The following is a 124440-nucleotide window of genomic DNA, read 5'->3' as shown; positions in this document are numbered from 1 at the left end:
CATACAGGGAGATCAGTGTGACCCTAGAATGACAGGAGGAATGGCATACAGGGAGATCAGTGTGACCCTAGAATGACAGCAGGGATGGCACAGAAGGAGATCAGTGTGACCCCAGAATGACAGGAGGGATGGCATACAGGGAGATCAGTGTGACCCTAGAATGACAGGAGGGATGGTATAGGGGGAGATCAGTGTGACCCTAGAATGACAGGAGGAATGGCATACAGGGAGATCAGTGTAACCCTAGAATGACAGCAGGGATGGCACAGAGGGAGATCAGTGTGACCCTAGAATGACAGGAGGGATGTTATAGGGGGAGATCAGTGTGACCCTAGAATGACAGGAGGGATGTTATAGGGGGAGATCAGTGTGACCCTAGAATGACAGGAGGGATGTTATAGGGGGAGATCAGTGTGACCCTAGAATGACAGGAGGGATGGCATACAGGGAGATCAGTGTGACCCTAGAATGACAGGAGGGATGGCACAGAAGGAGATCAGTGTGACCCCAGAATGACAGGAGGGATGGCATACAGGGAGATCAGTGTGACCCCAGAATGACAGGAGGGATGGCATACGGGGAGATCAGTGTGACCCCAGAATGACAGGAGGGATGGCATACAGGGAGATCAGTGTGACCCTAGAATGACAGGAGGGATGGTATAGGGGGAGATCAGTGTGACCCTAGAATGACAGGAGGGATGGCATAGAGGGAGATCAGTGTGACCCTAGAATGACAGGAGGGATGTTATAGAGGGAGATCAGTGTGACCCTAGAATGACAGGAGGGATGGCATGCAGGGAGATCAGTGTGACCCTAGAATGACAGGAGGGATGGTATAGGGGGAGATCAGTGTGACCCTAGAATGACAGGAGGGATGTTATAGGGGGAGATCAGTGTGACCCTAGAATGACAGGAGGGATGGTATACAGGGAGATCAGTGTGACCCTAGAATGACAGGAGGGATGGCACAGATGGAGATCAGTGTGACCCCAGAATGACAGGAGGGATGGCATACAGGGAGATCAGTGTGACCCCAGAATGACAGGAGGGATGGCATACGGGGAGATCAGTGTGACCCCAGAATGACAGGAGGGATGGCATACAGGGAGATCAGTGTGACCCTAGAATGACAGGAGGGATGGTATAGGGTGAGATCAGTGTGACCCTAGAATGACAGGAGGGATGGCATAGAGGGAGATCAGTGTAACCCTAGAATGACAGGAGGATGGCATACAGGGAGATCAGTGTGACCCTAGAATGACAGGAGGGATGTTATGGAGGGAGATCAGTGTGACCCTAGAATGACAGGAGGGATGGCATGCAGGGAGATCAGTGTGACCCTAGAATGACAGGAGGGATGGTATAGGGGGAGATCAGTGTGACCCTAGAATGACAGGAGGGATGTTATAGGGGGAGATCAGTGTGACCCTAGAATGACAGGAGGGATGGCACAGAAGGAGATCAGTGTGACCCCAGAATGACAGGAGGGATGGCATACAGGGAGATCAGTGTGACCCTAGAATGACAGGAGGGATGGTATAGGGGGAGATCAGTGTGACCCTAGAATGACAGGAGGGATGGCATAGATGGAGATCAGTGTGACCCTAGAATGACAGGAGGGATGTTATAGGGGGAGATCAGTGTGACCCTAGAATGACAGGAGGGATGTTATAGAGGGAGATCAGTGTGACCCTAGAATGGCAGGAGGATGGCATACAGGGAGATCAGTGTGACCCTAGAATGACAGGAGGAATGGCATACAGGGAGATCAGTGTGACCCTAGAATGACAGCAGGGATGGCACAGAAGGAGATCAGTGTGACCCCAGAATGACAGGAGGGATGGCATACAGGGAGATCAGTGTGACCCTAGAATGACAGGAGGGATGGTATAGGGGGAGATCAGTGTGACCCTAGAATGACAGGAGGAATGGCATACAGGGAGATCAGTGTAACCCTAGAATGACAGCAGGGATGGCACAGAGGGAGATCAGTGTGACCCTAGAATGACAGGAGGGATGTTATAGGGGGAGATCAGTGTGACCCTAGAATGACAGGAGGGATGTTATAGGGGGAGATCAGTGTGACCCTAGAATGACAGGAGGGATGTTATAGGGGGAGATCAGTGTGACCCTAGAATGACAGGAGGGATGGCATACAGGGAGATCAGTGTGACCCTAGAATGACAGGAGGGATGGCACAGAAGGAGATCAGTATGACCCCAGAATGACAGGAGGGATGGCATACAGGGAGATCAGTGTGACCCCAGAATGACAGGAGGGATGGCATACGGGGAGATCAGTGTGACCCCAGAATGACAGGAGGGATGGCATACAGGGAGATCAGTGTGACCCTAGAATGACAGGAGGGATGGTATAGGGGGAGATAAGTGTGACCCTAGAATGACAGGAGGGATGGCATAGAGGGAGATCAGTGTGACCCTAGAATGACAGGAGGGATGTTATAGAGGGAGATCAGTGTGACCCTAGAATGACAGGAGGGATGGCATGCAGGGAGATCAGTGTGACCCTAGAATGACAGGAGGGATGGTATAGGGGGAGATCAGTGTGACCCTAGAATGACAGGAGGGATGTTATAGGGGGAGATCAGTGTGACCCTAGAATGACAGGAGGGATGGCACAGAAGGAGATCAGTGTGACCCCAGAATGACAGGAGGGATGGCATACAGGGAGATCAGTGTGACCCTAGAATGACAGGAGGGATGGTATAGGGGGAGATCAGTGTGACCCTAGAATGACAGGAGGGATGGCATAGATGGAGATCAGTGTGACCCTAGAATGTCAGGAGGGATGTTATAGGGGGAGATCAGTGTGACCCTAGAATGACAGGAGGGATGTTATAGAGGGAGATCAGTGTGACCCTAGAATGACAGGAGGATGGCATACAGGCAGACCAGTGTGACCCTAGAATGACAGGAGGGATGGCATACAGGGAGATCAGTGTGACCCTAGAATGGCAGGAGGATGGCATACAGGGAGATCAATGTGACCCTAGAATGACAGGAGGGATGGCACAGAGGGAGATCAGTGTGACCCTAGAATGACAGGAGGGATGTTATAGGGGGAGATCAGTGTGACCCTAGAATGACAGGAGGGATGTTATAGAGGGAGATCAGTGTCACCCTAGAATGACAGGAGTATGGCATACAGGCAGACCAGTGTGACCCTAGAATGACAGGAGTATGGCATACAGGGAGATCAGTGTGACCCTAGAATGACAGGAGGATGGCATACAGGGAGATCAGTGTGACCCTAGAATGACTGGAGGGATGGTATAGGGGGATATCAGTGTGACCCTAGAATGACAGGAGGGATGGCATACAGGGAGATCAGTGTGACCCTAGAATGACAGGAGGGATGGTATAGGGGGATATCAGTGTGACCCTAGAATGACAGGAGGGATGTTATAGGGGGAGATCAGTGTGACCCTAGAATGACAGGAGGGATGGTATAGGGGGATATCAGTGTGACCCTAGAATGACAGGAGGATGGCATACAGGGAGATCAGTGTGACCCTAGAATGACAGGAGGATGGCATACAGGGAGATCAGTGTGACCCTAGAATGACTGGAGGGATGGTATAGGGGGATATCAGTGTGACCCTAGAATGACAGGAGGGATGGCATACAGGGAGATCAGTGTGACCCTAGAATGACAGGAGGGATGGTATAGGGGGATATCAGTGTGACCCTAGAATGACAGGAGGGATGACATACAGGCAGATCAGTGTGACCCCAGAATGACAGGAGGATGCTCCATGCACAGGCTCCAGTCTCCTCCTCCTGGATGATGATGGTGACTCGGGTGATGATGGGAGGAAGGAGGGGACATCTGATGATGGTGGAGGATGCAGGTTGGTTGCTCGGCTCTGTGCTCGGCACCCAGGCAAGTAGAAGGTCGGTGTGTGCTGTGTGCTCTGGGCGGTAGCACCTCCTTGGCTGCCTATACCAAGTCCACCAGGCTGGGGCTCCTCTTCCTCAATGTCTCCTCTGCGAGGCTGCTTCACGTCCCCGCTCCAGCTGCGCCCTCCGCTCATCCCCCGGCCATCCTTACTTGGCCTCTTGCTGCTTGAGCTCCTTGTGCTGCTGCTGGAGGAGGAAGAGCAGCAGCTGTCTGGGAGCTCCGGGACTTCCTCCAGCACCCTGCCGGCCGACGATCAGCTAGGGACCGATAATGAAAGCGGAGAAGGAGGACCTGTCCATGATCAACCTGTCTGTACAACAAGTCCTGAGCCTATGGGCGCACGGGACAGTGCTGAGGAGCCTGACCGGTAAGTGGCCATTCTTCCCAATGTAGCTTTCAGCACCATGGATAGCGCACCATGGATAGCGCCCCCTATCAGTGGGGTTAGTAATAGCGCACAGTTCTGCTGGAGGGAAGTATATTGCCATCTTGGATCAGCTCTTGTTTTCTGAAGCTGTTTCTGCCCTTTGTGCATTGCTGGTTAAAGTTTACATGAGATGTAGGATATTGCTGCAAAAGACTTATGTGGGTCACAAACAGTGACAGGTTAAAATGGGGGCGTCTGCCGCTGACTTCATTGGGGTGCCATAAAAGTCTGGTACTTCAGTATCCTCTGTGTTAGCTTTACATGTCTAAACACTTTTTTCCCTTGCTTTGTAACATATATGTACAACCCAGGGGCGGACTGACAACTCATGGGGCCCCCGGGCAATAGGGGATCATGGGGCCCCTGTGCCCTTGCCCAAACTCAAAAAAGCCTATGAAAAAGGTACCAGGGGCATCTCATGGGGCCCCCTACTGACCCCAGGCCCTCGGGCAGTGCCCGAGTTTCCAAATGGTTAGTCCGCCCTTGGTACAACCACAAAGAGGGTAAGCTTTAACGCCCCCTATATGTGTGCGGCCATGGGTAACCAAGGGTTCTGTGCTTCCAACATGGTGACTGAGCTGTCAAAGAGAGGTCTTGGGACCGGATCCCTATCATATGGCCACTGTGACAACAAATCATACTGATCTATGGCTGGTTGGATCCATTTACTTCAGACAGCCTTGATCCCAGGGGCATTTCTAGGGTTGGTGTCACCCGGTGAGATAACACTTGGTGACACCCCTTCTGATGATCCACGCAGGATGTATCGGATCTGCGGATTGAGCATAATGGATCAGAGTGCGATCCATTATGCTCACCAATCCGCAGATCCGATCCATCCTGTGGGGATTGTCGGCATGCAACCTATACTGGATGATACCGGACCCATATTAGATCTATGGCTGGTTGGATCCGTTTACTTCAGACAGCCTTGATCCCAGGAGCGTCCTGAGGGTTGGTGTCACCCAGTGTGATAACACTGGGTGACACCCCCTTCAACGATCCCCACAGGATGGATCAGATCTGCGGATTGGAGAGCATAATGGAATGGACTACAATCCATTATGCTCAATCCACAGGTCCGATCCATCCTGTGGGGATCATCTGCTTTCTTTACAACTTACCTTTTCGTGGAGCAGGTCTGGTGTCTCCCCGTGCGGTAGGTGTCACTGGTGCATTGCGCACCCTCCACACCTTCCTCGGGACGCCACTGCTTGATCCGTCATGTTTAGGTCTGAAAAACAGAAAGCAACGCAGCTTTTCCATTATTTTTTCTGGACTTGGATGGACCTGGGTAATCAGATGTAAACAGACACATGCCAAATTGGATCAGAATGAAACAATTGTCACTTTTGTGACATTCTTGTCCATTCATTTTTTTTCTTCAGGAGTTTTCATATTAAATCTATGTGTGACCATTGGCATCCATTTACATCAGACTATCTCTGATCCATCATGTTTTGGTCCAAAAAAAACAGAAAAGGACAGTCTTTTTCCATTTTTTTCCAGACCTGGATGGACTCTAAGGTAATTGGATGAGATGGACATGTGTTCAGTTGGAGTAGAATGGAACCGATGTCACTTTTCTGACACTCATGCCCATTTAGTTTTGCAGGTGTTTCCTGGACCCATATTAGATCTCTGGGTGTCCATTTACATTAGACTACATCTGATCATTTGTTTAGGCCGGAAATAATGGAAACAAACACATACCTTTTCCATTTTTTTTTCCAGACCTGCATGGACTCAGAGGTAGTCGAATGTTTACATTCACCTGCTTATAGACTTCATAGGCTTTGTATCGGGTCCACCTCGAATACCAGATTGAATCTAAAGGTTTCTTCTAAAATAGGCAAAACGATCATACACAAAACACACATCCTATACCTGGACGTATTGTTTTGATATCACGTAAGATCATCACATGAGTAATATGTAGAGGGTGAATATACCATATAGGATCCAACACTTCACACAAAGTCCTTCAGAAATGCTTCACAAGCCTGTGTCAGAAGCAAAGTACAAATGTCTATGTACAATGACCCTTATCTATGATCCCAATAAACGGGGGGGGGGGGGGGGCATGCATTGAAAATAGCCAAGGATCTACTGTACAATGAATCCACTGCTGGTCAGAAAGGCAAGCAACCAGCACAGTATATAGTTGCATATACAGGTGAAACTCGAAAAATTAGAATATTGTGCAAAAGTTAATTTATTTCAGTAATGCAACTTAAAAGGTGAAACTAATATATGAGACTCATTACATGCAAAGCAAGATAGTTCAAGCCGTGATTTGTCATAATTGTGATGATTATGGCTTACAGCTCATGAAAACCCCAAATCCACAATCTAAGAAAATTAGAATATTACATGCAATCAATAAAACAAGGATTGTACATAGAACAATATCGGACCTCTGAAAAGTACAAGTATGCATATGTACTCAATACTTGGTTTGGGCCCCTTTTGCAGCAATTACTGCCTCAATGCGGCATGGAATGGAAGCTATCAGCCTGTGGCACTGCTGAGGTGTTATGGAAGACCAGGATGCTTCAATAGCGGCCTTCAGCTCTTCTGCATTTTTCGGTCTCATGTCTCTCATCTTTCTCTTGGCAATGCCCCATAGATTCTCTATGGGGTTCAGGTCAGGCGAGTTTGCTGGCCAATCAAGCACAGTAATCCCACGGTCATTGAACCAGGTTTTGGTGCTTTTGGCAGTGTGGGCAAGTGCCAAGTCCTGCTGGAAAATGAAGTCAGCATCCCCATAAAGCTCGAAGGAAGCATGAAGTGCTCCAAAATCTCCTGGTAGACGGCTGCGTTGACCCTGGACTTAATGAAGCACAGTGGACCAATAGCAGCAGATGACATGGCTCCCCAAATCAACACAGACTGTGGAAACTTCACACTGGACTTCAAGCATCTTGCAATGTGTACCTCTCCATTCTTCCTCCATACTCTGGGTCCTTGGTTTCCAAATGAGATGCAAAAGTTGCTCTCATCAGAAAAGAGGACTTTGGACCGCTGAGCAACAGACCAGGTCTGTTTTTCTTTAGCCCAGGTAAGATGCTTCTGACGTTGTTTGCTGTTCAGGAGCAGCTTGACAAGAGGAACACGACATTTGAAGCCCATGTCCAGGATCCGTCTGTGTGTGGTGGCTCTTGATGCACTGACTCCAGCCTCAGTCCACTCCTTGTGAAAGTCCCCAACACTTTTGAATGGCCTTTTCCTGACAATCCTCTCCAGGCTGCGGTCATCCCTGCTGCTTGTGCACCTTTTTCTTCCACACTTTTCCCTTCCACATAACTTTCTATTAATGTGCTTTGATTCAGCACTTTGGGAACATCCAACTTCTTTTGCAATTACCTTTTTGAGGCTTTCCCTCCTTATGGAGGGTGTCAATGATGGTTTTCTGCACAACTGTCAGGTCAACAGTCTTTCCCATGATTGTGATTCCTACTGAACCAGACTGAGAGACCATTTAAAGGCTCAGGAACCCTTTGCAGGTGTTATGGCATAATTAGCTGATTAGAGTGGGACACTTTGAGCCGAGAATATTGCACCTTTTCACAACATTCTAATTTTCTGAGATTGTGGATTTTGGGTTTTCATGAGCTGTAAGCCATAATCATCACAATTATGACAAATCACGGCTTGAACTATCTTGCTTTGCATGTATTGAGTCTATCTCATATATTAGTTTCACCTTTTAAGTTGCATTACTGAAATAAATGAACTTTTGCACGATATTCTAATTTTTTGAGTTTCACCTGTATATCACTGTGATTATAAAACACAGATCTTAGAACAAAGTTGAGAATGAAGACAGAACTGCATTCTTATGGCCTGATGGTCGCTTATTCATTCCAAAGCTCAGCAGAGTCTTCTTGGTATTTTGGCATCCAAGGCATTACTTCTTTTACTTGGCTCTTAAAATGGGGACATAGAATGTTTTCAGGGTCCTTTATGCTGGTTCGGACTGTCTCTGAATACAAAGTGGGATCTTTGTTGTAATTAACAGCTATGTTTTTTACTTTGAGTAGAGATGTATTTAAGGGCCTTTGTGATGAGAACTAAAACAGCCATAACATCCGAACAGAATTCATATTACTAATTGCCTGCATGTCAAAGAAAAAGTCTAAAATGAACCATACATTTTCTGATTTATTTGCATAGTGTCATGTAAATCTATACCTATGTAGCACACAGGCCTAACCAACTGGGTACAAATTAAATGGGTTGTTTAGTTGGGCCTTCACTTTCCATATTTTTGGTAACTCTAAAAGAGATTGTAAGAGAATGTTCAATCAGGTTGTAAATAGTGTGGCTAGATTTAGGCCTCATGTACACTGCTGCTCCTAAACATGAGTTTAGGAGCTTATGGCATTTTTTTTTTTGGCAAAGCCCTTAAACTCAAATCAATAAAAGCCTATGTGCACATGTGTATATGTGTGCATGTACACATAGGCTCTTTTACCAGAGTTTAAAGCGGTGCTCCACCCAAAAGGGGACATTCCACTTTAAGTCTTTGTCCCCCGCTCCCCTTTAGGGATGATTGGCACCTTTGGGGAGCAGGTACCTAAATTTGACAGGTACCTACTCTCACTTCCACTGTGATAGCCTTAGGTGATTGGAAGCAGAAGTTGTCCTCCCCGTAGTTTTCTGGGACACGTGACAGGTCCCAGAAGACAACGGGGCCATTCATAAAGCACAGCACTTCTCGCACATGTGCAGTGGGCATCCGGCTGTGAAGCTGCAAGCTTTGCCCACAGTGAAAATGCCGGCACCAGGAAGAGAAGACAACCGGTGAAACCAGCGCTGGTGAGGACACCGCTGGACTGAGGGACAGGTAAGTAGCTGTATTTTAAAAGTCAGCAGCTACAGTTTTTGTAGCTGCTGACTTTCTTTTTTTCTCAGCTGGAACTCCGCTTTAAGAGCAGCAGAGTTTAGGGGCAGGTAAATGTGATTCTTCTGCTATCAGAAGAGGAACATTTTATCCAAAAAACGCTAAGCGCGTGTAAATGCTAGCCGTGTTTAGCGCGTCAATAGAAAATACTCTGGTCAATCAAATTAATCATTGTTCACGAGCTAAATGCAGGTAAACGCGGCTAAATGCAGTGCCGTGCTTGGCATTTCTGCTGCCAGGAGGGCTAAACATCTAAGGAAGTTCATGTGTACATGGGGCCTTAGAGTTGCCGTAAGTAGAGTACTATTCTACTGAGTAGGCAGTAGGACTGTTAGCAGGTATGACCCTCCGCGGCTGATCTAGTATAGGTTTCTGAGGACAACACTTCCACTGTTAAGGCCATCAAAATATCTAATACTCTTTTGTTTTGTTTCTTCCCAGAAACTTCTCACCACTAGGTAGGTTAGCTACATTGAATAAATCAAGCTGATGTTTAGTAAAAAAAAAAAAAAGGGGGGGGGAGCATATAGCGCCAGTGTATTATTCTACCTCTTGCTGATGTGTATCTAACGTTCTGCTGGCTTCTTGTTACTGTATTAATCCACCTCTCAGTGATGTTGGAGACCAGTACAGCTATGAACATCTAGTGCTTCAGCGGTTAATAGCAGCAGCTGCAACTATGAAGGATTTGCTTTGCTCACCCTCCCTTTCTTCTCCCCTCTTTGATTAACAAAACACCTAGTATCCTTCCTCCAAAATGCATCTTGTTCATTGAATGGCCAGTGGAGATCCTGTCATTCATCAGCCCTGCCTCCATTTACTAAAGATGTTTCATTCAGGGAGAAGAACAGTAGATCTGTGAATGGCCAAGGGCACAGAGAGGGAAGGGAGAGCACTGCCATTGCTGTTCACCGCTACAGTGCCTGAAGATCACCACTTTGGGGGTCTCCAGCATCACTGAGAAGTGATTATAACCATAACGAGAAATCAAGAGAAGGTGGGATACATATCAATAGAGATACATTGTTACACTGGTGTTGTATGCTCCCAAAATATGTTACTAAGCCTCAGTATTAACATATCAACTTCAGCTTCAACATATTGAGAAACCAATATAAATCATTAAATGAGATGATTAAAATGTTGAACACCTATTTGATTTTGATATACCTGATCCACACAGTCAGGGCCGGGACAAGGGGTGGGTGGAAGGGGCGGCTGCCCTGGGCACAATGGTTTACTATAGAGATGGGGGTACCTTCCTTCTGTTACAAGACTGACAGGAGGGTGCAGTTTGGCATCTTTGCCCTGGGTTCTAGATGGCCTTTTCCAGGCACTGCACACAGTGGAGAAGGGAAATTGTCCTAAAATGAACAGCACCAGTAAGCTTTTAGACATTATATAACACAATTATTCTGATAAACGTGATATCGTAAGACAGGACAGTGACACGATATGTGGTGTTGGTAAGTGCGTGGTGCACCACAACCTTATAAATTAATATAAAAAAAATACAGTACAATTCATTTTTGTGTTTTTTTATATTTCTTGTATTTGCTTTGGGGAAGTGCGTGCACCCTTTTGCAAGTCCCACCTTATGCTCTCCATTTTGGTTATTTTAAAGTGTTATTAAAGTCTATTTTTTTTTAATTAAAATAGCAAACATGTTATACTCACCTGTTCTGTGCAATGGCATTCCACAGAGTGGCCCCAGTCCTCCTCTTATCGGGTCTCCCCCCGGTGATCTTGGCCCCTCCCCTTCTTTGTGTGTCCCCATAGCAAGCCTCTTGCTATGAAGACACACAGTGTTTACTCGCTCCCAAACTGTTTGTCTATGGAGCCATGCTTCATAGACACACACAGCTGGACTTTGCCCCGCCCCGCCCCACCCCTTCTTCCTCCTTGATGCATTTGATTGACAGCAGCAGGTGCCAATGGCACCTGCTGCTGTTCTAGTCCCTGTGTAAAGAAGAAGTGAGGGGAGGAGAGATGCAGCCATACAGAGCGCTGGATCTCTTTTTCCCACTTTTCCTCTTCACAGAGGGAAGGGAGAGGACAGAGATATATAAAACATTTTTTAGCTTTAATATCACTTTAAGGGTAACTTGTTACATCGTTAAAACCTGAGTTCAGTTAAAAAAACAAATAAAATCAGAACAAGAGATGGTCCTTTATTCAATGTGAAATGTCCCTTGTGCTGGTGGCTACTCTCTTAGTTGAAATATGTGAACTCTTCCCCTCTCCCTCCCAGCCTCATACCTCTCCGGCAGTAATCTTCTGGTGCTACAGGGGCTTATACAGCCTTTGGACCTGTGACTGGCACTCCTCATGAGAGTCGACTATGCCCTATAGATGTTGTACTATAGTTTCCATTAATGAAAAATGTTCTTTGAATGGAGGCCAGGAAGATGTAATGTAATGTCCACCTCCTCCATTCATAGATCACTTTTTATTGATGTAAAGCTTCTTTAGTACAGCTTCTGTGAATAGAGGAGTGCCTTGTACAGGTTCACCAGATTGTTTGAACCCCCACAGCTCCTGAAGATTACAGCTGCGGTGGTATGCTGGGGGAGACAGAAGATTTTGGATTATAATTTAGCGAGCACCCAGCAAGACAAGGAACACTTCACAATGAATAAGCAGTATGTATTCTATATCACCACACAGCAAAGAAGAACTAAAAACTAGAGCTAGCTCGCACCACTATGTGTTCCATATGTACTCACGCAATAAAAACAAATCTGACAAAAATCTGCAGTGCTCAGTATTTTCAAGGCTTCCTAAAACTGATTGTAAATGAATTAACGAATACCCAAATATATACTGTATAAATCTCCAACATATAACAGATCCATGTGCTCCAAGACATATACTGTACGTGCATACTGCAAGACGCTTTCATTAAAAGTGTATAATAATGAGAAAACTCCAGAAATCTTCTCAAAAGTTCTCTCTGGAAAATTAAAATGAAATAAAATGTCCACAAAGTTCTTATAACATCCCTGCGAGTACAGAATTTGTGTAGAAAAGACGTCCATAGATATGAGCGTTCTTTTCACCACAAATGACCACCTCCTCTTGCTGATCAACACCAACACTGGTGAAACAATAGCTGGACATTAACACTCATTAGTTGTGCCCTTAGGCAACATGAAGTCAAGAAATGCCCGCAAGAAAACTTGTCTGCTTCCAGCAATCTAGCCACCTTAGAGGAAAGAGATTGTAATGCTCTTCCTCCTAGACAGGATCTCCTGGCTCGGACTTCTGCATCCCCCCCCAGGGAAGTTTAGAATTGCATAATCCCCACAAATACAAAATCAGGAACCATATAGTGCTCACCGTATGACTAATGTTTATTAGATATAAAAATGCACTCACATAATAATGGTAAACAGAGGTGGAACCCATCCGCATCCACAGTATTTGCTATCACACTCATGCTAAAGGGGTGAACCGTTTTACGTGAGTATATTTTTGTTATGGCTAAGAAACACTTGTCCCACAGAGAGCACTGGATGGTTCCTGTGTTTCTATTTGTGAAGATTATACAATACTAAACTTTCCTGGTGGTGGGGGGCTGCAGAGATCCAAGCCAGGAAATCCTGTCCAGGAGGAATAGCTTTACAATTACTTTCCACAAAGGTGGCTGGATTGCTGGAAGCAGACAAATTTCCTTCCAAGCATTTCTTGGCCTCCTTCAACTTAGGGGTCAACTAATGAGGGTTAACGTCCAACCATTGTCCCATGAGTGGGGGTGTTTATCAGGCAGAGGTGGTGGTCATTTGTGGTGAAGAAAAAAGAATACTATTATCTGTGGACTTCATTTATACACAAATTTTGTGCTCATGAGGATGTTATGAGAACTTTGAGAACATTTTAATTTGTCAAGAGAGCACTTTTGAGAAGATTTTTGGAGTTTTCTCATTATTATACACATTTAATGAAAGTTTGTCACAGTATTCACATATACACTCATCGGCTACTTTATTATGTACACCTTGCTACTACCGGGTTGGACCTCCTTTTGCCTTCATAACTGTCTTAATTCTTAGATTCAACAAGGTGTTGGAAACGTTCCTCAAAGATTTTGGTCCATATTGACATGATTGCATCACGCAGTTGTGTGATGAGATCTGGTGACTGTGGAGGCCATTGGAGTACACTGAACTCATTGTCATGTTCAAGAAACCAGCTTGAGATGATTTGAGCTTTGTGACATGGTGCATTAATATGCTGGAAGTAGCCATCAGAAGGTGGGTACACTGTAGTCATAAAGGGATGTACATGGTCAGCAACAATTCTCAGGTAGGCCGTGATATTTAAATGATGCTCAATTGGGACTAAGGGGCTCAAAGTGTGCCAAAAAAATATCCATTACGCCACCACCAGCCTGAAACATTGACACAAGTCAGGATGGATCCATGTTTCCATGTTGTTTACGCCAAATTCTGACCCTACCATCTGAATGTCACAGCTGAAATCGAGACTCATTAGACCAGGGAATGTTTTTCCAGTATTCTATTGTCCAATTTTGGTGAGCCTGTATAAATTGTAGCCTCCATTTCCTGCTCTTAGCTGAAAGGAGTGGCACCAGGTGTGGTCTTCTGCTGCTGTAGCCCATCTGCTTCAAGGTTGGATGTGTTGTGCATTCAGATATGGTATTCTGCATACCTTGGTTGTAACGAGTGATTATTTGAGTTCCTGTTATCTTCCTATCATCTCGAACCAGTCTGCCCATTCTCCTTTGACCTCTGACATCAACAAGGCATTTTTGCCCACACAACTGCCGCTCACTGCATATTTTATCTTTTTCAGACCATTCTCTGTAAACCCTAGAGATGATTGTGCATGAAAATCTCAGTAGATCAGCATTTTTTGAAATACTCAGACCAGTCCGTCTAGCACCAACAACCATGCCATGTTCAAAGTCACTTAAATCCCCTTTCTTCCCCATTCTGATGCTCGGTTTGAACATCAGCAAGTCGTATTCACCATGTCTACATGCCTAAATGCATTGAGTTGCTGCCATGTAATTGGCTGATTAGCAATTTGTGTTAGGAAGCAATTGAACAGGTGTAGGTAATAAAGTGGCTGGTGAGTGTATGTCTTGGAGCACATGTATCTGTTATAAGTTGGAGGTTTATGTATAGCTGAGTATTCATTGATTCATTTATGATCAGTATTAGGGAATATTGGGAATATTGTGCTGCACATATTTATTTATTCATACTTCACACTGAATGTTAATTTAAAAAAAATGTAACTAAACGTAGGCTTTAAGGCTGAACTCCTGGCAAAAAAACACAAATCAATGCAGCTCTGTATTTCTTGGATCACAGGAGTACAGATCGCTCTGCACTTCAGTGATCCATGTTCAGCTGACAGCGGGCTGAAGCCTGCTGTCCACTGACATCACTCAGCTGGGAAAGATCCTGACTTCAAGGTCGGGACCCACCCTAGAGTCTGGAGCAGCACCTGGGTTAGCCTGCAGGGGGGGCTTTTGAGCAGACAGCGGTGACAGACAGTCGCTGCTCTCTGCTTACAGCGGCTGTGTGAACTCAGTGATCAGCAGTCATGTGATCGCTGAGTTCTCACACTAACTGTAGAGCCGGTGGGGGACAGATGCTGCATCTACCTAGGTAAGTATGATTTGGGCCAAAAAAAAACCAAACTTCTCTTTTTAATTACATTTATTTTTTTTATGCAATTGGTGTAACTGAATTTTACTTGACATCAACCTCTTGCGATCCCCCGTACAGCAGCCCTCAGATTGGAAAAGAGAGGGGCATGACTGGGAGCCAATCAGGTGTGCTGTATGCAAATATACTGATAAAGAACATAATGATAGGAGGAAAGGGTGGATTACCTCATTGGTTTACTGTTATTTCACTGTCCAACCAGTGGTTTCCTATCATTTTCTGTCTCAATAGAGACTCCTGTTCAGAGCTGCATGCCAGCTTAATTCCGATAATGGCAGCCTCCAGGACTGTAGAAGTTCCTCTGTGACAGGTTCCCTTTGAAGTATTTACTGATATGTTGGATCAAATTGTGTACGTTGCTATATGGCAGCTTTGGGCACAGTGGGGACTATTTACTAAAACTAAAAATCTGGTGCAGCTCTGCATAGAAACCAATCAGCTTCCAGGTTTTCTTTTCAATAGTGTTTATTCATTTTTTCCATAAGAAAGAAGTTACAAAACAGTACAGAAAAATATACATCCACCCCCCCCCCCCCATATAAACTGCAGCCCCTTTGGGCTGAAACAGGCAATGCGCAAAATACAATGTTTCAAAACAATTATCTGTTGACGGCGACCAAAGGGGTCCCTTAGGGACCTGTAGATGGAAGTTCTGCAACAATAAGGTAACAGAAAAAACGAAATCTAATGTAAAACTGTTTGTCAGGTCTGGTGTCTTAGACCACCCTGACCTGTATAAAGTGGGCAATCGCCCTCAAATGTTCAAAATACCATAAGGGGATATGCCCCTCAAGGCCCTTGGTTAACTGTGTTCAAAACCAGAGAAGGGACTTGAAAAAAAAAAGAAAAGAGAAGGAGAAATGAAATAGAGAGAGAGGAGTGAGAATAGAGATAGGGGAAGAAAAGGAAAGAAAAAAGGAAGAAATAAATGACGCTTTGTGGAGAGGATCCAGCTAGCAGTCGGGTGCGGGGATTAAGACGATTAATGTTTATCAACATCCCATGTGGACCACCATCCATCCTAGGACGATGCTGAAAGAGAAGGATCCAGCTAGCAGTCGGGTACGGGGATTAAGACGATTAATGTTTATCAACATCCCATGTGGACCACCATCCATCCTAGGACGATGCTGAAAGAGAAGGATCCAGCTAGCAGTTGGGTACGGGGATTAAGATGATTAATGTTTATCAACATCCCATGTGGGCCACCAACCATCCTAGGACGATGCTGAAAGAGAAGGATCCAGCTAGCAGTCGGCTACGGGGATTAAGATGATTAATGTTTATCAACATCCCATGTGGACCACCAACCATCCTAGGACGATGCTGAAAGAGCCTCCAGGTTTTATTGACAAAGCCTAACTGAACAAGCTGAAGTTAGAAGCTGATTGGCTACCATGCACTGCTGCATCAGATTCTGAGTGCTCCAGATCTAGTAAATCTTCCCCTGTGTTACATTGTTCTCTATTGAGTTTGTGTATTCCCTGTATTTTCTGCGCCTTGTTGACTTCTTCAATGGGAACAAGCAAAATGTTAACTTTTCCCAGAGGGTGCAATGGAGATTCTACAGGGAGTAAATAAAAATACAATTTTCATAGATTTTTTTTTTTAGTGTACAATAGAAAAAACAGTAAAGGGTTTACTGTGTATCTGAGCACTACAAACTGAAAATTCTGTTAAATTAATTTTTAATATTCAAAGCAAACTCACCCACCCATCCATGTCTCCACGCTTTATTTTGTTGGGAAATCACTTTGAAAAACACCCTAACAATTCTAGCTGTGGCCACCTTGAGTAAAGGCAGATGATTAATGTAGCATTTACTTTCTGGAATCCATCTGCCCTTAGCTCAGGCGTGCAAACAGGAGGGCATGATTAGCTGAGAAAGCCCCTCCTCCACATGAGAGAAAAAACATTTCCCATGAAGACTCCTGGGATGTATGACATCTTTTGGCCTAGGCCGGAAACCAGGAAGCAACTGTATAAATGGTAAAATAGGTTTGGAACAAGTAAATATAATATACCTTCCTTTCTATGTACTAATGCTAGCAGTGTAAGGTTTAGTAATAGCTATTGTTGACTGAGAGAGTTTAATTCTGCTTTAAGCCTGGCATAACATGCATTGCATTGCAATAATGCCCACATTTCAGCACACTCTACTGCAACGCATGTACAGCAGTGTAGTGTAGTGCCATTCATTTTCATAAATACACCTGCACCTGTGTTACAGCACACTACAATGCACAGTACATTCTGTTGTGTTGGGTTTGAAAAAAATAGTGCAGGTCTGATTTTAAGTTCACTGTGGTAGGTTGCCAGCCTATTTAAATGAATATTCCATTCATTTAAATAGGTTGGCAACCCACCACAATGGACTTAAACACTTGACTTGACACAAAGCACATTAACTTCCTCATTACCACGCTATAGTCGAAAGATGTCTGCACCACGGTTCTCTTGTTCTGGGAAGGTGTCTATAGACGTTCTCCCAGAAAGCACCTTGCATGTGCCACCTGTGGTGCGCATTGGGTATGCTCTGTGACCTCTGTGTCGTTTGGACACAGCTGATCACAGATCACTGTAAAGGACCAATCACAGTGGCCCTTTACCATGTGATCAGCTGTGTCCAATCACAGCTGATCATGTCAACAGATTGCCAGTTTTTGGCTTTTCCTTTCCTTAGCGATGTCTCTGCGTGGGGAAAGGATCTGCGATAACCAACCATCTTGACAGTGCCTTGTTTACACTGATCATCAGGGCCCTGATCATCAGTGCAGCCCCAGCAGTGCCCATCAGTGCCGCCAATCAGTGCCACCTAATAGTGCCCATTAGTGCCGCCTATCAGTGCTGCCTCATCAAGGCAGCCTCATTAGGGCCTCCTCATCAGTGCAGGTTACCAGTGCCTGTCAGTGCAGCCTCATCAGTGCCCATCAGTGCAGCCTCATTAGTGCCTCTCAGTGCAGCCTCATCAGTGCTCATCAGTGCAGCCTCATTAGTGCCTCTCAGTGCAGCCTCATCAGTGCTCATCAGTGCAGCCTCATCAGTGCACATGAGTGCAGCCTCATCAGCGCACATCAGTGAATGAGAAAAATTAATTCTTTGAAAAATTTTATAACAGAAAAAGGGTTGTTTTGTTTTTTTTCAAAATGATCGGTCTTTTTTCTCATTTGTGTAGCAAAAAATGAAAGATCACGTGGTAATTAAATACCGCCGAAAAAAACAATGCTAAAAATTTCATATGGGTACAGTGTTGCATGACCGCGCAATTGTCATTCAAAGTGCAACAGTGCTGAAAGCTGAAATTTGTCCTGGGCAGCAAGGGGGTTAAAGTGCCTGTATTTAAGTGGTTAACGCATGACATAACACACATTACACATCACATCAGACATCACAGGTGTAAAGGGAGCCTTAATGAATAGAATTCATTTTTTTAGCTTGACTTATTTGAATTTGAAATGTTAATAATATACATAATCTTTTTGATCTGACAAACACAGAATAAAATTGAATGTTACACTGTCTGCATTTTAGTGCTGTATAAATCTTTACACTCCCCTTTCTATTGTCTTTTTATGTCTCCATAAAGCTAACAATAATTTTTCACCAATATTTCCAAGAATGTGAACAGCTCTTTTACTGGCCAAGAGCATACTCACTGCATCTAAGAAAAATGACTGTCATCTGGAGAAAAGTCACAGCATGCTTCACAGACTCCTGATTGCTTAGCAGTGCTTACATGTAGCTCAGTTTTACAGTTCTTGTTGTTTTCATTTCTCATTAAATGTATTTGTAACAACAAATGTATGTTGTAATTCAGCAGTTGACTAAAGACCTACTCCAACCAATTTTCATTTTTTTTTCAAATGGGGAAGGGTCATGTCCAAATTAGCACTGTGGGCAGGGCCGGTGCTAGACTATTTTGCGTCCTAGGTAAGACCAGCTACTTGCGCCCCCCCCAAAAAAAGTAGAAAATATTAAATCAACAAAATAGGAAACTGCTAAATTTCTTTGAATTTGCATCAATAAGTGCCAGAAGATGCCACCAGTATCAATATTAAAGACAAAGTTAGTGTCAAGTGGTGAACTGTGTCTGTGGCTGGCAATGGGCAGCGTGACAGTTGCAGTGAGTGGAGGATGATGGATCCACACTCTGACAGATCCCAGGCTGGAATCCCCAGGCAATGGGGGGAGATAAAACGCTGTGTCAACAGGCAGCCCAGCCCACACACACACACAGAGAACACCCGAACTGAGCGATCCCACACAGTGACAGATCCGGCACAACACACCACCACCAGCACTGACACAGATCAGCAGTCCCAGCAGGCACTAGAAGAGCAGGCTGTGGGACTGTGATGATGCCATCACTCACTGACACATTGCACATGTGATGGATGACCGGGTCACACTCACACAGACACAAGACATCAGAGTCAGACATTATCTTTCCCTGCAGGCGCAGCTCCACCTCCACTGATGAATAGGAAGAGAATGGCTAGAACTCCACAGTGATCAGCTGCTGCCAGCCCGCTTGCAGTGAGGGACTGAGTTTGAGAGGAACACCGGAAGGTGCGGCAGCTTAGCTGCTACACTGGCCCCAGACACCCAGCATCTTCCTCTGTCCTTTTTTTCTCCCCTCTGCCGCCCCTCCCCTCAGCTGAAGGATCATTCATGATGTGGTGGCTTCCCACCCAGAGAAAGTGCTGGCCTGTGCTGTTCCCAGGCGCCCCTAGGTGGCAGTGCACCCTAGGCGGCTGCCTAGTTTTCCTAGTGGAAGCACTGGCCCTGATTATGGGAGCCTACAAGAACAAAATATCTGGTGCCTTGGGTCCAACCTACACAGGCCACCCCACAGCTGTGCTGCTAAAAAATCTTTCAATCACAATTTGCAGAAAAAAACTGATCAATTAACTGTGACAACTGGCCCGGAGGTACCCGGGGCTAGAATGCCTGGTGGATTTAACCACTTCAATTCTCGCATCTTCACCCCCCTTTTTGACCAGAGCAATACTGACAATGTCCTACAGATTTTTCAATGTGATACATTTTATTTTTTATTTTTTTTTGACAGTGGCAATATTGTCCTGACAGGTTTTTTGTTTTTTTTGTCTATGTATATACAAGATATAACAATTGGAAAATAAAATTACCAGTGTAAGTAATTAGTGATACTGTAGATAAAAGCGTAAGTGTTATTCTATAATTTGTCCGTTAATACCTTAAAAATGATGTTTCTGATACAGAGCTTGATGAACTTATTTAAAAAAAAATTAAATAAAGACATTTAAAAAAATTGTGTATTTTTTTAAAGTGTTGCTACAAAAATGTACAAGTCCATGAAAGTGAAATAAAATTTTTTAATATGAATTAAAAATACATTTTAATTTTAAATTATTTGCACTTAAAAAAAATCAGAATATTAATGGCTAAAATGAGAAGGGGATGAAGAAGTTAATTAGGACCGATTACACTTAACTAAATGATGAAGTTAATTATGGCTGATTGCGCTTAACTAAAGATCAATAAGGGGATAAATAGGGGCAATTTCTATTAAGAAATAAGAACACATTTTCACTTGATAGGGCTAACCTTTTATAGCCACATAAAATAAGTACATAGAAAATATGCTGTAACAGTAATGTTAGCCGCTTTCCCGCTGCCCTATAGCAAAAATACTGCTACAGAGTGGCAGGGCTGTGCAAAATCACGTATATATAAGTGATTTTGGATTTCTGGGTAGGGGGCTAGTGCGCATCACTTGCCCTTCCTACCCGCCCACCATTGGCGGCCTCAGCTGTAAATCACCGGGTCCCACCCGGTGATTCCCCACCGGCACCCGGCGAGTATCACTGACAGGGGAAGAGACCTGTATGTAAACAATACAGATCTCTCCCCTGTCAGCTCCTGCACATTGCTCTGTATTGCTCTGCTTACACAGTCAAACAGACACACAGTTAACACTCTGATCGCCCCAGATGTTAACCCCTTCCTGCCCAGTGCAATTAGTACAGTGTCAGTGATTTTTATTAGCACTGATCACTGTATTAGTGTCACTGGGGATGTCAGTGACAGTTATTTAGTTCCCCCCCAGTGGTGAATAAATACCACCAAAATAAAGTTTTATCTGTCTCAAAAAAATGCTAAACAATTCATATAAGTACAGTGTTGCATGACGGCACAATTGTCATTCAAAGTGTGACAGCACTGAAAGCTAAAAATTGGCCTGGACAGGAAGGGAGTAAAAGTGTCCAGACTTGAAGTGGTTAATAGACCTTTTTTAAATTGGTTGTAAACTTCAGACTTGAAATATGGACAAAGCATATCCCTCTATAATGTGTACTTGTCTAATTAAGAGCACTAAGTGTCATTTCTGTCTTCTGTATCGATCCTCTGCTATCAGCATGAGTCACTTCCTGACATCAAGATACGAAAGGTGATGGGGAGGGATCTCCAGCACACAGCCTGTGATTGGCAGCCTCAGATCTGTTCCTGTGTGCTGTATGAAAGGGAGTGTGTCCCTTCCCTCCAGTCAGCCTTCAGAGCTCTCCTCACTGAGCTCTGCAGTGTGTAATTTCAGCTCTCTGCCCTCTGTTTCCTGACATCTCAGACAAGTTTTATAAAATTCTGGACTTTGAATGGATGTAGAGAAGAGATGATTGCAGATAAACAGGTACAATTTATATAGGATAATTTGTTTAATCTCCGAGTATATGTAAGTGTTTACAACCTCTTTAAATGGTGAACCAACATAACAGCTTATAATTTCCTTCAGAAGAGCCTGTGAAAGGGTGATTTACATGCAGGAGATTGTAGGAGATGGGACGAGGATTGTCACTGCATAACATCGTGTTCAAACAAAGACCTTTTATATGTGAATTGTCACAGAATAACATAAAGTGCTCAAACAAAGAACATTTATATCAGTTGTCACCACATAAAACAAAGTGCCCATACAATGACATGAAAGTTAGTGATTTAAAAAAATTACTTTCCTAGTAATAGATCATGTCAAAGTTCCCCCAGCCCCCTCAATACTTACCTGAGCCCCATCAAGATCCAGTGATGTGCGTGACAGCCTCGCCTGTCTCGGGTCTCTGTTTTCTCATTGGCTGAGACAGCAAGCAGGAGCCATTGAGGAGAGAGGGTGGGGGAGGGACAGGGCTAAGCCTTGGCTCTGTGTGTGAATGAACACACGGAGCAGCTGGTGCCCCCATAGCTATCTGCTTGCTGTGGGGGCATCCAACAGGAGGGAGGAGCCAGGAGAAGCTGCGGGGGACCTGAGAAGAGGTGGATCCAGGCTGCACTATCCAAAACCACTGTACACAGTAGGTAAGTATAGATATGTTTGTTATTTTACAAAAAAAATGAATCTTTAGTATCTCTTTAAGGCTTCATGCACACCGGGGCTCTTCTAAACGCTTGTCTCCTGGCAGGAGAAAAGCAGCTGCAAAAACGCTCCTAAGCTGCATTTTTTCAAACATGTTTAGGTGCGTCAAGCACTTGGGTGTTTATTCATTTCAGTGGCCCGAATATTAATTTATTCTGGTCACTGAAATGAAAAAAAAAATTCAAAAATGCCTAGCAATAACGTGTATTTAGGAGCATCATGCATTTTTTTTGCCAATGCTCTCTTTTTTTTATTGTATATTTTATTAGATTTTTCCTTTACCATAACAAAAATCCACTTTATATCAACAATTCATATATACATAAATTCCACATAAATTAAACCCAATCTCATTCACCTCTCGCCTTTATGCCCCCCCTTACCCCCCTGTCCACAGTCCATATTCCCTTTATGACCTGCTATATTTTTCATTTATGTCCACATCCCAATTCTTCTGCCTCCTCTCTCTCTTTCCTTCCTATGGTACCCCATAGCTCGTCAGTTAAACTTTAAACTCTTTAATCCTTTAAACTCTCCCAAATCTACTGCTTTAAACTCTTACCACTTCCCCATATCCAACTACTCCACACTTCTCTAAATTTTTCCATTTTATCCTCTTCTGTATGATATAACTCCTCCATCCTATTTATGTATTCAACTCTCTGGATCCAATCCTTTATTTCTGGGGGCTTCTGGGCTAGCCAAAATTTGGGAATAAAGCTTGTGGCCGCACTAATTAGATGATATAAAACACTGTTTTTATATTGTTTCACAGAAATCTCGATATTGTAAAATAAACAGACCCACAGGTGCCTCTGTACAATCATCCCCAATATCTCCTATATAATGGATTATTTCCTGCCAGAACTTCTGAATTTTAGGGCATCCCCACCATATATGTGCCATTGTTCCCTTATTCCCACACCCTCTCCAACATAATGGTGACACATCTGCTCACTGTTTATGTGGCACACTTGGGGTAATATACTGTCTTGTTCAGCACTTATAATTCATTTCAGCCTTATTCATATTTATCACCTCGTGTGTTAATTTAAATATCTTTATTTTTGTTGCTCATTCAGTTTTGTTCCCAGCTCCTTTTCTCATTTCTCTAAGAACGGAGAAGGATCAAAACCCTCCAATTCAATAAGGATCTTATAAATCCTGGATGAAACATGTTTCTGTACAGTATTTGAACTCAACATTTTTTCAAACGGATACCTAGCTTCCAAAGTCCTCAGTGGTTGTGGGAGTGCTGCAACAATATTGTCCTAGTTGATAATACCGCCATTCGTCTAATGTGAAAAATAACTCTTTTTGTTTCTTTAAATCTTGAAAAGTGTACAATTTCCCCTTCTCTACTTATCCTTCAAGCATGCCTTTTTATCTTTAATCTATTTCCCTGAAATATTGTCTTTCCCTGGAGGGAAATACTCCGTCCCCACCAGAGGAATCAATAATGAATTATAATTCCAACCCATTTGCTCCACATTCTTAAAACCTTACGTGTCAAAGTGCTCGTGTTTTCATCTAATATACAAAACTTATGTGGTATCCAGATAATCTTCTCTACTTGTGCCTTACTTAACAGACCTTCCATTTTTACCCAATCTTTCCCTTGTACGTTATGTGTCCAATCTACAATTCATGATAGTATCACCGAGTCGTAATATTTCCTAAAATTAGGCAGGCTTAACCACCCTTTCCCTTTTTTATTGCACAAAACCTTGTATTTAATTCTTGGTTTCTTATTTGCCCATATAAACCTAAGTATCATTTTTTTTATTATCCCAAAAAAGGACCCTGGTATATGTACTGGGAGCATATGAAACTTATATAGGATTTTTGGCACAATCACCATCTTTACCAGATTTATACATCCTATCCAAGAGGCCCATCCCCTGGAAAGTCTGCCAAAATCATCCTTTATTTAATTTATTAATGGGATATAATTTGCCTGGTATAATGATTCATTTTATTCCCAAATATCTTGGTTACCTCTCCCTCCATGTGAATGTGAATTCTTTTTATAGGGCCTGCATCTCTATCTGAGAGACTTATGTTCAAAATCTCCAACTTTGAGGGATTTATCTTCAGATTTGAAAACTTTCCATATTGTTTTAGTAATCTCATTAAGTTTTGGTAATGATAATCTTGGATTCACAATATAGAACAACAGATCATCTGTGTAAGGTGCTACCTTATGTTCCACTTCATAAAATATAATAAGATCAGTGACCGCTTAAAAATTAGCCGCTGATACACACAAAGGTAACCAAATAAAACCTCCACAAACAAATAATAAAAGGTGCAGCGCTAAAAATACTAATTCCAAATAATAACTTATAAATTATGATATCAATAAACTGACAGTTTGTGGCAAAGTGCAGAGTTTAAGCTGATAATAACTCCAAAACTTCAGTGATGTGCCCAAGGTGTAGTAAAAATATGCACTCACCAGATGCATATTTTAAATACGCATGTAGGCAATATAGCCAGAAGTCCCCTTAAAGGATGGAATGGACGAGATATGCCGATTATGGCTTCTCCTCCCTCTGGGTGGTAAACAGCTATACAGATGTCTCCTTGGTGGGCACAGATTGGATTCAGCCAGAGGCCTCCTTAATGGAGTGTTGAAGTTATTATCAGCTTGTACTCAGTACTTTACCACAAATTTGTCACTTTATTGATATCATAATTTATTCATTTATGAGTTATTATTTGGAATTAGTAGTTTTAGCGCTGCACCTTTTATTATTATGTTCCACTTCGCCTATCTTAATTCCTGTTACATTACATGTTACATTACACTCTCTTACCATCGCTAGTAAGAGTTCCAGGGAAATTACAAATAAAAAGGGAGAAAGTGGGCATCCCTGTCTTGTACCATTATGCATTTTATAAAATTAGAAAGGGACCCGTTAACCTGTACGGCTGCTGACTGAACGTTATATAGCCCATTTATCCACTTTAACATTTTGGGCCCCGGTCCCAGAACCTGTAACGTATCCGTCATGAATCCCCAATCTACCCTATCATAGGAAATTGCTCCTCTCTTGAATGCACAACTGATGTTTTTTTTTGTTCCTCTAAGCTCCTGTAAACACTTATAGTGTGCATGTACACATAGATTAACATGGAGGGGAGATTAGAGCCAGAGAAAAAGCTCAAACGCCTGTAAAAGCAGCATTTTTTAGCTCAAATGCGCATGAGACCTAACTAGGTAAATCTTCCATGTGCATGTGTTTTAAATGGCAGTAATTTATTCACCCCCAGTGAATGTTTGGCGAAAGTCACATCCACAGATTTTTAAATATTCTCCTTAGTATACCTGATAGCTGCAGTGTGGGAAACCATTCTGAACTAAAGTCCATGAGGTCTTTCAGAATGTTCTTGTGAACATCATGCAGCTCCTTAGACTCTGCTCCTTGAGTTCGGGCAAATTAGTAACTCTGTCACCATAATTTCAACACAAGCACAGGCATAAATGTGAAGACACAAGATTAAGGCCAAATTGTTAAAATACAAAGGCACAGAGAGTTCTCTTTTAAAAAACGAAATAATTAAAACTTCAACCTTTTTTGGACTTAAGGGAGTCATTTTTTTTTGTGTGCAAAAGTTAGAGGGAAGGAGAAGAAGGATGATATGTGTCAGGAGGTAGAAGTGTTGGCATCAGTGTCAGTAACAGTGAGAATAAGAGGTAAAGGTTTTTAGTCTTTTCTTAGTTAAATGGATATAAAATAAATGTATTGACTATATCAGTAACATTTGGTAGTCCTTTTTAAACCAGGTCTGACTTATTTTAATAAAATCAGCTCCTCAGTTAAAAATCCTCTTGTTGCACCAAAGGTTCTCATTGACATTGCACCTTCAGCAGGGCAGGCCATTACCTTGAGCACATATTAGGTCACCTCCTCAACACCCTCAACATCCTCAACACCCAGTAGCCCAGTAGTATCTTTTTTATGTACAACATTGCTGTAACTGCCCGTGTTTGTCTGACCATGGTAAGGACAGACTTGGAAGAAAAAAAAGTGATAATAAAAATATAATAAAATAATAACAATAATAAAAAAAGTAATAAAATAATAACAATAATAAAAAAAGTAAACATTACACATATGGGAAAAAAACAAAACAAAAAACCCAATAAAGATATATATATATATATATATATATATATATTTATTTATTTATTTATTTAAAATAACATAATTAAAATAAATACAGGTGGGAAATTTCCAGTAGATTATATAAGAACGCTGGGACATAGAGGGATAGACATGCACTAGTTGAAAATTTATTCGAATGCATATCCGAAAAACTAACACACGGTCGTGGCAGCAAGCAATATTGCCATCATGTAATGACTGATTTTCAAACAAAAAAATCGTTCAATGGACATAAATGAATACGTTTTTCATTTGTTTTGTCACATATGCGCAATACAAACAGTTTGATTTTAAATGGGCGAGAAACACATTAACCTTTCAATTTATCGTCCATTCGGCTGAAGCCTTTAAGTGGTAGTAAAGTCTGTTTTTTCACTTGTACCTACAGGTAAGTCTATAATAAGGCTTACATGTAGGTACTGTAAATATCTCCTAAACGTCACAATTTAGGAGACATTTACTTGTAAAGAAACACTGGCGCATTTGCTCGAAAGGAACGGTACACCTGTGCTGTTCCTTCAGAGCTGTGTGCCGTAAAAAGTGACTCCCGCGCGCATGCGTGGGAGTGATGTCATTGCAGCTTGGTCACTCAAGCCATTGGAGCCTGCAAACCCAGAAGAAGGACCGGGTGAAGATGGAAGCCCTGTGAGTGGTGACAGCACGTCGCTGGAGGGCTTTATTTTAATATCATTTTCCTATTAGCCGAACGGGACTCTTGTTGATCCGGGTGGGTGTCATATGACGTCCCTCCTGGATCACGCCTTGCGATCTGTGGCATGATCTGTCAGAGGCTGTGTACCTCAGACTCAGCTGTTGACAGATGTGTGTACCAGCCCGTTGCCAGTACCATGTGACCAATCACAGCAGGTCACATGACAGCTGTAAACAATGGGTGGCTTCCTTTCATGCCATCCATTGTATACAATTGTGTCATTAGCTGTGATTGGTCACAGTGATGACATAGACTGGGCCAATCACAGCCCTTCTGTGTCATGTGATTAGCCGTGGCCAAGCACAGCTAATCACAACAAAAAAACCTGAATGCAGCGATTTCATTCAGTTAAATGCTTGCTTATAGCAAACAAATTCTTTGATATAAGCAATCATATTCTGTAAAAAAAAAATACTGATCACTTCCCCAAAGCAGTACAACATTACTATGGTAACATTATACTAATTTGGTCATAGTGTAATATGAAATTAAAATCGTAAAAAAAAAGAGAGAAACAAATTTAATAAATGTTTTTGGATGTTTTTCGTACCATCACCAGTCAGTGTCACACCAGTTATATGATGATGCTGTACTGCTCTGCTGACAGTATGTTAAAAATAAAAAATAATGAAAATGTTTTTTTTAATTTCTTCATTTTCCAAAAAGTTATGACAAAAAATTACAACTTCAAAAAACTCGCAATGCCTCTTTTGAAGTACGTCGGACTGTCTACTTTGCAAAAAGGGGTCATTTGGGGGATAGCTGTTCTGACATTCTTGGAACTCAAGAAATTAGATTGGCCGTCAGTACTTCAGGATTGATCAATTGTCAGATATATCCCATAGTTTTTGAACTCTATAACTTTCCTACAGACTAAATAATAAATACTGATTTGGGTTGTTTTCACAAAAGAAATGTAGCAGAATACATCTTGGCCTAAATTTATGAAGAACAATTATTTATTTGAACATTTGTATAACAGAAACAGAAAAACTTGTTTGTTTTTTTTCAAAATATTCAGGCTTTTTTTGTTAATTTAGCAAAAAAAAAAAACCCCAGTGGTGATTAAATACCACCAAAAGAAAGCTCTAGTTGTGTGAACAAAATGATAAAAATTTAGTTTGGGTACAGTGTTGCATGACTGCGCAATTGTCATTCAAAGTGTGAGAGCGCTGAAAAATGAAAATTGGCCTGGGCAGGAAGGGGGTAAAAGTGCCCTGTATGGAAATGGTTAAGGTAAGTTTCACATAATGGGTTAGTATGCGAAGTATACTAGCACATTATACTATGTATATTGTATCTATATGTATATTGTAGCACATTGTCTTGCAGGATTATTTTTTTCTTTAAAAAGGTCACGGTCTACTACCGCTTTAAGTTTTCCCTTTTTTTGGCTCACTACCGATTTTCAATTTGTGCCCATTAACTAGACGAAAAATGAATGAACTGTCCAAATGATGGATTTTTGAACAATTTTTGTCTAGTGTACGGGCACCATTAGACTTCTGGACTTGGTTGTTGTTATAGTGTAGCTTTTTTCTGCAGATGGCGGCTTATGCTTGCAGTACACTGTGGTATCCTCCCACTCCCTCTTCCAGCATGTCATTGGTCTCCCACCTCTGTCTCACCTTAAGCCTGGGTTCACATCTATGCGGTGCTGTATATCGCATGTGATTCGCACAGGAACCGCACCGCATTCCTGTGAAAATCACATGCGATTTGCGTGCAGTGCGATTGAAGCCATACATTTTGTATGGCTCTAATCGCACCGCGCTCGCACCAAAAACGTGCAGGACCTTTTTTTTGGTCCGTACTAGAATGGGATTGCATGGGTATTCACACCTATGCGATCCAATTGTGCACATAGCAATGCGTTTTGCTGACCACTTTCAGGGTCTTGTTAACTTAATATACACAGTGGGTCGCATGAACGGGGTGCGATTCTGATGCGGTGCGAAATTCGCACAGTAAACGCTGCAAATTCCGCACCGCATCCATGTGAACCAGAGCTTAGAGATGTGCTGTTTCCCTTCCTTTCTTGAATACAGTCTCACACAACATCTTTGTACTGCTTACTGGGACCCAGCTTGCAAAGAGCACCAGCTGCTGACTTTTTTATCCACTTCCAGTCCAGACACTTTTACCCCTTTCCTGACCAGGGCAATTTTCAGCTTTCAGCGCTATCACACTTTGAATGACAATTGCGCGGTCATGCAACACTGTACCTATATTAATTTTTTACCATTTTTTTGAGACAGATAAAACTTTATTTTGGTGGTATTTATTCACCCCTGGGATTTTTATTATTTTGCTATGTAAATGAAAATGTCCGAAAATTTTGAAAAAAAGTGTTTTTCTTATAAAATTTTGCAAATAAATAATATTTCATCATAAATCTTGGCCAAAGTTTATTCTGTTATCTTTTTAGTAAAACAAAATAAGCCAAATTAGTTTATAACCAAAAATTATAATTTTTAAACTTTTTTTTGCATTTGTTTTTAATATTATTATTTATTTTATTTTTTATTTTTTTACATACTGTCACCCTAGCAGTACAGTGTCACCATGGTGACACTGTACTACTTTTGGGAGGTGATGAAGATTTTTTTTTTTTTTTTACACTGATTGCTTTTACACCCATATAGGATGTAAAAGCAATCATTTCTCCTTTCTCTCTGTCTGCATTCTTGCAGCCATTGAGAACTACAGAGTGAGCTGTGATTGGTCACAGCTTGCCACATGGTACAAGGCTGTTGTGAATAGCCTTGTACCATGTGACCTCTGTGATCATTCACAGATTTCACACGTAGTAAGCAATGATGTCAGAAGTGACATCTTGCTTACTACTTTGCATGTGATCACTGATTGGCCAATCAGTGATCGCATGATCGGGACCTCGTACAGAGGTCCCGTCCGACGATTGGTGTTTCACTGTGTCCAGAGGACACAGCAGGCACCAGATCGCGGTGCTGCACGCTCCTAGGGAGCACGCACAAGCAGGGTGCGGGGAGGCCGCATATAAACGACCACCCGACCCTGCACTGCCACCGTCCGGCCATTTATATACAATGGCCGGTCGGGAAGTGGTTAAGGATGCTGCTGCTGTATGAATTCTGTCCTCTAGCTGGAGTGTGGCATCCTCAAGAGTTCTAAACCTGTCCTTTTTTACTCTTTTTTTTTTTTTGTAATTTTGTCACTGCCAGTCCTTGACACATGATTGGAACCTCACACAGAGGTCCCGTCCAGTGATCGGTGTTCCGCTGTGTCCGGAGGGAGCACGCACAGAACGAAAATGCGGGCGCCATTTATGAATGGCAACCCGCTCCTGTACTGCTCCTGCTTAAGTGGTTAAAAGGGGCTGGCAGAGGGGTTCCAAGTGGATTGATAATTAAGATTAATAGATAAGATTGATAGTTAATTTTGGATAGATAAATGAATGATTATACAGAGAGGTTAAAGTGTTACTAAACCCACAACAGTAAAATCAATCTATATGCAGTAAAGCATGCTTGTTATACTCACTGTGAAAACTAAGGGATTAATCCTCTGAATTGTGTAAAAAGGATGTTTGATCCTGTCTTCTCTAATCCTCTCCTTCTTCTACTGTCCCTAATCCATCTGCTGATAGAGCAGAGCCTTGGGGGAAAGCTGCACATGCTCAGTTTTGTGTGTATTGCCAGACAATTCTTTTTTTCTTGGGAGAGTGCATGTGATCAGCACAGGGCCAATCAGTGCTCTCCACAGAGAGGGTCGGGGATCCTGCAGCGTCATTGGACAATCAGGGGAGAATGAAAACTCCTCCTATAAACTTTAACCAGTGCACTGCTGGACACTGATAGAAGTCACAAGACTGCTCTAACTGCTGATTAGAAAAGATATTTAACAGTTTATATTTACTAAAATAATTGCATTTCCATGTTCTGTGTACTGTGGGAGACCAGTTATAATGAATGCAGGGTCCTGGGTTTAGTAACACATTAAGGATAGATGGAAAACCTAAGGAGAGTTGGTCATAGCTATAATTTTCTTTGCAACTACTGGTTGTGGCTGCTCTTGCAGCAAGCCAGCAATGAAGTGCTCAGACAATTTATCTGGATCTTGTCTTAGCCAGTTTCAAAGGTTCTGATAGGATTAGTGGAAGAAGAAGAAAAAAATGCATCAACAATGCCAGTTTTTTTTTCTGACCATAAAAATACAGTATTTTGGAGCTACTACTTCTGGCAGTCAAATCACCTGAACAATTATTTTTTAAACATTAGGGTGCTCTGTTGGCTGTATGCCTCTTAAAAACATGCTGGTTCCAAATGGCAATGTAGAAGAGGTTTAAGGCATCCTTCAAACCTGTTATTTGAAACGTTTGTACATTTTACGTCACCCTCAAAACCACATGAACAGAACCTTTCGCACATTGTATTTTTTTTTCTTTTTGCCATTGCAGAGACTGCCTGTGGCAGTGCCCACCAACCAATGCTTTATTTACAAAAGTTTGCCAATTAGCCCTAAAAATAGCCAGAATCTGCAAATAGTACCCCGTTCACCCCAATAGACCTCAATTGGCTACGTTTGGTTGTTAGAAGATTCAATGAACTCTCTGTGAATCAAGAGTGTGCAGATCTGCCATCATCACCTATTTTGTTGGCCAGTTACTACCATGTGCATTTGCTTCAGAAAACCAATTTTGTAACGTTTTTCAACTTTATCATTACAAAAAGATCTGCATAAATAAAAGGGAACTATGAAAAACAAATAAACAGTTCTCAGTATTAGTGAAGCTACAAGTGCATACATGCAGTGGCGTCACAAGGGGGGTGACACCATCACAGGGGGTGACACCAAAATGAAAAGAAAATTTGTTAGAGCAGACATAGCTTTCTCTCTCAAGTCTGTTTACTGTGCAGGATGCCAGCAGAGCTTCTGGGCTTGAGCTTCCCCCCCACCAGCCCCGCACTCAGAGCCGGCCGCAGTGAACTACCGTATACAGGCAGGAGAAGTGACAGCGGTGGAGAGGAGAGAGCAGGGAGGAGATGCAGGCTTCTCTGTGATCTCCCTCCTCCTGTCATACAGCGATCCTCCATACAGAAGGTTACATTGGATTGCTCTTAGATTGGTCGGTACATGGCTTTATTACCCGTCCCCATCTCCTTCAAAGACTGCTCAACTCCTGGAAACATGGATGGGGGCAGGTAATCAAGCCGTGTACCAACGATCTAAGAGCAATCCTATGTAACCTGCTGTATGGAGGATCGCTTTTATGACAGGAGGTGGAGATCACAGAGAACCTGCATCTCCTCACTACTCTTGTAGCCAGTGACGTCACTAGGGGAATGCGTGCCCCACTGGGTGACACCATCTCAAAGGGTTACACCAAATAAAATGTTAAATGTATTTCATCAAAAAATAAAAAATCTGTGAAGAGTTTTAACGAAAATGAGAAGATTGTTATGAATGTCAAGTCGAACCAAAATTATCTCGTAACTGTTGTCTGGAGGGGTGACTGCGCGTGTTACCGCACCGGGTGACACTAACCCTAGTGACGCTTCTGCGTGAATGTAATATCCTTGCATTGTAATAGCATCGTTAAAGTGTGTGATTACAATCCATTTGTTGGGTTTTTGCTGCACTTAACATGCTAACATTTTAAACAGATGAAAAATACTTTGCTAGTGTGAATGAGTGCTCACAGTATGTAAATACATACATTTATATTGTTTACAGTAGATACCTGCTAATAGAAGTCAAGTGCTTCAAACGGCACTGTAAGCTAATTGCAGATGTGACTTCAGTAAACAGGCATTGGCATTAACAGTACAATATTAACAATAAAGATAAACAAAAAATAAAACAATATATTTTTTTTGCTGTGCATTGGGCATACAGTATGTCCTCATTTAATATACCAGGACATATGCCTGCAGTGCTGTACCTTAGTGTTAAAGTAAATTGTCCACTTGTGTCCCAGTGATTACTGCCTTTTTAATTGCACCCATTTACTCCTGTGTTCCCATTGACCCGTTTAATCCTGTGCTCCCATTGACCCGTTTAACCCTGTGCTCCCATTGACCCGTTTAATCCTGTGCTCCCATTGACCCATTTACTACTGTGCTCCCATTGACCCATTTACTACTGTGCTCCCATTGCCCCATTTACTACTGTGCTCCCATTGACCCATTTACTACTGTGCTCCCATTGACCCATTTACTCCCGTGCTCCCATTGCCCCATTTACTACTGTGCTCCCATTGACCCATTTACTCCTGTGTTCCCATTGACCCATTTACTACTGTGCTCCCATTGACCCATTTACTACTGTGCTCCCATTGACCCATTTACTACTGTGCTCCCATTGACCCATTTACTCCTGTGCTCCCATTGACCCATTTACTACTGTGCTCCCATTGACCCATTTGCTCCTGTGTTCCCATTGACCCATTTACTACTGTGCTCCCATTGACCCATTTACTACTGTGCTCCCATTGACCCATTTACTCCTGTGCTCCCATTGACCCATTTACTACTGTGCTTCCATTGACCCATTTACTCCTGTGTTCCCATTGACCCATTTACTACTGTGCTCCCATTGACCCATTTACTACTGTGCTCCCATTGACCCATTTACTACTGTGCTCCCATTGACCCATTTATTACTGTGCTCCCATTGACCCATTTACTACTGTGCTCCCATTGACCCATTTACTCCTGTGCTCCCATTGACCCATTTACTCCTGTGCTCCCATTGACCCATTTACTGCTGTGTTCCCATTGACCCATTTACTACTGTGCTCCCATTGACCCATTTACTACTGTGCTCCCATTGACCCATTTACTCCTGTGCTCCCATTGACCCATTTACTACTGTGCTCCCATTGACCCATTTACTCCTGTGTTCCCATTGACCCATTTACTACTGTGCTCCCATTGACCCATTTACTACTGTGTTCCCACTGACCCATTTACTCCTGTGTTCCCATTGACCCATTTACTACTGTGCTCCCATTGACCCATTTACTACTGTGCTCCCATTGACCCATTTACTACTGTGCTCCCATTGACCCATTTACTACTGTGCTCCCATTGACCAATTTACCACTGTGCTCCCATTGACCCATTTACTCCTGTGCTCCCATTGACCCATTTACTCCTGTCCTCCCATTGACCCATTTACTCCTGTCCTCCCATTGACCCATTTACTCCTGTGCTCCCATTGACCCATTACTCCTGTCTTCCCATTGACCCATTTATTCTTAATCTCCTTAATGGGGGCACAAACAGCAATAAAAACTGACAAGGGTTCTAATTCCTCTCCACGCTATCCAAAACTAAAAAAAAAGGTTTGCCTATAGTTATACATTAGGGTAAAAAACAGCCCACTAGATGTTTCCCCTCCCCCGAAACACTTACCTGACACCTGTCTCGATCCAGCACTGTCTCTGCTGGCAGCACCACTCTCCTCTCTGGATTCAAAGGCTTCACTGAGAGCAGGAGGAGCCATTGACTACTGCTGCTGTCAGTCAAATCCCATGAAGCGTGAGTTGGGGGGTGTGGCTGAGCTTTGCTGTCTGTCTAAGGACACACACAGCCTGGCTTGAGTGCGCGGCTGGCTATGGGGGCACTCGGAAAAGAGGAGGAGCTGAGAGCACCATTGGTGCGGAGGTAAGGGGCCTCTCTGTGCAATATCATTGCCCAGAGCAGGTAAGTATAACCTCTTTATCATCACTTTAACCTCTTGGTGCCGGCAGTAAGCAAATTTGCAGCCTCTCGGCGGGTGATACCACATATTTGTATGCCAGATGTAAACATGCATGTGCCAAGAACGAGCCCTGCGAGCTCCTGGCATAGCTACCGGAAAGCTCCCAATCACTACTTGTAATTGGGAGCGTTCCAGTCATGTGACCGCCAATCATGGCAATCACAAAACCATAAACCCCACCTCCCGGCATCAGAAACCCCTTAAAGAGCTGGAAGGCACTGCCCCGAGGGGTTAAGCAGCCTTGCTCTGTCTCAAATGTCACTGTATGCAAAACAGACTGGGGCCCAGCCTGTATGGACTGTATGGCAATTTGCTGACTCGATAAGATCCACATGCAGTGTCAGCCTACCCAGATGTAGATTACAATGTAATTTATTCTGGTTATCATTACAAGGGATGCTTTCCTGGGTTATTGTTGCAAGTGAAAATACTTTTTGGTGTCATTAGCTTCCTAACTGTAAAAGACCTTTTAACAAGCAAGAATAAACTAGAAACTTAAAGTAGGGCAGTAGAGGCTAGGGTGTCAACTAAAGGCTGAACTAATGACAAGCTAAAAGGTAAAACAGGAGAATACCAAAACATAATCACATAAATAAAACATACTATTGTGGTAGCACACCCCTATCAATTCATGTGAAGTATAACTTTAACATTCTAACTATGCATATATCTATACAGTACCTTACGAAGGCACAAATAAACAAATACACAGTAAAATCAGTCAAAATATTTTTTACATAAAAACTACAAATGTACCTAAGTCTGATAACACCCCTCCGCAAACACTGCAATGTAGAACTTGGAGAGGTAGGGTTAGCATTCTGAGACATTTTGGCTTTGTTAAAATGTTTATTAGTGTCAGTCAGCACTGTATATACTGTACATGCTTACAAGAGAGCTGAGCATAGGTATGACACCATTGGTGTGTCACTGCTTCTTCACTGTCCAGTTACAGGATGGGCTGGGTTCCAAAAAAAAGTTGTATTGGCTAGCCGCAGTATAATCTACAAAGAGGCTTAGGGCATGGCTGTGCTGTCTGGCAGGGGTACTTGGATCCCAAAACTGCCTGAACACTATTACAATTCATTTTGCAAGAAAAGTAATTCACGTATGATTTTCTGATTGTATTCAACTGTCTGTCTGGAGTTCATCTTTAAACATTTGCTGTTTCTATCATGTTTTTGTCATGTTTTTCATGAGCAAAGCATGTCAATGGGAAAGGATATTAGATAAGTACAATTTCAGGAAAGCATAAATTCACATTTTGGTGTTTAATTATTGTGTTTTAATTTGTGGTCCTACGTAACAAATATGTTCACTGTAAGTCCTCATGCACACTGGGTGTTTTGATAACGCTGGTAACGTTAGCTGTATAAAGTCACACCGCTTTTATTGTTTGCGGTTTTTCATTTTTCATTAGTGTTTAGCGGCGTTTTGCCACAATTAGCGGTGTTTTCCTGCATTTGCAGTTTTAGTGGGTTTTTTTACTTTTGAAAAGTCCAAATCCTCTGGTTTTCGGCATTTTACTGCATTTTGCCACGTTTTTCAGCATTAGAGCATTTTTTGCAGCTAAATAACTCCTCTAGAAACCCACTAGTCCTGTTTTTTTTTTCCAGCCAAAAACGTCCCTGCCAAAAAAACGTTGATTACAGTCTATGTGTACATGGACATATAGGATAACATGCTGGGGGGTTTACTAGCTGTAGAAAAAAATGTCAAAAGTCAAAAACAGCCGCTGTAAAAATGTCCAGTGTGCATAAATGTCACTGATGTCTTTGCTTTCAAATGAACTAGCTGGTTTATCTATTTATAAATCTATTTCCATTTATATCCCTATAATAGGGTTCTGTTTTTCACCAATTTTCATAGAATATATCTCACAGAGATGAGTCATTTACCGGAAATTTTATATATATATATATATATATATATATATATAGATATATATATATATATATATATATATATATATCTATCTCCTGTTGTAAACTCAACAGTCTGTGAAAAATGATGACTGATTATAATTATCGGTAGACTTTTTAGAGCTTAAACTGTTTTCATCTTACAGATATATATAAATATCTAGATTTTCAAGATTCAAATGTCTAAACGTATTTTTAAACATAGTGAGGTGATGTTAACTGTCCACCCTTTTAGCTTTCATAAATTCTCTGCACATTAGCTGAAATGTCAAGCCAGTCAGAACCGTGGAGACACCTTCACTATAGAAATGACAGAGAAGTGGGGCCCCTCCCAAGAAAAAGTGGGGCCCCTAGAGCCGCTAAGATCCCCTCTACAGAAAAGCCCATCCATTGCTGAAAACTTTTCTACCAGGGCGACAGCTGCAGCCATCATCCTGGTACAACCACTTCAACCTTTCAACCTCAAGACATACCAGTAGGTCCTGAAGGGTGGAAGTAATTAAATCAGACATTAGACTCAATTTATGAAGTTTTAAAGTGTCTGTAAACCCTCACCTTGTAAAACAACCCATACAGTTTAAAAAAGAAATGAAAGGCAAAACATCTGTGTATAGATATAAAAATAATTATAAATACCCATTTTCCCTTTTTTTTTTTTTAGAAGTGATCACATTCCCTCTGTTCTCAGCTGCATAGGGAACTGGGGGAGAAAAAGCAGCAGCACATTGAGCTTCTCAGTGAATGGCTGTGCAAGGGGGGGCATGTCAGGATAAGTTTGATCATTGGAGGAGATCACACTGATTTCCCAGCACAGCTAGATAACTGACCACACTGTGATCTCCTGCTTAGTGAAGTCAGTTTTTAGTTACTTCAGCTACGGAAGGTTTTACCCCTTTTATGACCTGGCCATTTTTTGCTATTTAGCACTGTGCTATTTTAACTGGTAATTGTGCGGTCAAGAAACACTGTACTCAAACGAAAATTATATCATTTTGTTTCACACAAACAGAGCATTCTTTTGGTGGTATTTGATCACCACTAGGTTTTTATTTTTTATTGTATAAACGAAAAAAGACCGAACATTTTCAAGAAAATATTTTTTACTTTCTGCTATAAAACATATTCAATAAAAACAAAATCTAAATTTCTTCATAAATATGTATTCTGCTGCATTTATTCTGTTTGGTTAAAAAAAATCCCTATAAATGTATATTGATTGGTTTGCATGAAAGTTATTTTATTTTATTTTATTTTATACTACTAATGGCAGTGATCAGCATCTTATAGTGGGACTGTGATAGTGCAGCGGGCAGTCTGACAGTAACTGACACTTGGTGGGAACTGACTGACACTGACATCACCAGTTACACTAAGACAGTGATCAGTGATAATACTATACACGGTCACTGTACTAATGGCACTGGCTGGGAAGGGGTTAACATCTCGGGGTAATCAATGGGTTAAGTGTGAGCCTAATGAGTGTTAATGTACGTATTATGTGCTGATTTTTACTAAAAATATCTTTGTTCTTTCTGCCTGCTTTGTTCCCTCTGTACAGAGCCCTGTGTTGATTGTCAACACAGGGCTCTGGGCTGTGATTGGACACAGCTGATCAGCAGGTCCTGCTGACAAACTCCCTCTGTGTGCAATCACAGCAAGAGACAGTGGGTGGGGGCACACTTTGCTCTGTACCCAGCGGCGTACAGGTACGTTGTTATGCCTGTATGGGCTGCCCGTCCACAGTACATTGCGGGTGGGCGGCCCTTAAATTGTCACTAAATCCAAGACCCTGCACTCACTATATCTGGTCTCACTCAGTAAACACAACATGGAAGTGCAATTATTTTAGTAAATATAAACTGCTAAATACCTTTTCTCATCAGCAGTTAGAGTAGCCTTGTGACTTCTATCAGCACATGTTAAAGCTTGTAGAAGGAGTTTTAATTTTGCTCTAGGCAAATGCAGAACCCCTGACCTCTGTCTGGACAGTGCTGATTGGCCCTGTGCTGATCGCATGCACTCTCCCAAGAAAAAAAAAAAACCTCTTTATCAATTCACACCAAACTGAGCATGTGCACAGTAACTTCACACAATATGTCTTATCAGGGGATAAAAAGGGGACACTGGGAGAAGGGGAGGATCAGAGAAAACAGGATAAAACAGCCTTTTTACACAATGCAGAGGATTAACTCCTTAGGTCCCACAGTGAGTTTAACAAGAGGAGGACACTGGAAGAAGGGGAGGATCAGAGAAGTCAGGATAAAAACAACCTTTTTATACAATGCAGAGGAATAACCTATTAGGTTCCACAGTGAGTATAACAAGAGGGGGACACTGGATAAGGGGAGGATCAGAGAAGTCAGGATAAAAAGAACCTTTTTACACAATGCAGAGGATTAACCCCTTAGGTTCCACAGTGAGTATAACAAGAGGGGGACACTGGAAGAAGGGGAGGATCAGAGAAGTCAGGATAAAAACAACCTTTTTATACAATGCAGAGGATTAACCCCTTAGGTTCTGCAGTGAGTATAACAAGCAAGGTTCATTGCACTTAATTGAACAAGCTGAGGTTAGAAGCCGTTTAGCTACCGTGCAGACAAAAAAAATGGAAGCTGATTGGTTTCTATGCAGTGCTGCACCAGATTTTGCACTCTCCAGTTTTAGTAAAAAACAAAAAAGGAAATCTATTGAGCCATAAAAACTAACATAATAAACTTTACTGCATATACTGACTGCTTTTACTGTTGTGGGTTTAGTAACATTTTAAGTGATTATTAGGAAAGCAGAAGGACTGGCAGGAACACCAGGGATTTCATACAAAGGAAGCAACATAAAGGATACTATTTCATACAAGTACATGGTACAGCTAGTACATACAGTATCAGGAATATGAAATGTTGGGTTTACATATTTTGTAACATTCAGGATAAAGATCTCCATCTTCATTTCAGCTGTTTGATCAAATTTTTCAAATCTCATTGTTTTCAGCTGAAAATAACTGTCACTTATTCTTAAATAAGTATCCTCATCCTGGTGTTAAAGCTTTGTGAGTTGAGCCTTAAAGTGATATTACATTCAGAGTACCAACTTACCATAGATCATCCTCTTTTACCACATAACAATGATAAATGCATATATAACAGCTACAAATTGCCCCAAATTACTTGTTGAACAGTTCATAGTGAAATCTCTCGATCAGTCCCCACCGCACACTGAGATCTGGGGGAGGAGCCAGAAAGTAGAAAGTCTTTCCCGCCTGCCTACATAGCGCCGGTTAGTGATGTTGCAGTCACGTGTTAGATAAAAAATATTACGTATAAACAGTGACTAAAAAAAGGACACATAAACAGCGCTATGTCAAAACACAATGTCCAATTGATATAAAGTGATTAAAGAAAGAAAAAAACTTCTGCCGTTTCTTGAGCGTGGGGATATAGGCTGGTTTCATCCTATATATTTAAAAAATATGTGCCAAAAGACTGGCAGCGAGGCTATCTGAAGGAACTGCTGCCAATCACAATGTATAAACACAAACCCCAGGTGGGTCAGCTAGCAGGGAGAAGAGAAATCTGTCAATCATCCCTTCTAGATCTTCCCCGCTTGATGACGCAGTTGTGATGATGTGCGCAGAGGGTGGGAGGCAGGAAGGACACCTGCGTTTTCGTGCTGGGGCCACCCCTAAGTCTGATGCAGGTAGTCACGTGGGGCAACTCTCAGATGAAAGGGAAAAATGATTGGAATCCACTGGTAGAGCTAAATCCACTGATGGAGTATGTGCAATGGAGGTGGCAACGGTACAGCCAGAGAAGCGGCTTCTATCTCAATGCTAGCAAAGAGGAAAGACGTGAACAATTCTAAGTTTGTAATAAATGGTACAATACCTGATTTCAAAGCTAATTACACTTAGGAAATGTTTGACTTTAATGACACTTTAGAGCTGATTCATGCTTGTGCGGATTGAAGTTCAGGTTTCACAGCTAATTGACAAAGTAGTTGTTCAGCGGTTCAGGTCCAGTTTACATCAGGTTCAGGACAGGATCAGGTCAGGATTTTATCCAGTTCACACATGTCAGGTTTACATCATGTTCAGGACAAGATTAAGTCAGGATTTTATCCTGTTCACACATGTCAGGTTTACATCAGGTTCAGGATTTTTTATACTGTTCACATGTCAGGTTTACATCAGGTTCAGGCAGGATCAAGTCAGGATTTTATCTTGTTCACACGTCAGGTTTACATCAGGTCCAGGACAGGATCAGGTCAAGAGTTTATCCAGTTCACACATGTCAGGTTTACATCATGTTCAGGACAAGATTAAGTCAGGATTTTATCCTGTTCACACATGTCAGGTTTACATCATGTTCAGGATTTTTTATACTGTTCACATGTCAGGTTTACATCAGGTTCAGGCAGGATCAAGTCAGGATTTTATCTTGTTCACACGTCAGGTTTACATCAGGTCCAGGACAGGATCAGGTCAGGATTTTATCCTGTTCACACATTAGGTTTACATCAGATTCAGGACATTATCAGGTCAGGATTCTATCCTGTTCACACATGTCAGGTTTACATCAGGTTCAGGCCAAGATCATGTCAGGAGTTTATCCTGTTAACACATGTCAGGTTTACATCAGGTTCAGGACATTATCAGGTCAGGATTTTATCCAGTTCACACATATCAAGTTTACATCAGGTTTAGGACAGGATCAGGTCAGGATTTTTTCCTGTTCACACATGTCAAGTTTACATCAGTTTCAGGAGAGGATCAGGTCAGGATTTTATCCTGTTCTCACATGTCAGGTTTACATCAGGTTCAGAACAGGATCAGGTCAGGAGTTTATTCTGTTCACACATGTCAGGTTTACATCAGGTTCAGGACAGGATCAGGTCAAGAGTTTATCCTGTTCACACATGTCAGGTTTACATCAGGTCCAGGACAGGATCAGGTCAGGATGTTATCCTGTTCACACATGTCAGGTTTACACCAGGTTCAGGACAGGATCAGATCAGGAGTTTATCCTGTTCACACATGTCAGGTTTACATCAGGTTCAGGACAGGATCAGGTCAGGACCGCAATGCTCAGAAATCGTACAGGACTCTTTTTCAATCCTCACTGAATCCTCACTGCCAGTGCACCAGACACATGTGAACAGGCACCATAGGAAGCAATGTTATTTCACATGTCATGCAATTGGATGCGGTTCAAATCACATCCAAACCGACACTCAAAGTTGAAGTTCACCTTTTCCAGACAAAAAAAAAGCCATGCAGTCAAGGGCCCCCGGTAGCTAATAAAGATCTGTGCAGCTTTCTAAAATGTTCATTAATTTTATTATCATACCTGTAGGCCAACTGACCCACCCCAGAAGCCTGGTCGAAAAACACCAAGTTAGCAATACCCTTGTCCTGGCTTATTCTTCCTGTAATGCTGTGAATGAGCATCCAATGGTTTCCAAATCTTAGCAACAAGGCAAGACATGGGGATTACTAACTGGGAGATGTGAGCCAGGCTTCTGGGGTGGTAGCGGGGGCCAAAATAGCCTACAGGTATGACAATAAAATGAATGAACATTTTACAAAGCTGCACAGTTTATTCATGCCTACGTGACTGATGTTTATTGGAAAATATTAACTGAAAGCTAAATCTTCTATTTTGGCAACAAGAGTTTGGTTACCTATAGAGTTCATTTACAGTTCTTACATTCTTTGGGGCTCAGAAAACCAATTGCATAGAAACTAGCCACTGGAAACTATTGACACATTTTGCACTCAGGTAACTGATAGAACTCTTGGAAGAAACCCAGAGACTGCCATTTCTTTCTTCACTTTCTGAAAATGCTAGTTGGCAGCTCTTTGCAACAGTGAAATGGAATAGGTATTCATATCAGGAGTTCTTACTTTGCCATGATTTCACCTGACCCATGCTAAGAGCCCATGCACACTTGTACGACTTGCCATGTGACTTTGGGGTCCAAATGTTTCCCAATGAGTACTATTCAAATCTGTGTGACTTCAAGTCGCAGAGACTTAGAAGTAGTCCCTGCACTACTTTGGTATGACTTTTGATGTGACTTTAGTCCAGTGAATGTAAAGTTGGATCAAAGTCACAATGAAAATTGGTGTGAAGGGAGCCTTATTCTGCATCAGTGGCTCAAACTACAAAAGCAGTAGAAGGATATTAAAGTAGCATTTTTGAAAGGTCAATAATGGCAATATATATTTTGTCAGTACTCTAGGCAGACACCTAAACCCAAGCTGACAGCTTGGGCAGAATTGTTTCTCCTTTGTGTCTACTTGCTATTTAATTCCTCATCATTGACATTTATCTTTCAGAGATGTGGTATTGGGTTTTCCTATGGGCCCTCTTCTCCTCTCTCTTTGTCCATGGAGCAGCGGGAGTTCTGATGTTTGTCATGCTACAGAGACACAAGCAGGGGAGACTAATATCTGTGGTCCTGGTCAGCATTGGGTTCCTGGCTTCTGTCACCGGAGCAATGATAACTAGTAAGTGATTTTTTATTGCCATTATTTCAAATAAAAACTGATGCTCAAGAGATTCTAACATATTTTACAGATTTATATAAAAAAATTCGAAAGCCTGCCTGCACTCCTTATTTAAATGAAAGTTAGGCCTTTCTTAATGCAAAAATTGTATTCTAATGCTAATCTTAAGGGCTCATGTACACGGGATGTTTGGAAAACCCTTCTGTACAATGGAAACTGACTGCTGGAAAACATAGGTAAAAAAACGTCAGTTTAGCTGCATTTGCATACCGCATTTATGCACGTTTGCGTTTAGAAGCGTTTTTAAAAGATAACCTCAAGATTTTCCCAAATGCCTAGAATGCACTGAAAAATTGTAAAACATTTCAGACATTTTGAGAGGAATAGAGAGAGCAGAAGCAGAGAGAGCAGTATGTGTTGAGATAACCTGTCTTTTTTGGTTGTATTCACTATGGATCCCATCATGAGCATAATGCAGCACGTTCTACCATTTTTTCCTTCACGTGAAACCTGGAACTGACTGCGCTGGTGTATTAGGCCCATTTGAATACATGGAAAACGCTTTGCATGCATTTCTGATGATGAAAAAAGGCTCTGGACAGCATCTGGATATGGAACAGTTAAAAAACGCTTCTAAACACAAATGCTTATAAATGTGGTTAACCGCATTTACAAGCGTTTGGCGTTTGAAACACAAGTAAAATCTACTCCTAAACGCAAGTTTGGTGCGTTAAAAAAAAACGACTGTAAACTCAACTGCCTGTAAACGACTGTAAACAACATAGTGTACATGGACACATAGGAAAACATTAGGGAGCATTCAGGGGCTGCTAAAAAAAAAACGCTGAACAGCTGCTGAACGTCAGTTTAGGAGCTGCAGTGTACATGAGCCCCAATACTGTGTATTTGTGTGTGAAACTGTACTGGACAAATACCATCCAATGCCTGACCTCTCTCTTCCACCAAACACATAACATTAGCCATAGCAGACCGTACATTTTCAGGGCCCAAGAGTACCGTGAAATAAATTGATTACTCCAGGCAGTCAAGCATTGAAACATTGTAAGTACAAAATCGCACACTATAAGGAATATTTATTATTAACCACTTCTATACTGGCCACTTTCACCCCCAATTTTCAGACTTCAGCGCTGTCACACTTTAAATGACAATTATGCATGCAACACTCTACCCTAATGAACTTTTTATAATTTTTTTTCACAAAAATAGAGCTTTCTTTTGGTGGTTTTTAATCACCACTGGGTTTTTTTTTTAATTTTTTGCTAAATAAATGAAAAGAGACCAGATATTTTGAAGAAAAACACGTTTCTTCCATCAGTCCTGATGTACTGACAGCCTCATTTCTCAATGCCTGAAAATACCAGGACAGTACAAATACCCACCAAATGACCCCTTTTTGGAAAGTAGACAGTCCAAGGTAGTATGAGGCATGGTGAGTGTTTAAAGTTATAATTTATTATCACATTTTCTTGGAAAATGAAGAAATGAAAAAAAAATGTTTTTTCACAATTGTTTTACATACTGTCACCAGTGCAGTACAGCGTCATCATATAACTGGAGTGGCAGTGATCAGTGACACTGACTGGTGATAGTATATAAGAAGGAAAAAATTTATTTTTACATACTATGACCAGAGCAATGAAGTGTTAGTATAGTAACACTGTAGTACTCTAGAGAGGTGATCGAAATTTTTTTTTACACACTATGATTGTTTTCTTATAACAGTTATAACCACTGGTTTAAGCAATAATTTTTTATTAATTAAATCCATTCATGCGGTGTGTACTATTGTGATTTGCTATGATTGGTGACAGCTAATCACATGATACAGATGAGCTGTGAGTGGCCTTGTCTGTACCATGTGATCATTGTGAACAATCACAGAGATCAGCACAATAGTACACAATGAATAGTATCAATAGAAGCCATCCATTGTGTACAATTGTAATGTGATCTGTCATTGGTCACAGCGATCACATGGTACCAGCAGCAGCCTGGTACACTGATCTGTCATGCGCTATGTCCAGTGGATAGCAGGTGACAGATTGTGCTGTAGCATGGCCCGATCCTGGGAGCACGTCATATGACGTCTCGCTCGGCGGTCATATGTCTATAGGCCAAGCGGGAGACTGTTAAATTCTAATGTCATTTTAAACCAGGATATGCTAGCAAAATAGATCTGTTCCTTCAATAAAATATGGCTGTTTTTATGGCTCCATAGACTCCCTTTTGGTCATTTTGGTGTTCATTTACTAAAATTGGAGACTGCAAAATCTGGTGCAGCTCTGCATAGAAACCAATCAGCTTCCCATTTTTTGTCAAAGCTTAAAGTGTTACTAAAGACACAACAGTAAAATCAGTCTGTATATGCAGTAAAGCATGCTTGTTATACTCAATGTGGAACTTAAGGGGTTAACCCTCTGCATTGTGTAAAAAGGATGTTTGATCCTGTCTTCTCCGATTCTCCCCTTCTTCCACATTCCCCATTTCATCTCTCAATAGAACACAACCTCGGGGACATTATGCACATGCTCAGTTTGGTGTGTACTGCTAGAGAGTTTTTTTTGAGAGAGTGCATGTGATCAGCACTCAGCATGTGATCAACAGGGCCAATCAGCACTGTCCAGACAAAAGGTCAGGGGTTATGCAATCTAATAGGGCAGTGAGAGAAGAATAAAAACTCCTCCTACAAGGTTTAACCAGTGCTCAGCTAGACACTGATAGAAGTCACAAGACTGCTCTAACTGGTGATGAAAAAAGATATTTTGCAGTTTGTATCTACTAAAATAATTGCACTTTCATGTTCTGTGTACTGTGGGAGACCAGATATAGTGAATGCAGGGTCCTTGGTTTTAGTAACACCTTAACTGAACAAGCCAAAGTTAGAAGCTGATTGGTCACCATGCACAGGTGCACAAGATTTTGCACTCTCCAGTTTTAGTAAACCAACCCCTTTCCATCCATTCACTGTATGAGGTACCATGCTGGATATGATAACAAAGTCCCAGTTCAAGGTTCTACATATTTAATCTAAAAACAAAATAGATTTGGTCAGCATCACATGATTTTACAAATCAACATTGGTTATCATGTACAGTCATGGCCAAAAATATTGGCACCCCTGCATTTCTGTCAGATAATCGCCCAGAAAATTGTTGCAATTACGCTCCCAGCACAAAGACCGGATGTCACTGAGAGACCCAGGTCTTGTAGTAACGATCGGGACCCGTAACTCCCAATTTCAGGTCACCTGGTCATTGTGATAGCCTCTGATTGGCTATCACAGTGATCATTAGAAATCAACCACCTCCTATCCTACTATAATTACCCTATAACACAAACAACACCTTCCCCTGAAGGTGTACCAAACTATATATATGACAGTGTTATTAACAAATGTTCCAAAGCAAATATAATCATATAGATACCCAATTATTATAAAATAAATCCACTACCAATATAAAGTCCACTATGATTTTTATGTAAATACGCAAAATGTCCCATCAATAACTCCAACGGTGTTCAAAATTAGTCCACCTCAAAAAAAAGAAAAAACTCATATAGTGCACTAACCTTTATCAAATAAACTTTATCTATATTTCATCCAGTGAAAATAAGTAAAAGTTGTGAAAAACGTGAACCACACGTGATCAGTGAAAACCCACTTCAATGTGCATAACACTATTTCAGTGCCACATCACAGAAAACTCCAATATAAAAGGGTGTATCCACTTCTAAAAGCAGTGAGGATACCCTTACCAACTTCCCAATATAATGGGCTTTGTAGTCATCCAGGAAATTCACAGGCTGATCCACTCAGGAACCTCTGCTGTATCACGCAGCCACCCCACTCTCTGGATTCCTTAGACACTTTGCTCCCAGTGTCACCACAAAAAAACACAGGACATAGTGTGATACCGCCAATAAAATAAGTAACATACACTTTATTAAAACTGCTCACATTGCCAAAGCTTTTTAACCGCATTAGAGGGAGTACAGAAGGTGTAGGAATCTCACGGTCATCCAGGGAGACACGTCCCGTTGCTCCTGCTCGATCTCTCCCTTATTAGAAATGGCCACCAGGTAACTTCCGGTTTCCGGGAAAACGTCTCGACGTCACTCCACCTTGACGCGTTTCGTCATCGACTTAGTCATATGACATACCACATTGCATACCCTGGCAGAAATTGTGAAAGTTTGGCATTGATATTGAAAATATGACTGATCACGCCAAAAAATGCTCTTTTACTGAAGGATGGTGATCATATGAAACCATTTATTATCAAATAGGTGTTTGGCTCCTTTTTAAATCATAATAATAACAGAAATCACCCAAACGGCCATGATCAAAAGTTTACATACCCTGGAATGTTTGGCCTTGGTTCAGACACACAAGGTGACACACACGGGTTAAAATGCCAATTAGAGGTTAATGTCCCACATCTCTGGCTTTTTATATTTCAATATTTTTATTGAAAATCTATAAAAGTCAGTATACAGAAATATAGAAAACATAACCCACCCACATGATGAATTGTTTCGATATCATCAAATTATATCTTTTATCACCAGTAAACTCAAATTACTAGTAGAACCTTGTATACTCACCCCTCTAGAAATCTCCTGTGGGGCTACTGGGATGGTGAAAGGTCGTTTATCTAATATGTATGCTTTCCTTGTTTATCCACATATTAAGCTTTCTTATATGATACAGTGGGAAAGGGATTTGAATAGCTCTCTAGATTTGGACACTTGGCGGACTACAGCTAATGCTTTATCTAAAATTTTGATTAATACTACACTTATTGAATCTAACTATAAAACAATTCTTCTCTGATACTTAGTTCCTACATGTCTTGCTAAAATGTACCCATCTGTGTCACCCAGTTGTTTTCGACACTGCGGACAAGAGGGTACTATGCTCCACATATGGTGGAAATGTCCGGTGGTGAATAGATTTTGGATCCGTTTATTTAACTTAATTTATTCGGTAACAGGATTTAATATACACAGATCCCCTGAAGTAGCCTTATTTCATCTATTGCCCACTGATATTCCTAAGAATTCAGTTAAATGAATTCTTTATCTTTTGTTGGCAGCAAGAATTACTATAGCTAGATGTTGGAGACAGTCATCAATTCCGCTAGACTCGGTCAAACAGAGACTTAAACTTACTAGTTATCGTATGTACTGTCCAGCGCCTCAGGATATGCACAGCCAAAAGGGAAGCCAAGGGAACCAGGACAGCAACAATCAAAGGAAATGCTTCAGGGGTGCAGCCCTCCTCAGACAGGGAGATCAGCCACTAGATAGAGAATAAACAAGTGGCGCACACACCTAGTGCATTATCCAAGGTTTATTGAAAGGAGTGAAAAATAAAAACATACTCACAGACGAAGCATGTATCTAAAAAGCATTTGCATAATGACGATGGCCACAATGGCAAGCAAGGTGTTCCAACTGTCAGTGCGGTCAAATGGCTGATGCCTGAGGCATCACCAGCAAGGCTCCCATCATCCATCCACTACACATCTGCACCAGAGGCTGGTCAGTAGCTCTGAGGAAAGGGTTTCGTCCCCGAAACGTGTCAGCCATTTGACCGCACTGACAGTTGGAACACATTGCTTGCCGTTGTGCCCATCGTCATTATGCAAATGATTTTTAGATACATGCTTCATCTGTGAGTATGTTTTTACTTCTCATACCTTTCAATAAACCTTGGATAATGCACTAGGTGTGTGCGCCACTTGTTTATTCTCTATAAACGTACTAGTATCATTAACAATAATACCTCTAAATTTGAGCATACATGGGAACCATGGATTAGGTTTATCTCTATTATTTAATGGACTTATGGCTGGCCCTCTTTCTTTCCTCTTTCTTTCTTCTCCTTTTTTCTTCTTTTCCAATTTATTCTTTATCCTCTTCTTCTATTCTTTTTTTTTTATTTTTGGTTTCTTTATTTCTGTTATTTGGTAATATGATACTGCCCACACCTATTGATTGATGGAATAATTGCTTAAACTCGACTATACCCTATTGGGGTTTATGGTTTATTGTTTACCACATTATTGGTCGAGGTATTATTATGTGCCTATATGTTTCATGATTCTGATTGTTTTGCTACAACTCATCATGTGGGTAGGTTATGTTTTCTATATTTCTGTATCTGTGGCTTTTTAAATTGTAATTAGTGTCAGTGTATAAATAGTCAATGAGTTTGTTAGCTCTTACGTGGAAGCACTGACTAGGCTAGATACTGAGCCATGGGGATCAGAAAAGAACTGTCAAAAGTCCTGCGTAACAAGGTAATGGAACTTTACAAAGATGGAAAAGGACATAAAAAGATGTCCAAAGCCTTGAATATGCCAATCAGTACTGTTAAATCACCTATTAAAAAGTGGAAAGTTCAGGGATCTCTTGATAACAAGCCAAGGTCAGGTAGACCAAGATAGATTGAAGCCATAACATTTCCATCTTTATAAAGTTCATGGCCATTTGGGTGATTTCTTTTATCATTATGATTTAAAAAGGCCAAAACAACTATGTGATAATAAATGGCTTCATATGATCATCATCCTTCAATAAAAGAGCATTGTTTGGCATGATCAGTTATATTTTCAATATCAATGCCAAAATTTCACAATTTCTGCCAGGGTATGCAAACTTTTGAGCACAACTGTACATATAAAAAAAGTTTTTTTACTATTTTGGGCCAGTTTTCCTTTGGTAATACAAAAAAAAAAAAATAAGGAGATATCCATTACCATTTATCACCAAATGAAAGACCAATTTGTCCTGAAAAAAACCAAGGTATAATCCATCTGGATGTACAAAGTATTGTGTTGATATGTACGGTTTTGCTAACACATGTCAAAGTTGCAAAATTGTGCTTAGGTATTAAGATTTGTTTTACCCTTAGGCACAAAGGGGTAAAGGGCCACGTTTCTTTATAAACGCCTGATAAAATTGCATGGTCTTGGTCGGCATGTAAAACCTTAGTTGTGTGAATGCCCAAGCATTTGCACAGCCATCTCAAGTAATCCCCATAATGTGTCTAAAATGTGTATGTCATATGATTGTCTATTGTCAGCTCCATCTAGTGGCCCTAATGCAGTATTTCCTGATTGTGGTATTTCAGGGAAATAACACAATAGGACCACTAGGTGGAGCTGGTGATCATAGGAAAAACACATATTAGACACATTCCCAATGTTTTGTTTCTTTTCTTGGATTTCTTTCCTGATCTGGCTATAGTGTGTGTGTGTGTGTGTGGGGGGGGGGGGGGGGGGGTTATCTGTCTAGCAGTATTTATGCTGAATGTCAAAACACTGTACCTGTGAACTCAGCAATTTTTTTATAAGTGAAATACTTACTGAATTAATGAGCTGACCTACATTGTGTTGAGGACCTGTACTTTGGTTGTTCTGCTGTTTCGATTTTGAAGCATTCCCTTTTGTGTTATGCAAGTGACAGTGCTAATACTTATATCACTCTAATACTGACTGGACAGTAGAGTGGTGAAATGGAGGATTAGGTGGTGAGCAGGCTCCTATTTGTTTATTATTTGTAAAGTAGAGAACGGTAAAACCCCTTTTAGACTTTTTTTAAAACCTTTTATTTCCTGTTCTGCAGCTTTACCACAACGTAAAAATAAACCTCTCCAAAATAGGAAATTCCCTTCTCAGACTCTTGTAATTAGAAAAAGCATCCTCATTAAAACTGTTACCTCTTTTCTTAGGTGACAACCTAAAATTCTAGATAACCTCCTGTCTCCTAATCAAGGAAAAGGACAACAATAAAAACCTCACAGTGGTTAAAACCTTTCAATACTCGATCTAAATGAAAAAAAAAAAAGTTTTCACTGTAGATATACAGTACTTCAAAGGTAATAAAAGCACATGCAGCAAAACAAAATATTTTTCCTGATAATGATGTGTGACCTGCCAATGTGGAAGAATACGCAAAAGTGACTCGGGTTTCTCACGATTGCAAAGTGCGGGGCTCTTGAATATTGGTTCTAAGCAAAGAAAACTTGCTCCATGTCTCCATGTTTTGTAATTGCTGGATTGGCATCCGGAGTCCAAAGGCTTTACCCCCGGTTCACATAAATGCGGCCATGCGGGCTGCGTTTTGCATGGGCACGAGAGCCCATTCATTTGAATGGACTCCCGTGCCCCGTGACACGCAGGGAAGAAGTCCCTGCACTTCTTTGGAAAACACAGCCCGCACGGGAACCTCAGTTCCCAGTACGGTTGCGTTTTCCAGTGCGGGCAGCGTGCCATTAGGACTAATGGCACCTGCATGCGGGTTCGCATTTCTCTGTGCGGGTGGTGCGGCTGCACGGATTTTCGTGCGGATCTGCAACGGCACCACCCACACAGATGTGAACCGGGGGTTAACTCAGTGTCCAGGTCTTGCTGGAGACCAGTAGGGTATGTGTATGCAGGTGTGCACAGCCGTTGTAATCAAAGGCCTGACAGCAGTTCAGAACCCCCGTAATGCTGGCCATACATGGTTAGAAAATCATTTAAAAAAAAGTTGGATTTATAAAGGTCTGTTGAATGTGCATGCAATAATGCCATCATTGTATTAAAATATTTCCCCCAATTGTCAACATATTATCGATCGTTAACGAAATAAATGGTACATTTTTCTTCAATCGTTGCATAAAACTTCTGTGGTTACATTTTAACACGAGCATGATCTGTAAACTTTTTCAAACAGTTTTCGCCTATTTCCACTACCAGTGTTTAGAAAATCAATCATTTTAGTTCACATAAAAAGGACATGATGGTTAATTTTTTTGCCATAAAACTTTACATATTGATAATCTAAATTACCCCACTGACCTTTTGAAAGTCGAATGATCAAGTGTATTGAAAGTGTTTTCAAATGATTTTCTAACCGTGTATGGCCAGCTTTAGGAGACAGGTGTGCTCTACTCAGGAGACTACTCCATGCTGAAGTCAGGAGGTTCTATGTCTAGATGACTGAGCAAGTCCAGAGAAATGAGAGAACTTTGAGGGATGGTGGAGAAATGAGGGAGGCCAGGGTGTGGGCCATGAAGCAGTGAGCTGCAACTAAAGAGAGCTGAGAAAGCTGGAACTGTGGTATGTGAGCACAGGTGTGCTGATGTTTCGTCTGGAGGACCAATGAAAAAGACCTAAGCAGTGGTGATGCAAGAAGAAGACAGGTAGCTTGGTATTATCTTGTATTATTCCTGTTCCTGCTTTGAATGTTCTATGAAGCTAAAACCCCTACGCAGACAATTCTGATGTAAGGAACTTTTTTTGCAGAGTTGTAAAAACATTTCTCACATATTCAAGATATCACCACCATTAAAAAAATTAAAAAAAAAAGCCAGAGCATCCACATTTTTACAATATAAAGATTTTCTTACAAGTCTGTGGGAGTAAAGCAGCTTCATATCACCACGGAGACCTGTGAGCTCTGAGTCTACAGGATTTTCGCCCACAGCTTTCTTTTGACTTTTTAACAGAGAATAACAGAGTAAAACTGTAGGAAAGATGCTAACATGCACCCACGGAAAAAGTGTTAATTAAAAAAACCCTATTAGGATTATTGTGATCATAAGGGCTCATGTACATGGGGCATTTGAAAAACTCTTCTGAACGATGGAAACTGACTGCTGGAAAATGTAGGTTAAAAAACGTCAGTTTAGCTGCGTTTGCATACCGCGTTTATGCGCGTTTGCGTTTAGAAGCGTTTTTAAAAGATAACCTCAGGAGACCTTCCCAAATGCCCAGAATGCACTGAAAAACAGTAAAAAATTAACTATTTCAGTCCTTTTGAGAGTAGTTGAGAGAGCAGAAGCAGAGAGAGCAGTATGTGTTGAGATGACCTGTCTTTTCTGGTTGTATTCACTATGGATCCCATCATGAGCATAATGCGGTACGTTCTACCATTTTTTCCTTCACGTGAAGCCTGAAACTGACTGCGCTGGTGTACTGGGGCCATTTGAATACATGGAAAACGCTTTGCATGCATTTCTGATGATGAAAAAAGGCTCCGGACAGCATCTGGATATGGCACAGTTAAAAAACGCTTTTAAACACAAATGCTTATAAACTCGGTTAACTGCGTTTACAAGCATTTGGCGTTTGAAACGCAGCTAAAATCTACTCCTGAACGCAATTTGGTGCGTTCAAAAAAACGACCGTAAAGTCAACTGCCTGTAAACGACTGTAAAAGACTATGTGTACATGGACACATAGGAAAACATTAGGGAGAATTTAGGGGCTGCTGAAAAAAACGCAAAAAAGCTCCTGAACGTCAGTTTATCAACTGCAGTGTACATGAGCCCTTACTGTTATCTTTAATTTCTTATGCCGTGAACAGCTAGCATTGAGAAGTGACCTGTGCATTTTGTGCCTCAAAGATATATGATTATATGTGAATATAAAATGGATTCCATAAGTACATTAAAGTTTTATCAAGATAGGAAAGAAGACAGAAAAGTAACACAGTGCATCCAGAAAGTATTCACAGCGCTTAACTTTTGCCACATTTTGTTATGTTACAGCCTTATTCCAAAATGGATTAAATTCATTTTTTCCTCAACATTCTACAAACAATACCCCATAATGACAATGTGAAAAAAGTTTGTTTTGAAATATTTTCAATTTAATAAAAATAAAAAATGAAAAAAAAAACACGTACATAAGTATTCACAGCCTTTGCTCAATACTTTGTTGAAGCCCCTTTAGCATCAATTATAGCCTCAAGTCATATTGAGTATGATGCTACAAGCTTGGCACACCTATGTTTGGGCAATTTTCCCATTCTTCTTTGCAGTACCTCTCAAACTCCATCAGGTTGGGTGGGGAGGTGTGCAGCCATTTTCAGATCTCTCCAGAGATGTGAGTCTGGTAATCTGGTTCAAGTCTTGGCTCTGGCTAGGCCACTCCAGGACATTCGCAGAGTTGGCCCATAGCCACTCCTTTGTTATGTGGGCTGTGTACTTAGGGTCGTTGTCCTGTTGAAAGATGAATCGTCGCCCCAGTCTAAGGTCCAGAGCGCTCTCTAGAACAGGTTTTCATCAAGGATGTCTCTGTATATTGCTGCATTCATCTTTCCTTCAATCTTGACTAGTCTCCCAGTTCCTGCCCAGATGCTGCCACCACCATGCTTCACTGTAGGGATGGTATTGGCCAGGTGGTGAGCATTGCCTGGTTTCCTCCAGATATGACGCTTGGCATTTAGGCCAAAGAGTTCAATCTTTGTTTCATGAGACCAGAGAGTTTTGTTTCTCATGGTCTGAGAGTCCCTCAGGTGCCTTTTAGCAAACTCCAGACGGGATGCCATTTGCCTTTTACTGAGGAGTGGCTTCTGACAGGCCACTCTACCATACAGGCCTGGTTGGTGGAGTGTTGCAGGGATGGTTGTTCTTCTGGAAGGTTCTCTTCTCTCCACAGATAAACGCTGGAGTTCTTTCAGAGTGCTTGGTTACCTCCATTGATTGCTAATTTTAGCTGGGCGAAGATTCCTGGTGGTTCCAAACTTCTTCCATTTGCAGTTGATGGAGGCCACTGTGTTCATTGGGACCTTCAATGCTGCAGACATTTTTCTGTACCCTTCCCCAGATCTGTGCCTTGATACAATCCTGTCTCGGAGGTCTATGGACAATTCCTTGGACTTCATGACTTGGTTTGTGCTCTGACATGCACTATTAACTGTGGGATTTTATATAGACAGGTTTATGCCTTTCCTAATCATGTCCAATCAACTGAATTTCCCACAGGTGGACTCCAGTCAAGTTGTAGAAACATCTCAAGGATGATCAGTGGGAACAGGATGCACCAGAGCTCAATTTTGAGTGTCATGGCATAGGCTGTGAATACTTATGTACATGCGTTTTTTGTTTGTTTTTTATTTTTCATAAATTGCAAACATTTCAAAACTAACTTATTTCACATTTTCATTATGGGGTATTGTTTGTAGAATCTTGAGCAAAAAAATGAATTTAATCCATTTTGGAACAAGGCTGTAACATAACAAAATGTGGAAAAAGTTAAGTGCTGTAAATACTTTCTGGATGCACTGTAAGTGTCTGCACAGGTAGACTTGGAAGACAATGGTAACCCTTCAGAGAGTTTGGGCTTTACAGTGAACCAGTCTGCCTTTTTAGAATCCTAAAATTAAAAATCCTTTCTAAGAGCAGAGGTACAGTGTCTGCTAGGACCTTTATTAGCTATATAATTCCCTACTGTGACCCTCTTTGATTCCAATTTGTTATTAGGGGAGTTCCCTGAACTTTGTGTTATGCCTTGCCCAACTATATTGAGTAGTAAAAGTGCTTCAGTGGCCATTACAATAGAACTATGGTCAAAATATAAAATCACATATGTAATGGCGGCTGTCCATTGAGTAAATACTGGCTCTTTGTTTTTCTAGGTAGCCTCTGGAATATTTTGTTAATACCAGCTGATCCTGCTAGCAGAGTGATTGGATGGGAAAGACAGGTCTGAAGCAAAAAAAAAAAAGAAAATAGGCAAACGGCAGGCATGACTGGGCTAGTAGGGGAGTGCAGGAGCTAGATGATTAAAACAGTATAGACAAGTATTAGGAGATATGGTTACATACCTGGATTGGTTGGATAGGGAGTTTAGGGAAGGGCTGCAACAGTGTAATGGCGGGATTTGGAAAGTCAGCAGTCACTTCAGGCTCACAGGTGTAAGGGGTTACACTAGTGAGTTGTGTCGGTTGGGGTATTTGGAGGCTTCCAAAATTTACTGTCTAACATCAGAGTAAGGACCCATCTATGGTATGGTGCTCTTTTTTTCCCAGTTAATGGTGGGTTAACCAGGAATTTGTGGAAATGGAGGTGTTCGCAGAAATTTGTGATTGCCCTTGAGCCGGTGTTCTGCGGCTGGGGACTTTTAAGTGGTTCCGCAGATACAAACCTGTTGTTGGTTCTTTAGTGCCTCCAAGGATCGGCAACCTTGGTCATTACTGTTATTGTTATTATATTTCTGTTCAAAGGAATGTTTATATGTTGTCTATTTGATAATAAATGGCCGCTAGGGCCAATTTTCACTCCAAAGAGTGTCAGTCAGATTATTTCGTTATAAGTGGCAGGTGGGATTCAAGGGGGCTTAGTGATCTCTGGTGGCAAGGAGTTTACAATCTCTGTTATGCCTTAGTCAAGAGAGACCTGAAGCAAAAAAAAATAGGCGAAGGGTAGGCATGACTTGGCTAGCAGGGGAGTACAGGAGCTATAGGGTTAAATCAGTATAGACAAGTATTAGGAGATATGGTGACTGGTTAGACTGAAAGTTTAGGGAGGGGCTGCAACAGTGTCACAGCGGGATTTGGAAAGCCAGCAGTCACTTCAAGGCAACGGACAACGAAGAAATTTCCCTCTCACCCTGTTTGATGGTAGACTTGTTGGTAGTCATAGTGGCCTTGCAGTTGGGGTCTTTGGAGGCATCCAAAATTTACAACAGCAACTTAACAAATTTATAAATAGCCACTATGGACAATTTTCACTTTAAAGAGTGTTGGTCTGATTATTTAGTTATAAGTGGCAGGTGGGGTTCAAGGGGGCTTAGTGGTCTGTGATGGTAAGAGGTTTACAACCTCTGTTATGCTTCAGAGCTGATTCAGACATATGTGGTTTGGATTGAAGCTCAGGTTTCACAGCTAATTCACACAGTAGTTGTTCAGCCGTTTGTCAGATTTACATCAGGTTCAGGACAAGTTTAGGTCAGGATTTTATCCTGTTCACACGTGTGGTTTAGAAACGGTTCCCATAGAAATCAATAGCCTGTAATCTACACCTGAACCTGATGGCACTGCTCAGAAATTATACAGAACTGCTTTTTAATCCACACTGAATACGCACTGCCACTGCACCAGACATATGTGAACAGACACCATAGGAAGCAATGTTATTTCACATGTCATGCGGATTGGATGTGGTCTAAACCACATCCAATCCACATATATGTGAACTGACAGTTAGTCAAGTCCTTTAATAGGACAATAATGCTCTTCCTTGTGCAGTGAAATACTGCAGAGTTGTCACCCCTGCTCCAGCTATTGCTGCTTAGATGTTGGCATTTCAGATAGCTCTCTAAGTGAACAGCCATGCCTAGCTCTCATGGAAGTATTCTAGATTGACTGCAGGTTGCTGTATCTGCATAAATTTGCACATCACAGGGAAATAGCATGCATGTCTTACTCAGTCCTTCCCACCCTTTCTAGCCCTGTCTAGCACTGTGTGCAAGAAAAGTAGCTTCCCAGCTGCATATACTATTTAATCCTTTGAGTCTTTTGAAAAATATCATTTTTTGGCACAAGGTTTTAGAAAATGAATGAAGAAAATTAAAATGTATTTTTAAAAAGCACAAAAGGGTAAGCGAGTGTTAAAGGTCCAATAAGCTGCTGAAACACCAAATGGTACCAAAAAACCTCCAAAGCTTCAATATAAAATTGGGTGCAGCGCTAAAACTTTAAATTACCATAACCACATATGTGAAAAAAGTTTCATATATCAAACACATAAATAAAACATATAAATAAAGTGACTCGTGATAAAGTGCTAAATATATAATTCAAAATTGAGGTGACTCAGTGGTATCATATAAATCTGTCACTGTGCAGTGACCAATAGTGCTTTATAGTGCTAAAAAAGATGATATTCAAATTGTCCAAGTATAAGTACCGTATTTTCCAGCGTATAAGACGACTGGGTGTATAAGATGACCCCCTACTTTTCCTGTTTAAAATGTAGTGTTTGGGCTATACTCGCCCTCTTCCAGTGCACACCAGTGGGAGGAATAGTTCCCCATCATTGGTATTAGTGGGAGAAATAGTGCCCCATCATTGGTGTCAGTGGGAGGAATAGTGCCCCATCATTGGTGTCAGTGGGAGGAATAATGCCCCATCATTGGTGTCAGTGGGGGGGGAGGAATAGTGCCCAATCGTTGGTGTCAGTGAGGGGGGGAGGAATAGTGCCCAATCGTGGTGTCAGCGGGGGGGGGAGGAATAGTGCCCAATTGTTGGTGTCAGTGGGGGGGAGGAATAGTGCCCCATCGTTGGTGTCAGTGGGGGGAGGAATAGTGCCCCATCGTTGGTGTCAGTGGGGGGGAGGAAAAGTGCCCCATCGTTGGTGTCAGTGGGAGGAATAATGCCCCATCATTGGTATCAGTGACACCAACGATGGGGCACTATTCCTCCCACTGACACTTGCTGACCCCTGTTCCAGTACGGTGCTGCTGCAGCCAGCATATGTGGTTGCAGCAGCACCTAAGCACGGCACACTTACCTGCATCTCCACTCGATTTTCGCGGGGCCGCTCAGCTCCACCTGCTCGCCGGTGATTGGCCGCCTGTGTGCCTTTCCTGAGCTACAGTTCTGGTGGCCAATCACCGGTGAGGAGGCAGAGCCGAGCAGCCGCGCGAACATCCAGTGGACGAACCGAAGGAAGGAGCAGCCACGCTTCCTGGACCGGATCGTCGTGGGACCGGAGCCAGGTAAGAGACAGCAGCCCCTGCCCACCCCTGTACTTAGTTTCCCTTCTGTTGGAAGGGGGGGGGCGGCCGCCCCCCTAAAAAGTGTCAGCATGCCGTTACCGGCGTATAAGACGACCCCCGACTTTTGAGAAGATTTTCAAGGGGTAAAAAGTCGTCTTATACGCCGGAAAATACGGTACATAGAAGATCTGATAATCTTCAGTTATTGGTGGTCTATCCAGTATTGTGGTGATGTGACCAATGGTATAAAGACTGCACACTCACCAGATGCGCAATCAATAAGCGCATTTAGAGACAACGCTCTCAGTGGATGAACTGGAGGTCCCTTTAAAGGTGAATATGGTCTGGTCTGGTGTTCCCTCACTGCTCACTCTGCTGTCAGTAATGGCTCTGTCACTCTTCTCCTGTAGCTCGGTGGGTTATTAGAAGCTCACAGAGAGCCCAGAAGGAGGAGGCCAATAGTGTGATACCGTTTGACAAGGTGTATGTTTATTCCAACATAAATTGCAGGTGTATAGGGAACAGAACAGAAACTACTGACCATATACAGAGATCCAAGATGGCCGCCGGGACCCACGCGGTGCTGGCGTCGTGACATCCAATGTGTCTAATCACAGCACGATCACAGGACTGTGCAAACTTGGGCTTAGTTTTGGGAAGACCTCATGGAACAATAGGGCAATGGCCCAGGTGTTTTAATACAGTGGGCAGAGCTAAAGAAGTTAATTAAAGAGGTAAATTATACTTCTTTTGAAGTGTTAATAAACCCTACATTTAAAAAAATAACATACAGCAGCATATAACTGCACTTGAACTGAAAATAATAAATAGCGCTGCGCAACCACAGTAATAGAATTATAGCTACACTATCTGCTGTTGTCACCACATATGTAAGTATGCCAATAATAAATGAAAAAAATGTAAACAAGTGAGACTGGCCAAAAAAAAAAAAGAAAAATATATGAAACACATTAAAATATCACAATATAATGTTAATGTGCTAAATAAATGTCTTTGTCAATCACATGTGCAGGCTGTGTCCTTTAATATTCCATAATTAAGATTTGTGGCACATGTAACTTCATATCCAGTGCATGTAAAAAAAACTCTGGAGCCTTCCAGTGCTACTGGCACAAAAACCAGTGAAACTCGTTGTCGTGACCAATACATTTCCTCACGTGCCACCTCAGTGCTCACAATGCTCTTACCTTAATTACACGATCCACATACACTGCAAGGTCATATAGCATGTGCTGTACATCATCAGGATCTCCTAAGTGCTTGATTGCACACCTATGCACTTGTAATATGTTCATCAAGACAACGTCCACTAGGGTGCCCGATTCCGCTCCTAAGTTGTCATAGAAGAAAATCCCTTTAAGGCTGTCTAACACTCATGCGTCCATGCTGTGTCACTTTATTAGTTATAACCGCACTCACATTACATAAAAAAAATGCTTGCATAACTTTAAAACACAGAGAAATACCGCTGTAGCTTCAGATTGCATCACTTCTGGTCTGCATCACCTAGGCTCCACCCTACGTGTTACGTCACAAGTCACGTGACTTCATCAGGTTTCCCCTGATGGATGTACAGCACGTGATATATGACCATGCATTTTATGTGGGTCATATAATTAGAGTGGGAACATTGTGAGCACTGAGGTGGCACGTGAGGAAGTATATTTATCAAGGCATTGAGTTTCACTGGATTTTGGGCTAGTAGCACTGGAAGGCTCAGAAGTTTTATGCATGCTCTGGATATGAATTTACTTGTGCCACAAATCTTCATAATAAAATATTAAAGGACACAAACTGCACATGATTGACAAGGATGTTTATTTAGCACATTAACATTATATTGTGATATTTTGATGTGTTTTATAAATTTCTCTATATGTTGGCTAATCTCACTTGTTCACATTTTTTCACATATGTTGGTGGCATACTTAACAACAGCAAATAGTGCAGCTATAATTTCATTACGTTAGCATAATGGCATTTATTATTTTCAGTTTTAGTAGTCACTGTGGGAATACAATAGGTGTTAGCAGCTAATGTATAACTCGTTTTTTTTTTTTGGTAGTGCAAAAGTTAATTTTATGTAATTATTTTATATATCTGCACTTGCTTTGCTGTTCACCTTGTATTGTCTTTTTGTCATTTCCAAGCAATCTGTACATATTTTGTGAATGAAAAGATGGCTTTTGCTGAATATCGTTCAGAACTGATTCAGCTTTCGTTTCCTGCTGTGTTCAACCCTAGATGTTTACAAAGAAATTTCCTTAAATACAGAATAAAAGCATCACAAAGATTTTAATTTCCCTTTTATGAAAGGCCATCGCATTTTCTGTTGTTTACCCGATATTATGTACTCCTTAAATTCACTGGAAAGGAGGTTTCAGTCTGTTATTTCTCACCACTTGCATGTTATTACCATCTTAGTCTTGAAATGAGTCATGAACCAGCTAACACATTCTTTCAGCCCACAGAGCTTTTCTAAAAATATATGGAGTTAAGCAATACTGGCTTTCCTGCGTAAATACTCAGTTCCAATTTAAACTGAATGGCAGCGACTAAGATCCCGGTCTCACTGGGTGCGACTTTGCATGCGATTTGCATGCCAAGTCGCACCCTATTGTCCGCAATTACAGCGGTCATATTGGTGCGGTTCTGGTATGGTCGGAGCCGCACCGATTTCTAAAGTAGTAAATGCACTACTTTTGCAAATCGCACCTGATATCGGCATCTCACCTGCCTTTGAAATTGTGTGACTTCACTCTAAGTCGCACATTTTCAAAGTTGAGCTTCATGTAACCGTGGTGTTAGTCATAGAAAACTTTTAATCCTGTGCACATTTCATACCACTGCAGAACTTTGCAGGAAAATGTTAATATAAAATAGAAGCAGCTGCACCCAATTAAACTGGTAAGTGTATCTCAAAAAAATTCCAAACAGCAACCAGTAAAGGACTACTCCTATAAAGCACCCTAACATCAGATTAAAATTGTAATCTGAAAAATTCTAAGGCATTTAAAATATGTGAGTGCATATTTTTAAATATTTTGATGACTAAAAGAATTTACCCTATTTGTTAAACATAAATTCATTAAAATAGTAGATCAGAAAAAGGTTTTATCTTGTCTGTCATTGGTTAGCCATGTCTAGCCCCCAATCCAGCTCTTTGTCCCTTCTAGCTGTGGGCCTGCACATTACAGAGGCCATTATACAGGTGCTGAACAGGCCCACCACCTCCAGCTCTTTTCTGCGAGGCATGGTTCACATCAGACAGTGCTTCTTGAAACCAGTAAACCCAAAACAGATGTGTGTTTTTTTAAGGGCAGGACAGCTGTCAGCAACACATCCAATATCATCACACTGATTGGAGTCAAGGTTGGCTCACTCCTGGCTCCAATTAGCTCTGGGAGAAGTCATTAAGCTAGGGCCTCACATACTTTTTCCTCCCTGCACTGTGAATGTTTACATGTTATGTGCAATTAAACCATGGCAACATCTAATGTTTGTGTAGTATTATGTTCAGCAGACTGTGTTCTTCTATTGTTGTGACTTAGATGACGTTCAGAGCGCATTTTATGCCCAATTCATGCAAAACTCCACGTAATCCCAAGGGGTTCACATACTTTTTCTTGCAACTGTATTTGGGAAGAATATTTTTCAAATATATTTCAAATATATTTTTCTTCCATATGGGTAGAAAATGTCTTTTTCAGATTCTGTGCTTAGCAAACCAGCCAAGAGGGACCTAATGCTGGCAGGGCTCACTCAGCACCCTAAAAGGCCCTACAGCCCTTAACTCAAACTGTTGAACAACAAAAGTAGTATGAGGACTGAAGAAAGAGATTTCCTTTTACTGATAAAATGTGATCATATTTATTATTAGTTCACTTATTATTTTCCCTAAAGTATTTGTTTTTAATCTTTTTCCAGGTGCTGCCGTTGCAGGGATTTACCAAGTAGCAGGCAAGAACATGGCTCCTTTGGAAGCGCTGGTTTTTGGAGTTGGACAAACAGTACTAACAGTGATCATCTCCTTTTCACGAGTTCTTGCCACACTATGACACATAAAGTATTGTATCCTAATGGAGCTTAAGCCTAAAGGAACACCTGAAGTTTATTATTTATGTGATGTAGTTCATTAGCTACACATTGCATAATGTACTGATTTGAAGAAATCCCTAGCAGGATAGAGCAGTTTTAAAGGCTAGTTGAATCTTTTCAAGTAAAAAAAAGAGGTTTTCGATTGCTAAGCTGTTGCACTAATGAAATGCCTAGCACCTCACGTGCCTCAGTTAAAGGCAAGGTGTGATTCTTTTTCTACAATACTGCAGGAAGGAGCACCTTGCAGAACTGAACTATTTGAATATCCCTCTAGTGATGTGAGCATGCCTCTGTGGAAGTAGTGTTCAATGCTCTCCTTGTGAATTATTCACTACACCACCATGATGGAACAAAAGTGTGAATGAAGTAATTGGACTAGCTGGACTTGGTGGTAGGATGCCATTGTGCCAAATGGATTCATGTCTTCATTCTTTATTAATGCACTCAACACTGTTGAAAGCATGAAATGTTGGTAAATGATAAAATTACATGACAGTCATGTACATGATCTAAACTGGAAACTATTTCACAAATGTGATTTGCTCTTAATTAATATTTGGACTATGAGAAGTTTGAAAGAGCCGTGATAACTCCAATTGTGTTTCTTGTTTCAGCAAGTACAGATGGTTTGTGACAACGTGAGATGTGAATAATACATGGTTCATTTTGCTTCATGACGCATTCAATACCCAAAGTTATTATAAATCTAGCCTGTGCCAAATGCTGGAAACTGAATGCACAGATGGAGATTGTATTGTCTGTAACAACTGTTCAGGTTGTAGTAGGCATTTCTCTTGTATAGGGAATGAAAAGATCAGTAACTAAGTTCAAAGCGTTCCTTCTTCCCTTTTTTCAGTTTTTATAAAGAAGTTCATTGTACTAAGTGGGAATTTATGCTGTTTTTAAAGCAGCTTTAATCAGCCTGATAGCAGCAGTCACTCTCTCACTTTCAAACTACATTCTAGTTTAAAGTGTTACTAAACCCACAACATTAAAATCAGTCTGTATATGCAGTAAAGCATGCTTGTTATACTCACTGTGGAACCCAAGGGGTTAATCCTCCACATTGTGTAAAAAGGCTGTTTAATGCTGTCTTCTCTGATCCCCTTCCTTCTTTTACTGCCCCCAATCCATTTGCCATAGCACAGAGCAGCAGTGGAAAGTCTGCACATGCTCAGTTTGTTGTGTATTGCTAGAGAGTTTTAGAAACAAAAAATTTCTTTTGGGAGGGTGCATGTAACTGGCACAGGGCCAATCAGCACTGTCTGGACAGAGGGTCAGGGGTCATGCAGCCTTATAGAACAGTGAGAGGAGAATGAAAACTCATCCTACAAGATTAACGAGTGCTCAGCCGGACACTGATATAAGTCACAAGACTGCCGTATTCTGCTGATGAGAAAAGGTATTATCAGTTTATATTTACTAAAATAATTGCAATTCCATGTTCTGTGTACTGTGGAAGACTGGTTATAGTGAATGCAGGGTCCTGGGTTTAGTAACACTTTAACGGTAGTCAAATCATCCTCAATGGAGCTGAATAGGCTGATCTTCACCATCCCATACCCAATGTAAAGCCAAGAGTAGTCAGTGGTCAAAAGACAGTGGTCAAAACCACTGGAAAAATTAAGTTGCTTCTCCTACGAGTATTGTCAGTCATGGCAGATTTATGATTAGAAGAGAATAAGATAAATTATGTGGTTTTTATTGCTTTTCAAATTTTGTGATAGTTCTGTTTTTTCTAATATTATTTTTAAGTAAATATTTGATCAAAATTATTGGTCAAATACCATACAGTAGGTAGTGCATGCATACATGTACACTCCTTACACTTATCCTGCTGTGGAGATCATACTCTAGGAACAGAGTATGATATTCATTAAACCGGAGCTTTAATTAATTTTTGTCATTCAAAGCAAACTCACCAATCCATCTATGTCCCCGTACTTTATTTTGTTGAGAAATCACTTTGAAAAACAGCCCCTAGCATTTCTAGCTTGTTGAGTAAAGGGAGTAAAGGGAGATGATTCATGTTGAGTAAAGGGAGATGATTCATGTAGCATTTACTTCCTGGAATCTGTCTGCCCTAATCTCAGGCATGAAAGCAGGAGGGTATGTTTAGCTGAGAAAGCCCCTCCTCCCCTCTTCTAAATGAAATGAAAAGGACTCACGAAGACTCCTGGGATATATGGAATCATTTTGGCCCAGGCTATAAACCCATGAGCAACTGAAGAAATGTTAAAAAAAAAAAGGTTAAAATAAGTAAATATAATATACCTTCCTATTTACTAATACTAGCAGCATAAGGATTTAAATAGTTCATCTTGATTGAGAAAGTTTAGTTTCACTTTAATTTCATCCAATTACCCAGAACACTAGAGCATCAAAAAACTGGTCATATACTGTATAAGTCTAGCTTGTTCGCATTTGGGAGCACTTTACTTTACTTGTTATGCGCTCTTTATTTAGAATTCCTGGTTGTGGTACATTTCTAAGATACTATAAGCACTTCTCCAAGAAGAGCAGTAACCAGATGATAAATTGTAATCATTCCTTATCTATTATAAACTGTATATACTGTATGTGAACTGGTGTGCACTTTTAGTCACCGTATTTAAAAGATAAGTGCATTTTTTAAAAGGAAGTTCCAAAAACCCATCAACTCCAGCAGATCCATTCATATAGATATAGAACTCAAATTAACTCTTCAGTAGGTTTAGATGGCTACAGTCTGCCCAGGGCCTGGTGGTATTTCTTCCATTTGGATGGCAGTGGCAACTGCCATACATAATGATTTTCTGCCCTTTTCCCTACTATGAGCAGTGAACATTTTTTTAAAAAATATTTGTTGTGAGTAGGGGGAAGGCAAATGTGGTATGGGGCTTATTACTACAAAAGTGATCGTATCCACTAAACCAAAACTAGTTCATATCTATTGAAAACACAACATAAAAATATAAGTAAAAAACTACATAAGTCAGACAGTCTACAAGTTAAATAGTGCATTGAATACCAAAACTATAATATGTTAGTACCACCGACAACAGATTTAATATTTTCAAAACTACTGTAAGCCAAACTGGCACTGTTAATCATGTTGACCTAGTATTGTTTGCTGTAATGCCTTTTTAAAGTTTTACATACAGGAACCAGAAGAAAAATATAAATGTCTATCATTAAACAGCATAAAAAAGATATATATATATATATATATATATATATATATATACATACATACATACACACACACACACATACTATATTGCCAAAAGTATTGGGACGTCTTCCTTTACATGAACATGAGCTTTAATGGCATCCCAGGCTTAGTCCGTAGGGTTCAATAGTGAGTTGGCACACTCTTTGCAGGAGTGTGTCTATGGGAATGTTTGACCATTCTTCCAGAAGCGCATTTGTGAGGTCAGGCACTGATGTCGGACAATAAGGCCTGGCTCACAGTCTCCACTCTAATTCATCCCAAAGGTGTTCTATTGGGTTGAGGTCAGGACTCTGTGCAGGCCAGTCAAGCTCCTCCACCCCAAACTTTCTCATCCATGTTTTTATGGGCCTTGCTTTGTGTAATGGTGCACAGTCATGTTGGAACAGGAAGGGGCCATCCCCAAACTGTTCCCACAAAGTTGCGAGCATGAAATTGTTCAAAATGTCTTGGTATGTTGACGCCTTAATAGTTCCCTTCACTGGAACTAAGGGGCCAAGCCCAACCCCATACCATAATCCCCCCTCCGCCAAACTTTACACTTGACACAATGCAGTCAGGCAAGTACCGTTCTCCTGGCAACTGCTAAACCCAGACCCATCCATTGGATTGCCAGACAGAGAAGCAAGATTGGTCATTCCAGAGAACACGTCTCCACTGCTCTAGAGTCCAGGGCGGCATGCTTTACACCACTGCATCCGACGCTTTGCATTGCACTTGGTGATGTAAGGCTTGGATGCAGCTGCTCGGCCATGGAAACCCATTCCATGAAGCTCTCTACACACTGTTGTTGTGCTAATCTGAAGGCCACACGAAGTTTGAGGGTCTTTAGCTATGGACTCTGCAGACAGTTGGCTACTTCTGCATACTTCCACTTTTATACCACTAACAGTTGACCGTGGAATATTTAGTAGCAAGGAAATTTCATGGATGGACTTATTGCACAGGTGGCAACCTATCACGGTGCCACACTTGAATTCACAGAGGTCTTGAGAGCAACCCATTCTTTCACAAATGTTTGTAGAAGCAGTCTGCATGCCTAGATGCTTGATTTTATACACCTGTGGTCATGGAGGTAATTGAAACACCTGAATTCAATGATTTGGAGGGGGTGTCCCAATACTTTTGGCAATATAGTGTATATATATTTGTGTGTATATATATATATATATATATATATATATACACACACACACATATATATATATATATATGTATTCTACATAGTATATAGTAATGCATTAAATAGCAAACAAAGGCACACATTTTTATTAGCTCTGGACAGAATAGTTAAAGGTTAGACCTTCTGCTATGTTTTTATTGTGGTGTGTGTCCTCGTTGGGTCGATTGACCTCTATACAAAAAGACAGACACAGAAAGTAAGAGGAAATCCTAAATTTTAGCTGAAAACAAGAGGTTTGGGAAAATCTTCCAATGGGGACAAATGTTCTAGTGGGGACCAGTCAAATTTTGATCAGTGTGTGGCAATCTCCACTCAACAGAAGTAGATTTTTTGATCAACTTCTGTTAAAGGGATGCGTTGGAAAATTTGATTTAATCAGCAACTGCAGTCACTGATCAGTGTACTGATAGTAGGTGCCACTGTCAGAATACAATGTCCTTGCAAGGGCGATCCCTCATTTGTGTGCATGGAGGAATTTGCTAACAGTGCATGGCCAGCTTAAGTTATAAATTCCTCTCATTTCCGGTTGTGCCTGAAACAGTGAAGGAAAATCAAGCTTACTCTATCCAAAACTTAAAAAAAAAAATTGGGTATATATATATTCTTTACATGAATCTGTAGTCATAAAAGTCAGTTTGGTTACAAAACAAAATGTAAAATTATCTTTTAGTGATATTTTAATTTTCATACAATAATAATGAGATTCAGGGGTAAATGTAAATAGTTCTAAAGGATTCTTTGGCTTCAAAACTCTAGAATCCTTATTCTAAAAAAAAAAAAATGCATGTGACTTTTAAGTATTAGAAATGATACAAGTCATTGGTTGCATAAATTAAATGCATGATTTACTTAAAAGTTTAAATCCACTGCTTCTTTGTTCTCTAGAGGAACCTAAAATACAAGTTTTACTTAAAATTGAACTAGTTTAAATTAAAAAGTTCACAGGGTTAATGTAAAATGTAGGCTCTCTTTTATTAAATTCCTTCCCTTAATACGAAGTATGCTTTTTACTATATAGGAATATTTGTTGTGAGGAGACCACATTACTTTTATGGGTACATATACTGTATGTCCTACATAATTTCCATGTGTTGACATCATAAAGATTCAGTTTAGATCTATACCAGGTCACCATTCACAAACTCCAAGATCTATGTATTATCAACCTGGAATAAAAGAGCACAGACTTATGCTGTTGGTTTTAGTGTAGCAATTGCACAAGGACATTTCTGATGATACCCACACCGCTGCACGTGTGTATGTAGAATTAATGAATGCATGATCAGCAAAATAGTGTTTACAGAACTGTAGAATCTAGATGCCACTTAAAAAAAATATGTTTATGCTGCAAAATGTAATCCAGCATTTTAATAGGTATGATCTATGCAATAGTGGAGATAAACTTAAAGCTGAACTCCAGCCAAACAATTAAGGACACAGTTAAAATGCATATACAAGAGCTGTTTTGCCTGCAGAGGGCTTTGTATTATCAACCATCCAATCCTGAGATATATACATCCCTTCCAGACAGCAGATCCAGATTGGCGACCCAACTTCTCCCTACTGCAGTGAAGCAATACAGCTAGGCCAACTCTTTGTCAAAAGCCTATGATTGGATGGAGAAGGCACAAGCCTATGATTGGATGGAGAAGGCACAAGCCTATGACTGGATGGAGAAGGCACAAGCCTATGACTGGATGGAGAAGGCACAAGCCTATGACTGGATGGAGAAGGCACAAGCCTATGACTGGATGGAGAAGGCACAAGCCTATGACTGGATGGAGAAGGCACAAGCCTATGACTGGATGGAGAAGGCACAAGCCTATGACTGGATGGAGAAGGCACAATCCTATGACTGGATGGAGAAGGCACAACAGATCACAGTGATGGGTCTTGCTTAGCCTGTTAACTCTTCCTTTAAGAATATATCTAGCCAAGTGCACTGCACATGAGTGCTACTGCAAAAGTGATTAATGTACAAGAAATCCAGATCAGGTACTTAAAGTAGTTGCATTTAAAGCTACATTTAATAATTTTAATGAACCCATAACTGCATTAATTAATATTTGTTATGTTTGCCTGGACGTCAGCTTTAATATTACTACAAAGGCAGGAACAGGCCAAACAGTTTGTTTTCTCAAGAATATGAATTTATAGATTTATAACAATTATAGTAATTCAAAGTTACAACATGCTTTGAGGATGGCACATTTTATACTAACCAGCTGAAATAATAATCCTGTTAAACTATCTAGAAGCATTTATGACCATATAGTATGTGGTATATGTGAGTACTACATCTAAAGGTGTATAGCTAAACTTAATTTTTTACTTGGAAAACAATAAGTACTTAGTATTTGCTTCACTCGTACTGACAATGCAGCAGTATGTGGACTTTTGCAAGTGTTGGTAAAAGATACAAAAATACAAATATTAATGTCTAGGTCAGCACTTTTGCCTTACAGCATTGGGGTCCACAGTTCAAGTCACTACCTGCATAGAGTTTGCATGTTCTCTCTGCGCTTGTGTGGGACTTTCCCAAGTACTCTGATTTCCTCTCATACTCCAAAGGCATTCTGATAGATAAATTGACCCTAGTATGATATTCTACTGAGTGTGTCCAAGTTGATTGGCTTACCAGCTAAGAGCACTTAATTTATTTCAGCTATTTATATTGCGCCAACAATTTACACAGCGCTTTACATGTATATATTACATTCACATCAGTCCCTGTCTTCAAGGAGCTTACAATCTAAGTTCCCTCTCATTCATACATGCTCATAGGAACTCACAATTATACAAACTCATACTAGGGCCAGGGGCCAATTGACCTACCAGCATGTTTTTTGAAATGTGGGAAGAAATCAGAATACCCAGAGCAAACCAGCACAGACATAGGGAAAACTTGCAAACTCCATGCAGGTAGTGCCGTGGATGAAATTCAAATTGACAACCTTAGTGCTGTCAGGCAGAAGTGCTAACCACATAACCACTGTGCTTTGAGTCACCAGGGAAAAATATGCTATTTAAATGTCTTTTTTGCCTTTAGAGATTGTGGTTTAAATTTATCGTGCTGATTAGCAAACTTGCCATTCTTTGCCAACCGTGAATATTAACTGGGGCATTTAATTTAGCTCAAAACATATTAAAAGTGTTATGTCATTTGGCTCAATAGACGGCTCTCTCCCAATTTAGTAATCTGAAATGAAAGAACATAAGAACATGCTTGTTTTTTTTTGCTTTTTCAATGCAGCAATTTGCAATAGGAGTTAATGAATATTCTCAGGGGCAGCTTTTTCCCAGTTAAGGAATTTGTGCTGAAGCAATGCCATGAGTATGATGCATGGGTGCACATACCCTAATTTTTTTTTGAGTGATTGTTTTTAATCAATAATTCTGTAAGGTTAGTATCATACTAAATATCCAGACGATGGTGAAAACTCAGTTTCGTTATAGAGGTCAGAGAAATGCTCATTTACTTCCACTGTGTCTCTCCCATACTGGCTGCAAGAGTGAAGTATCGCTTCATTTCTGGAGAATACTATTTTGCAACATCTCCTCTAGCAGGAGAAGGGTACTGTGGATGCGACTGAGTGCAAATTTGTAGTAATCATGATTCTGGATGATTTGTCGCCAACCACAGGATTGCAAGTGTGGCACGGCCCTGTAAGGAAATGTTTCTGTGAAAACATGCACAGAACATTCCATTTCAAAGCTTTTATGGATGGAACCTTATTACATAATTACATAGTCTGGTTGAAAAAAGACAAAAGTCCATCCAGTTCCACCAAAAAAAAAAAAAAAAAGTTATAATCCTATACCCACAGTTGATCCAGAGGAAGGCAAAAAAAAACCCCAGCAAAGCACAATCCAATTTGCTTCTGCTGGGAAAAAAAAATTCCTTCCAGATCCCCCGAGAGGTGATCGGATATTCTCTGGATCAACTTTACCTATAAATGTTAGTATCCAGTTATATTCTGTGTATCTAAGAAACAATCCAGGCCTTTTTTAAAGCAATCCACTGAGCTGGCCAGAACCAACTCTTGAGGGAGTCTATTCCACATTTTCACAGCTATCACTATGAAGAAACCTTTCTGTGTTTGGAGATTAAATTCCTTTTCCTCCAGACGTAAATAGTGCCCCCTTGTCCTCTGTGATGACCTCAGGGTGAATAACTCTACACCGAGTTCACTATACAGTATGAATCACTAATGTATTTATACATGGTGATCATATCCCCCCTTAATCTCCTCTTCTCAAGAGATAATACATTCAGTTCCTCTAATCTTTCCTCATAGCTGAGCTCCTCCATGCCTCGTATCAGTTTGGTTGTACTTTCTCCAGTTCCCCAAAGTTCTTTTTGTGAATTGGTGCCCAAAACTTAAACCTTCTAAGGTTGCCCAAGGTCATAATAGGAGGCACAAAAATTTATGGCTTCCATACTTACTTTATCTTCAGAGCACAAAATCAATGGTTAATATCTGGCTCACCTCCTCCTACCCCTTGACCCTTCCTACTGACCAGAGAGGCCAGTTTTACCATATCAAGGTTTAGGTGAGGCTATAGATTCACTTTAAACCTGATCTACCTCTTAAAATATGTAAATGTAACAGCCTACAGAAATATTTAATGTATTCAAATTACAATGCATATTTAGTGCTACAAATATAATTATTAAAAAAAGTCAGCTGTAAAAATTCTCATGTGCTGCAAAGTGTAGTGCCATTGCTATTCAAAACAGCGTATCACAGTTTATATTTGAAAATAAAGTGACATATTTTAGCAATGAGGGAAAAGGCTGTCATAAGTACACTGGGTTATGTTACAGTAAGCAATTTGTGGTCTTATTAATGCAGATCTCCATGAAGAGATAATTAAAGAAGAATAATCCAGCTATTTATTCTTGAAAAATAAATTTTTTACATATAATTAGGATACACAAGTATACCAGATCTATCTTGACATTATGCTCCTGCAATCCCCAGCATAGACACACTAAAGGTCAACAGAAGAAGCCAATGGGGACGTTACTGCTTTGTACTGCACTGTCAGCTAAACACAGTATATATTTACAGAAAAGGAGACCACAGAGATGAGAGAGATGACCTCACTACCGTATAGTTGTGTAATGTGCAGACCTGGCTTTTCTGCCTGTTTGGCAACTTTGCAAGATGCTATAAAGTCTACTGAACACCTTTTAGATCGTGATTTCTCTGTTTTATTACTACAGCTTTTTTGTATCCCCTATAATTACCCCTTAGCTTCTCATACAGTAAGTATTGGCATATCAGTTCTTAGTAAAAAAAAAAAAAGATAGTTTGTTTAAAAACGTACAAAGATTTGAGATGTGAGTGCGGTTTGTAACTTGCATCTGCGTTGTATTCCCAGTCCAACACAGGTGCTTTAAATACAGACATATCTCGGTTTACGAACACCTCGGTTAACTTAATTTTTGGTTTACGCATGAAAATCCATTGAAAATAATGGCTTGGTTTACAAATTTTTTTCGCAATACGAATGGATTAATTGGTTTTCAATGCATTTACAATTTTTTTAAATCATGTCCCTGTACAGTACTATGCCTTTAAAGTGCACTTCGTAAAGAGTTTTGAACAGATAAGACTTTGACTTTTTTCTGACCTCTGGAACGAATTAATTGGTTTTCAATGCATTTACAAATTTTTTGTTAATCATAACCCTGTACAGTATTCATGCCTTTAAAGTGCACTTTTTAAAGAGTTTTGAGCAGATAAAAGACTTTTTTTACTTTTTTCTGACCTTCGGAATGGATTAATTGGTTTTCAATGCATTTATGAATTTTTGGTTAATCATGTCCCTATACAGTACTATGTCTTTAAAGTGCACTTTATAAAGAGTTTTGAACAGATAAAAGCCTTTTTTTATATTTTTTTCTGACCTCCAGAACGGATTAATTGGTTTTCAATGCATTTATACATTTTTTGTTAATCATGTCCCTGTACAGTATTTATGCCTTTAAAGTACACTTTATAAAGAGTTTTGAACAGATAAAATACTTTTTTTTTACTTTTTTCTGACCTCTGGAATGGATTAATTGGTTTTCAATGCAGTTACAAATTTTTTGTTAATCATGTCCCTGTACAGTACTATGCCTTTTAAGTGCACTTTAGAAAGAGTTTTGAACAGATAAGACTTTTTTTTACTTTTTTCTGACCTCCGGAACAAATTAATTGGTTTTCAATGCATTTATGAATTTTTTGTTAATCATGTCCCTGTACAGTATTTATGCCTTTAAAGTGCACTTGATAAAGAATTTTGAACAGATACAAGTTTTTTTTACTGTTTTCTGACCTACGGAACGGATTAATTGGTTTTCAATGCATTCCTATGGGAAACTGCATTTCGGTTTACAAATTTTTCACAATATGAAAAGTCCCGTAGAACAAATTAAATTCGTAAACCGAGGTACGCCTGTACTATATTTAAGTTGCATTCACAACTGCAAATGCACCTGCACTCTGATTAGATGCGACAACCCCAGTTGGAATTCCTGTGGTTAGCTGTGGAAGAAAATGATGTTGTCGCATCTAATTGCAGTGCAGGAGCATTCCCAGATGTGAATGCACCCTACTTGTTCCAAGAAATAGTTCAAAATGTTATTGCAGAAAAAGCTGTAAAGGAAGTTATTGTAGTGATTAAGGTAAATTCATTTTTGACATTGCTTTCATGTTTTAAAAAGAAGGATCTTAAAACAATAACTCACATGGATAAGATCATTTACATCAAGTTGATCTCTTTTATCAATATTTCCAACAAAAAAATAGACACATTCATTTTGTCTCGGTTCACACTATTGCGGGCTGTGTGGCCAGCGTTTGCTCTGGCACACAGCCCATTCAGCCCAGCTGTGCTGCATTTCCCACAGGATAAAGGTGCACGCACCTTTTTTAAAACGCGGATGCAGGTAAACTGAACGGTCTTTTTTGACCATGCGGTTTCCCTGTGGTTCCTGCAGTCACAAACATGCTGCGGTTCATGCACTTGCAGCCCGACTCTGCTGCAGGTGGTTACGGGTACGGGAACAGGTGCAATTGCCGCACCCGCAACCAGTCCACAAGTGTGAACCTAGCCTTAAAAAGAATCTGTTATCAATCGAAGAATGCTTGGGCCTCATGCACACTAGACATTTTTTTAATTCTTCTAGAGGCCTCCTCCTGGCTGCAGCATTTTGGCAAAAAAAAAAACCTGACGCTTGTAAAAGTGTGTAACGTGTTTAGCCACATTTACCTGCATTTACCCACGTCAAGCATTTGGGCGTTAGTTCATTTAATTAAGCAGAATAAATAATTTTGGCCAAATGAATTAATGCTCATGCGCTAAATGCTCCTAGCATTAATACACGATTAGATGTGTTTATTGCCAAACTGCCGCTGCTCCGGGATGCACTGGCAGCTGTTTTTTTCTCCTGCCTCTATACTCTCCTGCCACTAAACATCTCTAAGGGCTGGTTCACACTATAGAAACGCAGGCCAGATGCTTTCCGGATGTGTTTCTGCATGCGTGTTTTTGGCATGTTCTGGTGCGTTTTTTATGTTTCCAGTTCATTTCCCCCCCCTCTCTTTTTCTTCAATTTAAATAGGGACATATGCATTCCAGTGCATTTCTGGTGTGTTCCAGTGTGTTTTTGATGCGTTCCAGTACAGTTCTGTGCAGGAAAAATGCAGCCTGTTTTACTTTTTTCTCTGCATCTGGAACGCACTGGAACTGCAAGCACTGATGTGAACTATGACATTGACAACCATATAACCTACTTTCTGTGCATTTTGGATGTGGAAAAAAAGCAAATGAAGCGCATGTAGCATGAACTGGCCCTAAAAGTTTATGTCTGCATGGACACATAGGCTAACATGCAGGGGAGTTTAGAGGCAGAAAACTAAATGCTGATCCAGAATCTTATATATCTTAGTAACTCTTATGTGAAAATTGATGTTTTGTTTTTAACATATCTACTCAACATTTTATTATAAGATTGTCAGTGTATCAAGTATCCCATTAGTAAAAAAGATTTGTGTTGTATAAAAAATTGTGTTTTCCCTGTTTCTATCAATTGTAGGGTTTACAAAATAGATATGCTTAGAACAAATAATTTTTTGCCCTTTTTATACTGATCTAGATAATAAAACCAGAAAAGGGGAAGCACATTTAGAGAATAAAGTGCATAGCAACGAAAATACAATGCACTTGCACTTTCATTTTATTTTGTAACATTGCCACATGAACAAAATGTTAACTGACTAATAAGCATGAATGAATGGAGTTTTTGAAGCTACAGTTTTTTTGTGTAAATTGTATTTGGTGTGGTGTTTTAATTGTAATTGTGTGGTTTAAATGAAAATGCTATAAGTGGTGCTGTTTGTAATTTTATTGTTGTTTATTAGGTATGCAATGGTTGTTGGTTATTTGTGTTGTTCAACTGTGGCTGTCAAATGAACAGTTAGGTAGACTGAGGCGCTCATATTTTTAATTTAGTTTCGTCCAGCTGAATGTTTACTAAAAAATGTATTTTTTTTAAATGTTCACATTGTGATGGTTGGATCTGTCACATAATTTACATGCCTTTAAACATATTGTGCCAATTAATTTAGATGTATTAACACAATGTTATGTTTGAGCTGGAAGATATCACTGTCATGGGGATTAAATCGGAACTCAGGCTATATATATATATATATATATATATATATATATATATATATCACCTTTTAGTTCGGTTGGGTGTTCATAAAAAAGAAAAATAAACATTAAAATATTTTAATGCTAGTATCATTGCCTGCAATCTCTCTGAGGTCTAAAAACCTTAGCAGTAAGAAGATGCTAGTTTATTGTCTATTGAGGGGCGGGTGACATAGGAAGTTCTACATCATTGGGATGACAGAAGGCATCCTTTGCTGGGTAAAACATTTCACAAACTGTATATGTTTTTCAGATATTGGTTCAGCTGCAGCATCACTTTAAAGTGGTTCTAAAGCGAAAATGTTTTTACCTTAATGCATTCCCTGCATTAGGGTAAAAATCATTTTATTGCTCTCTGTCCTCCCCCTTCCCTTTGTGGGAGGGGAGAGAAGGGAGAAAAGATCCAGCACTGTGTACTGCTGCATCTCTTCTTCCCTCTCTTCCTCTTCACAAAGGACTCGAGCAGTGCCAATGGCCACTGGCTCCTGCTTCTGTCAATCAAATGCAGTGAGGAGTAAAAGGGGGTGGGGCTAAGTACAGCTGTGTGGCTCCATAGTCACACACAGCTTGGGAGCGAGCACACACTGCGATCCCCCCATAGTAAGTAGCATGCTATGGGGACACACGAAAAAGAGGAGGATCCAAGATCGCTGGCAGGGGACCTGAGAAAAGGAGGTTCAGGCCTGCTCTGTGGAAAACCATTGCAGGTAAGTATGACTTGTTTGTTTTTTAATTGAAAAAAAATTTACCTTTAGTGTCACTTTAAAGCTGAACTCTGGTCAATTATAAAAAAAAGTCACCCCCCTTCCCCCATATTAAAGATCCATTAATATGGGGTGATTGAGGATTAGTTAATTTAGTTAAATAATGTAATTGAGTACTGGAAGACAAAAAAGGAGACACTTTTTAAGAAAGCCATTTTGTCCAAAGATCTCTTGGTAGATAGCATCATCTTACAAAGCCGTAAACATTATCAATCTAACATTTAAAATAACAGATGAAGTGGTTTTGGGATGCTGGAAGTTTTTTTGAATTGTGTGTCAGTGGCTGCCAAGTTTTAAAGGAACTCTTAATAGTAATGCCAAACTGATTATAAATTGTGTGAAAGAGGTTTTAATAAATGATTATTATAACATATTAAAAAAAGAAGTTATGGGGAGAACAGGTGAGATCATCCACTGCATTGAAGATCTGACCCGGATTGTGATGATATGCAGGCCATCTACTAGGTGGATACCAGCTTACAGGGCTTCAGCATCAGGTGATACATCCCTGAACTCATATGGCCCTAAATGTGAGTACCACTCAGTACAGCATCCAGCCGCAGGCTATTTTCTCCTGTTATAGACTTTGACAGACAGCAGGGCTGTACATTCTTCCTGTGCCTCTCAGGTGGATAAAAACGTCAGGATTTGCTGCACAGGAGCTAAACACTCAAGGTACATGTAGCTTTAAGTGTACCTAAATTCAAAAACAAAAATGTAATATATTGCAGCTTACCAGCCCTTAGATGACTGCATTTGTTTCCTTTCTACAGGCTAAAAACATTTTTAGCAAGTACAGAACATAGATTTTTGCCAGGTATACAGCATCTGAGCTGAAAGGGCAACATAAATAATGCTACATCTCTTTGGTAAACTATTAGTCCCATTGATCCAATGTGTAATGGAGATAAACAAAGGCAGTAGGGTTTGGAGTCCAGTTTGTGTGGCAACTGTGGTTCCTACCATAGATTATTATTATTATTATTATACAGTATTTATAAAGCGCCAATGGTTCGCTCAGCGCTGTACATTACAAAGGGGGACAGAACATGTGACAGAACAATACCAATACATTGCAAAACATGAGGGGATCGAGGGAACGGCTCCTTGGAGCTTACAATCTAGTAGGGAGGGAATAGTGGTACAGGAGGAGACAGCTGTGGGGGATGGAGTGGTAGAAAGAGTGGAAGAGGTCGGCAGGTTAGCAGGGGGTGGGGTAGGCTTCCCTGAAGAGATGGGTTTTCAGGGTGCGCCTAAATGAGAGGAGAGTAGGTGATAATCTGATGGGTTGGGGCAGGGAGTTCCAGAGGATGGGTGACACCCTGGAGAAGTCCTGGAGGCGGGCATGGGAGGGGAAGACCAGGGAACTAGAGAGAAGATACCTTGAATATAGACATCTAGGAACAGAATGCGTGCTATTTGGTTTAGATATGCATTAGGTTTTCAGAGTTGCTTTAACTTTTGAAACTGGCCTATTTGAATTCTGTAATTTTATAGCAGCTTGCCAATTTTTGACTAAGTTGTGTTGCCAAGTTTCCCTGTACATAGCTGTCTTTACATAATTACACTGCGTCTTCTCATGGTAGCTTTGAGACAATGCATTAAAAAACTATGTATTCTTGCTAGAATATGAAAATATTTCCTCTGCTGGAAGTTGTCCCATTCTACTCTTTTAACTTTGCCAAGTTATCATTTTCCATTGCAGAGTTCTTTTTATTTTGTGCAAATGTTTTTTTTTAATTAAAAAAATATGTGACTCTCCCCCAGCAATTGGTATTTTTAGCCAAGTCAAACAGCCATACAGGCTGAAATGTCCTTAGCAAGAGGATGAGTATGCCCTTTTATATAGGACTATAGGTACTATACATGTCAGTACTGAATCAGTAATTCAGGTACAAGAGGGTATGTAGAAATGTCTTGCTTCCTGTACTCTCTCTATGCATTTTTTGCAACACCAGTTGAGAGTTAAAAGACAATGATGTAAGTTTAAAAAAGTTTTTTTAGTTAGAAACACCGTGTATAATTTAGAAATATCATGTACAATATTTATACCTTCCAGCATACATATTTTTACTTTCCAGCTTGCAGCCAGAGAAAAATGGCCAGAGCTATAAGGGGTGATTCAATCTCCTTCATCTTTAATATTTCCTCTCATTATTTTCTTAGCGGCACACTAATTTCAGTGTGTTCCAAATGAGGTTACTGTCAATAAGCAGTTACATTTTTCAGTAGTAGAAAATGTAGTCACTCCCCCGAACCTCATTGAAATCTACTGCTTACCCTTTCTGAACAATCAGAGGCTTTTACTGCTATGACATGCCAATTAGTTCAAAAGACCCTGTCACTGGACTATTCATTTAAACAAAAATCTTCCCGTAAGGGTATATATGCATTTACTGTATGTTATTTTCCTGTAAATCCTCTTTTGTGCAGGCATCCAAAAGTCCCGAGACTGCATGAGAATGCCGCCATCTTGGATATGATGTCAGCAGGCCCAACAGAATCAAGTTACAGTCTATAGAAATCCCCTTCACTTTTTTCCCCTGCATCTACATAAAAGGTTATTTAGGGAGGTGAATGGAGGGGCAGAGATGCTAGACCAGCACAGAGAATAATTAGACACTTCCAGGAGAAAAGAGAGCTATGGCATGCAAGGAGGGAGAGGGCTATGCTAGTAAATTGATTCTCCCGGAGTAGTCAAATTTTGTAACGTGATCAAAGTTACACTGCCAGCAAATTATTCATTTATTATTATTATTACTTATTTCAGGTACTTGTATAGCGCTGTCAATTTACACAGCTCTTTACATATATATTGTACATTAACATCGGTCCCTAACCCTCAACGGGCGTCCAATCTAAGGTCCCTAACTTACATTCATACATAGACATACCTGGGACAATTTAGGCAGGAGCCAATTAACCTACCAGCATGTCTTTAGAGTAAAGAAAAATCATTTAAGGAAAGAAAAACAATGAAAGTAAGAATTTTAAAACAATGATTTTTCTGTGTTTAGTGACAGGATCTCTTTAAGTTTCTGGAAAGAGATATTTGTATCTATACTATCACATTGACTTAATTCATTGATATCCACTACCGCATATCATCCCAATCTGGGTCAGATCAAGATTTGCCTAGACTGATTCGCTTATCTCTAGTCTAGAGATAAGAAATGGTAAAATGGTGATAACGTCTTTGATAAGTAAACCACTTTACTCAAAAGAAGAGGGTACAGTTTACAGTTATCTTTTTAACAAATATAAAGAAATATGTTTTGTAAGCTTTAAACAACACTGGCCTTATTCAGTAAATAGTTTTCCTCCTTATAAATGCTAATTGTTGAGTGAAATAATCCACATTAACCAGTCAGAATTCACTCTGAGTAAAGTAGACCAGCACATCATGTATTCTGATTGGTTGTTGGGGAAACTGCATTTAAGAATTAGCACTTACGCATATATTTATATATATTTTTTAAATAAGGCCCATCATCCTTATTTAACAGGGATTCATTGTTTAATGTTTTGTTAAATAACGAATCCCGTTTGTCTTTGATTATTTTGTTGAGTTGCCTTTTCTAAGTAATAGCCATGCATTGCTGTTGCTTTTGTACTGTACTAACTGTATTAATTAATTTTTTCCATGAACATATTGTCTTTGCCTACTACTGCATGCAATATTATTAATCTAATTATCAATCTACTGGAACAAAGAGATATTAAACAATTGTATATATTGTACAGTAATTATTTTTAATTTTATAAGATCAACTTTTTTATTTGCACATTAATGTATAAGTCTGGAAATAAAAAAAAATAAATCTTTTTTTTTTAGTAACATTGAGATTTGGTGTCATGCTTTTATTATAGTTTTCTCATTTGCATCGGAAAAGTGAGCTCTATTTATATAAATTGCATTTTCTTCAAATTGCATTTTGTTCAAAACTACGAGAAAATTGTTTCAATGTTTACTTAGTTTTCAGGTTGTAAAAGTGCTTATGAAGTTTCCAAAACATTATATGGCTTCTTAATAGACAAAATTGATCTACATCTTATAAACATGCATAGTGAAAATATTTATATGTTTGTTTAAACAGAAACAATAATGGACCATTATTATAAAAAAATTGAAATATTTTTGCTATTTTTATTAGGGCTTAATCTTATAAACATGTATTTATTACAGGATAATAAACATATATTTATTACATAATGCTGATATCATAGAGCACTGTGGAGAAAGAGTACAGCAGTAACTGTTTGCTTTCTGACTGTCTTTCTCAAATTGAAAGTCATTAAAGAGTTATTCAGTGTAGACAGAGAGTGGGAGAGTGAGGGGATGAGTCACTTTTTACATGTGTGTTTAAAGTGTACTTATGCCCAAACTATGGACAGTAAATTATTTACATATACTTACCAAGCAGTAAAAGAGCATTAAAACAAGTCCATCTTTACTCTGCGATTGCATGTATTGTGATCTAACTCATCCTCAAAGATCACAACAGGATAGTTCCTCATGCTATGAGGAAAGTATCTGAAATGGTGTGCATCAACTTAATAATAATGTAGCGATAATATCATATATACAAATATACTGCACTTATTTCAACCAGGCCAGGAGGATCAATACATTAAGTCTCAAACAGTCTATGAATTAGTAGCCTATCTTTGTTAACCTCTCCTACCACCACATATGTGTGACAGCAAAAGGTTGGGCTTTAACGCCCACATGCCGCACATATGCGCCACTGGAAGATGGATGTTTCTGTACTGAGAGCTCATTCACTGCACACGCCTAGCACTGCAACTGAGGTGTGAAAGACAACTCTTGGTACCTCCTAATTATTGGTAGCTGGTGGGACTGACTCCTGTTCATGTGATCAATGTGACAGCTAATAACAGTGGCCATATGATCTTTCCCGCCTTTCCCAGAACATTTTAAAGGAATGCCAGGGTGGGTGGGAAAGGGTTAAGATCTGTTGAAGAAAGACGCATCTATGGTTGCCATAGTGTGAAATATTTAGCTACCTAAAGCTGCCTCTGTGTTTATATATTGATTTGTCAAGTTAGAGTTTGACATTTGCTGCTTCCATCCCAATTTTTAGCATGAGAGCTGTTGGTAAAATCAATATCTGTACAATAAGCTTCATAGCTATGCAGTTCACTGTGCAGCTGTGTTAGATTCTCAACATCAGAGCGGGTATCTAAAGTTTGGGTTTGAATTGCCTTGCTAAGGCATAGGCTTTGTTGATAGTTTTTATTATTCCATGCCAATATCAATGCAATTTCTAACAATGGAGCAGCATGAGGATTAGCCTCCCTGGGTCCTTCATGCATCTAATGCATTGTGGTGGGACTCTCTATTTTACATATAGAATCAATAACTGTGTAAGCGTCAGTGATTGGGAAAGTGAAAGTAGTGGGACAAGGAAGCAGATGTCCTCCCACTGCTCATCTGTAATATTCCCATCATCCTCCCAGTTTCACTCACAGATCAATTGTGATGTCAACATTTACAAAGTCACGATGTGTTTACAGATCTAGCACTAAGGGTATATTGAGTAATTAAAGTTTACCCAAAAAGTCTGGGTGCGGGGACGTAAAATTCTGCCACTAAGTGTGGCAGAATGTTAGGATTAATTTGTGGCTTGTTCCCTTCCATATAAGTTTTCTAAATATACATTAATGGCCACAAATATTGGCACTTCTGCATTTCTGTCAGATAATGCAACACTTTTCTCAGAAAATTGTTGCACTTAGAAATGTGTAGGCATTCTCATGTTTATTTCTTTTGTTTGTATTGGTATGACACAAAAAAAGTGGAGAAACAAAAAGCCAAATCTGACACATTCCACCCAAAGTCTCGAAAATGGATATTTGGTAGCTCACCCCTTGAAAAAAATAACTGAAATCAATCGCTTCCTGTAACCATCAATGAGTTTTTACACCTCCTTCACTGGAATTTCGGAATGCTCTTCCTTTGCCAACTGCTCCAGTTCTCTCAGATTGGAAGGGTTCCTTTTCCCAGCTGCTGTGTTGATATCTCTCCACAGGTACTCTATGGGACTGAGATCAGGACTCTTTGCTGGCCAGTTCAGTACTTTCCAGCGCTTTGTCTGAAACCATTTCTGGGTGCTTTTTGACATGGGCTTTGGGTCATTGTCCTGCTGTAAGACCCATGACCTCTGAAGCAGACCCAACTTCCTGATACTATGCCCTACATTGCACTCCAGAAATGCACACCGTCAAGACATCCAGTGCCTGACGCAGAAAAGCAACCCCAAATCAGTAAACCTCCACCATGTTTGACTGTAGGAACTTTTCTTTAAAGGCCTCATTGCTTTTTCTGAATAAAGTAGAATGATGGGCTTTACCAAATGCTGTAATTTTGTTTTGTCTGTCCACAGCACATTCTCCCAAAAGGATTTTGACTTCCTCACTCCAATCTGGCTTTTTTATGTTTCTGTGTCAGCAGTGGGGTCCTCCTGGGTCTCCTACCACAGCATCTATTTTCATTCAGATGGCAATGTATAGTGTGAGCTGACACAGTTGTATTGAATTTGTCTGAAAGTTGATCGAGGATCTTTAGGCACCAAACAGTCCTTCATTTGTCATCTTTGATCAATTTTTCTCTTTCATCCATATCCAGGGAGATTAGCTACAGTGACATGGGCTGTAAACTTCTTGACAATGTTATGCACAGTGGACACATAAACTTTAAGATCTCTGGAGATGGACTTGTGACCTTGAGATTGTCCATGCTTTTCCATGATTTGTTCTCAAATGCTCAGACAATTCTTTTCTGTTCTTTCTCTTCTCCATGCTTCATGAGTCAATTTTTCACCATTTTAACTGGTTGCTGGTATGATTTCTATATTGTCAGCACCTGTTAACTGAAACAGGTGAGTTTAATTCCAAATTACAGAAGCATCACAAACTTGGAATGCAATTATTTTTTAGAATTTTGAGAAGGTGCCAATAATTTTGTCCAATCCATTTTTGGGGTTTTGCGTGGAATGTGTCAGATTTGGCTTTTTGTTTCTCCACTTTTCTGTGTCATACCAGTAAAAACAAAAGAAATAAACATGAGAATGCCTAAACATTTGTAATTGCAGCAATTTTCTAGGCAAAGTGGTGCATTATCCGACAGAAATGCAGGGGTGCCAATATTTTTGGCCATGACTGTAAAGGTATTTTGTTTAAACCATTGTCCCGTGACTCGGACTGTCACAGTATGTCATACTTACAATTGTGGCAACCAAATCATTTTAAATAAGTTTAGTCTTTCAACTATCAATAATGGTAGCCTACTCCACTTTTCACCTTTCTCCTTAAAGATAAAAGGGGTATTAGATTCCAAAAAAAGTGACAAAAAATTACAACTTCAAAAAACTCGCCATGCCTCTTACTAAATACCTTGGACTGTCTATTTTCCAAAAATGGGTAGTTTAGGAGGTATTTGTACTATCGTGGCATTTCTGGGTCTCAGAAATGGCCGTCAGTACATCAGGATTGATCGATTGTCAGACACTGCATATATACTATAGTTTGTGGACTCTATAACTTTACTACAGACTAAATAATATACACTAATTTGGGTTATTTTCACCAAAGAAATGTAGCAGAATACATTTTGACCTAAATTTATGAAGAAAGGTTATTTATTTACAAAGTTTTATAACAGAAACAAAGAAAAACTCTTTTTTTTTGTTTACTTAGCAAAAAATAAAAAAAGTCAGTGGTGATTAAATACCACCAAAAGAAAGCTCTATGTGAAAAAATGCAAAAAAAGTTTTATGGGTACATTGTTGCATGACCACGCAATTGTCATTCAAAGTGCGACAACACTGAAAGCTGAAAATTGGCCTGGACAGGAAGGGGGTAAACATGCCCGGTATTAAAGTAAGTTAAACAATGAGGAGGCATCCAGATACTGGGCCCTCCATCACATGCTGATCACCTGCTGATCTGGCCAAAACAAAAAAGAAAGTGCCAACCGCCAAACGTATCCTCTTTCAATGACTGCATGCTCGCAAATAACAGATCCAGTGGATGCCAGCTGAGTATATACACAGTGGTCATGTTCATATTTGATCAATTATGTCAACTGGGATACCTCAGCCTTATGTGTATACTCAACTGCCAGCTATTACATCTGTCATTCATGGATGGGCAGGTGTCAGGAAAGTAAAGAACAAAAAGTGTTCAGTGTTGCGTTGCTCCAATAACAATACTAAATCTCCATCAAATATGCAATCAATATAGTGCTAGAAAAGTGTTACGTCATTCGACATCTATAGACAAAATAACAACAAAAGAAAAACAGTTCCATAAAGTCTCTTTCACTCAAAGCTACTTTCCTATAGCCATTTTCCTGCTGGCGAGTGAGTCCACTTTCCCATAGCTGTAAGCCTTGTAAATTGAAGTGCACCACCTCCGCACTTTTTTTTACATATTATGATTGCTTATACCAATGTATTTAATTGATGTTAGCAACCATGTTTACTGAATGAAACTGTATCATTCAGTGTCTTTTATTGTGATTAGCTGTGATTGGCTTATCACATGGTACAGATGGGCTGTGATTTACCCTGTCTGTACTATGTGACCAATCACAGCTAACATCACAATTGTATACAATGGATGGCATGAAAGGAAACCATCCATTGTAAAGAATAGTCATGTGATCTGCTGTGAGTGGTCACAGCAATCACATGACACTGGTAGCGGGTTGGTGTAGTGATCAGTTATCGGCTGTGTCTGGTGGACACAGCCGTTGATAGATTGTGCCGCTGTGCAGTCCCGCGGCAACGTCAGTGGTGCCTTCTGAGAGAACATCCTATGATGTCTTCTCAGAAGGAGGAGCATCCCACCCGGCCTCAATCGGCTATAGGCCGGGCAGGAAGGTGTTAAGGGGGCTTCCAAATTTCTATAAGCCCCCAACAACAGATCACCACAACCACTGGGCCAGGGTTGTGGGGAAGAAGTTCTTGTCCTTATCAACATGAGGACAAGGTTTACTGCCTGGGGGCCCCCTTTGGCAAGGTACTCCTCATGCTGAGGGCACTGGGCCTGGTAAAGTTCAGTAACATGGGGTGCATGCTTGTCTCCCCCTTTTCCTGGCCTGCCAAGCTGCTTGCTCAGATAAGGGTCTGATGTAGATTTTTGGGAGTGGGGTTCACCCTTAAAATGCAAATCAGACCTGAAAGTTCTGGTATATCATTTGGGGAAGCATGCTGTTTTTTTGTTTGATTTTTGCATGAGGTCCCCCATTTCAGACCCTCATCAAGACATATATTTTAAGGTGGAACCCCCTACAATGTTTTTTTGTGTGCAATCCCCCATTACCATCTATTCCAGATCTCATCTAGAATAATGGAATGATATATATGAAGGGTATACCCGGCCATTTGCTTACAGACAAAAGTAAGCAGTCAGGAGGTGGTATTTAATGGGAATTTAACCACTTGCCTACTGGACACTTTTACCCCCTTCCTGCCCAGGCCAATTTCAGCACTTTCAGCACTGTTGCACTTTGAATGACTATTGCACGGTCATGCTACACTGTACCCATATGAAATATTTAGCATTTTTTTTCACAAAAATCGAGCTTTCATTTGTTGGTATTTAATCACCACTGGGTGTTTTATTTTTTGTTAAACAAACAAAAAAAAATTTTGAAAATGTTTTTCTTTGTATCTATTATACAATTTTGCAAACAGGTAATTTTTCTCCTTCAATGATGTGTGTTGATGAGGCTGCACTGATAGGCAGCACTGATGGGCACTGATAGGCAGCACTGATGAGCTGGCACTGATATGCAACAATGATGGGCACTGATAGGTGGCAGTGATGGGCACTGATAGACTGCACTGATGGGCACTGATAGGCAGCACTGATAGGTGGCACTGATAGGTGGCACTGATGAGCTAGTATATATATTTTTGAAAACAGGTAATTTTTCTCCTTCACTGATGTGTGTTAATCAGGGTGCACTGATGAACAACTGATAGGCAGCGCTGAAGGGCACTGATAGGCTGCACTGATGGGCACAGATGAGGCTGCACTGATGAGGGGGCACTGATGAGGGTGCACTAATAGGTGGCAATGATGGGCACTTATAGGCAGCACTGAAGGGCACTGATAGGTGGCACTGACTGGCAGCACTGCTGGGCACTGACTGGCAGCACTGCTGGGCGCTGATTGGTCTACATTGATGGACTTTGAGGGGCATTGATAGACAGCATTGATGAGCACTGTTGGGTCTGCACTGATAATCAGTGCCCTGATTACCAGTGTAGATGTCCCTGTTTACACTTGCTTGTTATCAGCAGTACTTTCCTCACGCTGTGACAGTGTGAGAAAAGTACTGCCGATAATTGACAAGTGTGTTTACATCGTGATCAGCTGTGATTGGATACAGGTGATCACATGGTAAAGGGATGCTGTGATTGGCCCTTTACCATGACTTGTGATCAGCTGTGTCCGAAGGACACAGCGATCACAGAGAGACTCGGGTGCGCAAGAACTGTGGTTCTGGGAGGACGTCAATAGAACTGTCCCAGAACTGGACAACCGTACTGTAGCCATCATTCGGCTATAGCACGGTCAGCAAGTGGTTAAAGTGCATTTTTTTTAAAATGTAATTTTTTCTGTAGCAGAATGTATACACTGGTGGTGGAAGTGGACCTTTTTTAATAACAGGAAAATGTATATCTCTTTACATTTCACGGGTGTGAATTAATTTAATTAAGAGTTCATCTTTTCACTGGATTATTGTAAATAAATGTGTATTAAGGGGATGCATGTAAGCGGGGCTTAAGGCACCCTAGTGGGGATGCTGCAGAACTGCACTTGCTAATGCCTAGCTAGGCAGGGAGCAGCTGTCATATGAAAGTCAACATTAAAGCAATATTCCAGACTTAGCACTTGCACAGTTAACTCCTTGCAATCCATGGCTGAACTTCTTTACTCTGCTGACACTAAACACTTCGGACACACTTCTGTTACAGAACACCACTCTCCAGATGTGCAACCTTTCTGAGCTGGTACCGCATAGCAGGCACCATTCTCCACCAATTCACCACTGCCATTACCTCACTCCCAGTGACTGACCCATCTGTTGTTATTGGATAATGGAAACGCACTTCTTTGACCACTCAATGCTTGTTCTCCTTCCCAGGGCCCCTCTACATCTCTCCCTCTCCTGTGACTGCCAGGCTAGGTCCCTAGGTACCCTGTGCCATGGTATGCGTCCCACAATGCGGGGTGCTCACCATTAGTGAAGGGGCCAAACATGACATCCCTTCACTAACTAACTCAGTAATCGTCACCCTTGCTATGTCACCCATCTCCTGGCTGGTTGGCTGTTTTATCAAGTGACACAAATACGGTAGTCATTAGCAACAGCAATCCTCTGGACAGCATTCTGTTCATTAGACCCCTGTACTGCATCTTCTCTAACTTGTGCAGTCCCCTGATATAAGCCCTATTCTTTGATACACCATGTATGCACCCCTTTAGTCACTTCAAACCAGGCAATTCAGATGAACAATAAAGATCTTTTACTGAGGTAGTTGCAGGTAACACAAAAACTGTTTTCAAAGACATCTTCAACACATTTTCCTGTACAAAGCTCTCTAGTACCCCATAAAGTTGTCACACCTTGGGCAGATGGCAAGTTCATAAAATCAGACAGAAGAGTCCATTTAGGCAGTCCACACAAGTAGCAAGTAATCCTTTTGAGCCCCTGATCTGGTAATAATCCACAAAATGCCATAAGTCCATGACAGGCAGCTATAAATCCATGTAAGTCCTCAGGTTCAACACACCACATGAAACCACAACTGGGTTCCCCCAAGGGACAAACCGGCTGACAGCTACATTTTGGCAGTTCTTCCCCAACAAACCTCTTGGGGCACTAGGCAAGCCCCTTTTATGTGGTGTGACCTGAAGGGGGTGGGAACCTTCTGGGAAACAGTGGAAAAATTGCCTTATATTTTGCTACTGGTATAATCAGGATACCCAGTAATAAAATCATGGGGTAATAACTAAGCACTTTGGGACTAATGGAAAGTTATAAATATTCATGTTTTTTTTTTACTTTTTAAATCAGGTAAGTGTAAACTATTAATTAATTGTTATTGTTATCGATTATTATTACATGTGAATTATTATGACACCAGAAGTCTCAGAAAAACATAGCCGCACACTTGAATGCCTGTGGCATAAGACTAAGTCTCAGAAAGACTTCAACCAATATAAATCTGTCCTCCAAAATACAATTCTTGCCTCCTTTCTGTCAAGCAGACCTATTTTATCACTCTCATTAATACCTTGTCATCCAGCCCCTGTCAACTCTTCTCTACCGTCAACTTTGTACTTCATCCTCCACTGTTGCCACCTCACTCACTCACTGAGTGAGTGAGTAAGTGAGGTGGAGATTGTCACCCTATGACTCTTTCCTACACTCTCTAACATCTTCAGTCTCTTATACTGGCATCTTCCCAAAGTCCCTAAAACATGCACTAGTTACCCCCATACTTAAAAAGCCTTCCTTGGACCCAACCAATCTTTATAACCTATGCCCCACCTCTTTACCCCCTTTTTCCTCCAAAATCCTTGAACAACCAACAGAGAGACCATCTTACTGAGAACAACCTTCTTGATGCCCTTCAGTCTGTATTTCGCCCTTAACACCCCATGGTAACTGCTCTCCTAAAGCTTACAAATGATCTTCTAATGGCTCAAACCAATGGACACTACTCTGTACTCCTACCCTTGGATTTGTTTGCTGCCTTTGACATGGTGGAGCACTCCCTCCTCAAAAAACTCTACTCCTTTAATCTTTGTGACTGTACTCTTCGCTGGTTCTCATCCTACCTATCCCACTGTACCTATGTGTCACTTACAACTCTACTTCCTCTTCTCTTCCTTTCTCTGTCGGGGTTCCCCAAGGTTTTGTTCTTGGACCTCTCATTCTTCCTGGGTCAGCTAATACAATTTCTTTGCTGACGACACCCAAATCTATCTCTCTACCCCTCAGCTCACTCCATTAATCACCACACATATCACTAATTTACTAACAGACATATCAGACTGGATTTCACACCACTTCCTCAAACTCAATCTAACCAAAACCAATCTCATAATATTTCCACAATCACATGCTCCTTCCCCTGACTTCTCTATCAAGATTGATGGCTCAACTATCAACCAGTCCCCGGCAAGCCAAGGTGCTAAGTGTAATCCTGGACTCTGAACTCTCCTTTCTTCACACAGCCAATCAATGACTAAAGCCTGCCAACCTCTGCAACATTACTAAAATACATCCCTACCTAACCAAACAAACCATAAAGCTCCTAGTCCACTCCCTGGTCAACTCTCACCTTGACTAATGCAACTCCCTGCTTGCTGGCTTACCTTTACTTATGCTATCCCCTTTTCAGTCCATCATGAATGTTGCTGCCAGATCTTACTAACCCTCCCTACCCCAATCTGTCTGACTATCTTCTACTCTGTCCACTTTTAAACTATCCCTGAAAACCCTTCCTTTCAGAGAAGTCTGTCCCGCCTCCAACCTAACAACTGTACTTCTATTTTCTTCAACAGCTTATCCCTCATAGTTATTACCTTTTGTATCTCTTGTTCCTCCCTCTTGGATTGTAAGCTCTAATGAGCAGGACCTTCCAATTCCAACTGTATTAAATTGTATTGTCTGCCCTTATATTGTAAAGCGCTACGTAAACTGTTGGTGCTATATAAATCAGGTATAATAATAATGTTAAAGACAAATTCATTTTGCTTCACTACCCTTTCCCATGGGTGTAATGTGTATTGAAAGATCATTTGTAATAAATAAATAAATATAGTTATAAATTATATGCAACAATAGTTTGTAAATGTATAAACCTAACAAAAAATTTAAATAAAATTGACCCAAAACCATTACATATTTCCTTTAATTAGGCTTCTGTACCTCCAGAGTCTTAAAAAAGTTTCAGTACCTGTCAGTGCTGCTGTTGGTGCTACCAGAGTCTCTAGTTTTGCAAGGATGAAAAAAAATGTTGCTCATGCAGCTTCACTAATTATTGAGTTTCTAAACTAGACTAGCAGACAGCCACAGAAGTTAGTGTGTGTTCATACTGACAATAAGTTTATATTGACAATGGCAGTGTCAAATATTTCAGTATATTTTTTAATTAAAGCTGCATTTGCTCAGATGGTATTTGTGCCACTTAATACACAAATAAAATAAAGTTGAAAATGTATAAACGTCATGACGCCGGATGTGACGTCATTGTGCAGCACGTCATTTATCACGCATCCGCAGTATGAGATGAATGCCAGAGGACCTTACTGGGTGCCATTTCCCTCTCTTATGAGAGACCCATATAGGAGAACTTGCAGCTGATCTTTATAAGAGGATATTTGGCTCCCCCCCACTGAGCTTGCCCTTTATAAGAGATGTTTTTTAGCACTCACTTGTTGAACACATATCCAAGGTGGAGACAGCTCATGCAAGTGGCTTGAAGATTCTTGAATCAAAACCATGGATGGCTAATTGTAAGTTTAATGATCTTTCTGAATTTTTGTTAAGTCTGATTAAATGGAGGGTGATTATCTTGTGATATTAATTGATACTTGAATATATAGCCTCTCTGGTTGAGGGCAATGCATTTTTGGATCTTTTTTTACCAGTGAATTTTTGACAGGATATAGAAGATGTTTCTCTTCCCTATTTTTAAGAGCATGAATATAAACTAGGAGAATTTATCTATTTTGCCTTAAATTATCCTACTTGTCCAATACCTGAGAGATATAGACTAATATTACTTAAAATCAGATGTATTAGTATCATCCCTTTCCTTCTATAACAGTGGGTGGCAAGGTTTAAAGTGGAGCTCCACCCAAAAGGGGAAGTTCTGCTTTAAGGACTGCTGGAATTTGACAGGTCGCCTAGTTGACTGGAAGCAAAAGATGTCCTCCCTATCTCCCTGTAGTCTTTTGGGACACGTGACAGGTCCTAGAAGACTACAGGACCATTCATGAAGCGCAGCGCTACTCACGCATGCGCAGTGGGTACCCGGCTGTGAAGCCACAAGCTGTTACAGCCGGGTGCCCACACTGGAATGCCGGAACACAGGAAGGCCGGTGAAACGAGCTGCGGGGGACACACCGCGGAACCGAGGGACAGGTGAATGGCTGTTTTTTTAAAAGTCAGCGGCTACAGTTTTTGTAGCCACTGACTTTTATTTTTTGACAGGGTGAGTGGAACTCCGCTTTAAGAGGTTCTTGTGTGAATCCATTAGGGACGATGGCGGTAACCATTTGTTACACCTTGGCTATAGGAGATGGCTTCCATATCAAACAGATTATGATATACCTAAGAAAAATTTTTTTTTTGTACTATAATATATCTGAAAACAATTTGTTTGTTTTTTCCTTGAAATATTATTCTCAGTAATGTGGATGTAGTTGATTATGATAACAACCTTATATTACAGAGTGGTATAAATTCCCTGAGGAAGGAGCTAATGAAAAAAAAGCTTTGAAACGTGTTAGATACCCCAAGCTAACCAACCAACAACTAAGAACCAACGGATACATGTATTAGCTGGGGATACCACTGTATAGAGATTGTCAATATTTGTATGGTTTTGAAAATCAATCTTGTAACAAGGATGCACAAAAATGCTATATATTCCAGTGGAAAATATGGATATGTGAAGCAATGTATACAAAAAATATTTTTCAAGTGCATTGATTTTTTGTTATCACAAGGGTATGATTAATAAAAAGAATGCTTTTATAAATATATATATATATATAGAGTTATATATATATATATATATATATATATATATAGTTATAGTTATACACACATATATATATATATATATATATATATATATAGTTATATATATATAACTATATATAACTATATATATATATATATATATATATATATAGTTATATATAGTTATATAGTTGTATTTTTATATATATATAGTTTGTTTTATGGTTGCCTTTAAAATCCCATGGGGTTTTCAATCAATGTAAACTGCATAACCTAGGACAATATACCAACTGCATTTAAATTATTAATTTTTTTAGGGGACCACGAGGGCTTTCTTTTGCTTTCTTCCAATGTTCCTGTGGCATACAAAATGAAAATAGGGGATTAAGTATGTAATGCCCAAGTAACAGCATGGAATGTGACAGCATAGCTGCAATTGTATTAAACTATTTTACCACTAGATGGCAATATGCACCTTTCAAAAGTCAATAGTTCTACTCCAGCAAAATAAATAATGGTTACTGATACTGCAAAGAGAATTATTTTACTGGTGGGAAATATTAAGCAAGCTGTATAGTTAGATGTAAAACAGTTTTAAATACATTTTGTAAACGGAGACACAGACAGCAGTAAAAATCCAATAGCAGTTCTAATCTTATCCAACTCTATCCAAGCCTAACAAAAACATTTTGGCTGTAGTTGATTTTGAACTTTTTTTTTCAGCACTTCTTAGTTATGGATTAACAATAGTTCTCTGCTGCCAACTGTCTAGCCATCTTTTGAGGTATCTGTTTCAGCTTGACAACCGATACAATGTTGTCTGAAATGTTAGATTTAAAAACACACCTTGTATGCCTTATTGTTTTCTAATATTTTGCATACATTCTGGATAGTGCTTTGAATCACAGTTAACCACTGGAGATCTGGAAGTTATTACCCCCTTCATGACCAGGAAATTTTTTTGCTGTTTAGCGCTGTGCTACTTTAAATGGCAATAATGCGGTTATGCAACTCTGTACGGAAATGAAATTTATATAATTTTGTTCACACAATTAGAGATTTCTTTTGGTGGTATTTGATTACCACTGCATGTTTTATTTTTGGAAATTTAAAAAAATATATGGACAACAAAAAACAAAAGCACTATTTTCTACTTTCTGTTATAAAACATATCTAATAAAATCAAATTTCAACATACATTTAGGCCAAAATGTATTCTGCTACACAGGGGTGGATTGACCATTTGGAAACTCGGGCACTGCCTGAGGGCTCAGGGTCAGTAGGGGGCCCCATGAGATGCCCCTGGTACCTTTTTCATAGGCTTTTTTGAGTTTGAGCAAGGACACAGGGGCCCCATGATCTTCTATTGCCCGGGGGCCCCATGAGTTGTCAGTCTGCCCCTGCTGCTACATCAGTGGTGTATTTTGGGTTTGTGCTGCCTTAGGCAAGACTAAAATAGGGAGCCCCCACCTAAATTTGTCCCACCCCTTCCTGTTTAAGATCATCCCTTCATCTGTAAAACCCACCCCTTCCATTTTAGGCTGCACATCTTCCTATTAGAGCTCCATCTTAGAAGTTGGTCAGTGACTGCGGACATGATACAGGAGAAGGTCAGAGACTGCAGACATGATAGAGGAGATGGTCAGAGACTGCAGACAGGATACAGAAGGTTAGAGACTGTGCACAAACTACAGGAGATGGTCAGAGACTGCAAACATACTACAGGAGATAGTCAGAGACTGTGGACATGATACAGGAGATGGTCAGAGACTGTGGACATACTACAGGAGATTGTCAGAGACTGGGGACATACTACAAGAGACGCTCAGAGACTGCGGACATAGTGCAGGAGATTGTCAGAGACTGTGAACATACTACAGGAGATGGTCATAGACTGCGGACATGATACAGGAGATGGTCAGAGACTGTGGACATGATACAGGAGTTGGTCAGAGACTGCGAACATACTACAGGAGATGGTCAGAGAGTGCGGACATGATACAGGAGATGGTCAGAGACTGCGGACATGATACAGGAGATGGTCAGAGACTGTGGACATGATACAGGAGATGGTCAGAGACTGTGGACATACTACAGGGGATTGTCAGAGACTGCGGACATACTACAGGAGGTTGTCAGAGACTGTGGACATTGTACAGGGGGTGGTCAGAGACTGCGGGCATAGTACAGGAGATGGTCAGAGACTGCGGACATACTACACGAGATTGTTAGAGACTGCAGACATACTACATTAGCTAAACAATTGTGCTGTGGGAATTCTTTCTCATCCTTTTTTTTTTGGGGGGGGGGGGGGATTGTATTTTGTTTTTAAAATTAATGTTTTAAATCTTTTTTTCTTTACAACATGTATACACGCCTTGTGGGTTGATTTTGTAAAGGCAAATAGACTGTGCACTTTGCAAATGCAGTTGTACTCATTTTCCCTAGAGCTGTACAAATCATACAGAGAAACAATGTATCTAAAACATTAGCTTTCTTTGGTAAGACAATTTAAATATAAGTAGATCCAAACCATAACTAGATGACATATAGTTTGTTAATATACTTTGTATCATAAAAAAATCAATTTTTTCTTTTCATAAAACTCTTTTTATGGACCCAGCAACACTCTGTACTATTACCCCATACAATCTTGCTGACTAGCTGTGGCCAGTCTCTGTGCAGCCAAAACTTTGCCGAAATGCCAACCTTGGGCACACACTGGCTGGGTCCAGGGTTGGTTGGTTGGTTAGTTAGTTAGTCTGGCTGAAAAAAGACAAAAGTCCATCCAGTTCAACCATAGAAAAAAAAAGTTATAATCCTACACCCACAGTTCATCCAGAGGAAGGAAAAAAAACCCAGCAAAGCATGATCCAATTTGCTCCTGCTAGGAAAAAAATTCCTTGTTGATCCCCCGAGAGGCAATCAGATATTCCATGGATCAACTTTACCTATAAATGTTAGTATCCAGTTATATTCTGTGTGGTTGGAGGCTCTGTTCACATAGGTCTGCTCCTGTTAACATTCACACCTTCCAGCACAGGCCGCAAATAATTGGTCTGGATGAGCTTTATGGTAGTGACAAACAGGGGCGGACTGACAACTCATGGGGCCCCCGGGCAATAGGGGACCATGGGGCCCCTGTGTCCTTGTCCAAACTCAAAAAAGCCTATGAAAAAGGTACCAGGGGCATCTCATGGGGCTCCCTACTGACCCCGGGCCCTCAGGCAGTGCCCGAGTTTCCAAATGGTCAGTCTGCCCCTGGTGACAAAGGTGGACCATGCCTGCACAATGTGTAGTGCGCATCCACTTGTAGTCTCTATCAGAGATGCATATGATATGGTGGCAACACAGGGACACAACTAGAAGATGGTTGTCAGCCTACAACTGGACGTACCTAAACAGGGCCTTGTTTGGATCAACAAAATCAAAGATGGAAATTTAAACAACTGAAAACAAGTTTTAAAATTACAATAACATGTTATATTCTATAGGAGAGTTTCATGATTGGGTTTTGAGCTACATTATTCTGATTACAACAGGCAGTGGGAATACACGTTCTGCTTCACAAGGGTACCAAAATCTAGTAAACATTTTATTGCCACTGCCTATTGCTGTGCTGTTGTTTTTTTTTGTTTTTTTTTTACAGCACTTTAAGTTTGCAGTAAAAATAAAATTCTTCCTAAACGCTAAGTGTACAAGTTGTAGTTTGTATATGCCATATAATTATGTCTATCAGCTGGATCTCATTATCTGCCTTTAGACAGCTATTAGATTATAATGCCAACTAGAGATATAAAACAGCTGGAATATGCAAATGAGGTCTAAGCAGCAACAAGTTGTGAAGATAGCTGTCCAGCAGTGTGCCTACCAGGATATGGCTTATTAGCCAAATAAACAGACACTGGGGGGACACATCCTTTAACTGTGACTGCTGAGTGATGTATGACCCAGGAAGGAGGAAAACAGCATTTTATCTGTGATTTCTGAAAATAAATGTTACGGGTCAACTCTAGCAGTCAGCAATTAGTTGCTCAAAACTAATTATCTTACAGAAGCATTTAGTTTCTGATTAAGACAGTGCAAAGAGCAAATATTAACTGAGCAATGCTTCCAAAAGAGAAAAAAAGTGTGCATGAAAATGAAAAGCTCTATGAACAAAAAAGAAATGTATGCTAAAATAATATATGAACTTGTCCACTGAGTCTTTTAAAGTAAATTTCAAATGCCAAAGTTGCTGCTGGAATTTGAAGAATAAAAGAAGGGAGCACACACCAACATAGCTTAGTCATTTCTAGAGGGTTTTCTGGTTGCACACTACTATGTCCTCCCTGCCAGGCTGTCAATCTCTTCAGTTGTCCTTCGTCTTGGTCTGATGCAGACCTCTATAAATATTTAGTACATTAAACCCTCAGTTTTTAAACACTTTCAGCAGCAGAGTATGCATCCTTGATCTTTTAGTCCTTGCCTATGTTCCAGCTTAAATATAATGATTCAAGCACATAAAACAAAGGCCAATTGCGGACTTTAGAGGCACTGTGACAAAAAAATGTAAAAAAAAACAAAACACTTTATTATAGCAATGTATACCATACACGAGTTACATACATATTGTATACAGCGATCTGTCCGAGGTACACGGCCGATGACAGATCTGAGTATCGGCCCCCGTTGCTGGTACCATGTGACCTGCTGTGACCAATCACAGCAGGTCATATGACAATTGTATACAATGGATGGCTTCATTCATGCCATCAATTGTATACTAGTGTCTAGCTGTGAATGGTCACAGCTAATCACATGCACATGTCATGTGATTAGCTGTGGCCAAATCACAGCTAAGCACAAAAAAAAACAAAAAAACCCTGAATGAATCGATGTCATTCAGGTAAATGCTTGCTTATAGCAAAGTAATTCTTTGCTATAAGCAAATTGTGTAACAAAAAAAAAAAAAAATACTGATCACTTCCCCAAAGTAGTACAATGTTACTATGGTAACACTACTACTTTGGTCATAGTGAAATATGAAAAAAAAATCTTAAAAAAAGAAAACAAAATTAATAAAAAATATTAATTTGGGGGATATCTGTACTGTTCTGACATTCTTGGACCTCAAGAAATTAGATTGGCCATCAGTACTTCAGGATTGATCAATATTCAGATCTATACCATAGTTTGTGAACTCTATAACTTTCCTACAAACTAAAAAATACATGCTAATTTGGGTTATTTTCACCAAAGACATGTAGCAGAATACATCTTGGCCTAAATTTATGAAGAACAATTATTTATTTGAAAACTTTATAACAGAAAAAAAGAAAAACGTGTGTTTTTTTCAAAATGTTTGATTTTTTTTTGTTAATTTAGCAAAAAATAAAAACCCCAGCGGTGATTAAATACCACCAAAAGAAAGCTCTAGTTGTGTGAAGAAAATGATAACATTTTCGTTTGGGTAAAGTGTTGTATGACCGCGCAATTGTCATTCAAAGTGTGAGAGCGCTGAAACCTGAAAAATGGCCTGGGCAGGAAGGTGTAAAATTGCCCGGTATTGAATTGGTTAAACACTAATATAAAAAAAAAGTAGTGATGAAAAAGTACATGTGGGTTTAAGCAATCATTTTCTCTATAAATTCCTTATGGTCTGTGTAACTGGGGGTTTGGCAAGGTGTGTCCATTGCTCATTTTCTTTGTACTAAAAGGTGTCCGTCTTTCTCAGCTTAGAGATTTTAAAGGTTCCCCATCTGAATTAACATTGTGGCTGAATCCTTATTTTTTCTGTTGAATAAATAAAATGGTAAACTTTCATCCATTCTCACTGTGTACTGATAGCTTTACAGCTCAGTCCCAGACCTGTGCCTTGCCAAAGCATCTGCAACCACAGCTTGGAGGTACGGCTGGCCAAGTAAACATAAAAGAACAGCTGTTTGATCATAGATGATCTAAAGCCTATACAATTATAGTCATTTTAAAATGTTGTACCTGCGGATCTCCGCTAGGAACATGGCATATAACATTCAAGATGGCTTTTTGTTGTTGTTTAAAAGTGAAAAATCCCAACCTAGACCATTAAAGCGTTTCCACTTTTGCAGCCAAATTGTGATAAAACCTACTTTATATTTGTTACATGTCCCAATTCACACTGAATAACTTAAAATAATATTTATAAATTTAAACTTATCTTTTATAGATTTTCTATTCTGGACCATCCTGCAAGGAAAAATCTTAGCTGGTTCTCTTTGTTTATGGGGGGGCAGCTGTGTTTGCCATAATTAACCGTCTGTGTTCTGCATGTCGATTTTCATTATTAATTATAACTACATTTGAACACTGTCTGTCCTAACAAAGGGATATAGCAGGGGTGTCAAACTGGTGGCCCTCCAGCTGTTGCGAAACTACAAGTCCCATCATGCCTCTACCTTTGGGAGTCATGCTTGTAACTGTCAGTCTTGCAATGCCTCATGGGATTTGTAGTTTGGCAACAGCTGGAGGGCTGCCAGTTTGACACCTGTGGGTTATAGGTTTCAAGGTTGGACTTCTTGCATTGTATGGTAATGAGGACAGACTCCCAAATTAGGCATGTTGTATGAATGGGAACACATACGGTAAATAGCATACAGTATAGTGAGCATCCCTGCTGTACAGCCTCATAGCAGTACTGAGTGTGATCCCCAGTTCCCTCCCCCTCCCTCCTGATAAGAGACCAATCAGGAATGGCTGGAGGAGGATTATGGAAGTCCTCCTCTTGTTAGTGCTGCCCACTGAAAGTACTGGGGCCTGAACTACAGACCCCACAGAAAAATAGAGGGGAAAGAACTGAATTTTCCTAGGCTGTAGAGAACACAGCTTGCTTGCTACATGAGGGAGCCCAGTGTGCACCACCATTGCAGCATGACAGTGACCTGAGCAGGATCAGAAGTGCTGAGTCCAGGTGTGGACAAATCACTGTGTATGATCAGATGGTGAGCTGCAATATTGCTGGGACTGGTGTGTTGCTGCTGTAGGGGTTTACTATCTGCTGCTAGAGACATGGAGCCCTTTAGGAACTGACCATACAGCCATCTAGTAGCCTTATTGCTGCCTACAGACTTGACTGGGACTTTTCTCATGTGCACCAATGGTAAAATTGGGCCCCAACACTAGCCAGCTGAAGAGTTATGAGTAAAGTCTGCCCCTTTACAGCTGTTACACAGAGAACTATTTTCTGCCTGTGCTAAGAGGTACCTCTCGGGGAGATTGCACCATATCCTAGCCATTCTCAATCTAGCCTAGCCAATCAAATCTTGGCAAGTTTTGACAGGCAAAGCTCCAATACTTTGGTAGTGTCAAGACTTGGTGCTAAGACCACTACTTTTAATGCTCTGAATGCTGGAGAGGGCAGCAGGCACAATCCAGAGGTACCCCAACTTTACCTGTCTAAGCAGTCCTGGGTTCACCCCCGACTTTGAGAGGCTGCTGCAGGTACGTACAGGCCCCTCTGCACCTTACACTTGCAGCTTTTTTGTATGACAGATTTTCTTTAACAGTGGTTTCTGTTGACTGGGAACAATAGGAGTGACACTGTAGAAAGTTTCTTTAAGTGGATACATCCTGAAGAGTTGAAGTAACTAAAGCATTGTTTCCAGAAGACAAGATGCATTGTGAGCAATGTGCCTAGGGGATACCACTACACTAGAGCCCAAGAGAGTTATAAGCCAGTAGGTGATTCAGTCCATCAACAAACATGCAAAGTTAAAGACTCTTACAGCACTAATGCTCATGTCACCATTTGTGTTGCACAGTAACCAAGGAAGTACTGACTACATATGACCCAGTACAGTAGTCTACCAGAATGTAATGATCTATTGTACAGCAATAAAATATAGACTTTATGTTTACAATTAAAAAAGTCACTTTAGACTGACAAAAACTGCTATAAACATGAGTAGCAATACTGGTGTAGCAAAGAAATATTCCTCAGTAGATACATGCCCAATAACATACGTTGTTTATGTGTGCCATTGAGAATTTACATAATTAATATTATCTTTATTTTTATAGCACCATTTTATTTTTCTGGTCCCTTTGAAGAGGTATTAAACCCAAAAGCAAACATTCTTCCTTTAATGCCCTCTTCACACTACACATTGAGTTAATGCACCTGTTTTGCCACACATTAAGGTACATTGCATTAAAGCAGCCTATATTGAAAGTGCACTGCAGTGGGTTGAGAACCATGCATGCACATTTATTTTAATGTAGTATACTGCAATGCACATCATGTACTTTGTGATATGTTGTACACTACTCTAGCAGCACATTGCCATATCATTTAAAATAAATGACACTGCAGTACGGTGCAATCATAGACAAGCACTGTGGTAAACTGCATATTTCACTATGCATTACTTCTCCAGGAGCCCATATAACTGCTTAGGTGATGTAGCCACTTTCCATTGGCTGTTCATTGTTCAGAGTTGGCTGTTCTAGGTCCTCATGGAGTCCTGAAGAGATCAAGATGCAGGGCAATAACCAAAACAGTCAACAGCAGGCAAAAAAAAATCGAGTGGCAAATTACTGGTCGTCACTCCAAAAAAATCGCTGTCAAATGTACATGATGCCGTGGACACATAGGTGAGGAGTGGGAAGGGTGTTTAGATATTTATTTTTTGTTAACTGACCTGGAGAGGATACTTTTTAAAAGTTGCCTTAAACCTTTATGCCTTAATTGGTCTAATAATGTATCCAGTTTCTAGCACCTCCCCTGTACACAGTGCTACTCATTTTATCTACCTCAGCTCTCCATGGTCCCATTCATCTCCTCAATCTCCCTTCTCCATAGTGTCATTCATCTTTTCCATTTCCCCTCTTCATATCTCCACTCATCTTATCCACCACCCCTCTTCATAGTATCACTCATCTCCTTCACCTCCCCTTTCCATAGTGCAGTCATTTCCTCCCACTCCTCATTCCACAAAGCCACTTATCTACTCCACCTTTCCACTCCATAGTGCCACTCATCTACTCCACCTCCCCTCTTCATAGTGTCATTCTTCTTCTTCACCTACTCTCTCCATAGTGCTACTCATCATCTCCACCTCTTGTCTTCATAGTTCTGCTCATCTTCTCTATCCTCCTTTCTATAGCAGTGCTTATCTTCATTTACCCTGTCCAGAGTGCCACTCATCTCCTTTTTCCCTCTTCATAGTGTAACTTATCTACACTGCCTCCACTCTCCAAAGTATCACAGATCTCTACCTCCTCTCTCATTAGTGTCACTTAACTCCTTCCCTTTTTATAGCATTGTACCTCCTCCTCACCTTCCTCCTCCATTGTTGTTCATTTCTTTGGCCATTTCTCTCCTCAGCCTCCCTGCTCCATGGTATCAGCGCTCCCTTCTGCTTCACCTCTGCCAAAGTGCCTCTCATCTCCACCACCTACCCTTTCCACAGTGTATGTACTCTCCCTTTCCTCTACTAAAGTGACACTCCTTCACTCCCCTACCCATAGTGGTACTCATTTCTTTTGTCTTTTCTCTCCATAAAATCAATCATCTCCCATGCCTCCCTTCTCCATTTTGTTGTTCCTCCTCTTTGTTGTCTCTCTCCATAGTGTATTATCTCCTCCATGTCCCCCATACTGGTGCTCAACATCTCAGCATAGACATTCATTATTATATAAACATGTTTTTTCTATGGATCTGCTAAGAAGTGGTGATGCCCTAGGGCATACAGAACATGTGTGCACACCTGCTTGTCACCAGTCAAGATCCATCTTAAATAAAATCACTTTCCAAAATATCTTATCATAATAGCCACAGTGTGTTAGATTAATGGATGGCTACAATGTCTATGTAAACTTGGAAAGATTTTCTCTGTACCTCTGTAGCCGGTTAACATGGCACTGATCACTGTTCTGGTGAAATAAGCCATGCAATATGTCTCATATAATTTGGCAATATTTATTTGCAGCTCTAAATGTAATTGTAAAATGGTATAGTTTACTTTTATGATACTATAATGTAAGGTTGGATCTAGCCTGTCTGATCTGAGGAGCAGTAATAAAAAGTCAGAAGGGCACACTATCAGAGTTCCCCCTGCCACATCAGAGCCAGCCCCCATCATGTAAGAATTCTCCCCTTGCTATTAGAGCCCACCTTTGTTGACTTCAGTATCATCCCTCAACAAATCGTAGCCAGCCCCCATCATGTAAGAGATCCCCTCTTGCTATTAGAGTCCACCATTGCTGACATCAGTATCAGCCCCCATCATATCAGAGCCAGCCTTCATCATGTAAGAATTCTCCCCTTGCTATTAGAGCCCACCTTTGCTGACATCAGTATCAGCCCCCATCACAACGGAGCCAGCCCCCATCATGTAAGACTTCCCCCCTTGCTATTAGAGTCCACCTTTGCTGACATCAGTATCAGCCCTCAACAAATCGTAGCCATCCCCCATCATGTAAGAATTCCCCCCTTGCTATTAGAGTCCACTTTTATTGACATTAGTATGAGCTCCCATCACATCAGAGCCAGCCTCCATCATACAAGAGATCCCTCCTTGCTATTAGAGTTCACCTTTGTTGACATCAGTATCAGCCCCCATCACATCGGAGCCAGCCCCCATCATGTAAGAGTTTCCCCCTTTTTATTTGAGTCCGACATCAGAGTCAGCCCTATCATGGAAGGGTTCCCCCCTTGATATTAGAGTCCACCTTTGTTGACATCAGTATCAGCCTCCATCACATCGGAACCTGCCCCCATTATGTAAGAGTGCTCGCCTTGCTTTTAGAGTCTGACATCAGTATCAGCCCCCATCACATCAGAGCCAGGCCCTATCATTTAAGGGATCCCCCTTGCTATTAGAGTCCAACTTTGTTGACATCAGTATCAGCCCCCATCATATCGGAGCCAGCCCCCATCGTGTAAGAGATCCCCTCTTGCTATTAGGTCCGACATCAAAATCAGCCCCCATCACATTAGAGTCCTTAGCCTTCCCTTTAAATCTTCAATGCGGCTGCAGCACAGGAGGAGATAGAGCAGGTGACCGTGGAAGCTGGGCTTCCATCTTGTTCCAAATTCCCACTTTGGATTATCATACTTTGTTTTAATGGGCAGGTCGCCACCACCATAGCAATGAATGACATTGTGCATCCTGTTCCGCTCACTGCACCAAGGAAATGAATGATGCAATGGGAAGACATGCAGAGGCTCCACACTGCACCACAGCCCCTCCACTTCCTGATGCCAACATCTACTCCTGGGGGAGGGGGGGTTAAATGAATGATATCCCCCCCAGACTAGGCCCTGTTGTAATGATGTGATGGGCGCACATTACAGTATCATATCCTCCAGCATAACCCCCTTTAAAAGGTAAAAAATACTCTGCTCTTTAAGGTCTCTCAATGAACTCTTACCAAAAGTCTGTTTAACTGCCCTGATTGCAAGGAAGCAAATCCTGCTTCTAAAATTTTTCCTTCTCACACATTTTTGACAAACATTTCCATGTCCCTCACATTCAGAAAAGCTGATCTTGCAAATCTGAATGTTGATTCCGCTCCGTGAGGACGTCGAATGACGAAACGTGTAGGGTGGGGCCTAATGGATGCGACGTCAGGACGTTCCCTGTGACTTTCGGCTGCGGTGAGCAGGACTCGTCCCTTTCCATTTCAATGCTGTCTGTGCTGGTGTTGGCCGGGACACCTTCTTTGTGAGTGCATACCTTGTTTTAAATAAAAAAATTAGTGGTTTTAAACGTGCTGCACCATCATGTCCTCTCTTTAATTCCCGAGTGTGGTCCTAATATATGGAGAAACGATGATTATATGAATGAAAGGTTTCCATCTATGCTGGCTGGCTTGCTGCAGATTATTGCTCCTAGAGTCTGTATATTCTCTACAGCTGCAGATCATTGCTCCCAGAGTCTGGATATTCCCTACAGATCATCGCTCCCAGAGCAGTAGTGCTTATGCTGATTTATAATTTGATCAGCATATAGCTCTGGTGAGTTTATTCATTTCATTTGGTGGTGGATTTATCACAGTCTTATTGGTTCAACAGAAGACTTCAGTATTTTGTGTGGTGGTTGGACTTTGCACAGGATTATATAGACATTTTGTTTAGATTTTTTGCATGATTATTTTGTTTGTTTTAGTTTTAATTTTTTATTATTTAGCGCATTCCTATTTTTATTTATATTATTTACACCTTTTTTGGGTTAGCTTTGCAGCATATTTTATTCTTTCTTTGTTTTTGGCGATCTTCTGATACATCTGACTGTACCCCTGACACTTTCTGATGTAACCTTTATTACAAATGGAGCAAATGTTGAATTAATGAACCTGTGAACAGGCTGGTGGTAAGCAGCAATGCTTTCACGTGTTGTGTGAAGGAATTGTCAATGACCACACAAGTGCATTATTCTGTCTTTTCTACAGCGTATATGTACTTATAGCCGTAGTTATTCCGTGCACTGGCCATTTATTACAAGAATAATTATGTAAATGGTAAGGTCATTTTACTTGTTAGCTGTGAAAAGCCTGATACTTTTCCATACTGCACACTCTTCTTGGCAAACCAAAATTCCCATCAGACTTATGAAAATATTACTGGATTCCAATTATTCTAACTTTCCATTTTCCTTCTGTTCCACGTCAGCACTTTTCCAGAAGTGAATTCCTTCCTGAGTACACTGCAAAATACTTAAAACTGTCCATTATAGCCCTATGGCAAACAAAATCTGTCTTTGGATGCTTAAAAAAACAATCTCAATTGTGCATTTTGGGACTTGACTAAATAGCTATTGCAGAGGAACACTTTTCTTCTTCCTCACCATCCCACTGCTCTTGTGCTGAGGTCTAGAGAGAGATTACGAGGTTGCTGTGCTATTTCCTACAGATGCTTTAACAAAGGATTACATGACTGTTTGACTTGTTACGTCTTTTTACAGATGTTTTAGGTGTGAAAATAATAATTAGAATTATAATTTAAAGTGTCATTCCAACCAAAATGGATAGGTTTTAGCTGAAACCTCTGTTAGGCTTTTATTTCTGCCTAATGTCTCAATGGAAAGATTTGCCCTTGTAATGTCCATGTGACAACATTGAGAGAAAATGTCTAATGAGGACAGCAGCAATAGCATTTTAGGAGGCTTAAAGTGTTATTTAACCAACAACAGTAAAATCAACCTGTATATGCAGTAGAGCATGCTTGTTATACTCTCTGTGGAACCGTAATCCTCCACATTGTGTCAAAAGGCTGTTTAATCCTGACTTCTCTGATCCTCCCCTTCTTCTACAGTCCCCAATTCATCTGCTGATAGTACACAGCTCTAGAAGTCACTCTACACATGCTCAGTTTAGTGTATATTGCTAGAGAGATTTTCTGTTTCTTAGAGAGGACGCATGTGATCAGCACAGGGCCAATCAGCACTGTCCAGACAGAGGGCCAGGGGTTATGCAGCTTCATAGGGCAGTCAGAGAAGAATTAAAACTCCTCGTACAAGCTTTAACCTGTGCTCAGCTGGACACTGATAAAAGTCACAAGACTGCTATATACTTCTGATGAGAAAAGGTATTTAGCAGTTTATGTAGTGTGTACTGTGGGAGACCAGATAGGCTCCATGCACATTGGGCGTTTTAATAATGCTGGTAGCATTAGCTGTGTAAAGTCACGTTGAAAACATGTTTTTCAGCTTTTTTTTAGCTTTTTTTACATTTAGCTGCATTTTTCCGCGTTTGCAACTTTTAGCATTTCTTACAACAAAATTAATTTTTATTTTTGCTCAAAAAAAGTCCAAAAATGACAGCTTGCCATGTTTTACCATGTTTTTCAGCTTTAGAGCATTTTTACAGCTAAAAAACACCTCTAGAAACCCACTAGTTCTGTTTTTTTTTCAGCCAAAAAACCCCCTGCCAAAAAAACACTGATTACAACCTATGTGTGTATGGACACATAGGATAACATGCTGGGGAGTTTTCTGGCTGCAGAAAAAACCGCCAAAAGCAGCCGCTGTAAAAACATCCAATGTGCATGAGGACATATAGTGAATGCAGGATCCTGGGTTTAACTTTCACACTGGTTGGTGGCACTATGCAGGTAGAACCAGGCACCAGTTAGAACCATTCACATTTCAACATTTTAGATGCAGTGACTTGTATATTGCACATTTTAGCTGTGTTCTACACGCGTTTTACATGTGTTAACAACAAACTCTATATGAAGTGTGTTTTGCTGGAAATGGCATTTTGTATGTTGTAAATGAAAATGAAGACTAAGAGTCATATTTAAAAAAGCAGAAGTATGACCTGACTGCTGCAGCTTCAAAAGAGGCACATCTGTACAGCACAGAGGTTTGCTTTACAAATTCCCCTAGTGCTAATTTTGCTTCAGGACTCTAGGAAGTTAATTCCCATTCATATCAATCAATCAAATCATGAAATGTTCTCTGTAGACTGATGCAGAGAACACTCCATAGGACATACACAAATAAATATTTTTTTAATATAAAATTAACACTTAGGTAATTGTTAAACTTTTCTTTCAGCAAAACAGAAATATGTAAAAGGTCAGCGGGATATTTGGTGATTTGTAAAATGCTACATTATTATCAAAGGGGCGGGGGGGGGGGGGAGAAAGTGCACAAATAACCTTTAATTCAATTTGTAAAGCGCTGAGCAAACTGTTGGCGCAATATAAATCCTGTATAATAATAATAGTAATAATAATAATGGAAAGATAACCAGGTATTTTTTAATGGAGGCTGTAATTTAAATGTTATAGATATTACATTTGAAATTACAATAACACATTCGATATACGCGGTTTTAGTTACTGGGTTTACATACAGTATACTTTAATATCGTTATTTGCAAAGTGACCAACAAATGAAGCAATAATGTTTAAGGGCTCATGTACACGGTGCGTTTGGAAAACACTTCTGATTGATGGAAACTGACTGCTAGAACACGTAGGTTAAAAAACGTCAGTTTAGCCGCGTCTGCATACCGCGTTTATGTGTGTTTGTGTTTAGAAGCATTTTTAAAAGATAACCTCAAGAGACCTTCCCAAATGCCCAGGATGCACTGAAAAACAGTAAAAAATTTGCTATTTCAGACATTTTGAGAGGAATAGAGAGAGCAGAAGCAGAGAGAGCAGTATGTGTTGAGATGACCTGTCTTTTATGGTTGTATTCACTATGGATCCCATCATGAGCATAATGCAGCACGTTCTACAATTTTTTCCTTCACGCAAAACCTGGAACTGATTGCGCTGGTGTACCGGGTCCATTTGAATACATGGAAAGTGCTTTGCATGCATTTCTGATGATGAAAAAAGGCTCTGGACATGGAACAGTTAAAAACGCTTCTAAACGGTTAACTGCGTTTACAAGCATTTGGCATTTGAAACGCCGGTAAAATCTACTCCTGAACGCAAGTTTGGTGCATTTAAAAAAACAACTGTAAACTCAACTGCCTGTAAATGACTGTGTACAGGACACATAGGAAAACATTAGGGTGAGTTCAGGGGCTGCTGAAAAAAACGCTGAACAGCTCCTGAATGCCAGTTTAGGAGCTGCAGTGTACATGGAGCCCTAAGGGCTCATGTACACTGCAGCTGATAAAATGACGTTCAGGAGCTGTTCAGCGTTTTTTTCAGCAGTCCCTGAACTCACCCTAATGTTTTCCTATGTGTCCATGTATACATCTTCATTTACAGCCGTTTAAAGGCATTTGAGTTTACAGTAGTTTTTTTGAACGCATAAAACGTGCGTTCAGCAGTCGATTTTATCAGCGTTTCAAATGCAAAACGCGGAAAATCGCGTTTATAAGCATTTACGTCTGAAATGTTTTTTTAACTCTTCCAGTTCCCGATGCTGTCCAGAACCTTTTTCATCACGAAAAATGCATGCAAAGCATTTACAAGGTACTCAGATGAACAAAACACTGAAAACAGGATGTTCCTACCAAGCTTGTCACACATTGTAATGACCAATTCACACTTCTCCTACCCTTGGAAACAAAATATATGTTAATGACCATTCACACCTCAAATTCCTCATGAGACACCTTTCCCACCCTTGGAAACAAAAAAAATGTTAATGAGCAACTCACACCTAAGCTAATCTCAACACATACTGCTCTCTCTGCTATTACTCTCTGTATTTCTCTGAAACAGTCTGAAATAGTTAATAATTTACCACTTTGGTACCTCAGTGCATTCTGGGCATTCTGGAGGTTCTCCTGTGCTTATCTTTAAAAAACGCTTCTAACGCAAACGCACAGAAACGCGTTATGCAAATGTGGCTAAACAGACGTTTTTTAACCTACGTTTTCCAGCAGTCAGTTTCCATCGTTCAGAAGTGTCCCATGTACATGGGGTCTTAAAGATAAAAAAAAACAGTGATAAAGTGTACAAGCATGCTCTGTCCTTGGTTGTCAATGGTGTGTAATTAACACTATACAAGTCTTAAACAATAAATGTATATTGAGGAATGCCAGTTATTGTTATTAGATGCAATGGAAAGGGGGTTTTAGGTGTAGACCTATCATGTAATAGGCTTCTGTATTAACTCCCCGGGGTATAGGTTCTTGTTATGCGTGGCGTCTTTTGACTAGCCAGCTCTATTCATTGTGTTCTCCGCATCCTGTCTTAGAAACAGACCTTCTGTTCAACCCAGTGTATCCTGGCTTGTATTTAAAAATGCTTTTTGTACAGGAAAACTATTTTATAGTGCCTGGCAGAAGACAGCAACAGTGGCCTATAGGAAGTTTTTCAGATATACACCGAGCCCTAAGGAAAAGCCACAATGTTTATGTTCCTGTCTTTGAAATGATTAAGCGCCACAGAAATTCCAACTATGCACAGTATGAAACAGCAGGTGCAAACAAAACAGCTGTACGCGCAAAACAATCAAATGTAAAACAGCAAGTCAGCATTACGGTCACAAGTAAGATTCAGGCTCCAAATATGTTTGTACCAAAACCAATGCAATGCTTCCGATTTTTACTATATTTGGGTAAATTTTCTTCTGAGTTTCACAATATTTCAATATACTACTTTCACAATATTTGTATATACTACTTTCACAATATTTGTATATACTACTTTCACAATATTTCAATATACTACTTTCACAATATTTCAATATACTACTCACTTATAGCAAGGGTAGCTTGAATTTTATATATTTAATGCAATTTGTCCATCATTGTTTTTGTATTACTACATTAAACTAAACAAATTTTTAGTAATAATTTTATGGCAACCAAATTAATTTAGCAATCCTAATCAGAAAACTGTGAATGAATGACACGGCCGGGTGGGTGCACGGCTGCGGTTTTTTCAATTTGTGACAGGATCCCCCACCGGCTGTCACAGAGAGGGTGGGAGCGGGGGTGCATGCTGAATATGTTATATGTTACACTCTGAATATGGGTGAAACATGTCATTTGTTCAGAAAGGCTTTTGCGTCCAGGATCTGGAAAGGAGAGGACCTTTGCTCACTGGCTTCTATTCACCAAAGGCTTGGCTGGATTCTGCTAGAGAGGGATGTGAATGTCTGTTGCACCAATACATTGGCCGATCGAGCAACACCCATGCCACTGTCACGAGGAGACTGGAATATGCATCCAATGTCCACACGAACACACACACCATTGTGTGTTGAGGGCTTCAAGGAGAGACTGAGGGGGAGGATGCTTACAAAAGCACCCTTAGGACTGGTGACAGGGCGATGGCCCATCATTATCAATAAAGTGGCACCAGGTTCTACAGTGTTCAGCATTGCCTTGGGAAGTGGGTTGGGGGGTGAGCACCAGCAAAACACAATGCTAATTGTGCATGTGCAATAAGTGTTTATTCTATTAAAAAATGTTTAAATAAACTTTAATATGTTTGTTTACATTTTCTTTATAAGTTTGTAAGTGTGTGTATACAGTTGTGCACAAAAGTTTGCATACCCTGGCAGAAATAATGAAATTTTAGCATTGATATTGAAAATATGACTGATCATGCCAACAAACTTTTATTTACAGACAGTAATCATATGAAGGCATTTGATGTCACATAGTTCTTTGGCTCCTTTTTAAATGATAATAACACAAATCACCCAAATTTTATTTATTTAATTTCCCATATCTGTGGCTTTTTAAGTTGCAATTAGTGTCTGTGTATAAATAGTTTGTTAGCTCTCACGTGGATGCACTAAGCAGGCTCCATACTGAGCCATGGGGAGCAGAAAAGAATTGTCAAAAGCCCTATGTAACTTAGTAATACAACTTTATGAAGAACAAGGAAGGAAAAGGATATAAAAAGATATCCAAAGCCTTGAATATGCCAGTACTGTTCATTCACTTATAAAGAAGTGGAAAATTTGGGGATTTTTAGACACCAAGCTAAGTTCAGGTAGACCAAGAAAGATTGCAGCCACAACTGCCAGAAGAATTGTTCAGGATACAAAGGAAAATCACAGGTAACCTCAGAGAAAAATATAGGCTGTTATGGAAAAAGATGGTGTGGTTGTTTCAAGGAGCACAATACGACAATACTGGAACAAAAATGAGCTGCATGGTGGTCCAGTTGCCAGAAAGATGCTTTTACTGCCCCAATTCCACAAAAAAGCCTGGTTGTAATATGCCTGACAAAACCTTGAAACTCCTCACTGCTTCTGGTGCATTGTAATCTGGAGTGACAAGACCAAAATAGAGCTTTATGGTCACAACCTAAGCTATGTTTGGAGAGGGGTCAACAAGGCCTATAGCAACAAGAATACCATCCCCACTGTGAAGCATGGTGGTAACTTACTGATGTTTTTGGGGGTATGACATCTAAAGGCATAGGGCAAAATTGATGGCAAGATGAATGCAGCAAGTTATCAGAAAATACTGGTAGACAATTTGCATTCTTTTGAATGAAAGCTGCACATGGGACACCCTTGGACTTTCCAGCACAACAATTACCCCAAGCACAAGGCCAAGTTGACACTCCAGTGGTTACAGCAGAAAAAGGTAAATGTTCTGGAGTGGTCATCACAGTCTCCGGACCTTAATATCATCGAGCCACTCTTGAAAGATCTCAAATGTGAGGTTCATGCAAGACGATTACTTTGCATGACCTTGAGACATTATGCCAAGATGAATGGGCAGCTATACCACCTGCAAGAATTCAGGGCCTCAGACAACTATTACAAAAAACTGCATGCTGTCATTGATTCTAAAAGGGGTAAAACACATTATTATGAACTAAGGGTATACAGACTTTTGAACAGGGGTCATTTCACTTGTTTGTTTCCATATTTTGTTTTATGATTGTGCCATTCTGTTATGTTCTACAGTTGAATATGAATCCCATATGAAATAAAACAAATGTGTTTTGCCTGCTCACTTTCTACATACTATTACCAATTCTCCAAGGGTATGCAAATTTTGAGCACAAATACATATATATATATATACACACACATATATACACACATACACGCACCCGCATGTCTGTTGGAGCTTTGGGGTGCACACCCTAATGCAACAGGCTTAGATTCAAAATCTTCCATTGTGGACATTAGTGATTGCTATCTGAGAGGGTATTCATTTAATTTTGAAGAGATACCAAAACCTGCCAAGAGGTTTACCCATTCTCTATTCCAGGTGTCTCCAAACGTTCTAAGCAAAGGGCCAGTTTACTGTCCTTCAGGCTTTAGGGGAGTCAGACTGTGGCCATGGGAGTAGAAAATGCCCTGGCATCAGTGGACATAAATAATGTCCCTTCATTGGTTTTAGTGGGAGGAAGAATGCCACATTGCTTCTCTCAATGGGAAGAATAGTGCTTTCCATGGTGTCAGTTGGAGGAATGGCATCCCATCATTGGCATCAATTGGTGGAATAGTGCCCCAAGGGCCAGATATAGGCAAGCAAGTGGCCACATCTGGCCCCAGGGCCGCATTATGGAGACCACTGCTTGATTCTATCCAAAATGGAAAAAATGTTTTGATTTTAGATATACTTTACCACTAGACACCTTGAGGAAGGTAAAAAGAATAAAGGCAATTTATGTATGTAGTTTTTAATAAATAAAGGAAAAGATGTAAATGTAACAACATTTTTTACTTTTAGTCTGTTAGGATTAGATACACAGAGGTAGATGTACTAAAACTGGGGCACTCAAAATCAGGTGCAGCTGTGCATGGTAGTCAATCAGCTTCTAAATTCAGCTTGTTCAATTAAGATGTGACAATAATACCTGGAAGCTGATTTGTTTCTGTGTAGAACTGCACCAGATATTGCACTCTCCAGCTTTAGTAAATAACCTTCATTGTGTTGTTGATATGTATCATTGTAGAACCATAGAAAAAAAAACGATCAATATTTTTGCTTTCTAGTGAAACACATCAATCTTCTATTGCAGTGCAATGGAACCAGGAATTCTCCCATTGCTTTTTTTTCTTTGCAGTTAGGTTATTTTTTCCTATACCAAAGTTGGCTCTAACATTGGCACAGTGATCTAGCTGTTACTTGAAAATTTCAAAAATCACAGCTCTATTATAACAAAAAAAACTTTCTCAGCGCCAACATTTTTATACAGTTATTTTTTTTTCGTGGAATGTTTTGGCATTAGCTAATTACTAGTGCTGACTTGAGAATGTTGAAGTCATTTGTTTTTCTTCTTTTTTATTTAAAATGTGTAGAATTAAAAGGGTTTAAACAAATCACAGATTTTTATATTTAAATTTGTTTGCCAGCGCAAAATCAAATAAGGTCATCTAGGTTTTAGGTCCCATTTTAAATTCTTCCCTATCACACCCTAAGGTTGGGATCCCACCACCCCCTTCTATCTACAAGGACATCTTATAAATCATGTTTATGTTCAAAAATATGTCCATGAACTTTTAATACTATCCTAGAAACTAAAGTAGATTTAACAAGTTAATTAAATGTATATTTATTTAAAAGTCCATTTAATGTAGGTTTTATAGTATTTATAGTATTATAGTCAAGAATGAACTACAGATGTGAGCTGTTGTAAGAAGCTATGGTGGCATGTACTATACAGTAATGTTCTTAAAAAGACAATGGAAACATATTTGGCTGTAGAGTCATCAACAAACTCAGACACATGCAAAACCCTCATTTATTTCCCGTTCCTTTGACATAAGTACAATAGTAAATTGTCAGGAATGATTTAGAGGACAAAGTGTGAAATAAACAACATTGTTTAAATAAAAGTTTGGAAAGCATTGAATGCAATAAAATGGAGGTAACAGAAACTCAGAAAGTATACAGAGTTCAAGTAATACAAAATGTACAAGAACAAAATCATTAGTGTAATTTTTGTGTTTCCAATTATTAAGTTGTTCTACTCCTCCGTTTACATGGAAATGATTCAATCACTTTATAACAATTTATTTTATTACACTCCACATTTCCTTTCACTACGTGTTTTGGCCAGGATTTTAGGAAGGCACTATGTACACTATACATAAAGAAACAAGCATACTAGTATTGTAAATGGAATGATCGTCGTGTTTTCTAGTCTCACATTTCAAATATAAATGCGTATACCGAATGCTCATGGCTACTTTATTGGGTACACCTGCTTCTTTAACAATTTGGGTTAAAACAAAGGATTTTGTTTTATCTCTGTAAAATGTGATCATAATGAATGGGATCAAAACGCACCACATTGAACCACGTGTTAACAGGAAAGTGGCGCGCATTCCTATGTGATTCCTGATGTGAACCGGCCCTAAAAAAGGAAAACTGTGCAGTCACTACACCTAAGGACATCTAAGCTGCAATATAATACATTTTGCTCCTAGGTTTTCCTATGCTTTAATAAGCTTTATTATTGTTGCAAGGAAGGAATGTGGGGGTGCCTATTTTGAGCAGTTATCTAGAATACAAGTTAAAGGACCCCCAGTAAATAAAGTTTGGGATTTTTTTTTTATTAATATACTTAACTAGGTGGATGCAGCATTGATCTGATGCTGCATCTGCCCCCTGCTGGCTCTAAGGCTGAGAACTGAGTGATCAAACACCGCTGATTGCTTAGTTCTCCCTGCTGCTCTGAGCAAAGAATGCTGACTGTCATCCAAAGGAAACAAACACCAGCACTCTAATCTTTATGCTCCCATGTAAAATGGTATCTAATAATAAAATGGGTGTAGCGCTTATCTGTACTCTGTACTCTTATCTGTACACCCTGTTTGGAAAGCAATAAATTCCTCTGTTAGCAGTATCACACTATGTGGCATCCTTTCTTTGGGCTCTTTGTGAGTCTAACCATCCACAGAGGATCCAGAGGGGAACCGTGACCAGGCTGTACATACCATTAAAGGACCTGGCTGACCTTATGAGACAGATGTGTTCTCAAATGCGTGATGATATTGCGCATCTGGTGAGTGTGCAATTTTTCTATTACCAGATTTACCACCTATGATTGGAGATAGGAGCCTGGACCACTTACCCTGAGATCTCTTGATGGATCCCCAAGTTCATTGTTTGAACTTTTCACTTTATTAGCACCTTAGCCGCCTTGAGTGGCTCTCCCCAGATTCATACACACCTGATCACTTATTGGACTTTTTTACATGATCATTATACTGGCACGTTTTTCACTTTGTATCTCATGATTTTATTTATGGTCACCAATAGCACTATTGGCACTTTATTATTTATATTTTTGGCAATTGATTTTGAATGATTCAGCATTTGTTGTTTATGTAGTACTTAATTTCTATCATGGATCTCAGCACTGCACCCATTTTATTATTATTGACTTAGGAGGTTTTTTGGTACCTTTTGGTGTCACAGCAGCTTCATTGTAGTGCTCACTTTGCCTTTCTTGTTCGTAAAATGGTATCTGTCACTTGGTGAGGTGCAGCCCTCTAAAGATGGGGGAGTCTTGATACTAGCAAAAGAAAAACACAAAAGGGCACACTCTCCTCATGCATTACTGTGGTTATAAATGAATTTATTAAAAACGTAACAAATGGATACTCACAAAACAAATGTAAAAAACGAACATGAAGCCAAATGGGTCAATGTCACATGACTGGAGTCCTGTGATGATGGTGCCTGGTGGGAAAAATCTGAAGCGTTTCGGGAGTGGAACTCCTTTTTCAAAGCTAAGAATGCCAGGACTCCAGTCGTGTGACTTTGACCCATTTGGCTTCATGTTTGTTCTTTACATTTGTTTTGTGAGTATCCATTTGTTATGTTTTTAATAAATTCATTTGTAACCACGGTAATCCACGAGAAGAGTGCGCCCTTTTGTGTTTTTCTAGTGCTGACTGTCAGTCTCTGGCTCTCTGCTCTGTCCCTCCAGTGCTCACTGGAGCACTGGGCTGTGGAGGGGGCAGGAGATGCTGGCTTAGCCTCTCAGCGGTACACCTGAAAAGGTTGAGCCAGGTACTGATCCGAGCTCCTAGGTGGATCCCAACTATATGGTTGCAATCTTTCCCCAGACTGTACCGCCTGAGTTGTGTCAGCCGACAGCAGACCCGTGACCTACAGGAAAAGTATAACCAAACAAGCTTTGGCTGTATTTCTCCTTTAAATGTCAGCAATCTTTTAACAACCTCATAGAACATGCAGGGGCATATTTGCCGTGAGGCAAACAAGGTGTTTGCCTACGGCCGCTCTTTTTAGGGGGGCTTTGGAATAGTGGGAGGAAGTGGGAGGAATAGTGCAACATCATTGTGTCAGTGGGAGGAATAGTGCCCCATCATTGGTGTCAGTGGGAGGAATAGTGTCCCATCGTTGGTATCAGTGGGAGGAATAGTGCCCCATCATTAGTGTCAGTGGGAGGAATAGTGCCACATCATTGGTGTCAGTGGGAGGAATAGTGCTCCATCGTTGGTGTCAGTGGGAGGAATAGTGCCCTATCATTAGTGCCAGTGTGGGAGGAATAGTGCCCTATCATTAGTGTCAGTGTGGGAGGAATAGTGCCCAATCACTGGTGCCCGTGTGGAAGTAATAGTACACCATCATTGGTGTCAGTGGGAGGAATAGTGCCACATTGTTGGTGTCAGTGGGAGGAATAGCGACCCATTATTGGTGTCAGTGGGAGGAATAGCATTCCATCGTTGTCAGTGGGTGGAGCTCTAATAGGAAGAGGTGGGGCCTAAATAGGAAGGGCTGGGGTTTACAGATGAAGGGGTGGTTCTTAAACAGGAAGGGGTGGGACAAATTTAGATACGGGGGGTGACCTATTTTAGTCTTGCCTAGGCCAGCACAAAGCCAAAATACACCACTGAGAACATGGGCAATTTCAATTGGCTTCCTGTAACACAGAAATGGAAAAACCAAGCTGCGGGTAGGATTGTATTTCAATGATTTTCAGTAACTTCTTTTAAACAATTTAACAAAGAAAAATTAGAGCAAAAGACATGCCCACACTGTGGCAGATAAAAAATAAAGAGAACAGTGCTGTAACCCCAACAATGTAAAAGGCGTGCCCACATAGGGTCCATTAAAAGCACATAACATACATAAACGGTGATATAACACCAACAATATACCAAACAAAGGCAAATATGTACTGCCTCACATTTTCAAACCGTAAATAAACAGGAAAAAAGAATAAAGAGGGAAGAAGACAAGGCCAGAAGCAGGAATCTGGGAATGCCAATACCATACAGCATCAGGAACCCAGACTAGCTGGGAGGAGCGTGGGAAAAGCATATGTCAACCACAGCTCCCATATTTTCTGCGGGTGGGATTGGATCTTTAATTACAGAGAAACTAAATAAATGTTTGTCAAAAAAAAGCACGTTTTCCCTGAATCATCTGTATTTTACCAAGATTATTGTGATGCAACTGGTAAACCATACCCATAGCTTTGGGCTCCATGCACACTGGGTGTTTTGATAACACTGGTAACATAAGCTGTGTAAAGTCATGTTAAAAAAAGTTTTTCAGCTTTTTTTAGCGTTTTTTGCATTAGCGTTTAGTGGTGTTTTGCTGTGTTTAGCGGCGTTTTACTTCATTTGCAGTCTTTAGCGTTTTTTTCCCCCAAAAAAATTGGGGGGTTAAAAAAAGTCCAAAAACGCTGGTTTGCTGCGTTTTGCTGCGTTTTTCAGCAAAAAAACTCCTCTAGAAACGCACTAGTCCTGGGTTTTTTTCCAGCCAAAAAACGTTGATTACAGTCTATGTGTGCATGAACACATAGGATAACATGCTGGGGAGTTTATTGGCTGTAGAAAAAAACGTAAAAAAAAAAAAAGCCAAAAACATTCGCTGTAAAAACATCCAGTGTGCATGACAACTTGTAGTCATTCCACTCTCCATAAACACCACAATTGTTGGTGAAGTATGTGTACTATTCATTGTACCTTGTAATTTTTTTATACTGACATATGAAACATAGTTACTGAAAATACAACGGGATGTTTGACTTTTTGTTTGTGTGTTTTTCATTGAAGAATTCTTTGCACGTACCTGATGTCATCCAACAGCATATGCTGTATTAAAAATGATTGTGCTATGTCAGGGCTGCTAGTTCATCGGATAATGATGTTGTTAATTGCCCTTTGTCCTAAGAGAATGCATCACAAGTATTTTTTTTTTTTTACATAATGATACAAAGTGATTTTCGTCTTAATTGTTCCCATTTGCCCTGTACAATATTCAGTATTTGTATCCTACTACACATAAAGAACACTTGTACTGAAGAACACAGTACTACTCTCATTTTTGGATTGTTTTTAAACCCTTCATGCTTGAAGGTAAAATTAATTGTAATGCCTGTAATTAATTAATTGTAATGCCTGAACCCAGGTCAGTGTATACAGGTGATTTATACTTTAGTTTTCAGAGGGCAAATTGGGCCATTTTTAGGTGATGAATGGTAAAGAAAATTTCCATAATTTTTATTATCAAAAGAATGGTAAAAAAGGTTTTTTTTTAAGCTTAGCTTTAAATTTCTTTCCATTACCATAACCCCCCAACATAAATTCTCCTACTCCCTAAGGTGGTACCACATAAATGTACTGTATATTATTTATTATTTGTACCCATAGTAGGGCCAAGAAACAAGAGTGCTCATTTTACTTTAATGATCATACAGGTTGAACTCAAAAAATTAGAATATGGCGCAAAAGTTCATTTATTTCAGTAATGCAACTTAAAAGGTGAAACCAATATATGAGATAGACTCATTACATGCAAAGCAAGATAGTTCAAGCCGTGATTTGTCACAATTGTGTTGACTATGGCTTACAGCTCATGAAAACCCCAAATCCACAATCTCAGAAAATTAGAATATTGTGAAAAGGTGCAATATTCTCGGCTCAAAGTGTCCCACTCTAATCAGCTAATTAAGCCATAACACCTGCAAAGGGTTCCTGAGCCTATAAATGGTCTCTCAGTCTGGTTCAGTAGGAATCACAATCATGGGAAAGACTGCTGACCTGACAGTTGTGCAGAAAACCATCATTGACACCCTCCATAAGGAGGGAAAGCCTCAAAAGGTAATTGCAAAAGAAGTTGGATGTTCCCAAAGTGCTGTATCAAAGCACATTAATAGAAAGTTATGTGGAAGGGAAAAGTGTAGAAGAAAAAGGTGCACAAGCAGCAGGGATGACCCCAGCCGGGAGAGGACTGTCAGGAAAAGGCCATTCAAAAGTGTTGGGGACTTTCACAAGGAGTGGACTGAGGCTGGAGTCAGTGCATCAAGAGCCACCACACACAGACGGATCCTGGACATGGGCTTCAAATGTCGAATTCCTCTTGTCAAGCCACTCCTGAACAACAAACGTCAGAAGAGTCTTACCTGGGCTAAAGAAAAACAGACGTAATCTGTTGCTCAGTGGTCCAAAGTCCTCTTTTCTGATGAGAGCAACTTTTGCATGTCATTTGGAAACCAAGGACCCAGAGTATGGAGGAAGAATGGGGAGGCACACACTGCAAGATGCTTGAAGTCCAGTGTGAAGTTTCCACAGTCTGTGTTGATTTGGGGAGCCATGTCATCTGCTGGTGTTGGTCCACTGTGCTTCATTAAGTCCAGGGTCAACGCAGCCGTCTACCAGGAGATTTTGGAGCACTTCATGCTTCCTTCAGCAGATGAGCTTTATGGGGATGCTGACTTCATTTTCCAGCAGGACTTGGCACCTGCCCACACTGCCAAAAGCACCAAAACCTGGTTCAATGACTGTGGGATTACTGTGCTTGATTGGCCAGCAAAATCGCCTAACCTGAACCTCAAAAAGAATCTATGGGGCATTACCAAGAGAAAGATGAGAGACATGAGACCGAACAATGCAGAAGAGCTGAAGGCCGCTATTGAAGAATCCTGGTCTTCCATAACACCTCAGCAGTGCCACAGGCTGATAGCTTCCATGCCACACCGCATTGAGACAGTAATTGCTGCAAAAGGGGCCCAAACCAAGTACTGAGTACATATGCATGCTTATACTTTTCAGAGGTCCGATATTGTTCTATCTACAATCCTTGTTTTATTGATTGCATGTAATATTCTAATTTTCTGAGATTGTAAATTTGGGGTTTTCATGAGCTGTAAACCATAATCATCACAATTATGACAAATCGTGGCTTGAACTATCTTGCTTTGCATGTAATGAGTCTATCTCATATATTAGTTTCACCTTTTAAGTTGCATTACTGAAATAAATTAACTTTTGCACGATATTCTAATTTTTCGAGTTTCACCTGTATAACTCACATCATGATTAGAGATGAGCGAAGTATTCAAAAATTCGATTCGACTGATTCGGCGAATTCGTGGAAAAATTTCGATTCGAGTCGAATATATTCGCTGTGAATTTAACTTAAAAAAGGGTGTTTCTAGGCTTCAGAGAGACTTAATATTAGTGCAGAACACTGTACCTTTAATTTAAATGCCCTTGGAGTCTGCTGGGGAAGAGAAATAATACTGTCAGTCAGTATGACATGCAGATGAGTGCCGTCGATCTTAGAATCACCGCACACTTCACTCATTTGGGCAGTCACGGGGCCAAAACCAGAGTGTGGAGCCACAGTGTGGCGGTGGAGGCAGCAGCAATGGGAGGCCATACAGCACCCTATGACAAAAATGGAAACCACCAGCAGTGTGAGGAGACCTGAAAGTGGCACATGGCAGAGTGTGGCGATAGAGACAGCAGCAATGGGAGGCCGTACAGGGACCCATGACACACTCTGGACCTGGCAGCAGCATGAGGAGGCGGTACAGGGGCCCATGACAGATTACGGGCCTGGCAGCAGCATGAGGAGTCGGTACGGGGGCCCATGGCAGATTACGGGCCTGGCAGCAGCAATGGGAGGCCGTACAGGGACCCATGACACACTCTGGACCTGGCAGCAGCATGGGGAGGCGGTACAGGGGCCCATGACAGATTACGGGCCTGGCAGCAGCATGAGGAGTCGGTACGGGGGCCCATGACACACTCTGGACCTGGCAGCAGCATGAGGAGGCGGTACAGGGGCGCATGACAGATTACGAGCCTGGCAGCAGCAACTTGGACAGGAGGACGTTCAGCTTCTGCACCGTCGGGTGCGTGCTCGCAAACTGTTGTCTCTTGGAAACGGATTCCAAGAAAGACTGCTGACGGAATCCGTGAAGAGGAGTAGCAGGAGAAGGAGCATCTGAACGAGCGGAATATGCCAACAAGCGACAACAGGGGCCCATGACAGATTACGGGCCTGGCAGCAGCATGAGGAGTCGGTACGGGGGCCCATGGCAGATTACGGGCCTGGCAGCAGCTATGGGAGGCCCGTAATCTGCCAGCACCCTATGACAAAAAATGGAACCCACCAGCAGTGTGAGGAGACCTGAAAGTGGCACATGGCAGAGTGTGGCGATGGAGACAGCAGCAATGGGAGGCCGTACAGGGACCCATGAGAGACTCTGGACCTGGCAGCAGCATGAGGAGGTGGTATAGGGGCCCATGGCAGATTAGGGGCCTGGCAGCAGCTATGGGAGGCCCGTAATCTGCCAGCACCCTATGACAAAAAATGGAACACACCAGCAGTGTGAAGAGACCTGAAAGTGGCACATGGCAGAGTGTGGCGATGGAGACAGCAGCAATGGGAGGCCGTACAGGGACCCATGAGAGACTCTTGACTTGGCAGCAGCATGAGGAGGCGGTATAGGGGCCCATGGCAGATTAGGGGCCTGGCAGCAGCTATGGGAGGCCCGTAATCTGCCAGCACCCTATGACAAAAAATGGAACACACCAGCAGTGTGAGGAGACCTGAAAGTGGCACATGTTTGGGGCATGATTCATGGCGGATTTAGTCAGTTGTGTCAGGAACTGGTGGTTTGAAATCCAGACTAATCCACGCCTGATTCATTTTCACAAACGTGAGTCTCTCCACACTTTGGGTGGACAGTCGTGTCCTCCGCGGAGTTGCAATACCTCCTGCCGCACTAAACACGCGCTCCGATGCCACGCTACTGGCCGGGCATGACAGCCTTTCAAGGGCAAATTCAGCTAGTTGGGGCCAAAGGTCAAGTTTCGTTGCCCAGTAGTCAAGGGGATTGTCTACCTCGGTTGGCAGGGTGCTGTCCAAGTAGGCCTAAGCCTGTTGTTTGAGGTCCTGCTCCAGGTCCACCTGATGCTGCTGCTGCTGCTGCTGCGGCTGGTTAGTAGTTTCCTCACTGCGCTGGTGAAGAAAGCTACTCATCATCGACTGCAGACTGAGGCAGCCGCTGCTGGTGGAGCTGCCACTGCTCCTACCACCCCACCCCTCCCCTGCTGCCATGGCAGCGGAACGCGAGCGCACAGGGCCCACAGTGTCTGAGGATGGACGTTGGCGCAGACAGGCAGAGACCAGCTGACTACATAGGTGGTTTTTATAGTACGTTATTTTGGCCTCCCTCTCAGCAGGTGTGAAAAAGGCCACCATTTTTGAACGGTAGCGAGGGTCCAACAAGGTGGACAGCCAAAAGTCATCCCTCTGTCTGATGGTTATTATTCGGCTGTCGCTACGCAAGCAACCGAGCATGCTATGGGCCATTTGTGCCAAGGAATGCGAGGGACTCCCTGCCTCCATCTCCACAGCATACTGCCACGGTGCGTCTGGGTCCTCTGTCTCCTCTTCCTCCTCTTCTACCAGATGCTCCTGCTCCTCCACTCCTGTCCGCTGAGTGGAAAAACCACCCATTTCACTCAATAATTCCTGAGCACCAATGTCCTCCTCTACCTCCTCCTCTTCTTCCTGTCCTGCCCCCACAGGGGTCATGTGGCGTTGAGATCTGTGCGCCACGTCTACCGCACCCTGACCAGCCATTGTTAACAGCATTTGTTCCAGGACGTGCAACAGAGGAATGACGTCGTTCATCCCATAGTCCTGCCGACTCACGAATAGCGTGGCCTCCTCAAAGGGCCTGAGCAAGCGCAGGTGTCACGCATGAGCTGCCAATGGCTGACATCTAAGTTACACAGGGAGCACCTTTATCCGCTTTTAACATCAGGAAATCTGTGATGGCCTTTTGCTGTTCGTAAAGGCGGTCTAACATATGTAGGGTTGAATTCCACCTTGTTGCAACGTCACAGCATGAGGAGTCGGTATAGGGGCCCATGGCAGATTAGGGGCCTGGCAGCAGCTATGGGAGGCCCGTAATCTGCCAGCACCCTATGACAAAAAATGGAACACACCAGCAGTGTGAGGAGACCTGAAAGTGGCACATGGCAGAGTGTGGCGATGGAGACAGCAGCAATGGGAGGCCGTACAGGGACCCATGAGAGACTCTGGACCTGGCAGCAGCATGAGGAGGCGGTATATAGGGGCCTATGGCAGATTAGGGGCCTGGCAGCAGCTATAGGAGGCCCGTAATCTGCCAGCACCCTATGTCAAAAAATTCAACACACCAGCAGTGTGTGAGGAGACCTGAAAGTGGCACATGGCAGAGTGTGGCGATGGAGACAGCAGCAATGGGAGGCCATACAGGGACCCATGACAGACTCTGGACTTGGCAGCAGCATGAGGAGGCGGTATATAGGGGCCTATGGCAGATTAGGGGCCTGGCAGCAGCTATAGGAGGCCCGTAATCTGCCAGCACCCTATGTCAAAAAATTCAACACACCAGCAGTGTGAGGAGACCTGAAAGTGGCACATGGCAGAGTGTGGCGATGGAGACAGCAGCAATGGGAGGCCGTACAGGGACCCATGACAGACTCTGGACTTGGCAGCAGCATGAGGAGGCGGTATATAGGGGCCCATGGCAGATTAGGGGCCTGGCAGCAGCTATAGGAGGCCCGTAATCTGCCAGCACCCTATGTCAAAAAATTCAACACACCAGCAGTGTGTGAGGAGACCTGAAAGTGGCACATGGCAGAGTGTGGCGATGGAGACAGCAGCAATGGGAGGCCGTACAGGGACCCATGACAGACTCTGGACTTGGCAGCAGCATGAGGAGGCGGTATATAGGGGCCTATGGCAGATTAGGGGCCTGGCAGCAGCTATAGGAGGCCCGTAATCTGCCAGCACCCTATGTCAAAAAATTCAACACACCAGCAGTGTGAGGAGACCTGAAAGTGGCACATGGCAGAGTGTGGCGATGGAGACAGCAGCAATGGGAGGCCGTACAGGGACCCATGACAGACTCTGGACTTGGCAGCAGCATGAGGAGGCGGTATATAGGGGCCTATGGCAGATTAGGGGCCTGGCAGCAGCTATAGGAGGCCCGTAATCTGCCAGCACCCTATGTCAAAAAATTCAACACACCAGCAGTGTGTGAGGAGACCTGAAAGTGGCACATGGCAGAGTGTGGCGATGGAGACAGCAGCAATGGGAGGCCGTACAG

At 40.9% G+C, this 124440-nt stretch overlaps 1 protein-coding gene across 1 annotated transcript; it reads left to right on the top strand.

Annotated features, from left to right (window-relative positions):
* Nucleotides 1–3824: 3824 nt before the first annotated feature.
* On the top strand, nucleotides 3825–80749 carry TMEM170B (transmembrane protein 170B). The gene is made up of 3 exons (XM_089682323.1): nucleotides 3825–4290; nucleotides 43229–43399; nucleotides 62869–80749. The coding sequence occupies exons 1-3, from the start codon at nucleotides 4194–4196 to the stop codon at nucleotides 62997–62999; spliced, it is 399 nt and encodes a 132-aa protein (XP_089538449.1). The 5' UTR covers nucleotides 3825–4193; the 3' UTR covers nucleotides 63000–80749.
* The last annotated feature ends 43691 nt before the right edge of the window (nucleotides 80750–124440 follow it).

Source organism: Staurois parvus, unplaced genomic scaffold (assembly GCF_062004578.1).
Source record: "Staurois parvus isolate SC_StPar_1 unplaced genomic scaffold, SC_StPar_1.0 ptg000287l, whole genome shotgun sequence".
Lineage (NCBI taxonomy): Eukaryota > Metazoa > Chordata > Amphibia > Anura > Ranidae > Staurois > Staurois parvus.
Note: the sequence above shows the minus strand (reverse complement) of the source record. Positions and strands in the feature narration are given on the sequence as shown.

Bases quoted from the DNA above. Each gene is read 5' to 3' on its own strand.
- TMEM170B (XM_089682323.1), top strand. From the start codon at position 4,194: ATGAAAGCGGAGAAGGAGGACCTGTCCATGATCAACCTGTCTGTACAA. The intron at 4,291-43,228 runs GTAAGTGGCCAT...TTTATCTTTCAG, and splicing joins AGTGCTGAGGAGCCTGACCG to AGATGTGGTATTGGGTTTTC. The intron at 43,400-62,868 runs GTAAGTGATTTT...ATCTTTTTCCAG, and splicing joins CACCGGAGCAATGATAACTA to GTGCTGCCGTTGCAGGGATT.